A 121,896-nucleotide genomic window follows, 5' to 3' on the forward strand; every position below is an offset into this window, starting at 1 on the left:
TAAATGTCCTTGTACTTATAAAATGTACTTTTTAAACATGTTTAAATGCTAAAACCTTGACATACCTGGGATTTTGGTAACCACTCAAATAACCCAGAGCAAGAAGCCCTCCAATACAATTTAAAACAATTGTAATGTGTTCAAGACTGCGTGTGTACAACACAAATGGGCATATGGAATAGACGAAGAATGAATTCTGAATAACATTACATTCTATAAGAAGGTATTGCTGTATAAAAACTAAGGCCATAAATCCTATTTCTGAAAGCAAAGTGCATTTTATCATTTGGATAACATTTACATGTTTAAACTTTAAAGTAGAAACAATACACTGTTTTGGTGGGGGCAATCTTTTGATTAAATTGGTATTGTATTACCTCTTTGTCCCCTCTATTGAAAGACGTTGCTGTTGATTAATGGTCAGTTTATGACTTGCAGTCAGTGCAGGCTGGGGATTGGGAGGGATGCTATAAAGGAGCTATTGTCAGGCACACAGAGGCGCCTCTCATCTCAAACACCTGACACTCTTGTCACCTGAACCACGTCCCTCTCTCCCACACAATGCGGAGTCGCTGGAATCCCAGGAGATGCCGAGGGGTCATGTGATTGTGATGCACTGACACTAAGTCCGAGCTCTCAGTCTGTGAGAGGAACTCTGCTGCCTTATTCACCTTCCACACTCAATCCGAGCTCTTTAAATTCCAGGAGCTTTTAAAATCCATTCTGTACCGAGGACACGAATGTGAGCCTCGCTATATTATACTGTGAGCCTCAAGCCTGCCCTATTGGGACCATGGTTTCTACAAAGAGGTGAACAATTTCAAAAAGCAGACGTCAGATAACTGAAGGTTTCCAGTCCTATTAACTACAAAGGGCCCATGCTGTCTTATTATCAGAGAGTAGTGAAGTACAGTACCTACTGAAAGATAATACAACTTTAAAACTTGAGTAATAATAATAATTATTGCAAGGCTAAGGGTTGGATATGTCAACAGAGGCCCAGTTCCCAATGGACCCCAGCCTCCCTTTTGTGGGTTTTGTATGAAATGGCACCCCCTGTGTTGTCTTGTATGATAATGGCACCCCCTGTGTTGTCTTGCAGTTCAGAGGACAGTGTCGCTGTTTTCCCTCAATGATCCTTCCCTGGGATGTGAAGTGAGGTCATCGCTCAGCCCGGTGCACACTCTCGCAGCCCCTGAGAGGCTGGCCACTCCCAGGATCACACCTCCCATCAGGTACTGTGGCAGCACTGACAAACAACACTACAACAAGCATTTACATTGCTATAGCGCCTTTCATCACAAGGATCCCACAGCGCTTCACATACGAACACACGCACATGCACACGCGCACACACACACACACACACACACACACACACACACAATATTAACAATTAAACCATTACATTCAAAGCAGCCTAATACAGAATTTAATGAAGCAGAAATTAAGAGATAAAAAATGTGGTTTTCAATGTAAAATTTGAAAAACAAAGATAAAAAGCTGGTTTGTAGAAAAATGTCAATAGTATTAAAAAGAAGAAAAAAAAAAAAAGGTCTTCATCCAACATTATACATGATCAAGATGAGAAAAGCACTCCCTGTTTATCTGGCTTGCACGTCACACACCTGTGAAGCACTGAACACAGTGACTTAGTGGCTGGCCCATATACAGTATAGAACATGGCAGTTGACTTGGCCTAGCTGTGCATTAACCAAATGATCAGAGCTTAAAAGAACGGACAACAAATCTTATTTTAAGTTGGAAAAATTGGTTAAAATAACTGGAAGCGATGATCATTTAGACTAGGATTATTAATGTGGGGTTGTCTTTGTACCCCAATATTGCATTGTTTTGTTGTTGCACTGATCAGATGTTTTGTATGAGGTTCCAACACCAGCTGGTATCCAGGAAAAAGAGTTAATGAATCAACTTAAAATACTACTTTAGTGTTAACTCTGTCAACGCCTTTTAATATGTTAAAGACTTCAATCAAGTCCCTTGTAATTAGTCTGTTCGCTGGACTGTCTCCAGTGCCACAATGTCCTTTTGGTGCTGTGGAAACCAGAATGAAAGTATTTCAGGAGTGGTGGAGCGAGTGTGTTATACAGCCTCATTATAACCTTGTTTGATTTACACTCTAGATTGTATAAGATAGCATTCTGTTTGACCTCCTCACACTGTCTGGTTGCTGACAGCGATGATGAATCGATTGCTCTTTTTTATTCAACTCATCTTGAAAGTGATTGAAACCGCTGGGCTGTATTTTGATGTTGGATACCAGTTAATAATGACTGAGAGATGTAAAGCCATGTAATATGTATGATACACCATGGAATTGGCAGCCCTCGGGGGCAGAGAGTACAGTACGTGTTAATGGTCTGTAGCTCAGACATGTTTTTAACAAGCTCTCTGTTTGTTTAACTGTTCCCTGGAGTCTCGGGTCCTGTCCTTGCCTGAAGCGGAGTTGCCATTAGCTCCCCTCAAGGTGCGATGGTTTTCATCTCCTGTCCGCCTCCTGTGTGTCTAGCTTTACTCGCACGCGTTCCAGTAAATAACCCCTATCAATCTTCACCTCAGGCTCTGTCAATACCAAACAACCACACTGCAGCAAGCTTCGTTCATAGTGGTGACCAGAAATACTGCATCGCCTTACATTGTCCAACCATTCCCAACTGTCAAACTATGGTTGTTATTACGAAGATGAACTGAATAAACACTGGGGAGGCAAGCATTTCGATACAGTAGAATGCATTTACCTTCTGACTAAGGCTGCATATCTTTAAACCTGGAAAAAAACATACAACCCTAAACATTTGAGTGTTTTCCAAAACGTTAAACAGAATATCTTTTTATTAGTTAACCTTCAGCGTTGCTAGTGTCACATTGTACAGTAGTGAGAGGAATCACTGGGTATAATCAGTGTCACGCTGCTGTTTTGTTTTGTTATTATTATTATTATTATTATTATTTATTTCTTAGCAAACGCCCTTATCCAGGAGACTTACAGTCGTAAACAAAAATACATTTCAAGAATCACAGTACAAGTATTAATACAATTAAGAGCAAGATAAAATACAATGACTTCGGTTCTAGTAAGTACAAATATAATACAAAATACGATTCAATAATGGAGCAGATAAGTGTCAGTGATAGTTACATCAGGATATAATTAAATACAAAATACTACAGATTAAATAACACTTGTGACAGATTACAGCACTCTGTAAAGTACAGGATTAAATGCAGTAAAATAGGGAGCAGATAAGAGCAAGTAAAGCGCATTTAAGAAAGAGTGATAAAGTGTCCAGAGGGAAAAGAGGAGTTCTACAGGTGCTGTCTGAAGAGGTGAGTCTTGAGGAGGCGCCGAAAGGTGGTCAGGGACTGGGCAGTCCTGACATCTGTAGGAAGGTCATTCCACCACTGCGGGGCGAGGGTGGAGAAGGAGCGGGCTCTGGAGGCAGGGGAGCGTAGAGGAGGTTCGGACAGTTCTATTTACAAACACGCAAAACAGCAAGTTAATGGGTTTGGTTTCATGGGCTCGGTCACCCTTAAGGGAATAAGTAATGGGAGCAAAACATTATTTGCTAAATGCCCAGTTTAAAGTTTACCACAGTCATTTTGCAGTTCTCCTATGCTTTTCCTGTGTATTACTATGCATTTACCATTGTTTAGTATAGTATGCCATACTTATTAATATGCTTTACCATACATCTCTGGGCTTTAACAAATGCTTTGCCATGCTTTCTCTATGCTTTATTACACTCTGATTTTACTGTGGGAAGCTTTTATAAACCATATACTGTTAAAACTACCTTTGGGGAACAAAGTGAACTAAGTCTGGTTCCGATGGCTGTACAAAACAAATCATTAACAGACACCAGAAAATGTATGTTAAATTGATCGTTTCATGTTTAGATATTGGAGCTGTAAAAATGTCGGACACAATGTAACAAAGATTCCACACTGCTCAGTTAAACGTGACGCGTGGAACAGTTGGTCAGTCTTTGTAAAAAGTAACATCTTCTATACCAGCTGGGTCCTTTCCAGACAGACACTGCACCTTTCAAACAAGGGTAGATGAGTATGTAGCTCAGTCTGTGAGCAGATGGATCTGGGTGTCAGTGACAGTGATGTGCAGGAATCGGTAAAGGTAGCCTGTGGCTGATATCAGTCCAGTGATGGTGTACTGTAGTCAGCCAGGAGAGCTAGCAGCTGTGTGTTTTAATGCATATGCTCTGTGTCCTGTGAAAGAATTTGCATAACACTTGTTTGTGTCTTTTGATATGCACGCAATGGCAGTGCCATTTCTAAACACACTTTGGGTTATGGGTTGTATCCATGAAAGGTTGGCTGGGCGCTCATGTATCCAGTCCCAGTTAAATCTACTAGGGCAATAGTAACATCCTGGAGTCTACTAGCCAGGTACCTGCAAATAGCATATGTTATGCAGGGATGGAAATAAGACTCCCATTGAATAGCAGTTTGATCCTTTCCAGGTTTTACTATGTGTTTTAACAAGACACACCTGAGCTTGTTACCTGTACACTGTGGTGTAGTAAAAGCTGGAATGGGTGAAACTGCTCTGCAACAGTTGTGAAGCTTCACAGGGTTGATGTGGAGACTCAACCGGACTATACAAGGGATATGACAGGAAACTCCACTCTGTGATAAAGATGAGTTCTCTCCATGGCTAGTAATTGTACCTTTCTGTTTTCTTCAGCGAGGAGATTCCAGGCGACCTGAAGGGGCGGCTGTATCAGTTAGAGGTCATGCTGAAACAGCTCCATAGCGACCTGGAGAAGGTAAGGGACTGTAACTATTGGGTTAAAATACTGCTGTACTCAATAAACAATTCCAGGTCCATTGCTGTGTTCCAATTAACGCATCATCTACAGTTATTATTATTATTATTATTTATTTCTTAGCAGACGCCCTTATCCAGGGCGACTTACAATTGTTACAAGATATCACATTATACATTATTTCACATTATACAAATATCACATTATACATTATTTCACATTATACAGATATCACATTATTTTTTACATACAATTACCCATTTATACAGTTGGATTTTTACTGGAGCAATCTAGGTAAAGTACCTTGCTCAAGGGTACAACAGCAGTGTCCCCCACTGGGGATTGAACCCTCCGGTCAAGAGTCCAGAGCCCTAACCACTACTCCACACTGCTGCCCCAACAAACACAAAAAGCCAAAAGATAAGAAATGTTCTGAATAAGAGGAAATCATTCAGCTCATTAATGCTTCTCCGGTTCTTAGTAGCTGATTTATCCAGCAAGTATCATGTCTTAAATCCCTATGATTCAGCAGCAGCAGCAGCAACAGCATGGCCAGGTCACCCTTCTACACCCTCACCACTCTCTGTGTGAAGAAGTGCCTCCTCCCCTCTGTCCTACATGTATCTCCACTTCATTTCCAACTGTGTCCTCCGGTCCTGGTTTCTGTGCTGCAATTAAAGTACTGGCTTGGGTTAACTTTATGAACCCCTATTTTACTGGAGCTATTCGCGATCTAGTGCACAGGGTGGTCCAGACATACTGTGCTCTACACTTATTTTATGAAACAGCTGTTCAAACTGGTTCCTGTCTATAGTCTATCAGTCATATTTCTTCTTTGTTCAAGGCTAAATAGATTCAGTTCATTCAACCAAATGTGAATGGACAGCCCAGAACAAAGTAGAGTTGTGTGTCCCAGTCCAGACAGGGTGCCTACGAAAGCTGTTGGTATCCAGCATGACTCCCCTCTTTATTGTGAGAGGAAATATGGCTGAGGCTTTTCTTTTACATTAGATACAATCTCTGTTTGTGTTTGTACTTCAGGAGAAGCAAGACAAGGTCATCCTGTTGACAGAAGTGTCGAACTTGAGAGAGAACAACCAGCGTCTTCAGAAGGAATCTGTGTCGGCCAACGAGCAGCTGAAAAAGTTCAGCCACATCTACACCAGCTCCATGGAGAGGAAGTAGTAGCAGCTGCGCGAGCCGGTCCTCTTTACTTCCTGTTTGAAGCCAGTCCGGTTTACTGCTACTGTGGGGCACATGTCTTAATGCAGTGTCAAAGCACTTAATGACCTGACAAACAATAAATAATAAAAGAGAAACGAAAGCGGTTTAACATTTGAACTTCAGAATTTAAACCACTTAATATCTGTGCAGCTCGACATATTTATTAGCAGGAGAGAATAACAGAGGATTTATTTTGTGGTTCAGTTCTCTCACCAAACCACCAGGATGTTTGTCTGCAGGTACCAAATCATTGCTCGGAAAATCAGGAAAGCGATTGAGCTGCTTCAGGAACGGGCATCAGAATTTGAAGGGAGTGCATATCTCCTCAAAAACTTCTCTGATTTCATCTGGAAATCGACAGCTTTCATCAGTCTTCAAAATGACATCATCCGGCTTTTTGTGTTTTTAACAAACAGCGTTTCGAAAGACCGGTTTGACTATTGAGGTAAACGGGTTTGCAATGTCAGGCTCTAGACTGAGTTGTGTCCTGACATCAAACAATTTGCATCTGGGATTTGAAAAAGCAAGGAAGTAGGAAAAAAAAACACCAATAAGGAATTCTGGAGGCCTGAGTTCATGAGCCAGCCACACAGGTGTGCTTGGAGCAGGTACTTTTATTGTTATGGTCAGTCTTAAGTCTGTGAAACAGACGTTTTCTTTTTTTAAACTTTAAATTTGCTTCCAAATGAAGCGTTGAGTGTTTTTGTTGTTGGTTTTTTGGTGTTGTTTTTGTGCATCTTTTCTAAATAGTCCGATATCATAACTGCTTCACTGTATGTTTGCATATTTAATTTCAGTTTTGTGTTTTTAATGGTACTGTAGTGTAAACCTCACAGGGTATTGCTCTAACACATTGCATACACACATTGCACACAGATCAGAGCCGGGTAGCCTCTAGATGCCACGGTTGTGCTGCAAGCCTGATTCTGACCCGTTCATGTACCAGCTTCTGCTGTGAGAGGGAATAGCAGGACATAGGAATGCACTGTACTCGTAGCCAGCATCCTTACAAAACACTACAACTTCAATAAGCTATGGCAACCGAATGAGGCTGATTTGCTGAAACAAAACCACACTGTGACTCACTGTGATCATGACTTTTTCAGGGTACGTTTTGAAGTTGCTGATCTTGTTTGCTTGCTCATTATAATGGCATCCAAAATATTTTGAGTTACAGCAACTGCTTTTGAAATCCATCACACCCTGTAATGGAAAAAGAGAAATAAAAAAACTGTATATTCCAGCGTTATAAGGGTCTGCCTGTAAGGGTCACACAGTCTCGAGGGAGGATCCACTGACTGCTGTACCATTTTAAAGCAAAAAAACAGCTACATACCCAAGTGGAGTGCACTAGGAGACATTATATATCTATCTATCTATATATATCTATATATATATATATATATATATCTATATATATATATATATCTATATATATCTATATATATATATATATATATCTATATATATCTATATATATATATATATATATATATATATATATATATATATATATATATATATATATATGTATATATATATATATATATATATATATGTATATATATATATGTATTATAGTTTATATATTGTGCTACGGTCTAGACCTGGGATAGAGTATAATAGGGTAGTTTGAATAATAATAATAATAATAATAATAATAATAATAATAATAATAATACAAATACTAAAGCATTATATTTGAGATACTTTAAAAATGACTTTGTAATAGTTTCAAAACTGCACTAAAATATGTTTATTGCAGAAAGCCAGTTTTTGTATGTTTGATATCAAAATCGTCATGTAATGACTTTGTTAGTTCTAATAACTGACCCCTTTTCCCTTCTCTACTATAGGCAGGGATGAGGCTTGAGCGTTTGTGTACAGTAATAATGAGTTCAGTTCTAATGTGCTTTTAAAACAAAACCAACAAACAGTGAAATCTGCACTTTCTCGTGCATGGTTTAAAATCTTATCAAGAGGCTTAATCCAGAGATCGAGAATGGCTCAGGAAGATACGGAATCAATAAGTATATGTTTAATTGTAAATGTTCTTTAGAAAACACTATATTTGTATAAAACAGTTCATTGTTTGTAATCCTTTTTTATGTGAATTTCTGAAGAAAATTTTTTGGAGAATATGAAAAAAGAATGCCAGTCAAAATTGACACCACAAACCGTGCTCGTGTTCGACTTAAAAGAGATGTAAAAAAAAAAAAAAATCAATAATAAACACGTGCAGAATTGGGAGGCAATCGTCTGAAATGAAATGCAGTATAGTGAATAACAAGCACCTGCACAAACAAGAGTAAACAAACCAAACAGAAAAGATATATCTGAAATGCTTTTTTTTTTTTTTTTTTTTTTAATCTGCTAAATCCAGTTTGGAGTAGACAGACTAATCAGATAGTTTGTTCATAAAGAAGTCAAGCAGGATTCTGAACATCACAGATCCTTACTATCTCACAGTGGATGACCTCTAAAAGCAAGACCTGAAACTCGATTTAAATGCCAACATCAATTTCAAGTTACATAAACGATCAAGTCCAAAATATATCCTTAAAACACATGAAAACAACTGAACAGAAACTGTTTGAGGTTTTGATTTTATACCGACTTTAAAAATGGACTTTCTGGGATTTGAAAAAAAAAAAAAAAAAAACATTGAATAGAAATGACGGTAACAGTCAAAACATTTAGAAACGATTTACTGAAAACAAAATCTCATCCTCAGTCTTAACCATATATCTTGCATACAGTCAGTAAGTTGTTGCGAATGCTTGTTAAAACCCTGGTTAGATATATTTTTATATATTTTTACATGTAAAACACAGGGTGTACTGCCGATGTTGTTAGAAATATGTACAGTAGTCATTACACGGTGGACAAACCTTGATAAACCAGCAGGCCTTTACTGTACCCAGTGCATCACATCTCTGATTGGGACAGGCATGTGAGAGGAGTGGACGTTCCCCTCATGTAGTAAGACGATGTGTGTCGCTCGTGTACCTTGTGGCCACTCTTACAGCTGTTATCATGATTGTGGTACTTTGCCATTCAGTTAATAGTGTAGCCAATTATTTGAGCTTTTGTTTGAAATCTTTCAATTAAAACCAGTCGCACACCAGCTGAACTCCTTGTGGCTTCCACCCTGTTCCCATTAACATTGCCTTCTCAGCATCCTGTGTTAGTCTAATTGGCCTGTTTGTTGAGTCCTGTGTAAAACACAAACAGGAGTAAATACGCTGTCAATGTTTTTTTAATGAACGAGATAAGGCCGTTTGGCCCATCTGGTTTTGTAAAGGCAGGTTCTTAAAGGGGTCCCATGATTTAGTATGCTAAGGTTCCAAATAACAGCAGATATGAATACTTTCGCACCCCTCTTCATAAAACTTTAAGGATCATTTAAAATGATAATAAACTTCATACCCGCTCAGAAACAATTGAAAAGGGTTTCATGAACAGCAAACTTTAATCAATAAAAACAGGCTTTAAAACAAATCAGTCCTTCACAAAACATTCCTTAAAACCTTCCTCTTTTTCCAGAGGGAGCGTTTCATTGGCTGTGGTACTCCTCCGGGTGAGGGAGGGGAATTGTCTGGGCCTGTTACTCCTCACTGCGCCTCAGTGCGGTCCAGCTCGGGGCTCTTGAGTCGTATACGGGCCATTGACATCCAAAATACAGCTCTTACGATTTATAGGTCTCCCGATGAAGGCTGGGAATGTGTTTTATTTTATTTTTTTATCTACCGTTCTCACCAGCATTTTTAGTTTTAGTAAACTTAAGCCTGTTTCCGTTTACAACCTGAAATGTTTATACGTTATTCAGTTTGAGATTTTCAGACTCTTTAGGAGCACGATTGTAATTGGCATGGCTCTGTTAGCTAAAAACGTTTGGACAGCTTTAAATTGTGCCTGTATCGAAATCTGCTGCTTTTTAGGCAATCTGAAAAGACCTTTGTATCTTCCAAACTGCTTTTTATTTTATTAGAAAAAAAAGACTACAATGATAAGAGAGCATTACAAAGTGTGTGTGTGTGTGTGTGTGTGTGTATATAATGAATGATTGAAATCGTGAGCTGTGAAATGTGTAAGGCTTTCTTCTACAGTGTAATATACAGGTAGATCTGGGTATCTGTAGGACGATACAGGATCCTGAGAAGATCCTGGGACTGGGTTTATTTTTTCTCCAAAGAATGTGATCCTTCTGTTTTTGTCAACAGCGTTTTATTGTTGCTATTATTATTATTATTATTATTATTATTTATACTGTATTTTAGGACATAAAAATATTGTAACAGTAACGGAAAAAAAACTGGAATTTTAAAGAGAATGAGAAATCATTTTTCTAGGAAGCCTATATAGATCTCAGAAGAACACTTAAACGTCTATACTGTATGTGTTTGTATATAAATCTGTGACTATTTTGGCGTAAGCTGCACCGTTATTGTCTTAATATTTTTTTCTTCTTATTGTTTTTTATTAATGTTATTTGAACCCAGACTTCCCACTAGCCTGGGCTCGATTCACAAAGCTGAAGCTCATTCAATGTTTAAAAAATGTTTTTTTTCAGACTGTTTTTATGAGTAAAATAGTTGGATGTTAATGAAACCATCAGGAGTCCAGAACGGTTTCAGGAATATCAAACCTGATTGTATTCATAAAAACAGAATTTGAATCACTCATGACTTAAAGCTATGTAAATAGAAACCATTGTTTCCAAAAACGATGGCTGGATAGTTTGGTTCTAGTAGAAGTTGCCATCCCCCTTTTTTTAAAAATCGTGTTTATTTGGACCTTCTCTTCATGTAAATATTTTACCATTGTTGTCTTATTAAACATTTAAAGACCTCCTGCTGCAACTGCAAAGCTTTTCGCTTCTGCTCACAAAAATGTGATGATCTAGTGTCATAGTTTAGAGAGCAGCACTCGGTTAATCAATAACTGAATTCTGTTTAAAAAAAAAAAAAAAAACGGAAACTGCAATCGCAGTACCCAGGAACAAGTAGCGACAATGTTATACAGATAAATATTTATAAGAGTGACAGTGTCAGTGTAGCCAGCCTTTAACACAAACACACACGAGCATGTTCTTAAAGAACATTGGCTCTGTATGTACAGCCTTTAATCGTTTTCTCTTCTGTATCTGTGGTTACCTGCATACCATACTGCATGTCAGTGTTTTGTGCACTAAAGGTGTAGGCTTTTAAAAAGCAATCATTCAGCCATGTGTCCCAACAGTGTGCAGCAGATCAGCCCTCTCCTGTATGGCTCACAGATACCAGAGTCCTGTTTCCTTTGCTAGACCAGAGTCATGCCAGCTGTGCAGGAGACTGGTACTGAACTGCATTCCAACATTGAGGCAATCTCTGCTGTAGTACCTGTGAGGAATAACAAGTTTATCACAGGTTTTATATAGGCAGCAGTTTCTGAGTTTTTGATATTGCACTACTTACATATTCATCATGTATGATTTTAATAAACTATTCAAGTTACTTTCTTAGATGTCTTGAATACAACAGCACATAGAAACTTTAAAAACGAATTCCATTGGCTTTACAATGTTGCAATAAATCTAACGTTAAACACTATCCATAAACGTACAGTACCTAACAGACTCATGCACAACACAATTATGATGCATTGCTTACTGCTGGCTATATCCGTTCATGATGACATACCTGGTGTCAGTATCGCTGAAGCAGTTCCACCATATTCAGGTGAATGTTTTGTTGACAATATTTGGAATTACTGGAAACTCTGAGGTGATGCAATAGCCGATCGCCACCAATGAATATTTACACATTTGATATATTTGAGAGAGATGATGTATATATTTTGTAGCAAGTCTATGCAAATCTGTAACATTTTGCTACAGAGCTCCTTAGTAAAAGAGCCCCTGCTGTATAATGTTGGGTAAGCAGATCCAGAAATATGGATATTAGAAGGTTAGACTACACCCTGATCTGTTATAAAGCAGGTTTTATTTGTAGTAATTTAGATGCATTGATTACACAAGTAATTAGGGGTGTGCTGATACTCCTAATTGCCTTTAAGAACTATTAATGAGCAGGTAATAAATAAATCTATTCATTGATGTGTTGATTTAAAAAAAAAAAAAAAAAAAGATTGTCCTTCTCTCACCTTTACAACTGGGTACCAATCAATGGCAATTCATTTCCACATTGAGTGTTTTAAAAGTGTGTTAAACAAATCTTACATCTTCACCATGCAAAGTGTGGTTTAAAAGGAAGCAATTCAACTCAAGCTGATGCTGACAAATGTGTAATATTACAGTTTTTTATTTATTCGAAAATGGTAACTTTTACAAAGGGGGCGTGTCATCCTCTTGAAGTTTATTTGTTGTTATTTTAAACCATTGTCCTTGTTGTATAAAGTATTTGTTTTTTATGCATTCTTTGTAGCACAATATATTTAAGTGTACATGTTTCCTTTTATGTAGATGATAACTTTGCTTTGACATAATTGTGTGTTTAAAATATTGGGGACATATTCTGTTTATTAAGTAGTGTACATTAAATAGTGTAAATGATCATGTTTTCATCCTTATTTTATAAAAACAAATTCATACAGGTGAGATCTATGTTAATTTTGTGGTTGTTTTGATTCTATCTGTTTGCTGATAAACTTTTTCACATCTTTAGTTGTATGGGCATGTACAAGAAGGAGGACAATAAAATAAATGTTTCCTACAAACGTGCTTGTCTTGTTTGAAATGGTTTTTAATGCACTGTATTCAGCTGTGCATTGTAACACTGCTCCCCCTTTTCCAGGCTGTAGTTGGGAGCCATAATTAAGAGACTGCTGCAGTATTTTATTCAGCCTTATACAAGAATATAAGTACTACTGGAATGGCATCGTGGCTAATGGGAGTCATGACTGTACCGCATTATAGCCGGTTCTGTATTATAAAGGGTCACATATTAACAAGAGATCATTGCAGAAGGATTTGACAAGCCCTGCCATAACACTGTCAGTAGGGCCCCCATGTGCAGCCAGGACGACACGCATTCAAAATCAGGGCTGTTAGGTCTTTAAAGTTTGGCTTGCAGTAAGTGTTGGATTTGTCAGAAAATGGAATTGCTTAAAACACCAGCCCTATGCCAGGTACGCTGCAGAGCACCTCAGTGGATGTATGAACCTCATGGCACAGGACATTCTGCTGTGTGGAGAAACTCCAGTCCGGGCTTGTAGAGTCTGCACAGATTATTTGTGTTGCATGATGGCACCACCATGCCGTGCAGTCAGGCTCTGGGGTGCTGTGCCCACATTGCCCTCTTCATGTGGTATTTGGGAGATCAAGGCACCTTCCCCTGCTGACAGATTTCCCTCGCCATCGGGGCAGGATGAGTAAAGTGATGAAGGGCAAGATTGCTCGCAGTCTCCTCAGGAACAACTGACTGATCGCTTGACTGCTCTCCAGGGTTCCTTTACAAACCAGGGCTTATCTTGTCTGTGCATCCCCTCCCGGTTAGAGTGCACTGAGACTAGGAGAGGTGACCCTATCCACCTCCTCATCTCCTCCTGGTTAGAGTGCACTGAGACTAGGAGAGGTGACCCTATCCACCTCCTCATCTCCTCCTGGTTAGAGTGCACTGAGACTAGGAGAGGTGACCCTATCCACCTCCTCATCTCCTCCTGGTTAGAGTGCACTGAGACTAGGAGAGGTGACCCTATCCACCTCCTCATCTCCTCCTGGTTAGAGTGCACTGAGACTAGGAGAGGTGACCCTATCCACCTCCTCATCTCCTCCTGGTTAGAGTGCACTGAGACTAGGAGAGGTGACCCTATCCACCTCCTCATCTCCTCCTGGTTAGAGTGCACTGAGACTAGGAGAGGTGACCCTATCCACCTCCTCATCCCCTCTGGCAGAGGTTGCCCATGTGCTGGCTTCAGCACGCTGGACCAGTCAGTGTGCCTCTATTGGAGGCCTTCCACAGAGCAGTTAATACGTTCAGGATGAGCAACACACAGGTCTGCAGTGACCCATTTATGGACACCAGTGTTTGCTGTAGAGTATCCGAATGAGAAGCAGAGTTTACCCAGGATTCATGAGCCACTGGCTCTTGATTTTCAATGGTGTCTTGTGTTGATTATGTCTATTGAGCCAATTACCCATTCCTGGGCTCCAGACATCGTTAGAGAAATCAGTATACTCAATCGATGGGATCTCCAGACATCTTTAGATGAATCAGTTTACTCAATCGATGGGATCTCCAGACATCTTTAGATGAATCAGTTTACTCAATCGATGGGATCTCCAGACATCTTTAGATGAATCAGTTTACTCAATCGATGGGATCTCCAGACATCTTTAGATGAATCAGTTTACTCGATCGATGATCTCTGCGTGAATTCTCTTTCTTGCTGGTTCTGTAACATTAGCAGTGTGTTGTTCTTGTTACAAAATGAGGTGCAGACAGCCTGGTGGGGAATGTGCTGTGAGTATGTTCTCATGTCCAGCATGCATTTATCAGAGAGTAACTCAAACTAAACTCCTGTGTATAGATCGCAAACCTTCTTGACTGTCTGGTTAGTTTGACATTGAATTAGTTACTTCTGATTTAAACAACCAGGATAGAACCTTACACAGAACATACCCAAGGTTTTAAACTCTTGCAAGCATTAGCAATGGTATCATTGGTCTCCCCTTTCTTATGATGGTGGTTCCTTCCTTGTATTTTTCATACGCTGCAGGTGAAACAGGTGCTGCTACTTCTTGGACTGATCGCTCCCATGTCGTTCACATGTTCTAGCTGCCAACAGACCGTGTGACCTACAGCAAAGGGACCAGAATCTGGTGCAAATTTGGCACTATAGCGCTAGATTCTAGTGCCAGGGAAGGTTGTGTGTCATGTAGGAAGTTTAACTGCAGATTCTGGATGAAAAACACTCGTTGAAGAGCAGGGCTTGATTAGGATGGGTTTGATCATTTAGCATCATTAGGCTCTCTGGTGCTAAACTTTCAAAACAGTTTAGCACCCATTTTCAAAGCGATTTGCACCCCTGAGCACGCTGCAGTTTATCCATAGGGCTGCATTTCAATTCTCAGGAATTAAGATGAAATGAAGAACCAATGAGGGTCAGACAATTGAAATTGCATTATTGTTGTGTCCAGCATTTTGTTTTAGGAATACTATGTGTAAGTACTAAATATTGTGTACATACAACTCGTGGATACTGCAGTATATTATTTCAACTGCCTTTAATAGTTTTGTGATTCAAATAGCAAGTTGATAGCGGTGCAAAAAGGCAGTGTTCTGTTTACCAGCGCTCTCTTGCAAAAGTTTAAAAAAAGAATGGGGTGAATTTAAATTATTGTCTTAATTTACTAGTTTAGATTTTTTATTTGCATGTTATTACATTTACGACAAACAAGGAAATTTCAATGCTGCTCTGGTTCCTAGTATCTAGTGGATCTCAAGTCAAGTCAGCTTTAAAGGATCCCAATATATCAAAATGACTTGGTAACCTATTCCATCCCCTCACCACTCATGGTGTGAAGAAGTGTCTCCTTCTCTGTCCTGTATAAAAAGGAAGCAAAATCCTTTGTTTGTTAGAGGGTTGTGATTTTTGTATTGTTTTGCAACAGGGTAGTGAAGGCTAATGCCCAATCTACAAGGGTGTTGTTCTTTTGTTTATATCATTTGTTTTGGCCCTTCTGCCTGTTTTGGTTGTTCCTGTTTATTTTTGTTTTTATAAACATGCACATAGGCACTTAAACTGCAGCTTTCTCTCTCTGTGTCTAATTCCTGACGGTAGCCAGCCTGGTTGTGACACTACCCTGTCACAAGGACGTTTGTTCTTCCTTTTCCCCCCAAAAAATATATCTCAGTAATGGTTACTGCCAAGAGATAGGTTTAACATTCAATGTGGCAAACATTGTTACTAACTATAGCTTGTAAATATACATTACTTGCTGTTCATATTCATTTGAATTCAGTCCATTCCTTTTTGGTATAGTTTAGTTTCTGGTTTTCGGTATTTTACCCAGACTCTTCTTTAAAAATTCAGTTGATCCCTGTTAAGCCAATCACTGAGAAACCCCTAAATCAGTGTCGCTGGGATTCATCTATGTGTGTGGTTTCCAAATTGGCCACTAGATGGGGTAGTTCACTGTATTTACTCACTTTTGTGCTGAGATGAAGCAGTGTATTCTCTGGGATGACTGTGGTTTTGTCTAGTATGGATAATAAGTTCTGCTATAAATAATGTACACATACAGCCCTATTGTAAAGTAATGAGTTTCAGTGGGCAGACTATAATGAGATTTCAGTTTGACCATGGACAGGTGATGCAGCTCTCTTTTCAATCTAAATCACCACATTTCCACTGCAACCCTATGAAAACTGCATTTGTCATTTATATTTTATATTAAGCTTCCTTGTGCAGCTGTGTGCAGTCAGTGGAAATCATTGCAGGGAGTAAATCTGTGCACGTGTAATAATAGCTTTGAAGACACTGTGATATATAAATGCTAGCTTCCAATAAGAACATTTTTGAATGAGAGACGGCCATTCAGCGCATCTAAGATCGTCCGGTTCCTAGCAGCTGATTGATATTAGAAATTTGTCAAGTCGGGTCTTAAAGGATCCCAGTGATTCAGCATCAACAACATGACTAGGTAACCCATTCCATCCCCTCACCACTCTCTATGTGAAGAAGAGTCTCCTCCTCCCTATGCTTAGCTTGTCTCCACTTAGTGTCCAGCTGTTTCCTCTGTGCCGCTTCACAAGTCTCTTCTTCAGATGGAAGTGGACATTTTAAGAAACAGGTGTGGGTTTTAATTGACAACACCTGTTTCTTTAAACTTCCACGTAGACCCGAAAAAGAGACTTTTGAGGTCTTTAAAACTAGCATTAGTGTATCACAGTTAATTTTAATAAAAAATATAAACTCTTCAAATGTATTATCACAATTACATTGATTAACATGGCAATAAAATCTATCTAAATATCTATCTATCTATACAGTATAGATAGATAGATAGATAGATAATGAGTCTAAAACTAATGGTAGAACATCTGATAAAATAATTGATAAATGTCTGATTTTCATGCTTTTTAATCACCTGTGTTTAACTGGAGTTGTACCTGTGTGACTTTCTGTGACCTGTTCATCTTCCGGTTTCACTGACCTTATTAGCACTAATCTTGCACTACCCTACCAAATGTAACATTAAGTAGTCCACTATCTAAGGGCTGATTAGAATATGTGTGTTTTCAATGTGTTTTTATTATTATAATTTATATTATTATAATTATTATTGTTTTGAGGAAAGCTCATTTTGATTAAATCAAGTGGTGTGTTTAAAAAAAAACAAAAAAAAAAAAAACCCTTTTTGGCTGTTTAAGGTTTTTTCGTGTTTTAGAATTTGAACAAATTGTTCAATCTTAGAGCATGTCCTTGTTTTGTGAATAGAATCTCTATTACGCTATCCACACTACCTAAATAATGTGCAATTATCATGTTGCAATGGATGCCCATCTAGTGGCTGATGAGTTAATAACACTGACATCAGCATAAGACCCGTACCTCCCTCTCCACTGCACAGCTGCTCTTGAGTTGAATGGTAAGAATTTGTCTTGTAATGGACATGTACAGCCTCATCTCCTTATTAACTAAATCTTAACAACGGGGCTTAAACTGTTACGCGCCCTGAAATACTGCAATGTCTTCTGCACCCCAGACATGTGGAGAGTTTCAGCAGTACTGCTCTGACTGCTCTCTCTGAGTTTCAGCAGTATTGCTCTGACTGCCCTCTCTGAGTTTCAGCAGTATTGCTCTGACTGCCCTCTCTGAGTTTCAGCAGTATTGCTCTGACTGCCCTCTCTGAGTTTCAGCAGTATTGCTCTGACTGCCCTCTCTGAGTTTCAGCAGTATTGCTCTGACTGCTCTCTCTGAGTTTCAGCAGTATTGCTCTGACTGCCCTCTCTGAGTTTCAGCAGTATTGCTCTGACTGCTCTCTTTGAGTTTCAGCAGTATTGCTCTGACTGCTCTCTTTGAGTTTCAGCAGTATTGCTCTGACTGCCCTCTCTGAGTTTCAGCAGTATTGCTCTGACTGCTCTCTCTGAGTTTCAGCAGTATTGCTCTGACTGCTCTCTCTGAGTTTCAGCAGTACTGCTCTGACTGCTCTCTTTGAGTTTCAGCAGTATTCCTCTGACTGCTCTCTTTGTGTTTCAGCAGTATTGCTCTGACGGCCCTCTCTGAGTTTCAGCAGTATTGCTCTGACTGCCCTCTGAGTTTCAGCAGTATTGCTCTGACTGCCCTCTGAGTTTCAGCAGTATTGCTCTGACTGCTCTCTTTGAGTTTCAGCAGTATTGCTCTGACTGCCCTCTCTGAGTTTCAGCAGTATTGCTCTGACTGCCCTCTCTGAGTTTCAGCAGTATTGCTCTGACTGCTCTCTCTGAGTTTCAGCAGTATTGCTCTGACTGCTCTCTCTGAGTTTCAGCAGTATTGCTCTGACTGCCCTCTCTGAGTTTCAGCAGTATTGCTCTGACTGCCCTCTCTGAGTTTCAGCAGTATTGCTCTGACTGCCCTCTCTGAGTTTCAGCAGTATTGCTCTGACTGCCCTCTCTGAGTTTCAGCAGTATTGCTCTGACTGCCCTCTCTGAGTTTCAGCAGTATTGCTCTGACTGCTCTCTCTGAGTTTCAGCAGTATTGCTCTGACTGCTCTCTCTGAGTTTCAGCAGTATTGCTCTGACTGCTCTCTTTGAGTTTCAGCAGTACTGCTCTGACTGCTCTCTTTGTGTTTCAGCAGTATTGCTCTGACTGCTCTCTCTGAGTTTCAGCAGTATTGCTCTGACTGCTCTCTCTGAGTTTCAGCAGTATTGCTCTGACTGCTCTCTCTGAGTTTCAGCAGTACTGCTCTGACTGCCCTCTCTGAGTTTCAGCAGTACTGCTCTGACTGCTCTCTTTGTGTTTCAGCAGTATTGCTCTGACTGCCCTCTCTGAGTTTCAGCAGTATTGCTCTGACTGCTCTCTCTGAGTTTCAGCAGTATTGCTCTGACTGCCCTCTCTGAGTTTCAGCAGTACTGCTCTGACTGCCCTCTCTGAGTTTCAGCAGTATTGCTCTGACTGCTCTCTCTGAGTTTCAGCAGTATTGCTCTGACTGCTCTCTCTGAGTTTCAGCAGTATTGCTCTGACTGCTCTCTTTGAGTTTCAGCAGTACTGCTCTGACTGCTCTCTTTGTGTTTCAGCAGTATTGCTCTGACTGCTCTCTCTGAGTTTCAGCAGTATTGCTCTGACTGCTCTCTCTGAGTTTCAGCAGTATTGCTCTGACTGCTCTCTCTGAGTTTCAGCAGTATTGCTCTGACTGCCCTCTCTGAGTTTCAGCAGTACTGCTCTGACTGCTCTCTTTGTGTTTCAGCAGTATTGCTCTGACTGCCCTCTCTGAGTTTCAGCAGTATTGCTCTGACTGCTCTCTCTGAGTTTCAGCAGTATTGCTCTGACTGCCCTCTCTGAGTTTCAGCAGTACTGCTCTGACTGCCCTCTCTGAGTTTCAGCAGTATTGCTCTGACTGCTCTCTTTGTGTTTCAGCAGTATTGCTCTGACTGCCCTCTCTGAGTTTCAGCAGTACTGCTCTGACTGCTCTCTCTGAGTTTCAGCAGTATTCCTCTGACTGCTCTCTTTGAGTTTCAGCAGTATTGCTCTGACTGCTCTCTTTGTGTTTCAGCAGTATTGCTCTGACTGCCCTCTCTGAGTTTCAGCAGTACTGCTCTGACTGCTCTCTCTGAGTTTCAGCAGTATTGCTCTGACTGCTCTCTTTGAGTTTCAGCAGTATTCCTCTGACTGCTCTCTTTGAGTTTCAGCAGTATTGCTCTGACTGCTCTCTTTGAGTTTCAGCAGTATTGCTCTGACTGCCCTCTCTGAGTTTCAGCAGTATTGCTCTGACTGCTCTCTCTGAGTTTCAGCAGTATTGCTCTGACTGCTCTCTTTGTGTTTCAGCAGTATTGCTCTGACTGCCCTCTCTGAGTTTCAGCAGTACTGCTCTGACTGCTCTCTCTGAGTTTCAGCAGTATTGCTCTGACTGCTCTCTTTGAGTTTCAGCAGTATTCCTCTGACTGCTCTCTTTGAGTTTCAGCAGTATTGCTCTGACTGCTCTCTTTGAGTTTCAGCAGTATTGCTCTGACTGCCCTCTCTGAGTTTCAGCAGTATTGCTCTGACTGCCCTCTCTGAGTTTCAGCAGTATTGCTCTGACTGCCCTCTCTGAGTTTCAGCAGTACTGCTCTGACTGCTCTCTTTGAGTTTCAGCAGTATTGCTCTGACTGCCCTCTCTGAGTTTCAGCAGTATTGCTTTGACTGCTCTCTTTGTGAAGGGCTGATATCTGAGCTCTTAGTTCACAGCCCTTCCGTTGTTTGAGTGGTTGTTTAGACACTCAATTGTTCAATTGTAATCTGCAGGAAGAGGGTTGTAATCCCAATTGATTTCCATCACACATCTGATACAAAGGAAACTATACATCACTCAGTGGAGCTCAAGTATAGTTTGCAAGCACACCACTTGATTTTGCAATTTCAGACTTAAATTGAATTCCTAGTCAATACCTTAGTGTGGAATGAGAACAATGCAACAATCAGGATTGCTGTTTGGAACATACAGTCAGAAATGTCTGATTTCTTCACAGTCTAGGCTAGTTAAAGGACTATTGGTAATGAGAATAGCGTATTAGTAACAACACAAAAGTTATTTTAATCTCAAAAATTCTGCGGCATTTTGAATCAGCTCCTGTGAGTTCAGAGATTGAATATTAGTATTGCTTTCTCTCTAGATTCCTCTGTGTCGCATGGATTAAGCACACTGGACTAATAAAATGGTACAGCTGGTGTATTTGTAATGAGGAAACATTGTAAAGCATGCATAATAAGATGTGCTTGAGTTCTTTTTATTTCCATTATCATATTGTATATTACGTTTCTCTTGCAGTACAGATTGCATTAGTTATTCATGCTCTTGTTCACGCAGGCTGAGAGATGAAACGTCTTTGAAGGATCTGGGTGTGACAAAGAAGTGGTGTCAGTTTTTTTGGCCCACGGCTGGTTTGAAAAATTCTATTTCTGAATTATTTTTTCATGTCAATTAATATTTGATAGGGATTGGCACGAAAATATTTTACTGCAAAATACCTTTTTTAAAAAATTTTAAATAGAATTTTCAGAGACTGTTTTTTAAAATACTTTTTCAAAATGGAAAACTATTTTGTAAATATATATATTTTTTATATATATAGGACTTTTACATCTAAATAAAAATAGGACATGCATGCTCAAGGGATTGTGGGATGATACAATCGTTTCTGTTTATTAGATCACCTTTATGTATACCTTGTGTTCTGCTGTACCTGGTTAATGTGGAACGTGGTGTTAAAATTATTTAGCATAAGTTACTGAGAGGATCTGATTCTCGTTGTATCTATGGAGGTGTCTATCTGTCTGTCTGTTAAGTTCATACAGTTTTTCAATCGTAAAATTCTAGGTGATGCAAAACTTTTGGCTGTAGTGTAGTGCGAGGTATGATGTTTTAAAAAAAAATACATGTGTTGCTAGACGTGTGCTTCATCCAAAACTGCACATTAGAGACATTAAGCAAAAGTGTAAGGTAGGCAGGATTAATGGAGTCAGCTACAATCAGTTTAATGTGGTTATATGGGAAAAACAAGTGGAGATTTCCAAATGTCCTCCATGGATAACCCGGGGTGGCTCTATGTGTAGAGATGTCTGTTGAAACAGGGGGTCCGCCTCCCCTACTGTGTACTGTATGCCTTTCCCTGAAGTCCTTGAGAAGAACCAGGCTCTCCTGCTGAGCAGCCACTGAATTGTAGGTATTTATTCTGGAATTACATGTTGAGCTTCAGTGGGATTTTGTCTACAAGCAAGTATCAGAATGAAATGTTTTGACAAAAAGACTTTCTTAATGTTGTCTTGGAATATACAAAGCGGTCAATTTTAGCATTTGTAATCTTGAATCCTCTTCGCAGCTCCACCCTGCTCATTGATCCCAAAGCTGTGGCTCACGCCTGCATTAGCACCCGGACGTTTGCAGTAGATTCATCTTGGCACCGTGCCCGTACATCTTGACATTAAAGACTCTGACAAGCAGTTCAACGCTCTTTGCACTGGCTCCTTTAAACATGTCCAGTTTTTTCTGCACCTTTCTTTGTAATAACAGTCCAGCGATCTTCCCAGTCTGTGTGTGTTTCTTTCACCTCTGCCCCGCTGGCCAGTAACTTTTCTTCATCAATTCTCAGATATCTGTGTCTGCTGTTCTGGGTATACTATACTAATGTTGGGAGATGTATTCTAGCTAAAGACAGAAAATAGAACGAGGTACTTATTTTTCATCACATCCTTGAAACTTTTTTTTTTTTTTTTTTAGAGTTTGAGCTCAGGAAGGTTCACAGCAGTAATTTCTCCATTAAAGACCATGACATTACCATTAGTTCCCACGAGGGACTTTTCCGTCATCAATGTGAGAGGTGTGATTATTAGGCTGCTTTCTACCCCTGTGTGAGCTTCTCAGCTGACAGTTCATTGTGATGTGCTGGTTGAGCTCATTGCTGCTGCTAATGAGATGCAATGAGTCAATGTTTTTTTTTTTTTTTCATTACAGAGACTCTCACACAGGTTTTGAAAGTGGGATTAGTCATTTAACTTTATTCTCACACTGATGATGCAAAAGGCCTATGGCAAACTAACTAGAATCCTCTTCAGTAGAGGACATGTTGCAATGAACCATGCTCAAACTTTAAACAAAACAAGAATTGGAAACAAAATATCATTAATATGTAGTGAAAGAATGGTTTCATTTTATACAGCCTATTTAATCTACCTTTAACCACCCCTCTGCATGGACTTTGTGAATTCTTCTCTGAAGTATTTTCGTCTCGCACTCTTCTCTTGTTGTTGGATTCAGTGCCTGACTGTCTGTGTATGTCCTGTATATATACAGTACCTCTCTGGTATTCAGATACTACACATACAGTATAATTCAGCTGGGAATACCATGCTAACAATGTTAACAGCAGGGCTGCTTCGGAAATAATTGCATGGGCTCACGTGAGCTCTTGTCTTTTGAAAGAGCTCACCATTTTTGCACTTACTGTTTTTTTAGGGGGAATCGATTAAATCCAATCATTTTGCATTTCAAACTTGCCCATTTTCCATTTCAATCAATAAAGGTTCTGATTAGGATGAAATCTAATAAAGTCTGATTTTGACCTCCCACAAATTGATTTTTTAAATTAAAGAGTTAAACCCGATTTCACCCAGAAATGTGTTGAATGAATTGAGTTATGAAGATGCTTCCATTAATGTTGTGTAGTTATTTCACACGTAAAGGACTTTCTCGTTACCAATGGTAAAGATTTATTTTATAAACTTTCTGTATTTAATAGAAGTATATTAAAATGGGAAGCAGATGCAGTTTTAGTTATTAGGAGTATTATAAAAAAAAAAAACCTAAGTAAACAATTGTAAATTCAGCTACATTTTGTAACCCAAAAACAAGCCTGACACAAGCGAACACATATGTGCAGACATACATTCATGTATACATTGAAACCCTAGGGTTTGTTTTCCCTTTTTCTCATTTCTACACAGCTTGTTAAAATAATAATGTCTATGTGGTAAGTTGCCCTGTGGATTGGATGAGTTTTAAGGCAGGGTTCTGCTTGTCTGTTATGATTTTGTTACTTTAACAATCTAAATACGATACATTTCCATTTTGCAAACCAGTCACTGCACCAAAAAGCCCTTACTGATTCTATGCATGTTGTTATAATAAAACAGTATGCTGTGTTTTTTGTTAACATTGTAATGTCTCTCAGTGCTGATGTTAAATCTGTATGTGTGGCTAGTTTCACAGTTTCATCGTTTTGGCAATACAAAAATATCTAATGAATATTTGATATGAAAACCCCTCTTCTAGTTGGCAGAGTGGCACACGTACAGCAATAAGAGTTCTTATTGCGCTGTGCTGGTGCCACTAGGAGGGCTCAGCTGAGTGTGGATCGTCCCTGCAGGAGGGGTTGGGGTGGCTAATGAAGGGAGACACAAAGCCATGTCACCAGATTGGAAATTAGATGGGGCAGACAGGAGGATATCTATCTGGAATGAAGCCGGGGTAATAGTGTGTCTGTGGAGCCCCAGCCCTCGTTAATCTCTATCTGAGACTGGCTCACACTATTTCACATTTCCTTTTCTTATAGGGGTGGGGGGTGCATAATGCAATGCCCATGTCTTATAGATTTCTAAAAGATGTTTAGAATTTTTTTTGTATTCATTTATACATATTTAAACCGGCAGCAGTGTGGAGTAGTGGTTAGGGCTCTGGACTCTTGACCGGAGGGTCGTGGGTTCAATCCCAGGTGGGGGACACTGCTGTTGTACCCTTGAGCAAGGTACTTTACCTAGATTGCACCAGTAAAAAACCCAACTGTATAAATGGGTCATTGCATGTAAAAATAATGTGTAAAAAATAATGTAATTGTATGTAAAAATAATGTAATATCTTGTAATAATTGTAAGTCACTCTGGATAAGAAGGGCGTCTGCTAAGAAATAAATAATAAATTGAAACTTCATTTCTGTCTTCATGGTCTGGTCTTCTTAGAATGAATAGCTCTATTTATCATGCATTTCAAGACAGTGGTGTAGCCAACGCAGGTTTCTGTAGAAGGATGGGCTTCAATGATACATTTTGTGAAGTTTTTTAGATAACTTTCATATCTTCCACTTCGATGATTGAATTATATTGCGCTTCAAGCCCCAAAAATATATAAGAAGAAATAACTCTTTTATTTTTCATCTTTCCATTCCGGAATACTTTGTCACAAAACTCCAAATCTTCTTCTGTTCTTGTGTTCTCTGGTTTCCTGATCTGTTGTCGGTCAACAGTTATTATTTCTGGCGCTTCACACAGATTAACAAACTTGTTGTCACGGCAACCCTTTCCTGCCGAGAGTGCTGCTTCTCTGTGATTGGCTCTGTCTGGGAGATGCTTTAATGTACTCATCTGGTTTGCTTAGATTTCTCTGCCTTTTTCCTCTGATTTCCCTGCTTTGGGGATGAAGGGCTGTCTCGGGTCACAGTAATGAAAACTGCAGATGATTGCAGAGAGTGGTGGAGGCCTGGCGCGCAGACTAGCATTAGTTGAATTTTTAGGGGGCTGGTTGAGGCCTGTATTCATTTGATTGTTGATATTGAAATATATGGAGTGAGACAACTCTTTAAGAGAAATGGAGAAGCAGGCCAGATATTGAGAGTCACCAGTCAAGCAAGAGAGGCAGGTTATGAGTCATTAACCATTCCAAACCATTCCCAAGCTCTAAATTATCCTCTGTGTTTCTAATTACCACCCACGTGTTGGAAGGGGGCTTATTGAGAATTAAGCATGTCTTGAGTACATTTTCTCTGCTAGCTGCCCTAATTGGTGAGTAAATGTATGTTTTTGAGGCGCTTAACAAATTGGCCATTTGAGAAGGGAAGTTGAATTGTGTGTATAAAGGCAAAGTTGGTGCTCAATCATATGCTGCCTGCAGTGTAGACTCTGCTTTGCCATGAATTAAAGTTCATTCAGTCTGGATCATGTACAAGTATTTGTTATTATTAGTAAGTATTCATTTAGGAATGTTAATATTGAAATTGTTTTTGAATATTCAGGTTTCTGTGGTAAAATAATGCAATGTATTTTGATTGTGCCATTACAGAGATTTAACATGAAACCTGCATGCCGTTATTTTTTATTGTTCAGATTTGGACTGCAAAATCACACGGATGAAAGCACCAGAGAGCGATGCCATTTTTACATGTTTGATTTGTTTGATTATCCCCTCCTGTTTTTAAAAATACACTGCATGCCTGTGAAATACAGTATTGTGACCAGTGACTTTGTAATGCAGTACTTCTTTAACTAGACTAATCACAGCAGGGCTTAAAGGACGGAGCTACGAGGACAGGCTGAACGAACTGAATCTGGTTAGCCTGGAACAAAGAAGAATCAGGAGGACACGACTGAAGTCTTTAAAATCTTAAAAGGAGTTGACATAGTTAACCTGAACCAATACTGTAGGCGCAGTACAGAAACCAGGACCAGAGGACACAGCTGGAAATGAAGTGGAGATTGACTTGGACAGAGTAGGGAAGGAAACACTTCTTCACACAGAGAGTGGTGAGGGGATGCAATGGGTTAATTAAGGCGGGATTTCGTGAGGCGAACAGACTCGGACACGTTTGGCTTGTTCGATGTGGAACAGGAACTGGTTTTAGTCTTTTCGTGAAATTAGTTTGTTCTATTTGTTCTGTTCTAGCATCGGGGCTGACAGCGAACATTAAGAATATTATTATGGGTCAAATATATATAAACAAATCTCGCTATACAGTACAGACCATCGTAAATCGATTCTACATTTATTGTAGTTTGCCAGTATTGCAAGTACAGTTGTCATTTGTCTAATAGAATACAGAGATACCAGCGTTACAGCTGTGGCCAAAAGTTTTGCATCACCCTAAAGAATGAACTAATTGAATAATGTTACATTAACATATTGAATTACATACCACTTTGTAGCTTTCCATATATTTAACCAAAAAAAAAGGAAAAATTAAAAAATGTGACATGAAATACTACTGTACTTCAGCGGGCGTCCGCCGATCCGAGCCAGCTTCCTCTTCTACACCCAGGAACTCGAGAGCGGATGTCAGCGAGATACCAGCCTTTGGAGGACAAAGGCCAGCCCTGCAGGTGTCCGCTCTGAGCTCACTAGACGCCTGGCTGGTAGGGTCTGCTACGATGAGGGGAAACAGTCCCTGCTGGTTTTGCCTCCCTAACCCGCAGGAGCTCCCTTCAAAATCCCCAGCGAAGACTGGTGACCCCCCCTGCAGTATGACTCCCTCTGCACACCATACAGCCATGCCTTTACCAGGTAAACCATTAGGGGATCCCCTCGGGTTAAATATTTAAAATGATTCTCAATGATTATTAGTACCATTCTATTGGAATTCCTATCGATGTGTGGTGACATACAGTAGGTCTCCCTAAGTGTCACATTTCTACACACACACAAAAGTATCTACAAGGTGTTGTCAGTTTATTACGAAGTTGGGTCCTTTGGTGAAAATCAACCTGCATATATTCCTAGGCACTGTTTTAGAAATACTGAAAGAAATGACTCAAATTATTTTTAATGCCTTCAACAATGGGAGAGACAGGCAGGCAAAAAGTGGTTGTTCTTCTTCTTGTCGATGAGGTGAAACTCGACAGACCTGCTTGTAATAATTCTGAGCGGGGTTCTGATATTGAGTTATCAGGAAGGCAGGCAATGCAAGAAATTGAAAACTATATTTCACCTAGTGTAGCACCAGATGCTTTAGAATGGAAATACACAACAGCATACTGTAGGGTTCTTTGAAGCTGCATATTTGAGGCCTATACACTTAATGGAAGTGGACCGAATGTGACATTTATGAAAATCATTTCTAAGCTACAACCACCAAGTTCATCAAACCAGGGCCAACACCAGGCTATATGAATGGGAGTGCTGTAGAATGAGCTCAGAGTCCCAGCTAACTGAAATAACACAACTGCACTGAACTGTTTCAGAAGAAAATGCCCCTCTTTAGACCACAACACAGAAAGCAGAAAACATAAGTGTGTTATCCAACATCCGAGCTACCACAGGCTGAGAAGGACTTCTGTAATCATCTTGAGAGAAACCCTGAAATAAAAACATCCACTTCTCAGCACGCAGCCAGGGAGTCGTGATGGTTCAAGTGCATGGAAACAGGGTGCTTATATCACTACTGGGTTGCCATGGAGACTCCGGTCTCCAAGGGGAGGTGTACCATAATGGGCTTATTGAGTTCGCTTTCCCCTGCATCATCCTGTATTTCATTATTATAAAGGTGTGCTGTTATGAAAGTAGTGCTCATTAACTTTCAAGGATAGCGAGCAACCAGCAGGGAGGAAATGTAATGTCAAGTACAGTGCTGCTCCTTAAGAATTGATACATTGTAGTTCTAGCGCATTGATCCATCAGCTGGCTTTATAATGTGTCACTAGGTAGTAAATGAATGAATTAAAGTCAGCAATAACAATACATGATTTTGCCAACTGCAAAAGTTTAGTAGTTAAGCATAGTAGTTAAGTTTATTAGCAGTTTAGTAGTTAAGTTCAATCCTGGCACCCACTGAGTACTGGCTCCCTCAAGACTGCCCGAGTAACGCCAGCGCTCAAAAAATCCACCCTTAACCCGGCTGTCTTATCTAGCTTCTGTCCCATATCCAATCTTCCTTTTCTCTCCAAAACTCTTGAAAGGGCTATAGCCAGCCAGCTGATGAAACATCTCACAGACAACAATCTGCTTGAATCTATGCAGTCTGGCTTCATCACAGTACAGAAACTGCTCTGCTCCGGATTGTAAATGATCTTCTGCTTAATGCTGATGCTGCTGCTCCCTCTGTCCTTGTCCTCCTTGACCTAACAACTGCTTTTGATACCACAGATCATAGCATTCTTCTTGACTGCCTTGAGAAGTATGCTGGGATCTCTGGAACCTGTCTCTCCTGGCTGTCCTCTTACCTATCTGGACACATGCCGTCTGTTTTCTATGATGGGAGCAGTGCTGACGCAAACCCGGTCACTTGCGGTGTCCCTCAAGGGTCTGTTCTTGGGCCTCTTGTCTTTAACATCTACATGCTTCCCTTGGGTCACCTCATCCGCCAACAGAGCCTCATGTTTCACTCCTATGCAGATGACACCCAGCTCTACCTACTCTTTCTTGAGCTCAACACTAACAAATCTGAACTTCTTCTAGTAGGATCGAAAACTCAACTCAGCGACCCCTGTGGCCGATAGGGCGCCTGTGGTTCTGCAGTGGAGCCGCCAGATCTGTGTTGTCCTCCGGCACTATAGGTCTGGTGGCATTGCTGTGGGTCTGCAGTGCGAAAAATGACGGCTTGGCAGGAGCACGTTTCGGAGGACGCGTGTTCCAGCCTCCATTTCCTGAGTTGGCAGGGGGTTTGCGAGCGGTGAGCCGAGGATACAGATAATAATTGGGAATGCTAAATTGGGGTGAAAACCGGGGTAAAGAATTAGCGACGACTAAATTTAAATTTTTTTTTTTAAAAATAAAGAATCTCAATATTACTGCCTTGAACCTCGGAAACTGTCTGCTGCTGCCTTCCCCCACTGTACAAAGCCTTGGTGTACTTCTGAATAGTAACCTCTCCTTTGATGCCCAAATCTCTTCCGAAACATCTCAAAGGTCAGTCCCTACCTTTCCTTCCCAGATGCAGAGATACTCTGTCATGCATTCATCTTCTCTTAACTCGACTACTACAACTCTCTCTATGGTGGTCTTCCGTCATGTGCCATAAACAGATTGCAGCTGGTTCAAAATGTCGCTGCTTGGATCCTTACCAGATGTAAAAACCATGATCACATTACCCCCCACATTCTCCTGCTTGCCTACAAGGCCCTTCATCACACAGGTCCAGAGTATCTCTCCAACCTGCTGACCCGCTATGTCCCTGCCCGCAAACTGAGGTCCTCTGACTCTGGCTTGCTTGTTGTACCCAAGCAAAAGTGCACCACACTCAGACAGCGCTCTTTCAGCTTTGTGGCCCAGACGCTCTGGGACTCTCTCCCAGCTTTAGTGGGTGCAGCTCCCACAGTCGCTCGTTTCAAATCAACTCTCAGGACCAGCTTGTTCTCTCTTGCTTTCAGTGCTCTTCAAGCCTGATATCTGTTATTAGCTGTTGTCTAAATTGCGATTTCAGGTTTTTCACTCCATCTTATTTGTATGATTCTGTATGACACACGCATCCATTATGTATTTGCATTGTTTTTTACTGTTTATTTAATGTACTATGCCCTGTATTTCACTGTATTTAATGTATTATGCATTGTTCCTCACTAACTTGTAAAGCTCTCTGTGATGGTGGTCCACTTTGAAATGCGCTATATAAAATAAATATTGGGCCAGCAGTATGGAGTAGTGGTTAGGGCTCTGGACTCTTGACCGGAGGGTCGTGGGTTCAATCCTCAGTAGGGGACACTGCTGCTGTACCCCTGAGCAAGGTACTTTACCTAGATTGCTCCAGTAAAAACTCAACTGTATAAATGGGTAATTGTATGTAAAAATAATGTGATATCTTGTAACAATTGTAAGTCGCCCTGGATAAGGGCGTCTGCTAAGAAATAAATAATAATAATAAGAAGAATAATAATTGATTGATTGATTGATTGATTGATTGATGAATGCTGTGTTATAATACAAAACAGAAGAAAGAGCTTTATAATCATGAAGCAGTTCAGACACACAAGAAGAAAACAACACGCAGAATAAGGGAGCAACTTTTATTTCTCTGAAATGAACACAAAGAATCATTAAACCTAACCTTAAAAGTTGAATGTTTTTACATATTATAATTATGCTTATCATTTTTTTTTCTTCGTTATTTAAAAGCATTCCATTAAGGACAAATTAAAGAGATTTGATCTCTTAAACAGATTCACTTTCCAACACACGATTACAAAAAGAAACAAACAAACAAACAAAAAAAAACATACACATTGCAAGCAAGAAGACAGCACGCTAATATACAAGAGGAACCTCGTTTACAATAACAAGGCGTCCTCCGATCGGACCGCACCGACCGGGAGACCACAGAGGAAAGAACGGAATTGATTAAATACGAAAGCGTATGTTACAGGCATCGCGTTTCAACACAAAGGTCTAAATAGAAAAGCAAGACCTCAAGGCAGTCCAGATCAGCTGAGGAGCGTGAAATGCTGCGGGACTTTGTGAACTCTGGGGTGTTTGGGAATACAGTGCAACCTCAATATTAAGGGCAGTCCAGGGACCAACCAACTGTGGCCTTAATAGGGGGTGGCATTACTACTGAAGTTAAACAGCAAGAATTTTACTATGAAGATATTTATTTTAGTTTTCTTCTATGCAAATAGTGTAATTTACTGTTTTAGTGTCCAGTAGTTCTGTATCTGTGGGTAACAGGTTTGATTTAGTTAGTACAAAACACAATTCACAGTAGTCATTCGGAACCGCAATGAGTTGGTACAGTATGTGCCAGCAGTCAATCACCAGCATAGAAAAAGGCATGCTATTTCTATCCATGATTTCTCGATCCGGCGAAATGGACTGCCTCTTATACTAATCCTCCAATCAGCAGACACACACTCAGAGTTTGAATATTACCGCTACCGTGGGCTCCAATAATACCAGGACATCAGCAACACTTCATGAGGATTTTCCTGCCGTAAGCCAGGAATCACCCCAAAATGCACACACAATAAATGTGGGGATGATTTTTATTATTCACTAAACTGTATCTCTCCGAAAACAGATATTGGAAACTTGTTATATCATAAATCGATGCATTGTTATATCATAAATCAATGCATTAACACTAGAAGAACAGCACTCCAACAGACTTTCGGAATGCTATTTCAGAAAGACATCCCCTTGAAAATGTGTTAAACAGAATCCCAAGGCCATGCCAGGCTGCTAAGGGGTGGATCCTTCAAAGAATCCACTGTGTTCAACTTGACCATTTCTGGTCAGATAGTAGTGCTGATTTGTTTTGCTAATAACAGTCAATAAGGGTTCATACTAACCGTGGACTCGATTCCATTGCAATGTCTTTCTATATCGCTCTAGACTTTACATAAACCACCACACATGATGTTTGAATATTTTTAGGTCCCACAGTATAAAGTTATTTTTTTTGTACACACAATTTTTACAGCACCTTTTAATACCAAGTACTCTCTGTGTAAAGTCTTAAAAAAAAGACTGAGAAAAGGGAGAGAGATTGGGGAAGCACCAGCTTTCAAATTAGAATAATAGAATAACACACAGTAAGCCAGCATGCACAGATCCACGTGCTTCAGACACACACACCATGAGAACTAACCATCTTCCTTGTGCTGCGTCAAGAGAGACATGGGGAACGAGAAGGTGCCCTAAGACCTCTTTACAAAGCTCAACTGTTTAGCGTTTCAAATGGAAATAGCTTTTTTTACATTCCCCTTACTCTGTCATGCTGTTTGTAATAATTCTGGGTGGTTGCTCACCTTTAAAATGTTTCCCACAGTAAACGCATACTGAAGTTTAATAAAGCTAAGTGAAAGCATTGTAAAGCACAGAGAGGTATGGTGCAGCATATTAAAGATCAGGAAACTATGGTAAATGTAGAGTATAATCACAGGAAAAGCATGGGAACTGCAGAAATACTGTGCACATTTACTGCGGTGAACTTTTATAAGGGAGGACCCAGTTGACAAGAAGATGAGAGGTATGTGTGGTGCAAAACATGACAGCTTAAATGTAAGTTTCCCTAACACCTATTACATTACAGTATATTGCATCACATTGTAGTGCAATTCATAATGTTTTGATGCATTTACAGTTGGGGGGGGGGGGGGGGCTTTTATGGAAAATTAAGGATCATAATTATATCAGTATCACCTCAGGATCTGAATCCAGTTTTGATAGATACATATTTATTATGATCAATAACAATGCTGAGATTTAAAAAAAAAACAAAAAAACAACTGCGTTGGCAAGTTTTTAGCAACTAGCTCCCTACAATACTGTTGGTAAAAACCTTTGTGTGATTAAATATGCAGCTTTTCAGCTCATGAGAATAAATAACAGTATGCCTAGACTGGGTATTATTTTAGCAATACCAATAAAAAAAATGCCTAATATACTATTTACATTTGTTTTTTTTTCATGAATGGCAATTCGTACAGGTGTGTTAGGACATTTCATATAGAAAAACAGTGATGGGAAAACACTTTGTCTGGCCACTTTGGTATGAAATAAGAAAGCTCAGGATGGTAAAGGGGTTTTGCTAACGAGTAAGGACTGTAGCTATCATACAGAACTATTAAACATTCAAGCGCTCAATTCAAAAAGACTAAAAGAAAGTTTTCCACGACAAACATTTAGACTAGAAGTCTTTTTCAATGTCTTGAAAAGTTAGTGCTTGTAAAGGGGCAGCAGCTAACCCTTCGTAGTATCTGCTGGTAGCATACGCAGATATTTAATACTGTTACCTTCTCATGATGTTTGCTACCATTCAGAGTATTTCTATTTCTCCAATATTGAATAGAGATCAACGTTCAGCTGAATTCTGTTAGGTGTCTTTGGTCTTTGATGGCCTCATCCAGAAAGCAGCCACACAACTCTGGAATGATGATATCAAACACCATGGATATTTTGGATTTTACAGCAACACCAGACTGCAGTTTAAACAGATATAAGGAAATATGAATAGAACTAAGCATTGGAGAAACAAGAAAAACAAACCAAATGATTGCAGAGATCCTCAAAGGTCAGACGGTAAGGTAATACAATCACATTAATATGGCATTTGACCCCTTTAAAAGTAAAGGCTATCAAATATACCTCATTAGACCTGTGAATGTTATAATACCCACATGTGAAAATCAGTGCAAACGGGTTAATTGTCACATATAGTTTATATATATCATGTAGGTACCATACAGATAACCACATACAGTCCTTTTAATGTCACTGCAAATAGACTGAGGAAAAATTCTGACAATACACAGTTTATCAGGAGTTCACCAATAACCTAGAAAACGCCATTAACCCTAACCCTATCCATAATAAGCAAATCCTAACCCTAATGCACACAACCCTAACCCTAACCCTATCCATAATAAGCAAATCCTAACCCTAATGTACACAACCCTAACCCTAACCCTAACCCTATCCATAATAAGCAAATCCTAACCCTAATGCACACAACCCTAACCCTAACCCCTAACCCTAATGCACAGAACTCTAACTCTAACCTTAATGCACACTCCCTAATCCAGCACAAAACCCTAACTCCAACCCTAACATGCAAACACTAACCCTATCCCTAACCCTAACCCTAACTCTATCCCTAACACTAACATGTAAACCCTAACCCTAACCCTAACTCCAACCCTAACATGCAAACACTAACCCTATCCCTAACCCTAACCCTAACTCTATCCCTAACACTAACATGCAAACCCTAACCCTAACTCCAACCCTAACATGCAAACACTAACCCTATCCCTAACCCTAACCCTAACCCTAACATGCAAACACTAACCCTAACTCTATCTCTAACCCTAACCCTACCCCTCAGCCTATCTATAACCCAAATGAATAGAATCCTATTGTTCAAACCCTAACTCTAACAAATACAACAAATATTCCTCTTTTGCTGTGAAATGCAAAATATAGTAGTAGGTGCTGATTCGTATTTTTTATTCTATATGCAATGCAGTCTACACTAAACGTGCAACACGTTTTAATATAAAAACAAATGAAAGCTGTAAACACACATATTGCGTTGTTCAGTACGCTATTCTACTTTATATTTGTAACAGTTCAATTTTGAACAGCAACTTCATAAGCTTTCTAATAGTATGCTTTCATTAAGTAACATTAAGTGGCCTGGAAATTCGCTGTATGGTAACTAAATATGATTGATAAACCAAGTGTCAAGCTACACCCCTCTCCCTTTCCAGCTTTTAGAATTGGCTTTAACCAAAACAAAATAGAAGATCAAACTCTAACATGAACACTTTGAATATTAATAAACCCTAGATAATTAAGAGACCACGTCTTACAAACTGCCGTCCCTCTAACGAGCCCTGGCATCTCTCCTATAGCTGCCTCCTTTAAGTGCCTGATCAAAAAACATTCAGACCAAGATATTCTGGCATGTAATGAAAACAGCAACTTCCAAATGTTGTTTTTAATTGGGGAAAACCAAAACTGTCCAGCCTTGTTAACTGAAAGAGCCATTCAAAGCAAACAAATCCAAAATGTTTAACTTGACTGCACACCGCTTCAGTATTTTTCTGTTCATTAAAACTACTGAATGTCCAGCCTTCATTTTTACATCAAGAGAGCTGCATTGTGGAGGTCAGTGAGCCAGCAAGAGCCAGCCACTGCCCTCCTTTGGATAAACCATTGTGAATAGGGGTGTTTTTATACCTCAGGGACCAGTTGGAATGCCAGAATACCTTGGTCCACCCTACTTTCTGAGAACGTGTAAAGGGACCATATGTCTCAGAGATCTGAAACACAAGGATGGTGTGGTTCTGGCCAGCACTCAATGCACGCTTCCCTTCATTCCTCAGAACAGCACGCGAAGCACACACGAAAATAATCTCTTATAGGCTTGCAAGCTAACTGCAAGCTAGCTTAAACCTTGACCTGTACAAAACAAATATTCTTCACCAGCTTGCAGCGAGCATACTGTACTGGCAGGCCATGTAAACTTTCTCTTTTTTTTTCTCAAGATCATTTTATAATTTACATTTTATAATAAAAAATAAAAAAGGTACAAAAATCTTGGGTGTGTTATAAATAAATTATTGCAAATTAAGTGTGCTTTTCTTCTTTAGTAACAACATGCAAAGCAACATACAGAAATGAACTCTGTTTTTAAAACAGAGCGTAATTAAGTTCAGACATACATTTACAGCACATCAATTTCAACCCCACTTCTCAGCACTGCAATATTGACTATATAATGCTGTACTAGAGTACATAGACAGATAATACTGATTATAATACTAGCTATGACAGCCAGGAATGTGCACAAATCCGAACACTGCTCCTTAAGGTGTTACTGGTTACCTTGGAAATTCAGTTCTAAATTAATCATCTTCCTGAAAGCTCTGTATTAAACACAGGCACTGAATTTCAAGGAGGATAATATAATGGTTCTCTGTGTGCAATGCAACAATAACAAGCTGTGCGGGAAGTACTGTAGGGGGGCGACTTATACACTGGTGCGATTTATACACAATTTTTTACGGTAATAAACTCAGGACTTTATTAATAACATGTGTCAATCTTTCCCCATTTGTTATTTATACACATCACCTATGCATTATTTGTAGAGATTTTTTAAAATAGATCTAAATTAATAATAACAACAAGTATTTTACAAAATTCTCTTTAAAAAAAATCCAGCTGTGATTTTAACTGACTGGTTTGTGGTTGATCAAATAATAGAGACTCCCTAGAGACTACTAAAGATAAGATCTGAGAATATTTCTGATGCGCATGTTATTATCATCTGTGAAATTCAGCTCATCTAGAATTGAAAAGCTTAAAGTAGCTTCAATTGTCAGCTTAACGGCATGTGTACATTTCTATTTGATGGCGTTTGCAATCATTGTGAGCAGTTCTGTGTTCTGTTGCTTCAAATGTTATGACCATTTTTCTCTATAAACGTTTACTCTGGCTTGTCTGGAGAATCCTAAGTGCCAGGACTGAACAGCCATTCTCATTCCATTCAAATGACAGTGTGACTTTTCAACTTGAAAATAAGTAAAGGCAGATTTAGGGAAACAAATATATAATACTCAATAAGAGCAACAGAACCCAGAACCGCTCAGAATAATAAAAAATAAAATAGTACTGGAAACGTAAAGGAGAAAATAACAATGCCACTTGAAGCTAGTTACTCAGGGGTGTTTTTCCAGTAATGTTTGATCTTTCAGTTTTTTAAACGTAACCCTTTCTGACATACATGTCCAGCACCACTAAAATGTCATCAATTTGCAAAACTTCCTGCATCTAACATCACTTGGTTTGTGCAAGAGTGTATGAGTTTGAAGGGGCAGTATGTGCGGGAAACAGGGTGAGGGGACTATTCAAAGATAGGAGATTATTGGGATTCCCATAGATTCCCATCAGAATCAAAGATAACCAGTTACCACTTTAAAGGGTGTGACTGCACATCCATAATGATTGGTGTAGGGTTTTTTTTCTTCTCAGCAAATATACAGTCTGTTTAATAGTAGACGTAAAAAATGAAGAAGAGGAATTTGTACACATGTGTTTTAGGGACAGAAAGACAAAAAGCCTAGTGGTTATATCTGAGGATTACAAAAAAAAGTCTGGGATGCCAGCTTTCAACTTTTTACAAAGACTGGTTTCACAGACCCTGATTAGCTCTAATCTTGGACTGACTAATGTTAAATTGGATAAGACAGGCCAGGCTAACGGCTAAACAGAGCCTGTGAAAGCAGTGAAAGACACAACAGGATTCTCTGGGTATGGCTACGAGAAACCAATGCCAAGACAACTGAACTTATATCTACAAATTGTTCCAATGCTGAGAAATGTTTTATTTTTTTAAATGGAAAAAACACTCTGGAAGTGTACAGAGCTGTATTCACAAAGCAGTAGTGCATGGATAATAAGTACGTTGCATTAACCTAAAATGTTCCATGCATTTACCAGCCTATTCATGCTTTTTGAATACGGCCCTCACTAGACCAGATTTCCGTTACTCCAGTGAAAGTTTGCACAAAGTTCAGTGTTTCATCTCTAGCACGCTTGGAATAACACTTCTGTGACTCGTTTGTGTTTATTAAAAGGCCTGCAAACTTTCCTCTGGAACATCAGTAAATCTGTACCTCTGTCTTGCAATTCTGGAATGTGAATAACCTTTTAGAATGTTTGTTTGTTTAAAAAGACCCAGCAAAACCAGCAGGAGAGGCGTGTCTGGTGCCAGTGATGCGGTGTGGGCGGGGCTTAAGTCAGGGTGATGTAAGCCGATGCCTTCTCCTTCAGTTGCCGCAGACAGAGGTGGCAACTCCAGCTCCCTACAAGCAGGCAAAAGATACAAGTGAGTAAGTATGTCATTAACATCCACCCCCCGCTCGCCATGGCTGTGAATCCAAGACCATGACATATAGCAACAGTGTGTACAGAATAATATAGAATAAGAAAAGCCAATGAATAATACATCTTGGGTAAGTGGTAAGACCTAGATGTCATTAGGTAAGTGAATGAGATGTTAGTATCATGGTATAATAAAATGACTGCTTTAGTATGAAGAATAACTTGTGCTCTGAAGATGCACGTAAAAATCTGACAGCCAGACGGACGGACTTACAGAGAGACACCACCAGAATAATCTGATACTCCCCAAAACAAGGCTTCAGATAAATGTAAGCCTGACTTACAGATGGACAATGTACAGACAGACAGATACCAGAAAGAGTCCAATACTGTTCAACCACATCACCAAAGGGGCATTGTGGCCCTGGAGACAGTAAAGAAGAGCAACCAGACTAATCCCAGGATAAAAGGACTGAGCTACGAAGATGAGATGAAAGAAATGAATCTCTTAGCCTGGAACAAAGAAGAATCAGGAGGGACATGATTGAAGTCTTTAACATCTCTTCAAAGAAGTTGATATAGTTAACCCAAACTAATAATTTAAGTGCAATACAGAAACCAGGACAAGAGGAGACCATTGGAAATTAAGTGGCGATAGACTCAGGAGAGAGGGAAGAAGACACTTCTTCACACAGAGAGTGGTAAGGGGATGGAATGGGCTGCCTAGTTATGTAGTTGAGGCAGAATCACTTGGATCCTTTAAGACCGGGCTTGACAAAGTTCTGAGATCAATCAGCTACTAGGAACTGGATGAGCTTAGATGGGCAGAATGGCTTCCTTTTGTTAGTAAATCTTGGTAAGTTCTTATGTACTCATTAATGTTTATACCGTCGTCACAAATCGGTAAGTGTAAAGTCTGGTATAAGTCTCCACTATATCTTTGTCAATAATAAAAGCCTTTATTTAATTTGATTGTACAATGAAGCCTCCTCTAATTCCCTATTCTGGTCTGGTGGGCCAGTCCCACTTGAGGATGAATGCACTGGGGGTCCAGAGGTCAAAGCTTATTCCAATTCAGTTTAATTGACTATTTTTAAATCAAAATCATTTGTAAAAATCTTCTTTTTAAGATTCCATTTTAATATCAGGTATTTAAATCTGGTCTTGTTTGTTCACCCTCCAAAGAATTTGATGGTCGTATAAGGTTATAGGGATGAGAATGACATTTTCAGTTGCCTATGCACTTAAAAATGATAAACGATTATCTTAAATCATGTTTTAATTTCCTTGGATTGCAACATAGGTCATTGCAGTCCAGCTGGTGGTGTGTTTCATAGTTGGTATGAATACTCTTACTATTATATTTAGGGGTAGTTTTTTAATAAGAGTCCCACATTGAAGGATCTTTTGATCTTCTCATACAAGCCCCTCATGACCATCACATGTATGATGATACATCTCGCGCTGTGGCTGAGGTATGTATCGTTTTATGACGTCAGTGTATTAGTGTACCTCTTGCTCCGTTCCTAACTGCTTCTTCTTTTTCTCACTTTGATGTTTTGTATCAATGCCCTTCTATTTGTCTCGGTGAAGATGACAAACTCTCCCGAAGCACTCACCTTCCGGGGGCTCAGCCATGGGGGGGCTTAGGCAGTACATGTGGTATCCTCGGTCACAGTCATCACAGAACAGCAGCTGATCCTGCACACAATGACAAGGCTCAGCTCATACCCCTCCTTCACACTGTGTAATACCAGCACAAGCAGAAACACACATATGTGATACATACCGCTATGGACAAAAGCTTTGCATCGCCCTGTAGAAGCAACTCATTTTGCTTCATAAAGTCTAACGAAACCTGCTGAACAATGTTACGTTATCATATTGAATTACATACTGCTTTGTATTTTTGCATATACTAAACGAAAAACTGTCGTCAATATTTTTAAAGCATTTACTCCAGCCTGTGACTAGCTCCTATTATTTTACAAAACTGCTATAGAGCCAAACAGCTAAGTGATACAATGCACGTTCTCTACATCGCTTTTGTTTCTCACTTTGTAACATGACAGTAAGATGATTTTTTTTCTCCTTAATTAATTAAAGAACGGAGGAAGCACTTTGAAAATATGGCCCCAGTGTCTTCTAACAATGGCAAATCATTCCATGTCCAACATCTAGGTGAGGGCAGCTGACCTGTTCAAAGAAATCTGAAAAAAACCAAACATGGGTGTCTGTGACAGAGAGCGAATGATTCCTAGTCAACAATCTCCCTCCCAACCTGTAAGGGCGCTGTATAACAGGAACAGTGTGCCTCGTACTGGACAGTTCATTCCAGGGTCAGTCGGAAGCCAGCCATCCATGAAGGGGGCGGAGTCACAATGCCCAAAGTCATTGCCCTAATGCGTTACGCGAAGTTTTAGTCATGGATTGGAGGAGATGTGATTGAACTAGCTATCGCATGGGGGTGTGACTGAAGGTATAATAAGGGATGTGACGCTGCAATCTGTTCCTGTGTGGGGGGGGGGGGGGTTTGTGAATGGTAGTGTGGTGTGTGTTACTCATGTCGTTCTCGGAGGAGGTGGAGCGTGGGTTTGTGAATGGTAGTGTGGTGTGTGTTACTCATGTCGTTCTCGGAGGAGGTGGAGCGTGGGTTTGTGAATGGTAGTGTGGTGTGCGCTGTGTTACTCACGTCGTTCTCGGAGGAGGTGGAGCGTGGGTTTGTGAATGGTAGTGTGGTGTGTGTTACTCACGTCGTTCTCGGAGGAGGTGGAGCGTGGGTTTGTGAATGGTAGTGTGGTGTGTGTTACTCACGTCGTTCTCGGAGGAGGTGGAGCGTGGGTTTGTGAATGGTAGTGTGGTGTGTGTTACTCACGTCGTTCTCGGAGGAGGTGGAGCGTGGGTTTGTGAATGGTAGTGTGGTGTGTGTTACTCACGTCGTTCTCGGAGGAGGTGGAGCGTGGGTTTGTGAATGGTAGTGTGGTGTGTGTTACTCACGTCGTTCTCGGAGGAGGTGGAGCGTGGGTTTGTGAATGGTAATGTGGTGTGTGTTACTCACGTCGTTCTCGGAGGAGGTGGAGCGTGGGTTTGTGAATGGTAGTGTGGTGTGCGCTGTGTTACTCACGTCGTTCTCGGAGGAGGTGGAGCGTGGGTTTGTGAATGGTAGTGTGGTGTGTGTTACTCACGTCGTTCTCGGAGGAGGTGGAGCGTGGGTTTGTGAATGGTAGTGTGGTGTGTGTTACTCATGTCGTTCTCGGAGGAGATGGAGCGTGGGTTTGTGAATGGTAGTGTGGTGTGTGTTACTCACGTCGTTCTCGGAGGAGGTGGAGCGTGGGTTTGTGAATGGTAGTGTGGTGTGTGCTGTGTTACTCATAGTGATCTCGGAGGAGGTGGAGTGTGGGTTTGTGAATGGTAGTGTGGTGTGTGTTACTCACGTCGGTCTCGGAGGAGGTGGAGCGTGGGTTTCTGAATGGTAGTGTGGTGTGTGTTACTCACGTCGTTCTCGGAGGAGGTGGAGTGTGGGTTTGTGAATGGTAGTGTGGTGTGTGTTACTCATAGTGATCTCGGAGGAGGTGGAGCGTGGGTTTGTGAATGGTAGTGTGGTGTGCGCTGTGTTACTCACGTCGTTCTCGGAGGAGGTGGAGCGTGGGTTTGTGAATGGTAGTGTGGTGTGTGCTGTGTTACTCACGTCGTTCTCGGAGGAGGTGGAGCGTGGGTTTGTGAATGGTAGTGTGGTGTGTGTTACTCATGTCGTTCTCGGAGGAGGTGGAGCGTGGGTTTGTGAATGGTAGTGTGGTGTGTGCTGTGTTACTCATGTCGTTCTCGGAGGAGGTGGAGCGTGGGTTTGTGAATGGTAGTGTGGTGTGTGTTACTCACGTCGTTCTCGGAGGAGGTGGAGCGTGGGTTTGTGAATGGTAGTGTGGTGTGTGTTACTCATGTCGTTCTCGGAGGAGGTGGAGCGTGGGTTTGTGAATGGTAGTGTGGTGTGTGCTGTGTTACACACGTTGTTCTCGGAGGAGGTGGAGCGTGGGTTTGTGAATGGTAGTGTGGTGTGTGTTACTCACGTCGTTCTCGGAGGAGGTGGAGCGTGGGTTTGTGAATGGTAGTGTGGTGTGTGTTACTCACGTCGTTCTCGGAGGAGGTGGAGCGTGGGTTTGTGAATGGTAGTGTGGTGTGTGTTACTCACGTTGTTCTCGGAGGAGGTGGAGCGTGGGTTTGTGAATGGTAGTGTGGTGTGTGCTGTGTTACTCATAGTGATCTCGGAGGAGGTGGAGCGTGGGTTTGTGAATGGTAGTGTGGTGTGTGTTACTCACGTCGTTCTCGGAGGAGGTGGAGCGTGGGTTTGTGAATGGTAGTGTGCTGTGTTACTCACGTCGTTCTTGGAGGAGGTGGAGCGTGGGTTTGTGAATGGTAGTGTGGTGTGTGCTGTGTTACTCACGTCGTTCTCGGAGGAGGTGGAGCGTGGGTTTGTGAATGGTAGTGTGGTGTGTGTTACTCACGTCGTTCTCGGAGGAGGTGGAGCGTGGGTTTGTGAATGGTAGTGTGGTGTGTGTTACTCACGTCGTTCTCGGAGGAGGTGGAGCGTGGGTTTGTGAATGGTAGTGTGGTGTGTGCTGTGTTACTCATAGTGATCTCGGAGGAGGTGGAGCGTGGGTTTGTGAATGGTAGTGTGGTGTGTGTTACTCATAGTGATCTCGGAGGAGGTGGAGCGTGGGTTTGTGAATGGTAGTGTGGTGTGTGTTACTCATGTCGTTCTTGGAGGAGGTGGAGCGTGGGTTTGTGAATGGTAGTGTGGTGTGCGCTGTGTTACTCATGTCGTTCTTGGAGGAGGTGGAGCGTGGGTTTGTGAATGGTAGTGTGGTGTGCGCTGTGTTACTCACGTCGTTCTCGGAGGAGGTGGAGCGTGGGTTTGTGAATGGTAGTGTGGTGTGTGCTGTGTTACTCATGTCGTTCTCGGAGGAGGTGGAGCGTGGGTTTGTGAATGGTAGTGTGGTGTGTGTTACTCACGTCGTTCTCAGAGGAGGTGGAGCGTGGGTTTGTGAATGGTAGTGTGGTGTGTGTTACTCACGTCGTTCTCGGAGGAGGTGGAGCGTGGGTTTGTGAATGGTAGTGTGGTGTGTGCTGTGTTACTCATAGTGATCTCGGAGGAGGTGGAGCGTGGGTTTGTGAATGGTAGTGTGGTGTGCGCTGTGTTACTCACGTCGTTCTCGGAGGAGGTGGAGCGTGGGTTTGTGAATGGTAGTGTGGTGTGTGTTACTCACGTCGTTCTCGGAGGAGGTGGAGCGTGGGTTTGTGAATGGTAGTGTGGTGTGTGTTACTCACGTCGTTCTCGGAGGAGGTGGAGCGTGGGTTTGTGAATGGTAGTGTGGTGTGTGCTGTGTTACACACGTTGTTCTCGGAGGAGGTGGAGCGTGGGTTTGTGAATGGTAGTGTGGTGTGTGTTACTCACGTCGTTCTCGGAGGAGGTGGAGCGTGGGTTTGTGAATGGTAGTGTGGTGTGTGTTACTCACGTCGTTCTCGGAGGAGGTGGAGCGTGGGTTTGTGAATGGTAGTGTGGTGTGTGTTACTCACGTCGTTCTCGGAGGTGCCGCACAGGCTGCAGGACTTGCACTCGATGCACTGCCAGCGGTACGTCCGCACAGCCGCCGTCATGTTCACTGTGAACTGCAGGCACGAGGGGTGACCTGCAGGGGGCACAATAAACACACACAGTTACTTGTTTTGCCGATTGCCTTTCTTCTAAGATACTTCTTTTACATCAGGAATGTGTTCTGAATATATTTCATCAGTCTGATCTGATCGAGAAGATGAAAAAGATGGTAATTTATCAGCAAATTTAGAAAACTATTACAGCTTCAGATGTCACTTTACAGTATTTCTGATGTTTGCAGTTATTGGCTGTGAATAGGCTGAGATTCCCATTAATTACACCCGAACCACTCAAAATAGTTGCAAACCATAAAAAGGGAAGAGACAGATGAAACGTAAATAAATAAAAGCTACCTAGCCTTTAAAGTAACTATAGCTAACAAAACAGTTCCATACATTTTCTCTTCCAAATGTGCAGTTTTGAACGAAACACTTGTTTTAAGTATGTTAATTTAAAGAATATGATATCTGCTATTACACTGGGTTAAAGAAATCGCCGTTTGCAAGGCATGCTTTTAGACTGTCTTGCACTTCCTGGGTCATGTCACCTGGAGGGGAGGGGCACTGGCTTCTTTCCTCTCAATAGCCAATCAGCCGCTTAGCCTGTTGCTTTCAGCCAGTAACATGCTTTGACCCAGAAGATACTTCTGGGGTGTAATGAACAAGGAAGTAAAACAGACTTCCTGGAAGACAAGATAAGCAAACTGAGAACTTAGTGTAGTACCAGATGTTTAAAATGTAAAGGCATGTTTGCTATAGCATGTGTTTCTTTCAAAACTGCACATTTGAGACCTATGTAGCTAATGGAAGTGCAAAACGGGTACGATTAATGGAAGTATTTTGTAAGCTACAATTACTTTCAATTCCATATTTTAGAATTAAAATAATCTGGGATACATGTAAGCGCATTCTCAAGTCCATGTTCTTAAAGTAAAGCAGATTTTATGCTATTAACCTCATGGAATCGCCAGTCAAGCGCATTCATTATTAATCTGGTTGACTAAGCTTAGACTCTTCAAACACACAAGTGTAATGTTGGCTTAGATTCAAGCACCCCAATGTAATCAAGTATATATATATATATATATATATATATATATATATATATATATATATATATATATATATATATATATATATATATATATATATAAATGACCAATTAAAACATATTTATAAGCAATTGTGTCTGGAAGAAACTCCATCTAGCCCTAACTGTATAACTGCAAGATCATTTACATGGTGGCATTTATATTGTTTTTTTGTTTGTTTGTTTTTAGTTTTGTGTTATACAATAAAAGCTGGCACTGTGTGTTAAAACGCTGTTACCCTCATGTCAGCAGGTGTGCATAGCTGCTACGTACAAAGAAACAGAAATCCAGTTTCTCACACAAACCTATCCCAGCGCTCTCTCGAAGGACCAGTTAGCAAGAAAGAAAAATTAAAAAACGCCAACCACCCCCAACTCACTAACAGCATTACACCAGCAGTCAGCGGTTTGCAATATCTCCTAAACCACTAACACATATTATTACTATCCATGCTATGATACAGTCAAGGTAGAAGGTTGCCTTTATTAATGGCATTGTATTTGATTCAAGACATTTGGTTCAACAATTCAATTAAAAAATCCGAGCTCTCAGTGTGATGAACAAGTTGACGACCGTGATGTATATCAACACTATGTACAGAATAGTATAGAATAAGAAATTGCAATGAATTTTTTGATGACAATATGGATAAGTGGTATTCAGGACCTAGATGTCATTGGGTATTGAAATGGGCTTTTAGTATCAGGGTAATGTATATTAAAATGACTTATTTTTTTGAGTGCAATAACTTCTTGTGTTCTCAAGATACGTGTAAAAAGGTAATTGTGACACATAGACACAGACCTCCATATATATCCACAGAATAGAATACTCTCAGTAACTTATTTCTATTGATAACCAGGTTTCATCACAAATGGATAAGCGGTTTTCCAGATATATGGAAAAATAGGTAACACTTTATTTTAAGGAGCTGCTTATTAATATTTTAAAAATATATAATATATGCTTAATAACTATGTTATGAGTGTTAATAAAGCATTATAGATGGTTTATAATCATGCAATAGCAAATATTACCAATTTCTAGCCACATATTCTACTTTGGGGTGTTTAAACGTAATTTCGTCTATGGCTATTGCATGGTTATAAACTATAATGCTTTATTAACACTCTATAACATAGTTATTAAGTATCTATTATATATTTATAAAACATTAATAAGCAGCACCTTAATATAAAGTGTTACCAAAAAATGTACAGAGAGACACATGAACATTTTAAAGTTCCCTTAAAGAATTTTTGATCATACTAATTGATAGTAATGAATTCAAATTAGCAGACAAATTTGACCATATTTTCCGAGGCTGTTTTATTTTTTAACTGGGTATATCGTTTGGTAGTTTGACATTCACTTTGCGACTTGATTGAAATGAAAACACTGTCCATGTACTGTATACAGTAGACCTGTCACAGAAGCAGTGCCAGAACAAAATAAGAAATAAGAAATTAGTACAAAAAAAACATGGAAAACTAAAAAAAAATATTTAGTCAAATCCACAGCTGTTGTTGCTAGGTAATGTAATTAGCACAGCACAAAATAGTTTTTAAAATGTCAAGGTTTGCGAGGGGTCCATTGTTTGCAGGTGGCTCTAGTACCTGATGTAATCACCATGTGTTTATACTCGTGCTGGTTGTGAAGCTTTCAGAAACACACCAGCGGTGGAGAAATTTACACACAGCAAGATACAAGATCAGTATAAAGACCACTTCACAATTAAGAGCAGTATAAAGACCAGCTCACAATTAAAATCAGATCAGTATAAAGACAAATAAATAAATTTGCTGATGCCAACAAATATGTGTGGGAAAAAATGCTTAGATTTATGCACTTTTATTGAGAAATTAACTAAAACATAAAACAGCAATGAAAATATTTAACATGTCTACTTTCTTTTCTTTTTTCCTTGTTGAAAAGGGTTTTATCCTGACCTATGACAGGTTTGCATCACAAAGGATGACATACAGCTGGATGAGAGCACAGTGGAAGCAGTCTGGTTAGGTGATTTTCTGGATAAATTACCCACATCTTGTAATTAACGCTATAAGATTGAACCCACTGTAAGCACTGTAACTGCCAGTTAAGATTTTTTGTAGCTTCTAAATTACTGTCTGACTCGTTATATGGACCTGGTGATGAATCAGTTTCTACTCAATAATCAACTCTGTTCTTTCATTTAAAACTGTTATATAACTACTGCTGCTCGTAGTTTCCATAAAATGTTAAATATTTATTTTCCAAGAACTATTAAAGAAAGCTGCCTGTCAGGTTAAGAGTCTCATTTACCCAAGAGCTTTGTGCTCACTAAGTGAGCTGTCTCTCTCATGGAACTCTCTTTAGACGTCCACACGCTGTCATTTTGGGTCAGCGTTTTGAGCACTTGTCTCAAGGCTGCACAGCCTGCTTCACAAACTGTTCCTACAGCTTACAGGAGTGATAAAACCTTCTCTCACAAACCATAAACAAAACTAAATATTTACATTAACAATGGGACTGCGGAGACCCTGTGCTGGTAAAGGTAGCCGTTAGTAACTTCAGAATATCTTTTAAATAAATAAGACTGAGAGACCACCCATATCCTACTGGGGGTGCTTATATAACAGCTTGGGACGCAAGTGTTGCAGCACCTAGAATGTGAGGATAATACAAAAAAATATATGAAATCCAAACCAAACTACACCCTACCTGATGCAGTTACACTGATCAATGTGTTAAATATTCCTTCAGTAACTAGGTCCTTGCTTACTCCATATAAATATACTTTAATTGTCATTTGCATGGTTTAGTCCCTTATAAAAGTTTACCACAGTAACCTTGCAATGTATTTTTGCAGGTGCCTATGCTTTCCCATGGTTATACTTTGCATATTCCATAGCTTACAACTGTTTGCCATGTTTTTAAATATGCTTTACCATACCTCTCTGTGCTCTACCATGCTTTCACTATGCTTACACTTGGCTGTGCTTTTACTATGGGAAATGTGTCCATTGTGTGCGGAGGTTCTGGCAGGGAACACACTTTAAACTTAGATCAGATCATGTAAAGATCAAGCATATTTTAGGCGTCTCCAATACCAAACTACATCATCAATCGAATAGCTAGTCTCGTATTTGTCCCTCGATAAACAATATGTCCAATGATTGGCAAGGAAAGGATTGATCCTATCCTGCCTCCATTGCCCATGGCTTCCCTACAGTCTACAGCCTCTCCAGGGTACCTAGAAAGTGATCAACTCGTCCGATTCCCTTCCCTTTCCAAACAGCAATAACGGATCTGGAACCTTCAGCCAGAGCCAAGCAAGTGGTGAAGTCTGTCCTAGCGGGACTAATACAGGTTTGCAACAGGGAGAAGCTGCTGTAGTGCAGAATAAATAGTATAAGCCATGGGATGTGATAGACTGCCAATTTACACCACAGCATGTGCTACAAGTCCAACCTATGTTTAACGTTGAAGAACAAAATAGATTTTTTTTTTTTGTAATATCACCTTTTACGTGCATTCAATTAGAAAATAGGGTTAATATCACATTTAGAATTTAATGTTGTATTATTATTATTATTATTATTATTATTAACATTTTATATTATTATTACTATCCTGCATTTGTCAGATTTCAGCAAATTATCTTACATGAAATATATATCCCACTTTTTCAGCCCAATTTCATGTTAAACCCAGAACAATAGCGGGACTAGAAATAGGATTTATTATACCAGTTACAGAATTCATTTAGAATGAAAAGATATACAATATTTATCAGAATTTTGAAAGTATATTTGTGCCAATGTGAAAGAATATTCACACCACTATATATTTATTTATTTATCTATTTATTTATTTAATTTTTTTGGAGTGCCCTATGAGCTATTGATCCCATTTTCCTCCTCAGTTTGAAATGTCAGATTTCAATGTACCAGCCCTGAATGACTGAAGATCAACTGGCATCCTCCATAGAAGCTGTACAGTCAATCAAACCATTTCACCCTCCTAAACTAAAGAGCGGAGGATACCAGCTATCCAAAATATCACACATAAAATATACATCCAACTGCTGTTGCCTATTGTCACTGTTACAACCAAGAAGAATACAATAACACACGTCTGAAATTATTAGAGAAATCATTTGTGAACCTGTGAAATTCATTTTCATGAACAATTTCATATAAAAAAAGGAGCTGGGGCTGATTGGGGGTCTTTGTGTGGGAAAGTGGCATGCTTTCATTTTATTCTTCTCTGAAAATTTCCTGCTCTGTGAGCTTTTTAATCACAGCACTTCTGCAGCTACTGCTGTCTGACAAAATGTCAAAATGCAATTCCACCACAGCTTATTAAAAAAAAAAAAAAAAAAAAAAAAAAACTATTGTGCTGAGACTGCTTTGTTTGACTGCTTGGGGGCTGGGGCTGTGTGTGCGTGTGTGTGTGTGTGTGGGGGGGGGGGGGTATCTTCTACAGAGACAGAGGAGTCTATTGAGAAAACAGATGTCAGATCATTTTTTAGACCAATAAAATATGTGTCTTCCATTGTAAAAAAGTTCCCCATAGTAAAAGACTAGGAAAGTGTAATAAAGCATTGTGAAGGCATAGGTAAGCATTGTAAAGCCCAGAGCTATAGGAAGCCCTATTTAAGACCATGGCCAGCCATGTTACACTGTGGTACGTGCAGATAACTATGTTACAAGCATGAGAGCTGAACAGTTTCCATGCACATTTATCATGGCGTAGCTAAGCCGTTTAAAGCACATATATGGTATAACAAATTTAAAAACTTGACAAACCATGTTGAAGTATGGTCAATGCATAGTATAAATCACTGGAAAATCTACATTCTACAAACATAATGTGTGGTCCAGTGGTTAAAGAAAAGGACTTGTAACCAGGAGGTCCCCGGTTCAAATCCCACCTCAGCCACTGACTCATTGTGTGACCCTGAGCAAGTCACTTAACCTCCTTGTCTTTCGGGTGAGATGTAATTGTAAGTGACTCTGCAGCTGATGCATAGTTCACACACCCTAGTCTCTGTAAGTCACCTTGGATAAAGGTGTCTGCTAAATAAACTAATAATAAACTAATAAACATAATGCCAAACAGTCTGAAATCCTTAAAACCTGCATGAGGCCTCACGACCACAACATGGAAGTAAAAGCAATACGCAGACACAAGGAGAACAAATAAAATTAAACAACGTACACAGGGGCAAACATGCTTGAGTCATAGAAAACACCAACGCTCACCCCTAAGGTAAGCCTGCCTGTATTAACTGATTCTTGTTAATCATGTTACTGTTACAAAATGAAAAGTAAAAAGGAAAAGGTAATAGAACTTGAGATATGTAACTTAGTTGCTTGGTTCAAGCTCTGTAAAATTAACAGACGTTTTACCTCTTTAAAACAACAGGAGTTAGTTAAAGACTGGAGGAAACACTTTGAGAATATAATAATAACACAAATTGTCTTTATTTTTAATATGTCCCATTGTGCAGAAGAACGCTGTGTTATTATTATTAGTTTATTTAGCAGACGCCTTTATCCAAGGCGACTTACAGAGACTCGTGTGTGTGAACTATGCATCAGCTGCAGAGTTACTTACAACTACGTCTCACCCGAAAGACGGAGCACAAGGAGGTTAAGTGACTTGCTCAGGGTCACACAATGAGTCAGTGGTTGAGGTGGGATTTGAACCGTGGACCTCCTGGTTACAAGCCCTTTTCTTTAACCACTGGATTATTTCCAGCACAGTGTATGTTGGTCAATGCATATCTCCCTGTGGGCAAAGGACAGAAACTTATGGTGGCTGGGATTGGAACCGGCAAGCTGCAGATTGCATGAGTCAGTCTGCACCCCAGGGGGCTCTAAGAATCCTATGGTGGGCTTATCAAGCATTAACCCTGTCAGGCCTGGTGGGACCCGCCACCTTGCCTTACCTTAGCACCGTATGTTAACATAAGGGTTCTGTATTGTAGTGATAAAAGGCATCAAAGAACAATATCAAAGATTCCTCAACTGTAATCACACAAGTAGTTATTTTTCAGTATGTGGGGTTTAGAGTTCTTAAAGTATTGACGTCTCATTTACAAAAATGTAATTCTAAAGCATATCAATAAAGGAGTTCCTTTTTGGATGATATAACAGCTCGACAAAAATAATTCAGGAATGAAAGTGTTAAAATAAAGAATGAACCCACACCCAAACCCCAACATGTGAAAATAAATGAACTGAACCATTAGATGAGAAGATGATGCTTGACCAAAACCGAAGATGCTTGAACAAAAGTTATTGTATTGCTTGCTCTTATTGTATTACTTGTATTGTAACACTTGAAATGTATTTGCTTACGATTGTAAGTCGCCCTGGATAAGGGCGTCTGCTAAGAAATAAATAATAATAATAATAATAATAATAATAATAATAATAATAATAATAATAATAATAATAATAATAATAATAATAATAATAATAATAGTCAAAAAGTATTTGTCTTCCACTGTAGGGGCTGCACAATATATTTATTTTGCTATTCTTCTATTTTTGGTACTGTAAACTTAATTATTACTGACTTTATCAAACTTTATCAAAATCCCCCCCCCCTATCAAATTATGCAAAATGAAACAAAAATATCACATTTGGAAAATGGAAAATGTGAAATGTTTGCAAGTAAGCAATTTTCACATTGAACATTTCCATATTGAATCCATATACAGTACAGTACTCAGTGTATACTTCATATACACAAACATACCGGGGCATCTGCAGGTTCAAGTTTGCACAAACATTCCTGTGTTACAGTTTACTGTGTATCAGATCTTGGGTATCACTCATTTATTAAACTGTTCAGTTAATTGAGGAGGCTGTGTAATTGCAACTAATATGCTTACAGCTCAACGTACTATATGCTTACAGCTCAGCGTACTATATGCTTACAGCTCAACGTACTATATGCTTACAGCTCAACGTACTATATGCTTACAGCTCAACGTACTATATGCTTACAGCTCAACGTACTTTATGCTTACAGCTCAGCGTACTATATGCTTACAGCTCAACGTACTATATGCTTACAGCTCAACGTACTTTATGCTTACAGCTCAACGTACTATATGCTTACAGCTCAGCGTACTATATGCTTACAGCTCAACGTACTATATGCTTACAGCTCAACGTACTATATGCTTACAGCTCAGCGTACTTTATGCTTACAGCTCAGCGTACTATATGCTTACAGCTCAACGTACTATATGCTTACAGCTCAACGTACTTTATGCTTACAGCTCAGCGTACTATATGCTTACAGCTCAACGTACTATATGCTTACAGCTCAACGTACTATATGCTTACAGCTCAACATACTTTATGCTTACAGCTCAACGTACTTTATGCTTACAGCTCAACGTACTATATGCTTACAGCTCAACATACTTTATGCTTACAGCTCAACGTACTATATGCTTACAGCTCAGCGTACTATATGCTTACAGCTCAACGTACTATATGCTTACAGCTCAACGTACTATATGCTTACAGCTCAACATACTTTATGCTTACAGCTCAACGTACTTTATGCTTACAGCTCAACGTACTATATGCTTACAGCTCAACGTACTATATGCTTACAGCTCAGCGTACTATATGCTTACAGCTCAACATACTTTATGCTTACAGCTCAACGTACTATATGCTTACAGCTCAACGTACTATATGCTTACAGCTCAACGTACTTTATGCTTACAGCTCAACGTACTTTATGCTTACAGCTCAACGTACTTTATGCTTACAGCTCAACGTACTTTATGCTTACAGCTCAACGTACTTTATGCTTACAGCTCAACGTACTTTATGCTTACAGCTCAACGTACTATATGCTTACAGCTCAGCGTACTATATGCTTACAGCTCAGCGTACTTTATGCTTACAGCTCAACGTACTTTATGCTTACAGCTCAACGTACTATATGCTTACAGCTCAGCGTACTATATGCTTACAGCTCAGCGTACTTTATGCTTACAGCTCAACGTACTTTATGCTTACAGCTCAACGTACTTTATGCTTACAGCTCAACGTACTATATGCTTACAGCTCAACGTACTGTCGTTTCAAAGTGGAAAAGGAAAAACAAATGTACTTTTTGATTACAGAAACAAATGCCTTTCAAGTGCAATGCTACCAAAAAGACCAGAATCGAAATTATTATTTTCCATAAAGAATTGACATTGTCAACGATTGTCAACAATTGACATACATATTTCATTATTTAAGGCAGCCAGGGACCAACAAATGCCTCATTGTCTCTTACCATTGCACAGTATTTCTGCAGTTTAAGACTATTGATTTACTGTGTTCTACAATGGTTTACCGTGCTTTACCATGCCTCTGTTCATTGGTGCATTTCAGTATCAGGATCTGGGAGTGGGTTCTGCTCCTTGCCTCCTTGTTCTTCATAAGAACATAAAACTGAGAGCTGGCCATTCATGCTTCATGCTCTACCAGTTCTTAGTGTCTGATTTATCACATGTGACAAGGGGTTCAGCATCAGGACCATGGCCAGACATCACCCTTCTGCAACAGTACTGGTGCTCTCCTTGAAATGAGCACTGTCGGGTGGGAGAAGAAAACCAGCATTGTTGCAGTAGGGAGTGTGATCTGGACACACTGCGATCCTTAGAAGACATTTTATTTTCTCGCAAATGCTCCCTATAAATGTCGTGAAATGTATTGCCCAGTTGGTTTAATCCGTGATGTGTGATTCAAATTTTCAAAAGAGTATTGGAAAATAATTCAGTACCATCAGCCAATATGTTTAAAAATATAACAAGCAACATGGGACCCAACAAAGGTGACGTAATGTATTTCTTGTAAACTTTGCAGGGTGTTTTTTATTATTACCTTTATACTGTTCTAAGCTTTGTTTTTGCCTTGGTCACAGTTAGAGCAAAGTGCTGGTTGAATGAAAACATAAGTAAATGTACGAAGGAGAGGAACCCATTCAGCCAATCTAAGCTCTAGTAGTTGATTGATCTCAAAACTTTGTTCTGTTGGGTCTTAAAGGATCCAAGTGATTCTGCCTCATCAACATTACTAGCTAACCAAGAATCTTCACGTCAATTCACAGGCATTATTTTTTATCCTGTCACAACAAGAGGTGTGGACCAGTGGAAAATGTATCACAAGCAATGCAAAGTAATCCAGTAAATGTAATAAAGTTGGCTGGGCTCCGAGGAGGTGCGCCCTTACCTGAGCGCCCGCAGTCTGCACAGGAGATCAGGTCTTCAGGGCAGCCTGTCTTCTTGGAGCCGCCCAAACAGAAATCACAATACCCGTTCGGAATGACCGATCCATCAGGGGCTTTCTTGGCTGAAAACAGAATTGGGCACCGTTGAGAAGCGGACTCCATAGAAGAGCTGCACTCTCACTATAGACAGAGAGAACTGCAGTTTGATCAAAGCCAATTTCAACCAAATCACAGTCAAGAAAATCCCTGTTGGATGGCATTACCCAGTCTGTAACCAAACCAACCCAAAATATCCCTCCTTGAGGCGCAAACGTGCTCCCCCACTGAGACTTCTTCTGCATGCAGATGAACACCAGGACTGAAGGAGATATAATAATTCAAATATTTATTATAATTCATGCCAAAAAACACCAGCATGTTGGTTACAAAACATCTCGCCAACACAGACACCATAAAATAAGAATTCAATAACTCTCTAAGCTCCCCACTTTGATGTCCTTTGAATGACCCAACACAGCCTGCTCTGTTTTATCGCTGGACATAATTAAAGTATAGCAGAAAGTAGAGGAAAGTACCTGTCCTGACTGTCAAAACAGCAGTCAATTCAAAATGACCCTCATGAAAAAGATTACAGCAACCTGCTTTGCATCCAACAGAATAACATCACATCATGTAAGAAATGTCTGGAAAACCAGCCATGGCCTTCTATGAGTACTATGTGTAACAGATATCTGTGTTGACTTTCATAAGACTCAAGTGTGCAAAGGCATGCTCATACCTACAACTGGATGAACAGTTTTCAAGATACGCTGGTACAAATGTGTGACATGTACACATAGGTATAGTATATATTGGGCAGCAGTGTGGAGTAGTGGTTAGGGCTCTGGACTCTTGACCGGAGGGTTGTGGGTTCAATCCCCAGTGGGGGACACTGCTGTTGTACCCTTGAGCAAGGTACTTTACCTAGATTGCTCCAGTAAAAACCCAACTGTATAAATGGGTAATTGTATGTAAAAATAATGTGATATCTGTATAATGTGAAATAATGTATAATGTGATATCTTGTAACAATTGTAAGTCGCCCTGGATAAGGGCGTCTGCTAAGAAATAAATAATAATAATAATAATAAAATAGATACTATTGATATAGATATAGTACCTGTGTCTTTTTGGAGGATAGTTCCTGTTTACTTCTGTTGTAGTGAACAAATTAAGCTGACAAATAGTTTTTGATTCAAAAACACTTTATGTACAAGAAAGGTATACCTCCAATACAGTCATATAAGCATGAGATTCAAACTGACTTTGGACAAGGCCTCGATCACTACATCTCAGTGCATGATATGTTTGTATCAGAAAGCACAGATATCCATGGAGTCAATTCGAAAGAGATTAAAAGACTGACAAAACTTTACAAAGTTTGGTATTTATACCTTTGTAAACAATTGTTAACTCCCCTTCCCCTTTCTGTCCAATAATTGAGGTAGTCTCTCTCTCATCACACACAGCGAGCCTATCACATACTTCCTCTGTGGGAAAGGGGGCTGTACTCTCTGACCTTATGGTCTGCCACGTGCTACATTGAGCAGGGCACATTCATTTTGTCTTTTAATGTACCTTCCCCTCATCTGTGCCTTTGAGTCGTGTTCGGCTATGCAAAACTGCTGGTTTTGCCGATGGGAAATGAAAAGAACTCGAAACAGAAACTTAATATAACAGCATATTAAAGCAACTGAATTAGTAAGCACATTAAAACGACTCTAAACAACACATTCACACACAATTTAAACATAATGATTAAAAACAACTTAACTATAAAAGACACACACACATACACATAATGCAAAACTTAGAATTAATAACATAATTAATACCTCATGCAGATAGCCATTACTACATTGTTTGTTGCCTCACCACAGGAATGCACTTGTTGAAAATAAACAAGAGACAATCCAGCCAATTAAATGCTGCCGAGCTGCAGCACACTGACAGCTGATCTGACTCCTGTCCATTTCTCTATCCGAGCCAGAGGAGGGCAAGGGCCAATCCAGTGTACCCCGCGGGGAACTGAGCGCCTCAGAACTCCAACGAGCAAGCTCCTGACCACCTGACTCACTCTGCATATACCTGGTAGATACTGAGTGAGACTTTAGGGGTCTACAGTATATCTGTACATTCTGATACTCCCAACAACGTGTTTCATCAGGACTGGATAGTGCTTCTGTAATTGTGATGTGCTACGTACACATGGGCGTCTCCACTATAACGTGTTTCATCACGACTGGATAGTGCTTCTGTAATTGTGATGTGCTACGTACACATGGGCGTCTCCACTATATCCTGTTGCCAGCAGGGGGCAGTCAGAAATACACGCCTGCATTTTCCTCCTCCCCTTATTAAGCTGTGTTATAAATGCCCTGCATTTAAGTTAAATATCCCAGTCTAAAGGAGATTCAATATTAAAATAAAATTCATTTAACAGCAAAACACAAATATGAAACCGCTGTACTTGCAGAAAGCGTGGCCCCACAGACTAATTTGAACTCATCAGTTATTTAGAGTGGGTTTCTTGGACGAAAGTTAATTTTTTTAAATCAACTGCCAGACTTTCCTCCCTAGTCTGTAGTTCTCCCTCCCACACACTGTTTCTGTTTATATCTGTCTGCATTTCGTTGATGGCTTTTATTATTATTATTATTATTTATTTCTTAGCAGACGCCCTTATCCAGGGCGACTTACAATTGTTACAAGATATCACATTATACATTATTTCACATTATACAGATATCACATTATTTTACATACAATTACCCATTTATACAGTTGGGTTTTTACTGGAGCAATCTAGGTAAAGTACCTTGCTCAAGGGTACAACAGCAGTGTCCCCTACTGGGGATTGAACCCACAACCCTCCGGTCAAGAGTCCAGAGCCCTAACCACTACTCCACACTGCTGCCTGATTTGTATCAGGCAGCAGTATGACTTTTTAAATAAAAAGTCATACTGCTGTTCTCTCACGCAGAACTGCTACAGTGGGGAGCTGGTCCCTATTATCTTTAGATGGCTGTCAGAAAAAAGGATTAGCACAGATAAGACAGTCGTCAATATTATGTTTTCAGTACAATAAATAATAAGAACATAAGAACATAAGAAAGTTTACAAACGAGAGGAGGCCATTCAGCCCATCCTGCTCGTTTGGTTGTTAGTAGCTTATTGATCCCAGAATCTCATCAAGCAGCTTCTTGAAGGATCCCAGGGTGTCAGCTTCAACAACATTACTGGGGAGTTGGTTCCAGACCCTCACAATTCTCTGTGTAAAAAAGTGCCTTCTATTTTCTGTTCTGAATGCCCCTTTATCTAAACTTCATTTATTTTTCCAGGTCGAAAAAGTCCCTTTGGTTGACATTGTCGATGCTTTTTAGAATTTTGAAAGCTTGAATCAGATCGCCACATATTCTTCTTTATTGAAGACTGAACAGATTAAATTATTTTAGCCTGTCTGCATACGGCATGCCTTTTAAACCCGGGATAATTCTGGTCGCTCTTCTTTGCTCTCTTTCTAGAGCAGCAATATCCTTTTTGTAACGAGGTGACCAGAACTGAACACAATATTCTAGATGAGGTCTTACTAATGCATTGTAAAGTTTTAACATTACTTCCCTTGATTTAAATTCAACACTTTTCACAATATATCTGAGCATCTTGTTGGCCTTTTTTATAGCTTCCCCACATTGTCTAGACGAAGACATTTCTGAGTCAACATAAACTCCTAGATCTTTTTCATAAATTCCTTCTTCAATTTCAGTATCTCCCATATGATATTTATAATGCAAATTTTTGTATGCCTGCGTGCAGTACCTTACACTTTTATTATTATTTATTACTTTTCTCTATTAAATGTCATTTGCCATGTGTCTGCCCAGTTCTGAATGCTGTCTAGATCATTTTGAATGACCTTTGCTGCTGCAACAGTGTTTGCCACTCCTCCTATTTTTGTGTCATCTGCAAATTTAACAAGTTTGCTTACAATACCAGAATCTAAGTCACCAATGTAGATTAAGAATAGCAGAGGACCTAATACTGATCCCTGTGGTACGCCACTGGTTACCTCGCTCCATTTCTCCTCTAATCAGTACTTTCTGTTTTCTAGATGTTAACCACTCCCTAATCCATGTGCATGCATTTCCTTGAATCCCTCCTGCGTTCAGTTTGAGAATTAATCTTTTATGTGGGACTTTGTCAAAAGCTTTCTGGAAATCTAAATAAACCATGTTGTATGCTTTGCAATTATCCATTGTCGATGTTGCATCCTCAAAAAAATTAAGCAGGTTAGTTAGACACAATCTCCCTTTCCTAAAACCATGCTGAATGTCTCCCAGGATATTGTTACCATATAGGTAATTTTCCATTTTGGATCTTATTATAGTTTCCATACGTTTACATATAATAGAAGTCAGGCTTATTGGTCTGTAGTTATCTGGTTCGGTTTTGTCTCCCTTTTTGTGGATCGGTATTACGTTTGCAATTCTCCAGTCTGTCGGCACAACCCGTGTCAAGAGACTGTTGCATGATCTTGGTTAGCGGTTTGTAATTAACTTCTTTCATTTCTTTGAGTACTATTGGGAGTACACACTTTTTTTTATATAAAATATTTTATTGTTTTTTTTTTCTTCATTATATTATGCAAAAACCATTACTATAATATATTAGTTTGTATTTGAGAGTAAATAACATAGCTGCCGTCTTGTAAGGCCATAGCTCACTGATTAAATCCACTCCCTTATTCCTGTTTATATAGGTAAAACAATATGCAATATGTGGGGTTTGAAATATATTTTTTGTATGGCTAAATCATTAAACTAGTGTCTGATCCCTGGTGTTTATACACTGCATTGCCTTTGACCAACATTATCTAAAAAGTTTAGATTTGCTACCATATCCTATTTTTTCTAATTGCATTACTTCTACCAGGAAACCTTTCTATACTGTTTTTAAAGAAACCACTAGTCATGGGAGGTTTCATGAATATCAAACAGACATTAAAAATGTGGGCCTGCATTTAACAAGAATAAAAGGAAAACTGAGATGGCACAGCGTGCAATATTGGACACAGTCTACTGTGGAGGTTTCTGTCTTCCTGTCGGTGTGTGACTACAGCATTCTGAGCCTGTCCAGTGCCCAGGGGCTGTGGAGGTTTCTCTGTCTTGACAGAGCTTCATCAGGTTACTTCACTGCTCAACGCAGACTGCACCAAGCCACTTGGGAAATTGCTTTTCCCCAGGAGCTTGTTGATAATCCCTCCTAGAACCCTGCCCCTTGACTCATTAATCCCACAGCCTGCCGTGTAGAAGCAACAGAGTGAAATTCCCCAGTCCCGGCCTCTGCTTTACTATCAGGCAGGGGTAGAGATTAGTTGTGGTCCAGCTCCAGGTGAACCTTGTTTGGGTATACTTTTACATTTACTACAGTTGGTACCAGCAATTAAAGCATTCCGACTTCTGCTAAATGCACTGTGAACTGGTTCCTCAGCTGCATTGACAATTAAAATAAATTGCTTATTTCACAGCACTTCATGGTCTAAAAATAGACAATTCACAATTAAACATAATATTTATTTATACAGGAAATTAACTCATTGAGGCTGAGGTCTTATTTACAAGGGGGTCCTGTCATACACAGACACAATAATAATACAGCAGGTTTTATTTTTTTATTTTTGTTCAATGTGGACTAAAAGAAAAGCAATGGCAAGGGGTTTTAAACAAATCCCTATACAATCTTTATAACCAAAACATGCAAGGCTATCAAATTCCATTCTTAAACCATGTGAAAAAGTGTTCCAGGTTTTTGAGAGTAGATAAGATAAAGCCAATTCTCCAAATCGTGTCCGTATCCTTGGGACTACCAAACTACCAGAATCATGAGATTGCAAACTATAGCCGTGTGGAGTAGTGGTTAGGGCTCTGGACTCTTGACCGGAGGGTCGTGGGTTCAATCCCAGGTGGGGGACACTGCTGCTATACCCTTGAGCAAGGTACTTTACCTAGATTGCTCCAGTAAGAACCCAACTGTATAAATGGGTAATTGTACGTAAAAATAATGTGATATCTTGTAACAATTGTAAGTCGCCCTGGATAAGGGTGTCTGCTAAGAAATAAATAATAATAATATAGCCAGTATTGACCTTTTTGACCAAAGTACTTAAGATACTTGGGAACCATATCTTTAATAACTTTAAAATCGAAGCAATACCAGTGATAAAGCCTTCGATTTGTCAATGAGAACCATCCTAGTTTTTTTATACATCTGGCATGATGTGTCAAAAAAGGGCATTCTAAAACAAAACGGCAGCATGAATTATATATTACATCCAAGACTGCTTAAACGAAACCAGCTGCCAGGTTCCTAACTGACAGGTGGCGTGTCTGTAAAGCAAATGTTTGCTGTGTTTATTTTTAATTGCTAAAATATGTATATTTACACTATTCTTTTAGAAATTGGACTTTTCACAGGAAAGTACTATACATTTTACATGGCAACGGGTACTTTTCAGGGGCAGCAGTGTGGAGTAGTGGTTAGGGCTCTGGACTCTTAACCGGAGGGTCGTGGGTTCAATCCCAGGTAGGGGACACTGCTGCTGTACCCTTGAGCAAGGTACTTTACCTAGATTGCTCCAGTAAAAACCCAACTGTATAAATGGGTAATTGTATGTAAAAAATAATGTGATATCTTGTAACCATTGTAAGTCGCCCTGGATAAGGTCGTCTGCTAAGAAATAAATAATAATAATAATAATAATAAAATCCTGAAATCCGCGAAAACCGTAAAACAATATAGCCTTACAAATTCATGACCTAAATTTTGCAAAACAATCTTTGTAAATACAGCCTTTGGTATGACCTTGGATTGGACCCATTGCCCTTTCAATTCTACACCCAACTTTGAACTATACAGTGCTCCCTCGTTATTTCACTATCTGACTCACACATCAAGAAATCATATTGAAAACAGTGAGTTAGTGATTGGACCTAATACAGGATAGTACAGAAAATTGACTGTCGACATGGCCTAGCCGTGAATGAACCGAATTTGTGAATTACCGGGAAATTATGACAATACAATAATGACACATGGGTCTGATTTATCAAAACGTGTCATTCTTGGATCTGCTTCAGCTAAACACTTTGGTAATCTGTTATAAACAATCAATAATGCATCTATACATAATAATAACAGGCTACAGCAACAGTGCTTATGGAACATGTAACTAAGGCGTTTATAAAGCAGCTCAGGAATCAGTCTGTATTCCAGTGAGTGATTTATGAAGGTCGCCAGAGCCCTGTGATGGAAGCACAGTTATATGAGCAGTCTTGGTGTATTTCTTTTTGTTGCAATGCATGGTGATGTAATTACTAAGCGACAAGTAGACCAGACCAATAGGAGAAGAATTTAATGAGATGTTTTTAAAACAGCAAGAAAATGAAAATGCAAGGACAAAAACCTTGCTGATATAAAACTTACAAAGTCGTATTTGTGTTCAGAGGGAGAAACCAAATAAAATAACACCACGCAAAATATCCACTTTACATACCTATCTGAGAGTTTTAATATAATCCCTCTTTTGTTTTACCAACACTAATATCCTGTATGATCATTTTATTGAGTGTAGGATTTGTCAGCAACATTGTACCTAGTCATATATTCTGAGCCATACATTATTCTATTTATCTTGTACAGAATGTCTGTGAAATTTCAGTATTCATGGATACAATGTGATTATTTGTCCTGTAGATAACTATATATATATACATATATATATATATATAGATAGATAGATAGATAGATAGATAGATAGATAGATAGATAGATAGATAGATAGATAGATAGATAGATAGATAGGCATGTGTATCAATCTGTTTCCAGATCCTTTCATATTCATTAAAAACTTGCTTTGAATTGACAATGAGATGTTGAACTGCAGTCCCATCTGCTTAGCGTGCCTTCCCAAATGATGACTGCCAACCAGCCTGCTTTATACATGGAGCATGACGAAACATCTGCCATATACAGGGATTGGACAACTAATTAGAGATACCTGTCAGAACACTGTCAGTAGGGTGTTGGGACTCCATGGGCTGCCATGGTGTTTGCAATTGTTTAAAAAGTATATCATGTAATGAGGTGACATGACAAGCTTCAGGTCCTGTCAACACATTGGCAAAAGCACTTGTCCAACAAAGAGCAGCCAGACTAATCCCAGGGCTTAAAGGAATGAGCTGTGAAGACTGAAGATTGAACTGAATCTATTTAGCCTAGAATAAAGGAAAATTAGGGGAGACTTGATTGAAGTCTTCACATTGTACAATACTTTAAACTCAATACAGGAGACACACTGAGAGTGGTGAGGGGATGGAATGGGTTACCCGGCCATGTTGCTGATGCTGAATCACTGGGATCATTTAAGACTTGACAAAGTTTTGAGATCAGTCAGCCACTAGGAACTGGACAAGCATGGATGGTCTAATGGCCTCCTCTCGTTCATAAATATTCTTGTGTTCTTATGACAAACTTCTGATTCCTTTTGTAATTTGTGCAGTATCTAAGACCGGACCAAATGCATGTTAAGAGTTAACAGATGAATACTATAAAAGTAGTATAGAAATTTGAGTAGTTTAATGTCAGATAATTTAGTTTGAACATACTGTAATGGTATAAGTACTGTGATGTTTAAGTGCAGTTTCTAACGCATTGGATTTAGACTGTTGAAATATCCAGTGAAGGTTAGTAGTAGCAAGACAAGACAACAACATTACATTTATATAGCGCTTTCAAAGTTTCAAGACAAATCTTCCCAAAGTGCTTAACATCAGGTCCAATCACGTTCCCTCACCGCAGTAAATCCACAATAACTCAGGAGAACTGAAGGTCAGTGGGCTTCCTCTGATCCCACGACCAAGCCAATTGCCTCTTTACACCCAGGAACTCGAGTGCAGTTGTCAGTGAGCTACCGGCCCCTAGAGGACAAAGACCATTACTGCAGGTGTCCCCTTGAGATCACTAGGCGCCAGGCCAGTAGTATACAGTAGCGTGATGAGGAGAAAGAGCCCCAGCCGGTTGTGCCTCCTTAACCTGCAGGAGCGCCAAAGCCAGTGCAGAGTTCCCTCTGGAATCCCCATTGAAGAGAGGCGACTTTGCACAGGCAGGACGTGAACCTGCGCTCCCCTGACTGGATGACTCACCCTGCATACAACACGGCCGTGCCTTTACCAGGGGAGACCCTCTGGTACTCCTGCGCTCCCCTGACTGCATGACTCATATTGCACACCAGGGGGCCGTGCCTTTACCAGGGGAGACCATCGGGGACCCCTTATCAACAGTTTGACTCAACTAACTTGACTCTGTTATCCAAAAAAAGCTTGTTCAAACAAGCATGTCTTCAGACAGACTTGGCATCCCTAATATCAAGTGGAAGGCCATTCCATCATCTCGGAGCACAGCAGCTAACAGCTCTTTTGTCATTTGTACACAAATTGACTCTTGGAGGTGTCAACCCTGTGTCATGAGAAAGTAAGGTACAGGCAGTGACAATGGCTCAGACAGATAGGCAGCATCAAGACCATGTACAGCCTTAAAAGCTAAGAGCAATATTTTTATATCTGGTGCAAAGAAAAGACTATTGGAGAGGAGTGTTCATTCTTAGTTTTTGTGAGCTGCATTTTCCATCTGCAGTGGAGACAATGCCTTATTAAAGAAACCAGCAAACAGGGCGTTGCAACAGTAAACCCTACATGACATAAATGCATGGACCAGCATCATGCAAATAGATACAAGGCGTAATAGTCTGAATTATTATCAAAACAATAGAAATATCCCAAACTCCTTCCCTCATGAAAATCACACACCAAACCTTTGAATTTAACTCATAAAGAACAAATGGCAAGTAATTGTGCTCTGAGGCAAACACGTCATAGACACAGCATGGTGTAGGTTGCTTTTGTCTTCAGCCTTCTAGAAAATGTTGTTAGGTTTAAGTGGCTATACTCATTTAGTTATTATCAGTGTGAATTTTCCATTAGATTGTGTAAATTGCACTTGGATGTAAGGATCTTTTAAAGCTGCTCTCTAACTATTTAAGGCCCTGGAAAATATATATATATATATATATATATATATATATATATAGAGAGAGAGAGAGAGAGAGAGAGAGAGAGAGAGAGAGAGAGAGATATGGCTGCAGTCAACTGGTGGTATCAGATTACTGGTGGCATAAAACTAACAGGACATACGATTCCAGTTTCCACACAGTAATGCATTTCTAGCACGATTGTAATTCAGCTTTCTCATGCACCCACTGTGCTATACAGAGGATGCACTGTGAATGTTCATGGTGTACGGTAGCTATTCCACTCAGGAGTTCCTTCTATACGGAAAGTATAGTTTTAACAGCTGAATTCAGAGAATTGCTTCCCTTAGATCAAGTGGTCGTTCTCTGCTAGATAATAGACTGCTTGGACAGTTATGGCAACAGTTAATGGAAGATAAAGTGCTATTATATCAAATCCATAAATTCGATATGGCAATATAGTCTTTTGAAAATTGCTGGGTCCCACAATCGTTTTCAGTTTTACAGTAAATGTGATTCTTGGGTTATGATTTAGTATATTCAAACACAGTTTACCATTCTGCGCACTCAGACCTTATTGATTTACCATGTTCTTAACTGCTAAGGAAGTCTGAGCTGCAGGCACACAAATAGGGTTACCATATGACTCCATATTCACTGGGACATTTCAGGCTTTTTAACTAACACCCCAATCCATGCTGGTAAGCATAGTCCTGCTATGAAAGGTACCTGACAGGTAACACTTACCAGAAAGCATTGTGATGGGACTTGAAAAGCTTGTCCCATTGAACATGGAGTCATATGGTAACCCTACACATCAACCTCCTTGAAGCCTTCTTTGTGAGACACCAGGGCCACTCTGAACCACAGGAAACAGCTCCTGCTTCTACCTGCTGATATTTTCGACATCCTTAAAAATGTTAAAACATTTTTTAAAACCATCTGGCGCACTAAACCATGAGAACATAAGAAAATTCGGCCTATCAGTGCTCGTCTGGTTCCTTGCAGCTGATTGATCTCAGAACGAGTCTGGTCTAAAAAAGATCCCAGTGATTCTGCCTCAACAACATGGCTAGGTAGCCCATTCCATCCCCTCACCACTCTCTGTGGGAAGAAGTGTCTTCTTCAACAACATGACTAGGCAGCCCATTCTATCCCCTCACCACTCTGTGTGAAGAAGTGTCTCCTTCAACAACATGACCAGCCCCTTCCATCCCCTCACCACTCTCTGTGTGAAGAAATGTCTCCTTCAACAACATGACTAGGTAACCCATTCCATCCCCTCACCACTCTCTGTGTGAAGAAGAGTCTCCTTCAACAACATGACTAGGCAGCCCATTCCATCCCCTCACCACTCTCTGTGTGAAGAAGTGTCTCCTTCCCTCTGTCCTAAGTCTATCTCTACTTCATTTGCACACTGTGTCCCCTGGTCCTGGTTTCTGTGCTGAGCTTAAAGTATTGGTTTGGGTTAACTATGTCAACTCCTTTTAAGATTTAAAAAACGTCAGTAATGTCCTTCTAATTCTTCTTTAATCTAGGCTAAACAGATTGAGTTCTTTCACCCTATCTTCATACAGTAGCTACAATTAAGTTGTGGACAAATTAGTATGTTTATTCCTAATATATTTATTCCAGATATACAGTATATATCAAGCCCACATACTGTTCAACCCTTACAAAAACGTGCTGTATTCTGAACCTATTAAGCAGCACAAAATTCCTATATTGTGATGACTGAATTGTGTTTTAAAACTGGGGTCTCTGGACTCCATGAGCTTTTAATAACATTGCTATTTCTAGTACAATTGCACAGAAGAATGCTGCTATTGTGTGTGAGCATACAGCTTTTTAATTCTGCATGGTTGAACTAAATTGATATACATGTGTAAGTCTAACAGATCTTTTCTGTTACTGGTAACTCTCTGTACATTTTGTTGTTCACAGTTTTATAGCATTTGTAACAGTGAAGACGAGGTACTATGTCATGAAACAAGGAGTTCAGACTCTCAGTTTTTAATTTAGGACTTTATCACAAGCAGGCAGAGGGAATATGGCAGGGCGCTGACATTTACAACAGACATATTTAGACTATAAATAAGATTTGTCACATGACAACAGAAAAGAAAAACATTATCTGGCCACATTTTATTAAATAAAAAATTCTGATTTTTTTTAATTATTAAATTCGGGAGACTAATATTCTATAATATGCATTTGTATTAGACTAATACACAGTCTAATGAGTCTAGTTTTCAGTAGATTTGTTATTATTATTATTATTATTATTATTATTATTATTATTATTATTATTATTATTGTTGTTGTTGTTGTTGTTGTTGTTGTTGTTCATTTTGGTTTGTGGAGCGTGGTCCTGCTTTGTCATCTTGCTTTCATGTCAATCTTCCTGTCTGTCTCTCTGTCTCACTGGCAGCATTTCCTGTATGAGGTTACAGATAAATTCTAATTTAAATGGCATTTAATTCTTTAATACTACAGGCTTTGTGATTTTTTTCAAAACACAATTTCTCTGACCTGAAGAACACCTGCAAAATCTGTGAAAAGTTCCAAGAGTAAATGGATATAAAATCCAGTTATGACTTCAATCCCCGGGACCTGAGAGGATCACTCACGTCACAGTACAGTGTCAGTAGCACGAGGATGATTTAAATCAAGACAGTAAAAAAGAGTTTCAATTTCTATTCCATGGATTTCATGAGGTAGAATGTATATTAACATTACAAACCAGATGAATGCATGTATGCATTATACACTAAAGGGCTTGCTAATGGGTGACTCTTGAGCCATGTATAACATTCAGCTCCACAATAAGGCTCTGTTGAAGTATCTAATTCAATGGTTTTAATGTTTTTATAAAGACTGCAAGGACATAGTCTAAGGTAGAAAGCATTTTTAATGCACAGAAAACTAACTGCAGTAGAGCCTAAGTGTGTTAAGGCTGAAAGAAGTGGATCTATTTAGTCTGGGACAGAGAAGAATCAGGTGGGGCATGACGGAAGTCTTTAAAATCTTAAAAGGAGTTGATAAAGTTAACCCTAAACAATACTTTAGGTACAGTACAGGATCAGAGGAACACAGTTGGAAATTAAATGGAGATATATTTAGGACAGAGGGGAGGAGACAATTCTTCACACAGTGTGGTGAGGGGATGGAATGGGCTGCCTAGTCATGTTGTTGAAGGAGACACTTCTTGACACAGAGAGTGGTGAGGGGATGGAAGGGGCTGCCTAGTCATGTTATTGAAGGAGACTCTTCTTCACACAGTGTGGTGAGGGGATGGAATGGGTTGCCTAGTCATGTTGTTGAAGGAGACACTTCTTCACACAGAGAGTGGTGAGGGGATGGAAGGGGCTGCCTAGTCATGCTGTTGAAGGAGATTCTTCTTCACACAGTGTGGTGAGGGGATGGAATGGGTTGCCTAGTCATGTTGTTGAAGGAGACGCTTCTTCACACAGAGAGTGGTGAGGGGATGGAAGGGGCTGCTTAGTCATGTTGTTGAAGGAGACACTTCTTCACACAGAGAGTGGTGAGGGGATGGAATGGGCTGCCTAGTCATGTTGTTGAAGGAGACACTTCTTCACACAGAGAGTGGTGAGGGGATGGAAGGGGCTGCCTAGTCATGTTGTTGAGGCAGAATCACTTGGATCCTTCAAGACCCAACTTCACAAAGTTCTGAGATCAATCAGAATGGCCTCCTCTCATTCTTCTCATTATTTCTTTTTTACATTTCTTATGTTCTGATGTTCTGAAGTAGTAAGATGTAAAACACTGGGAACATTTAAAAAAGACTAGATTATGTGCTTTTAAATTAGTTCCCCCAGTATGGGGTGAGCCTTGATGTTCTTATGTTATTTGTCAACTTTCAGTAAAATATATATTTTTTCTACAACTGTATAAGAACTTCTTGGTAGTCGCTATGGCAATTTAAGGCAAAAAGATTGGACAACTCTGGTATAGTGTCTGGAATAGTGGCTGGGATAGTGGCTGGGATAGTGTCTAGGATAGTCTGGGATAGTGTGTGCTATAAGAACTGAAGAACATAAGAACATAAGAAAGTTTACAAACGAGAGGAGGCCATTCGGACCATCTTGCTAGTTTGATTGTTAGTAGCTTATTGATCCCAGAATCTCATCAAGCAGCTTCTTGAAGGATCCCAGGGGGTCAGCTTCAACAACATTACTGGGGAGTTGGTTCCAGACCCTCACAGTTCTCTGTGTAAAAAAGTGCCTCCTATTTTCTGTTCTGAATGTCCCTTTATCTAATCTCCATTTGTGACCCCTGGTCCTTGTTTCTTTTTTCAGGTCGAAACAGTCCCCTGAGTCGACATTGTCAATACCTTTTAGAATTTTGAAAGCTTGAATCAGATCACCGCATAGTCTTCTTTACTCAAGACTAAATAGATTCAATTTTTTAGCCTGTCTGCATACGACATGCCTTTTAAACCCGGGATAATTCTGGTCGCTCTTCTTTGCACTCTTTAGAGCAGCAATATCCTTTTTGTAACTATTGAATCTGGGATAGTGTGTGGTGTAGTGTACGCTATAGAGTCTGGGATAGTGTGTGGTATAGTGTCTGGGATAATGTCTGGTTTTTCCCAAAAACCTGAACATGATTTAACAAACAAACAAATAAATAAATAAATAAATAAATAAACAAACAGTACAAGATGAGAAAATTGTGCTGCTCTGACTATAATTCCACTGGGCCCTGTGCAGTGTATTCCGCAAGGTCGACAGAAATAAATACTGCATCTCCAGCAACCCTTAAAGAAATATAAAAACAACCCATGTATTTCTGGCAGTGCGTCAGTGCAGCAAAATGTGAAAATATCGACTGTGCAGTTCTGTCACCTTGCAGTCTAATGAGGAGAGAAGGAGGTGAGAACAGAAGAGATTTATTGCTGGGAAGGCGCTGCATTATAACTTTGCAGGCTGACTCCCCAACATGACAAATGAAATGAATTACAGCACACCAATCTGTCTGAATGCTTTGGCTCTGGCTGTGAATATTACAGTATCCATCCACGCCAGCTCCCTGCTACCCACTTCATTCTGAATGCAGTATCGATAACTGCAGCCATGCACACTGATGCTTTAGTGGGAAGGGGGAGACCGTCAGAAACTGTATATAAATAACTTCAAATTGTATCAAACTACGGGGCTTACTTTGAAAGTGACGGAAGATACGTTTTGGAACATAAAAATAAATTTAAATTTTGGGCGAATTTACTTAAAGGAGCAAAACGCAGCATAAAAGTCAGCTGATCTTCAAATGCAAAGAGAGTTTACATTTTTGAAATTGAGCACTCAAAATCCACACGTTTGGAAGTAAAAGTTGGTTGCTATTTTTATTTTTTTCAAGAACATTTTGGAGTGAATTAATGAAACAAAGATCATATTAATTAAGATGTTTACTATATAATTTGCTACATTTTGTGAAAGAAAAACAGTTAATTTTGCAAAGCTGTTATCTCGGAAGGGGAATTTAAGGATAAAATGATAGATGCTTCTAATTTGACCAGGTTCGAATGTCACGGAAAGCGTCTTTAATAAATTCACTTTACTCACCTTACACAGCTATTCAAGACTCTTCACACATTTTGAACCTGTCAGTTCGCATGTTGTGCATTTCTGGGGTTCTGTTTTACTGTTCCATTTCAGTAAACTCTTAATTTCTAATTTGCACTCATTTCATCTTTTTTTTTGTCAAACATCAGGGTGTCACATTGTTTGATGTGTGGTTCAGATAATGAGTGGGCTGCGGCTGCCAGAACAGAGGACTCCCTAATAGGAAAAATATATAATATTGCCTGTGAGGTCTAACTTATGGGATACCCTGTATGTTAAAAAACAACAGGTATGGGGCTCCCGAGTGTCACATCCTATCGCTTGGAGAGCGCTGGTTCGAATCCAAGCCATGCCACTGCCGACCGTGGACGGGAGTTCCCAGGGGGTGCTGTCCGGGTGGGGTCGGGGTTAGATCGGGTTGGCGAGTCCTTGGCTCACCGCACACCAGTGACCCTTGTGGCTGGCCGGGTGCCTGCAGGCCGGCCTGTATGCAATTCAGAACTGCGTGGTCCTGCAACGCTGTTCTGAATTGGCTTGCAGAGCGAAAAAAACAGTTTACGGCACTCGTTTCAGAGGACGCGAGTGCTCGTCTTCATCTCTCCTGAGTCAGTTTGGGGGTTGCAGTGGTGAATAATAATTGGATATTCCAAAACTGGGAGAAAAATTGGAAAATGAATACAAATAATTGTTAAAAAAAAATAAAATAAAAATAGTAAAAATCAGCTATACCTCTTTAATATATGGAAGGGTTTTGTTCCTGTGGATGGGCAGAGAATCATATGGAAGCTGAACCACTGCTAGATAGATAAATAGATAGACAGACAGACAGACAGACAGACAGACAGACAGACAGATAGATAGACAGATAGATAGATAGATAGATAGATAGATAGATAGATAGATAGATAGATAGATAGATAGATAGATAGGCAGAAAGGGCAGCAGTGTGGAGTAGTGGTTAGGGCTCTGGACTCTTGACCGGAGGGTTGTGGGTTCAATCCCCAGTGGGGGACACTGCTGTTGTACCCTTGAGCAAGGTACTTTGCCTAGATTGCTCCAGTAAAAACCCAACTGTATAAATGGGTAATTGTATGTAAAAATGATGTGATATCTGTATAATGTGAAATAATGTATAATGTGATATGTTGTAACAATTGTAAGTCGCCCTGGATAAGGGCGTCTGCTAAGAAATAAATAATAATAATAATAATAATAATAATAGATAGATAGATAGATAGATAGTTGTGGTATGCCAATCACTACAATGGTAACAACATGATCAAAATGCAGGTAAAGATGAAATGCAATCTAAGGTATCTGTTGTGCTCCTGCCAGCCCTGCCCGTGCCAGCACAGCAGCCCTGCTGGCAAGAGTGAAAGAGATTCCTTTCGCCTAGACATGGCTAAGCACGGATTATCCCTTTTAATCCACAGCTGGTGCTTGAGACTTCATTACTTTCACCGTACTGCATGGCACGGAGCAGGGGGTCAAAGATAACAAAAAATATATGATATGTGTGAACAGACATACGTATGTGCATCTCCACCACATTCCTGTGAGGGATTATACCTTAAAGAATGTCCTTACCAAGTTTCATCACTGTTTAATAAGCAGTTCTCTAAATGTAACAGAAAGTAGGGGGTAGTAGGTAAAGTACTAAAGGAAGCCAAGCTGCTGAAATAGTCAGGTTAGTGAAGGAAAGGCTCAGAACTGCAGATCTGCTGTTAAATCCACTGACAATGTAACCTACATTTACCAAATCTTTTATAATCTTTAACCCCTTGAAAGGGACTAAAGACGAGAATTCTCCAAATGTTACAGTCCTCAAATTAATGCAAATTCAAAGTTAAACCCAACCTTAACTGAACAGTGCAATTCACTCAGTCATTGTGTGGCTAGATTTGAATAATGTAGAAATACTACATTTCAATGACAAAGGTTTTGACTAGCAGCTGAAATGTTGAATGATCTCCTAATTGAATGAATTCAAGAAAGATTTCTAAATTAGATCTGGTTATTGAATATGAGACATCTTTCTACACCTATATAATAATGGTTATAAAATCAATTGCAAATAAATTATCTGATTGCCTCTGCAAAAATCCCATGTGTATGTTTATAAAAAAAAACAAAAAAACACCATAGTCGCTAAGGTATTATAGCGGATTACAGAAGATCTGTTGTGTCAAATGTGTACTTTTTGGGATGTTTTAAAAAAATGTTTTTTTCAAAATTTGCACACACCTGAGCCAGCATCATAAAGGATCTGCTTTTTAAACCTCAGCACAGCTCAGCCTCCAGAGACTGAGTGAAACTGACATAGGCCTGTGTTTTCAATAGGCCTGCTCATCATTTCCTGGAATCCGACATAGACCTGCACTGTCGTACCTGATCCGAACACTGTACTGGTGCTTTCATTTCACATTCACATCTATGCTTGTTCACTTTATGGCTATATTGCGCTGTCTGTTTATTTCACTTTACCACCCCTAAATGTATCACTAAAGTGGCCGAGAAATTGTCCAGCGCCACTTCAACCCTTTCCCTGCTCTTCTCTGTCAACAAGCTACACCAATGAAATGCAATCTACAGTACAGTGCAAAGCCCTGCATCCAAATAGGCTTGTGTGCAGTGCCCCAGATAAACTTTACGCATTGAAAAAATATGAATTACGCATGATATGTGTAAAGAATACGCATAGCAATTTTGCTGCACAGCTTGAGTTTGCAAGTTATCAAGCTTCTTGTACTTTGCTGGTTCCTGGCGTCTCAATTGAGAATATACTGCCCGCGGTAGCTAGAGAATGGATCAACCAACTGTAGCCTGTCTGGGAATTGGCAGAAACATGTGATCAATAAGTCTGGGTTTAAAAAAAAAATATATATATATATATATATATATATATATATATATATTTAAAAATAAAAAAACTATGTTTGAGTCCACTCACTTGCAATGCGTGTTTGTGACTGGTGAATAAGAGAGGTAGGATTTATCTGTGCTGTTTTAATCCATCTCAACCAAATCTACCAATTTACCTATCTTTAAATCTATATAATAAATACAATATATTCTGTGTGTGGAGAGAGTTGGGATGCTTTATGTTGCCATAGCGAGACGACCAATGAGGAATACAATATTATCATTTCTTTATTTGCATTTGTGCAGTATAGGAGGCTGTGTGGTCCAGTGGTTAAAGAAAAGGGCTTGTAACCAGAAGGTCCCCGGTTCAAATCCCACCTCAGCCACTGACTCATTGTATGACCCTGAGCAAATCACTTAACCTCCTTGTGCTCCGTCTTTCGGGTGAGACGTAGTTGTAAGTGACTCTGCAGCTGATGCATAGTTCACACAACCTAGTCTCTGTAAGTCACCTTGGATAAAGGCGTCTGCTAAATAAACTAATAATATTGGTGCAGTTTTTTAAAATTTTAGAAATATGCTATGTGCATGCAGGCCTTCTGCAGCGTTGTAATATATATATATATATATATATAGATTAATGTTTTTTTTTTTTTTGCTTCACAGCAATATTGTTTGTGGTCAATAAAGCAAATAAGAGTAAGTATTGCTTTTTGTACAGTAGACACAAACCAGTGTATTAAAGTTAAGGCCACATATGCATGTAAACTACAGAACAGCTTGTTTGCATGCGACTCATGTTATTATAATGGGATTTTTACTGGATTCTACTGAAATGGTCTCTTATTTTGAAAGAGAATTCCGATACAGAAGAGCTGTCCTGAATGCTGTGCTTTATGATGAGATTGGAAGACACAGCATATCAGACCGATTTCAAATTCCTTTTACAATGAAACATGTGAATAATACATTACAATTATTAGCGCTCCCTACATTCTGAACACAGGCCTGCCATACAGTAATACGGTGTTGAGCGTCTTTATGTAGCTCATGCTTGCCGCTTTTATTTATTTATTTATTTATTTTTAATTCCAAAGGCAGAGAAAAATCAAATGGCACAGACAGGGTGTCATTAATCTGCCTCACACGCTTTCCCTCTCGCTCAGTAATTGAAATGGTAAATCAAACAGAGAAATATTAAACCTGAAACTGCTCTTTCTGTCTGTGTGTCATCCCCACCACACACACACACACACACACACACACACACACACACACAGGCGCAACATATTCACATATTTCTTAGGATCAAGATGGCTTGTTGCCATGACAACATTGTTGCTATGCAACACTGATTTCTCTTCCTGCTTTGTTATGAAGCAGCACTGTAATAGAATCTCGTGCAGGGTTTCCTCTTGTTTGACTGAGGGCCCTTGCAGTACTGTACTGTACTGTATTGTTTTACTGTGGGTGTACTGGATGCATGTACACAGCTGAACAAAGACAACCTGATTCTAGTTACAAAAGAGATCGTCCTTTCAAGCAGAATTAAACTGCCCCTCACCCCAGTATAATAATAATAATAATAATAATAATAATAATAATAATAATAATAATAATAATAATAATAATAATAATAATAATGCAAGAGATTATATGGCCTTTATCATATGGTCAGCTTTTATAAGGGTACACATACGTGGTTCTGGGGGTACACATGTGTTAGTTATATAAATACTGCAGTCTGGCTATGGGGGTGCAATGGAAATTGCTTAGAACCTATTGCCAATGCTTCGTCTTCAGTCCACATTATTAAGTCAGTCTTTGATCTCATATTAAGCTGCTGTTGTAAGTCTGAACCGCGCACGTCTGAATGTGTTGTTTGTGATTGCTCTGTCTTCATTGTTTTTGAGAACCCCTTGTGATCGAGGCCTCGATCTCAAGAAATCTCTTGGTTAAATCAATCAAAGAAAATTGTACCACACAGGATGTGGGGGTGTGACAGGATTGTGTCAGGTTAGCTTGTTTGCCGCTGGGTGTAGGATTCAGACACAGGGGCCTGTGACTCTTACTGTTCCATTCTCCTCTGCAATGTTTTAATCCACACAGAGTATCCTGACCACACCATGCCATGCATTTTAATGTGCTGTTCATTTCAGCTCTGACTCTAACATGGAAACAATAAAACAGCAGCCATCTGCAGCCTCATCGACTGGCAGAATATTCTGTGCCATTTACCAAATAAATTGAAAAAAAAAAAATAGGCGCATTACAATTCTGTCAGCCTGCGCAACAATTCTATATGTGAGATGAAAGTAATTGTAACCTAGTTTCAGAGGAAACCCGGCTAGACAGAAAGAGAGGCAGGGAGCAGAAGCGAGCGTACTTTATATTCAGCTGTCACTCATAAAGGTTTTTTGATTAATAATTGATGAATTATTTATAGGTGTTGTTATTTGCTGGTATGGCCTTTTTTCATTTCTATATTCACTTCTAGCATAAAGAGAGGCTCATACATATTGTATATATGCCTGGGGGAAGTACACACAGAAGTAATTAGGTTTTCACACATATTTTGCACATTTTTGTGTTGCTGATTTGAGCTCACTTTTTCATTCCATTGACATAAATCTGATCACATGTATATATATATGGGTAAGAATATATTATCACAAAATAAATGTCCAAAATCAAAAACAGGAGACATTATTACTGCACATTATTGTCATGATAATATTTTTGACCTATATAATATGTAATTTTATATATTTCATGTTTCTTAAAAAACATTTTCTGTTTTTACCAATATCTTGGTTCTTTCACTGAAAGTAAATGCAACTCTGTGAGGGTTCTGTCAATCAGTCACAATAATAATAATAATAATAATAATAATAATAATAATAATAATAATAATAATAATAATAATAATAATAATAATAATAATAATAATAATAAACCTATGTTATGGGGCAGCAGTGTGGAGTAGTGGTTAGGGCTCTGGACTCTTGACCGGAGGGTTGTGGGTTCAATCCCAGGTGGGGGACACTGCTGTTGTACCCTTGAGCAAGGTACTTTACCTAGATTGCTCCAGTAAAAACCCAACTGTATAAATGGGTAATTGTATGTAAAAATAATGTGATATCTTGTAACAATTGTAAGTCGCCCTGGATAAGGGCGTCTGCTAAGAAATACATAATAATAATAATAATTATAAGAATATGGAATCCTGGATCATACAAATAAAGTTATTTGCATATTACATCACATATCCCTAACCCTGGATGCATCCTGACTTCGAGAGATCCTTTCCCTTTTTATCGGTGCTTATTTAAACAGCAGACTGCAGCACCCTTTGAGATTCCCACACTGCAGCCAGACATGTATCATCACACAAGAACACAAAAGCAGACCAAAGAAAAAGTTTCCTGTGAAGACATCCCAGAAGCACGAGCTGGCAAGAGAGTCTGGAGACACTGATAGCGATTCGCTTTTTATTGTGTTTTTAAAGATAGAAAACTATTCGCGTTAACAAAAGTCGTTCTATATATTATTACAAAAAAAAAAAAGAAGAATACATTTGGCTGCTGTGATAATTCTAGGTTAAAATCAGCCCCTCAGGGTTCTGGCGATTTATACATAAATCATAAATATATAATGTCATCAGAAATATGATGCAAAAAGCTGCAACGTTCTATAATTATCCTGAAGATAGCACTGTATCAGAAAGTATCATATTACTAGCCTGCAGCTGCTGAAGCATGACCTGGCTTGCAATCTTTATTTTCTTCTGTTTAGCTTTTGTTTTATATTGAAGCAGTTCTTTCTAAATTAACATTATAATAAAGTTAAAGGGACCTCAATAGATGGTGAAACCACCTGAACAGAATCAGCTAAATATGTTTAAAAATATATACAGCAGCTTTTGAGAGCAGTCTCTTCTCCGGGGGAGAAGTCGAAATTGAAGACAAAGAAAATCCTCCCATTTTTGTGGTCTTGAAAGCTAGTGTATATTCTTAGACATATTTCAGCTGTGTTGCGTGTGCCTCTTGTTGTAAATTCATCATTATTGGAAGTAAATAGCTATGTAAAACAAGCAATGTTATACAGGTACATCACAAAGGTTTGTGGTCAATAAGGGTTATGGTGTGTCTCTCTGTGCAGTAAGGGCTGTGTCTCTGTGTGTGTCTCTGTGTGCAGTAAGGGCTGTGTCTCTGTGTGCAGTAAGGGCTGTGTCTCTGTGTGCAGTAAGGGCTGTGTCTCTGTGTGCAGTAAGGGCTGTGTCTCTGTGTGCAGTAAGGACTGTGTCTCTGTGTGTGTCTCTGTGTGCAGTAAGGGCTGTGTCTCTGTGTGCAGTAAGGGCTGTGTCCCTGTGTGCAGTAAGGGCTGTGTCTCTGTGTGCAGTAAGGGCTGTGTCTCTGTGTGCAGTAAGGGCTGTGTCTCTGTGTGCAGTAAGGGCTGTGTCTCTGTGTGCAGTAAGGGCTGTGTCTCTGTGTGCAGTAAGGGCTGTGTCTCTGTGTGCAGTAAGGGCTGTGTCTCTGTGTGCAGTAAGGGCTGTGTCTCTGTGTGCAGTAAGGGCTGTGTCTCTGTGTGTGTCTCTGTGTGCAGTAAAGGCTGTGTCTCTGTGTGCAGTAAGGGCTGTGTCTCTGTGTGTGTCTCTGTGTGCAGTAAGGGCTGTGTCTCTGTGTGTAGTAAGGGCTGTGTCTCTGTGTGTGTCTCCGTGTGCAGTAAGGGCTGCGTCTCTGTGTGTGTCTCTGTGTGCAGTAAGGGCTGTGTCTCTGTGTGTGTCTCTGTGTGCAGTAAGGGCTGTGTCTCTGTGTGCAGTAAGGGCTATGTCTCTGTTTGCAGTAAGGGCTGTGTCTCTGTGTGTGTCTCTGTGTGCAGTACGGGCTGTGTCTCTGTGTGTGTCTCTGTGTGCAGTAAGGGCTGTGTCTCTGTGTGCAGTAAGGGCTGTGTCTCTGTGTGCAGTAAGGGCTGTGTCTCTGTGTGTGTCTCTGTGTGCAGTAAGGGCTGTGTCTCTGTGTGCAGTAAGGGCTGTGTCTCTGTGTGTGTCTCTGTGTGCAGTAAGGGCTGTGTCTCTGTGTGCAGTAAGGGCTGCGTCTCTGTGTGTGTCCCTGTGTGCAGTAAGGGCTGTGTCTCTGTGTGCAGTAAGGGCTGTGTCTTTGTGTGTGTCTCTGTGTGCAGTAAGGGCTGTGTCTCTGTGTGCAGTAAGGGCTGTGTCTCTGTGTGTGTCTCTGTGTGCAGTAAGGGCTGTGTCTCTGTGTGCAGTAAGGGCTGTGTCTCTGTGTGCAGTAAGGGCTGTGTCTCTGTGTGTGTCTCTGTGTGCAGTAAGGGCTGTGTCTCTATGTGCAGTAAGGGCTGTGTCTCTGTGTGCAGTAAGGGCTGTGTCTCTGTGTGCAGTAAGGGCTGTGTCTCTGTGTGTGTCTCTGTGTGCAGTAAGGGCTGTGTCTCTATGTGCAGTAAGGGCTGTGTCTCTGTGTGCAGTAAGGGCTGTGTCTCTGTGTGCAGTAAGGACTGTGTCTCTGTGTGCAGTAAGGGCTGTGTCTCTGTGTGCAGTAAGGGCTGTGTCTCTGTGTGCAGTAAGGGCTGTGTCTCTGTGTGCAGTAAGGGCTGTGTCTCTGTGTGCAGTAAGGGCTGTGTCCCTGTGTGCAGTAAGGGCTGTGTCTCTGTGTGCAGTAAGGGCTGTGTCTCTGTGTGTGTCTCTGTGTGCAGTAAGGGCTGTGTCTCTATGTGCAGTAAGGGCTGTGTCTCTGTGTGCAGTAAGGGCTGTGTCTCTGTGTGCAGTAAGGGCTGTGTCTCTGTGTGTGTCTCTGTGTGCAGTAAGGGCTGTGTCTCTATGTGCAGTAAGGGCTGTGTCTCTGTGTGCAGTAAGGGCTGTGTCTCTGTGTGCAGTAAGGACTGTGTCTCTGTGTGCAGTAAGGGCTGTGTCTCTGTGTGCAGTAAGGGCTGTGTCTCTGTGTGCAGTAAGGGCTGTGTCCCTGTGTGCAGTAAGGGCTGTGTCCCTGTGTGCAGTAAGGGCTGTGTCTCTGTGTGCAGTAAGGGCTGTGTCTCTGTGTGCAGTAAGGGCTGTGTCTCTGTGTGCAGTAAGGGCTGTGTCTCTGTGTGTGTCTCTGTGTGCAGTAAGGGCTGTGTCTCTGTGTGCAGTAAGGGCTGTGTCTCTGTGTGTGTCTCTGTGTGCAGTAAGGGCTGTGTCTCTGTGTGCAGTAAGGGCTGCGTCTCTGTGTGTGTCCCTGTGTGCAGTAAGGGCTGTGTCTCTGTGTGCAGTAAGGGCTGTGTCTCTGTGTGTGTCTCTGTGTGCAGTAAGGGCTGTGTCTCTGTGTGCAGTAAGGGCTGTGTCTCTGTGTGTGTCTCTGTGTGCAGTAAGGGCTGTGTCTCTGTGTGCAGTAAGGGCTGTGTCTCTGTGTGCAGTAAGGGCTGTGTCTCTGTGTGTGTCTCTGTGTGCAGTAAGGGCTGTGTCTCTATGTGCAGTAAGGGCTGTGTCTCTGTGTGCAGTAAGGGCTGTGTCTCTGTGTGCAGTAAGGGCTGTGTCTCTGTGTGTGTCTCTGTGTGCAGTAAGGGCTGTGTCTCTATGTGCAGTAAGGGCTGTGTCTCTGTGTGCAGTAAGGGCTGTGTCTCTGTGTGCAGTAAGGACTGTGTCTCTGTGTGCAGTAAGGGCTGTGTCTCTGTGTGCAGTAAGGGCTGTGTCTCTGTGTGCAGTAAGGGCTGTGTCTCTGTGTGCAGTAAGGGCTGTGTCCCTGTGTGCAGTAAGGGCTGTGTCCCTGTGTGCAGTAAGGGCTGTGTCTCTGTGTGCAGTAAGGGCTGTGTCTCTGTGTGCAGTAAGGGCTGTGTCTCTGTGTGTGTCTCTGTGTGCAGTAAGGGTTGTGTCTCTGTGTGTGTCTCTGTGTGCAGTAAGGGGTGTGTCTCTGTGTGCAGTAAGGGCTGTGTCTCTGTGTGCAGTAAGGGCTGTGTCTCTGTGTGCAGTAAGGGCTGTGTCTCTGTGTGTGTCCCTGTGTGCAGTAAGGGCTGTGTCTCTGTGTGCAGTAAGGGCTGCGTCTCTGTGTGTGTCTCTGTGTGCAGTAAGGGCTGTGTCTCTGTGTGCAGTAAGGGCTGTGGCGTGCCTTTGTGTGCTGTTGTTACTCACGCTTGTGGTTGTTCTTCCGGTGGAAGGGCAGCGTGTGCCGCTCCGAGTCCTCCTCTCCCTCCTCGTCTGCCAGGTGGGTGTGGGTGTAGTGGTAGCTCAGCCCCGGGCGGTTCTTATAGCGCTTCCCACAGACTGCACAACAACACAACAGGACACAAAGGGTTAAAACCAGCACAGCCACAGACCCCACTCTGGGCACCTGTGGGCCTTTCCTAGTGAAGAACTTAATAGCAATTTGAAATGACCTGTTTGACATCCAGTGGAATAATACTTTTCATAATGTTTAATACGAGGTCTATCAAGCAAGAAGCATTTTTTTTATTATTATTATTGGATATACAAAAAAGACAGCAGACATTAAATACAATTTTACTATAATGTGTGCATCTTCCAACTAGGATGTGATGGCAACACATATAAGGTTAGATTTACTAGAATTATTTTGTTACTTTAAGGGATAAATCAAGAGTCATGGGCAGCTAGGGGGCATGATTGAGTGTGATAAACTATAACAGGCACATTGAATAAGTACTGTACACAGATTTAACCACTATGGACACTGAATGGAGGTGCATTCGAGAAGCATCAGGATCCTTCATGAACACACCCCAGCGTCGTGTCCGCTGCTTCTTCCACAAACTGGTACCTATATCATTGCTTCACTTCTGTTAGTAACTAGTGGTCTCATTACTGTGTCTAACGATAATGACTAAGCTGTAAAAGTGTGTCTTTTTGTGATTATTGGAATCAATAAAGGAAACTTGGTAAATTCTGCTTAAATCCTTGTTGTGTGCGCTGCTTCACATAAATAATTGAGTTTCCTTACAATGTCATTAATATAAAAATATAATAAGGTCATTTTGAAAGGGACTCATATTCTCTGTATTTTCCTACTATGTATTTTCTTACTTGTTTAATATCCTGTTACTATACTGACAGTGTGTTCATGAGAATGGTTCACAGTCAACTCGTCCCAAACTAGCTCAGCCTTAGCACTGTTGGATGCAAGTGAAATCACAGGCAAATCCTCTCAGATTACAGAGAAATTGCAGGCAAATCTTGTAGGATTACAGTGAAATCACAGGCAAATCCTCGGATTACAGTTAAATCACAGGCATATCCTCGGATTACAGTGAAATCACAGGAAAATCCTCGGATTAGAGAGAAATCACAGGCAAATCCTCTCAGATTACAGTGAAATCACAGGCAAATCTGGTCACACTGATGAATAATAATCAGAATCATAACTTCACTAACCTTTACAAATGCAGCAAGCAAATTAAAAGGGAAACAACTGTATATGTGTTGAGTTGCACCTCAAAATGGCTGATATTATTATTATTATTATTATTATTATTATTATTATTATTATTATTATTATTATAATAATAATAATAATAATAATAATAATAATAATAATAATAATAATAATAATAATAATAATAATAATAATAACAGTACAATCTGTCCTCTGAATTATCTCATTTTCAGTATGCTTGAATAGTAGTTTAAATATAGCAGCTGCATCCATCCCGTTTCAGATGGTTGTATAACAGGTGAATTGTAGGCTATTGCACACAACTACTATGGCTAATATTAACAATAACAGAAATAATAATATGTTGTGTGTGTATAAAATAAAGCCATAGGCGTTTAAATTTAAATTTAAATTAAAAAAAAAAAAACATACCTGGATTGACGTGTGCTTTATTTGCAATCTTGGATTGTAATTTCATTCATAGTGTTGCCACAGAGGAATGGTAAAAGGCTATGCAAGAAATCACTTGAACCAATTCAATTGGATATGACAGATTCTGTTGTATTATTACATGTCATTACTGTACAGCACTCGGTACTGTAAGGTGTGATAGCAAAACTGCCAAGAACGATAAAATACCATTTCCAAGCCTTGTAGGTGGATTTTCGCTTTCTCCTCTCCACTGCTCTACTGAAACACATATCTGAGGTACAGACCCCCCCCCCCCCCCACCCCACACGCACCCCTGCCTGCGGTCCAGCCCCAACAGGTAGAGGGGTACTCACTGTCACAGACGTAGGGCTTGTCTCTGTCCTCCAGGGAGGCTGGCTCCTGCCTCTTCCTCATGCCGCCAATCCCACAGGCCTGCATGCAACAACGAGAGGTCAGCACTGAGGGAGCATTCAGAGTCTTTTCCAAGAGGGAACAGGAAACCATTGTGAAAGGCTGAATTGATTTATTTTACATGATACCAATATGTTAATTGTAGTTAGCAAAATAATTTCATAAAATGTTGTCCGCCATGCAATTCCATTCACATCTGGGTGTAAAATGTGCAGTTTTGAAAAAAGCACCTGCTATAGCAAACATGTACTTCCAATGTCTAGAACTCAGAAGGCTCTAACTGCACATTGGAGATCTACACAGTGAAAGGATCTGCTATTACTGTGTTAGCCGCAATCACTGTGATGTTACTGTGTTAAATAAAGCCCTGCATGTGAAGTCTAGCTGGTCTCGTCACAGTCCTTACCCGGCCTTTGGTCTTGTTTTTGCGCTTGGGGACGTCATCCTCGAGCTCCTCCATTTCCAGCTCATGAGGGAAGTCGCCCACCAGCAGCTTCTGTAAGGAGACAGCAGGGTTCCTGTAACATGTGATGCTGCAGAGCGTCATTGGGGTACCCCAGGAACATTCATGCAGATGAGTCTGAGTAACATGTATGACCCCAGAGGTCGAGTTCATTATATACAGCCATCCTCAAGAGTTAAAGAAACAGGGAACTCCATGACCTTCTGTGGAGTGTTCCTTTACCATGTTTGCGTTCTGTATTTAGTTACAGATACATTTCGTATTTGGGACATATTTGATGCTCAGAGGAGGAGGAGTAATAACAGGCGTGACAGTGAGGCACCCCACTGAATTCCTGTGCTGTGTTTCCAGTTGACTGCAGTGCTGATAAAGGTAACTGTGCCTCAGTGGTCCCGCAGATGGTCAATGGTTTATACAGCTGGTACCAGTTCACTTTCCTATTCATCCCAGTCAAAATCTAAATGTACCAGTGTTGCCGTTTCTCGGGGGTTTCATGTTTTAGTTAGACGGTTATGACTTGTGTGGGATGTTTTATGGTTTGAAAGGTACTTGCAGGTAAAGTGAAAGTGCAGGTTGCCTGAGCAATTTGAAACAATTCTCTTGCACAAGGAAAGTGCAGCTGCTAGTGGTGCTTATAAGCAACTCTTCTCACCACCTGAACAACTTGCTACAGGGTTTTCATATTAAAGGTACAGAGCTGCAATCAGAAACCAATTACCTGCGAATTTCCAATGGGAAATAACCAACACTGTAATACCCATTGAGGAAACTAGTACTATTATTACAAGCGGAGTGAGGCTTCAGAAAAGGTGCCATCGATCAATGACTGTTTACCGAGGCTCACAAAATACAAATTCAATTGTTGATTCTTACTAAAGGGAAACGTCCTGACCCTGTAATGCCCTGTAATGTGGATTAGCAAACTGAATTAAACAGTCTGGAGCTTGTATTTCACAATTCAATATTTGGCCCTGTGTGCTTGCCCTCCATGTCTCCTTTCCAGCTTACTAGCTGGGCAGCGTTTACTATTACATTATACTTCAGTTGGAGGGCTGAGCTTGTTTGGAGAAGCATGGATCCTGCAATAGGGTTTGATTGCGCTGACACAGAGACAACAGCGCCTTGTACTGACTGCTTTATCAGCCCAAAAAGGTAGAAAGGCTTAACACTAGAACAACCAAGACGGTCATTTTGACCGTTTTTGGAATTTAAATTTAAATTGTGGTGTGTGTGTGTTTAAGATACGGAGCTGTGCTTTCCTGACTTTTCCTAAATATATGTACTAATTACCCTGACAAAGAAAGAATAGTGTAGCAGCAAAAATTAGCGAGATAAAACACTGTCATACCTATAACGACCAGGCGCGGTCAAATTGACCGATACATATAAAACATTATAACAATTAAATGTTGCGGTATTATTTGTGTTTATCAGTCGGAACTTGCAGACATGTATTGAAGTTTGATTATATCAGTCTGCATTCCTCAAGTGAGTGGTCTGTTGACATTTCTATTGTTTCAATGAGCCTCCTGATAGCCCATCAATCAGCCTTGACAGCTCACAGCACCAGGCTGTCTGTCTGCAGTCTGGTTACTATACAAGTTACTCGTTTTTCTAAGAAATTAATTGATACTTCAATACACATTGAAAATGGATCGCGGAAGACGCAGGACAGCAAACCAGTGTTTGGAATTACTGCAAATTTTACTAAACAACGATTCTGATGCAGCAGAGATGGACAATGGCGATTCTGGCTCTGAAGCAGACTGGGTTTGCGAAGATGAATCTTCCAGCAGCAGTGACATCAAGATGATCCCTGGTCAATGCCCTTGGAGGAATTAGAAGCTTTAATTGCACTGGTATATGCCCGTGGAGCATTTGGTGCCAGAAGCCTGGGTTACTGTTGATAGCTGTGCCAAATGCCCAAAGACAGTCTGCAGTAAGTGCACTGCATATTTTGAAAAGCACAGGATCTGTGTGATTTATGCCAGCACTTAGACTTTGTAAACAATTGTAAATGAAGCCCATTCTGTTCAAATGTTTTTTTATTCATGTAATTTCGATTATAGTATGTCTGTATATAAACGCATAGCTTCGGTTGCGTGTATGCGCTTTGTTATGTAGGCAATATAAACCCATTTATTTTGGTATTTTTTATATTTATCTATGTTTTGTATGTATGATGTACCTGTATATACATATTTATTTTCAAATATTTGTTTATTTCATTTTTTTTTTTTTTTGGAGGATTCTTGAAATGTATTTGTTTACGACTGTAAGTTGCCCTGGATAAGGGCGTCTGCTAAGGAATAAATAATAATAATAATAATAATAATAATAATAATAATAATAATAATAATAATAATAATAATAATAATAATAATAATAATGCACGTTATGTAATATGTCTGTATATAAACACATTTCTGTTCAAATGTCTGTTTATTTACAATGTTTCGGTTGTGTAGATGTTTTATATGACATTCCTGAATAAAACTACGATTTATATTCAATTGTTTGTCCTTTCATTATAATATTTATGTTGTTTTTAATACGCCGGTCAAATTGACTGCTCATGGTTGTTCTAGGTATGTCTATAAACACGGTTGTTCTAGTGTTAAAAAGCCTGACTTTCCATTCAGTTTCAGTCAAGCACAGGGCTCATTATAAAGCAGTGTTTTCACACTTCACAACCACTTCCCCCTATTGTAAAAATGCAATGTACTTAGAAACGAATATGCCTTTTAAATGGAGCAGCAGCCAAACTACTTAACTTACTGTCCTGTAGGGCAATCACTGCATCATTAACATGGCTGGTTATTGTTTCTCAGATGGGGATATAATCTAACGAATGAGTGGGATGATAACATTCGTCCACTTATCAGAAGTAAGACTGGCCAGGATGTGACTAAGATGCATCCAGACTGACTCAACATGTGCAGAAGCCAGTAGGCCTCTCTCATTCATACAGGTTGGTCTTGTCGCAGGTTGGCTCCATTTCCAAAATTTATGAAACTTTTTCTCATCGATTAATCCTACTCCATTGGCCGTGCTTTTGAGTTTGGTGCCGAATGAACAGCAGAGCTTTAGCAACTTTGTTTGGAGGCGTCCCCAACATCATACCTGGGTTTGGGATCTTGTGAAATCAGTTTTCTTAAATCTGACAAATAAATAAAACTCTGTTGTGTGGATCCACTGAAAAATGTTCTGCAGCCTGAAATCCCTCCCCTCCCTTCTCTATTTTGAAAAAGCCCCTTCATGATTTACATTTTTTTTTTTTGCACTAACAATCCTAAAAGTTGTCACACTTTATAATTATGGCATTTCATACTGTTCATATGAATCTGTGAAGAGTGCATCACAGGTGAACATTACTGAGCAGTACTGACCAGGTCTGCTCTGTTCAGCTTCACATATCAGAACCCAGGCCTAGTTCTGCAGCAGCCATCCTCCCAGCTCTAATCGCTGTAGCTAGTCCTATCTCTAACACTATCTGCAGTAGCCAGCCCCATCTCTAACACTGTCTGCAGTAGCCAGCCCCATCTCTAACACTATCTGCAGTAGCCAGCCCCATCTCTAACACTATCTGCAGTAGCCAGCCCCATCTCTAACACTATCTGCAGTAGCCAGCCCCATCTCTAACACTATCTGCAGTAGCCAGCCCCATCTCTAACACTATCTGCAGTAGCCAGCCCCATCTCTAACACTATCTGCAGTAGCCAGCCCCATCTCTAACACTATCTGCAGTAGCCAGCCCCATCTCTAACACTATCTGCAGTAGCCAGCCCCATCTCTAACACTATCTGCAGTAGCCAGCCCCATCTCTAACACTATCTGCAGTAGCCAGCCCCATCTCTAACACTATCTGCAGTAGCCAGCCCCATCTCTAACACTATCTGCAGTAGCCAGCCCCATCTCTAACACTATCTGCATCTTTGCTACTGTTTTTCTCCTGAGAGTTTGTTTGCAATAGCAAGGCTCATTATTGTCTGCTCCAGGGTATAAAAACAAAGAAACAAATAGAGACGTTGGCCTCAATCACATTACAAACACACTGTGTGAGTTTTTGCCTCCTAGACTTGTCTGGGAAAGGTTTGAAGATGCAACTTCACAATGCTGACTTAACAAATGTCTTTTTCATCAGATCACATGATTCATACTGGAAGCACAGATGGATGGAAAACTCAGATATACAGCTACGGCCAAATATTTAGCATTACCTACAATTTTAGGATTCAGACATAATAATAAAAAACATAAATGAACATCATTTAGATCTTTTATTTACATTTTGTAATCAAAGAAACTACAAAATTATATTGCAAAAGTCTACCGGAAGCCGTAATAGTAGTACAGTAGTTCATGTTAGATTTCAAAATATCAAATTTTTTCATTTTTTGTCAGTTTTTTTGTCAGGTTTCATTCGACTTTATGAAGGAAAAGCAGTTCATTCTATAGGGTGATGCAAAATCTTTGGTCACAGCTGTCGGCAGCAAAAGAGGTTTGCACAAAAACATAGGTGGTAAAATAGTTTATTTATTTCATGACATTTAGTGTGAATTAGCCATGATTGACCTTGGCGGAGAGAATCGCAGAATACAGCTGTGTACCGAATGAAACCAACATTTTGAAAGATTTTCATCATTAAAAAGTCACATGATCCAATATAGCACCCATCTTAGGTCACACAGTTAGCTGTGCCATCAGATTTTGCCTGAATCCATAACACTGCAAAAAATAGTTAAAGCATTTCTTAGCAGTTGTATTATCGGCAGAGCATTTGCAAACTCCCCTCAAATTCAAAAATAAACCCATAAATAGGTTTCATTCTGAATTATTATATATCATAATTATTATTAAAACTACTATTAATCATAACATTTAAAAAAAAGTAACATATGAAAAAATGTCTGTTCCACATTGAAACAGCCTTTTCATCTGACAAAGTAACCTTTTCAAAATGTGCATTTTAATTAAGGCAATGTAGTTGAAAATGCATTATAAATCATGAAGCCATTCTTAATGTAGCCGTGTGCACCACCTGACAAACATGCTAAAGACACGGGTAACACCACAGCATTAACGGTATGTTGTGATCTTTCTTTCATTCACAATCGGTGAATATGTACAGATGACCCTGCCTCTTAGTAAGAGTGCCAGTATAATCTCCTCAAGAGACCGAGTCAACTGTACAACTCCCCAGTAATGTTGTTGAAGCTGACACCCTGGGATCCTTCAAGAAGCTGCTTGATGAGATTCTGGGATCAATAAGCTACTAACAACCAAACGAGCAAGATGGGCTGAATGGGGCCTCCTCTCGTTTGTAAACTTTCTTATGTTCTTATGTTCTTACTTACTACCTTACACTACTCCACACAGGGCAGCAGTGTGGAGTAGTGGTTAGGGCTCTGGACTCTTGACCGGAGGGTCGTGGGTTCAATCCCAGGAGGGGGACGCTGCTGCTGTACGCTTGAGCAAGGTACTTTACCTAGATTGCTCCAGTAAAAACCCAACTGTCTAAATGGGTAATTGTATGTAAAATTAATGTGTAAAAAATAATGTAATTGTATGTAAAAATAATGTGATATCTTGTAACAATTGTAAATCGCCCTGGATAAGGACGTCTGCTAAAAAATGAATAATAATTACAGTAACCCATATTCAAAGCAGTGGGGATAAAACAGGATTAAACTAAGTGTTCCTCAACTGCCTGCAGTGTTTACAAGCAACACATTAGTTCACCTTTGCTGTATCCCGTGTCATCCCATATTTTTTTCAACATATTCCCGATTGTTTTTATTCACATATCATAGGTAGATAATTTTACTCAAAAACGTTCGTCAAGGAGAACAATGTTTTCTTCTTCACAAGACACATCGCAGTGTATCCAGTTCACAATCCCTCCTGTAACAATGCTGGGGTTCGGATATAAATGATTGGTGTATTGCCGGGGGAAGGGCGGTCTGGATACACTGCGATCCTTAGAAGACTTTTATTTTCTCCTGGCGAACGCTCCCTAGTAAATGTTGAGAAATGTATTGCCCAGTTGATTTATGACCAATACATTTCAAAAGAGTCGTCAATATGTCTAAAAATAAAATGCTGCGATACGGACACAAGGGACACAGCCAACGTAATGTGTTGTAAACTCTGCAGGGTGTTCTGTAACACTGCAGTGTGTTTATAAAATTGCATTTTTAAATGTTATTTACCTAAATTACTTTTACTAATCTGCTTTGGCAAATTAAGAACGCATTTTGATCTGCCTGTGAAAATCAAGGAGGATCGTTTCAGAAAAAAGCAAAATATTTTTATTGGATCTGTCAGTGAAAAAAAAACAAAACAGTGCCATTTGTCATTTCTATCCAAAGTTTTCAAAATTAGGCCCATTATTTTTAAAAAGGCCTAAAAACTGTAATGTGTCTACCTCACAAAACAAATAATTTTTAACATGGTCTCACTGTTGTCTTTTTTTGTGATAATCGCCATTATCAGGATAATGGGGCAATTGGGCAAAATCAATAGGCAGATAATATGCTGGGGCTCATTATCAAATAGGGAATTACTAGATTATAGTCAGCAGCGTGGAGTAGTGGTTAGGGCTCTGGACTCTTGACCGGAGGGTCATGGGTTCAATCCCAGGTGGGGGACACTGCTGTTGTACCCTTGAGCAAGGAACTTTACCTAGATTGCTCCAGTAAAAACCCAGCTGTATAAATGGGTAATTGTATGTAAAAATAATATGATATCTTGTAACAATTGTAAGTCGCCCTGGATAAGGGCGTCTGCTAAGAAATAAATAATAATAATTATATGTTGCCATGGAAACAGAACGCTCTATTGAAAAAAATATATCCTTGTAATCCTAATGTACATACGTAGGTATGTGCAAAAAAATATATATACAGTATATATATTTGTTATTTATTTCATTTAAAATAAACCAATAAGTCATTATCACTCACGCTACAACAAGCATAGCACAACACAGAAGACAGAATACATTCAAAATAAAGACACAGACATTCAAAGAAACATTCACGAGAAATCAGAAACCATGAGGTTCAAACCAGTAACGGAAGGATTTAAGGAGACGTTTTTAAAAGAACAAGAAAATAAAAATACAAGGAAAAAAACCCTGCTGATCAGTGGGAGAAACAAGAGAACTTGGTAAAGCTTTAAAAAATCAGCCCCTATTATGTTCACTTAAAGCAAGTTTCCTCCCCATTAACCCTGCTTCTCCCTGTGTGTGTTTCTGCAACAACAGCAGGAGGTACCAAATAGCATAAGCAGGGATATTATTTCTCAGGGAGGTAAACAGAAAGGGGGGGGTGCCTTTTTTCTAAAGAAAATGTTTAAATCATTTTGAAGATCAGTGTGGGATTTAGTATTACATCTACACCAATATACATCTCTACAAATGTTCAAGCTAATGTTGGAACAATTGCTTTTTTTCATCTTGATTATGTATTGAAAAATGACTATTGATATTATCTGCAATTTTCGTGTGAGGCTAAAAAAGGATCAACGCTTCTGTTACAGAGATGTTTTGTCCCTCTCTCTTCCTGGAGACAATTGATTTGCCCATAAAGAGATGCCGGGCGCTGTTATGTACCATGCAATTAAACTGTGCTTCAGGTAAATTACTTTAATTGTGGGAGAGAACAGTGGTATGGCGTCATTAAAGAGGCCAACAAATGAAAAGCAGAACGAGAAAAAATGAAAAAGACGAGAGAGAGAGAGAGAGCGAGAGAGAGAGAGAGAGAGAGAGAGAGAGAGAGAGAGAGAGAGAGAGAGAGAGAGAGAGAACCACTAATCGGGGAGGCCTCAATCTAAACATGATTTAAGGTTCTTGTCATTATTGTAATCATTTTTTGCCGATAACCTATAAGTGATAATTTCATTAAAACATAAGAGCATTTATGAACAAGCAGAGTCCATGCGTCCTTCTATGCTTGTCTGGTTCCTGGTAACTGATTGATCTTAAAATTTTGACAAGTTGGGTCTTAAAGGATCCCAGTGATTCAGCATCAACATGACTAGGTAACCCATTCCATCCCCTCACGACTCTCTATGTGAAGAAGTGTCTCCTACCCTTAAATCTGTCTTAAATCTGTCCCCACTTCCCAACTGTGCCCTCTGGTTTCTGTGCTGCACTTAGAGTATTGTCAAGGGTTTATATGGACTCACACCAGAAAATTATTTATTTTGGCAGTGTCATGGACATGATTGGTGGCGACGTCAGCCCAGGCAGGAGACACACACACGGTACTACAGGGTATGAAGCACTGTTGCACCGATTTCATAAGAAATAAACAGTTTGTACCCAACACAACAAAACACTTCTGAAAAGCAAAACGGCACAGTGGCCAAAACAGACAGACAAAACAGACAAACGAGTATCATGCTGGTTTAAAGCCAGCACAGGTAGCAATTTTTTATTTTTACAAATCTTACTGTCTCTCTCACGTTGTCCAATCTGAACACTCAACCACCTGATGAGCGGCTGATCTGCTCTTTTACACAGCTGTGCCTGGGCTCGATTGCTTGTTAATAATTCAGATCGAGCCTAGGCACATTCTGCACGTGACTTGGCAGGAATACAAAACAAATACAAAACAAACAAAATACGCCACAGGCAGTTTACTATTTGAATATATTTCCGTGTATGCTTGTATATTTGCATGTGAGCCAGACCATCGTATACAGGAGTGTGACACCTGTTGAGACGCTTCGGGATGCTGTGTGTCTGTTTTGGAGTTCAGAGAGAAGTTTGTAATACTTATAGTCCTGGTAATGGCTGTTTTTTGTAAGACTTTCCATACAAAAGGAACATCAGCTGTGAGGGAAAACTTTTATTTTCAGACTTCAGGAGAGCCTTGTTGCCTAACCACATTCACACATCACAGAATGCTGTACCAACAGAAGAACATTTATGAACAAGAGGAGGCCATTCAGCCCATCAGTGCTCGCCCGGTTCCTAGTAGCCGATTGATCTCAAACCTTGTCAAGTCAGTTCTTAAAGGATCCCAGTGATTCAGCACCTACAACATGACCATATCCTCTCCACTCTCTGTGTGAAGAAGTGTATCTGTCTCAAGCTAGTCTCCTGGTTTCTGTGTTAACTTCAAAGTATTGGTTCAGGTAAATTCTGTCAACTCTTTTTAAGATATAAAGGACTTCAGTTATGTCCCCCCCTTATTCTTCTCAGTGTAGGCTAAATACATTCAGTTACTCTCAATCCTCAGAGCTCATTCCATTGATAGTCTGATTGCTCTTCACTGGACTCTCTCTAAAGCCACAGTGTCCTTTTGGTAATGCAGTGACCAGAATCGAGCCCAGTATTCTAACTGCAGCCTCACTAGTGTGTTATATAGCCTCACCCTAGCCTCTGTGGGAGGCTTAGTAAAGGTGTCTCAGTGTTTGCGATGTCCTCACCTGGCACTCGCTCATGCTCTCCTCCTCCTTGGTCTCCACCTTCTTGTCCAGGGTCTCGGCACTGAGCAGGGACTCCAGCACAGGCCCCTCGGGCAGACTGCTCTCCTTCTTCAGAACTGCGTCACAGTCTGCAAGCACAGGGCAGGAACACAGCTCAAAACACACAGCAATAACACAGCTCAAACACACAGCACAGCAACACACAGTAATAACACAGCTCAAACACACAGCACAGCAATAACACAGCTCCATACACACAGCAATAACACAGCTCAAACACACAGTACAGTAACACACAGCAATAACAGCTCCATACACAGCAATAACACAGCTCCATACACACAGCAATAACACAGCTCAAACACACAGCAATAACACAACTCAAACACACAGCACAGCAATAACACAGCTCCATACACACAGCAATAACACAGCTCAAACACACAGCACAGCAACACACAGTAATAACACAGCTCAAACACACAGCACAGCAATAACACAGCTCCATACACACAGCAATAACACAGCTCCATACACACAGCAATAACACAGCTCCATACACAGCAATAACACAGCTCCATACACACAGCAATAACACAGCTCAAACACACAGTACAGTAACACACAGCAATAACAGCTCCATACACAGCAATAACACAGCTCCATACACACAGCAATAACACAGCTCAAACACACAGCAATAACACAGCTCAAACACACAGCACAGCAATAACACAGCTCCATACACACAGCAATAACACAGCTCCATACACACAGCAATAACACAGCTCCATACACACAGCAATAACACAGCTCCATACACACAGCACAGCAATAACACAGCTCCATACACACAGCAATAACACAGCTCAAACACACAGCACAGCAATAACACAGCTCCATACACACAGCAATAACACAGCTCCATACACACAGCAATAACACAGCTCCATACACACAGCAATAACACAGCTCCATACACACAGCAATAACACAGCTCAAACACACAGCACAGCAACACACAGTAATAACACAGCTCAAACACACAGCAATAACACAACTCAAACACACAGCACAGCAATAACACAGCTCCATACACAGCAATAACACAGCTCAAACACACAGCACAGCAATAACACAGCTCCATACACACAGCAATAACACAACTCAAACACACAGTACAGTAACTTTGTGCTTGAATGGACGTGGCTTTTTCATGTTCCAATATTATTTCAAAAATTCAACGAAAAATAAATGGTAACCACCTATTTAAAACACATTTTCTCAAATCAACAGTGTTGAAAGTATCCTTGCTGTTTACTAAAGATTTTTAGTTTTATTTTGAACGGACCACACTATACTGCATTCTCAATGTTCTGGCTCCCTGTGTTACAAAAGGATTTGACTCCCAGTACACAAAGGGCAATCAATAAGAGACAGCATTAATACAGCTGAATATCACATCAAATTAAACTAGTGCTGGAACAAACACACGTTTATCAACTTTTAATATTCTTTCAGAATTCAAACAAATCTTATTTTACTTTGAATTACCTGGTAAACAAATGCAGAATTCCTTTTGCAGTAAAATTACCTGGTAACCCCATCACATATAAGAATGTAACACTCTTCCGTACAGAAGATGTTTCAGACGTCACTTATGCATTGGTTGGCTTCGCATGTTATCTTTTTGATACAGTCATTTATCAATCCTGCTTTATGAATGAATAAGCACTACATATAACACACAGAACAACACACCGAGCCCTCCAGCCTTCCATCATTCGAGTCTCGTCACTGCAAGCGCAGGTCAATATACAGACCGCTGAGAATAGAAACAGGGTCAAAGTAACAGACTACAAACACAGGTGGGGTGTTATCGAACAAGAGAAAAGTTGCCAGGAGCAACAGCTTGGAAGGAATCGAAAATATTTACGTAAAAATGTCTGAAATCAAGTCTCGAGGTAACCCAATTCTTCTTTGTTCCTGGCTAAATAGATTCCGTTCTTTCTGCCTGTCTTCGTAGCTCAGTCTCTCTAGGGCCACCATCTCCTTTTTGTATTATTGATACTTTTGATATTACTACAGGAAAATGCATTTGCACTGTATTGTACTTTTTTTTTATTAGAATATCAACAGTCTCAAAAGTGCCATTGTATTTTAATGGATACAAATAAAAGCAAATTACATAATGTTTATGGCATTATCAAAAGCTTGAATACGAACAAAATTACAGTTAAGTGAGTGAACTTTACAATTGCTACTGGAAAATGCTGTTGTACTTCAAAATACTTGTACAGGACCACTGCGATGCTGCATTAAAAGGTCATCGATACTTGTACTGCTATCTATGAAAATACTAGAATATTTGTTTTATTAATGTGGTGTCTGAGACTGAGTGCGGGAGCTCAAAAAACACAGAAAACTGTTTTTTCTGTATTTTATTAGGACCTGTCTACCAGGTGTAGGGTTATGTTCTCCTGGCATACCCTGGTGTGGGACGTGTTCTCCTGGTATACCCTGGTGTGGGGCATGTTCTCCTGGTATACCCTGGTGTGGGGCATGTTCTCCTGGTATACCCTGGTGTGGGCATGTTCTCCTGGTATACCCTGGTGTGGGACGTGTTCTCCTGGTATACCCTGGTGTGGGCATGTTCTCCTGGTATACCCTGGTGTGGGACGTGTTCTCCTGGCATACCCTGGTGTGGGCATGTTCTCCTGGTATACCCTGGTGTGGGCATGTTCTCCTGGTATACCCTGGTGTGGGGCGTGTTCTCCTGGTATACCCTGGTGTGGGACGTGTTCTCCTGGTATACCCTGGTGTGGGACGTGTTCTCCTGGTATACCCTGGTGTGGGCATGTTCTCCTGGTATACCCTGGTGTGGGACGTGTTCTTCTGGCATACCCTGGTGTGGGCATGTTCTCCTGGTATATCCTGGTGTGGGCATGTTCTCCTGGTATACCCTGGTGTGGGCGTGTTCTCCTGGTATACCCTGGTGTGGGCATGTTCTCCTGGTATACCCTGGTGTGGGACGTGTTCTCCTGGCATACCCTGGTGTGGGCATGTTCTCCTGGTATACCCTGGTGTGGGCATGTTCTCCTGGTATACCCTGGTGTGGGGCGTGTTCTCATGGTATACCCTGGTGTGGGTGTGTTCTCCTGGTATACCCACCACAATCTCCAGATCTCAATCCAACTGAGCATGTTTCAACAACGCATTCGTCATCACACTTCTCTGTCTATCTCTCTGTAACAATTGCATGCAGTCATAATGACTGAATGGATAATCTTCCCTCAAGACACCTTCCAGCACCTAGTGGAGTCTGCCACAAGGATGTGATCAGGGCAAACCGTGGCATAACGTGATGGTAGGTCCTAATAAAGTGGCCAGGCAGTGTATATGCTATGATTCTCTAAGCACTCCTGTGTGTCTAGTTGTGTGTCAACACACTCACTCTCTGTTTAGGGGCTGATGCCCTTTAAGTGAAACAATCCAATACTAATCATTTTTTCCAGACAATATGTTAAGTCTACAGTAATTGTAAAGCTGTAATTAAATGCCTTTGAAACCTGACTCACATCTCTGCAACCATTGGCTGAAAACAAACCACAGCTTCTCTGAATAGATAATTAACCCAGTTTCAGAGGGACACAGAGGTTTATTGAATGCAATAAACAGAAAAGTGCAACCATTTTAGGGACCTACCTGCATGTAAAGCTTTTCATGGGTATCACTCCCATAGATTCAATCAAATAATAAAGCAGTGATTTCAATTTCCTGCTAGTCAAGTTAAGGCAGTGAGAGTTTTTGAATTGTGCTTAGACTAGGATATTTACTTTCTGACTTTTCAGATTTCTGTTTAATATTTGTGTACTTAGTAAAATACTACTGTTGATTAAACACTCCTTGTGTTTGCACGTGAATGTGTGTTCATAGTAAATCCTCGATCTTTGTAACACGTCTATTAAATATTGTTAGTAAGAGAACTAATCAACCCAGATAAACATTAAATGACCAATTATTGAATTGTTCCTACAAGTGGATACAAAAGTAGTTGTCTATAAAGTTCCGTTCTATGGGAGGTTTGGAGAGGATTTTTAAGTTTCTTTCAGTATATATCGAAAAAGAGGATTATAGCTGCCTAATTTCTTTGATTTGGTTCTTTGACATGCTGACCCACCCCCAATAAAACATGTGTTAGAAAGGGCTGAGATTCAGAGATAAATATGCAAAATATCATCTGCACAACTGCAGTGCAAAGAATTCAGATTCAATCCACTCCCTGTTCTTTCTATGCCCATGATACCATCTTACAAAACAGGTGGCTATTTTTTTTAAACAGACATATTTTAAGAATGGCCGTCCAGCAGAAGGCTGTTCTGTATTTGTAACATATTGTGTATGGTGGTAATTCTCCTGCTCTGTGCCTGCCTGTGCACTGATGAAATCTCAGCCCAGCTCCGTGTCATGTCTCCAGGGAGGGAGACTGTATTACTGATAGGGCTCTGACCACAAGCAACACAAATACATCTAGCACTTCTGACTGCCATACCTGCTCATTAAGAGACAGGGAAAATGAACAGCACAGGGCTTGAAATGATCTCTGAACCCTCACAGTACATTTGGCTAAATAGATGCCTAATTCTGACAGTGATCCTAATAGTAGCTTAGATCTTGTCCCACCAGTATCAGACGGCAGATTCAAAACCCGACCAAATTACAGACAATAAGGCGTTAGGCAACTGTCTGCTACTGAGGGCTGCATTCTCAATGGACTTTACTCCAATTGCTATGAGTGCAATTTTACAGAAAGGAAAAGTGCATAAAAATAAAGTAATAATAAAAAAAGACCATTATTAAGGGGCTTAAAGCAGGATGAAGTTGTTTTTATTCATTTTATAACTGGAATTGGTGTTTTTTCCTTTCTGTAAAAAAAAGCCTCCCTAGAGCTGAGCCAATGATAACCCACTCCCCAGCCCTGCCCTGTATCACCTCCCTGGAGCTGCCAGTGATAACCCACTCCTCAGCCCTGCCCTGTATCACCTCCCTGGAGCTGCCAGTGATAACCCACTCCTCAGCCCTGCCCTGTATCACCTCCCTGGAGCTGCCAGTGATAACTCACTCCCCAGCCCTGCCCTGTATCACCTCCCTGGAGCTGCCAGTGATAACCCACTCCCCGGCCCTGCCCTGTATCGCCTCCCTGGAACTGAACCAGTGATAACCCACTCCCCAGCCCTGCCCTGTATCACCTCCCTGGAGCTAAGCCAGTGATAACCCACTCCCCAGCCCTGCCCTGTATCGCCTCCCTGGAACTGAACCAGTGATAACCCACTCCCCAGCCCTGCCCTGTATCACCTCCCTGGAGCTAAGACAGTGATAACCCACTCCCCAGCCCTGCCCTGTATCACCTCCCTGGGGATGTCAGTGATAACCCACTCCTCGGCCCTGCCCTGTATCACCTCCCTGGGGCTGTCAGTGATAACCCACTCCCCAGCCCTGCCCTGTATCACCTCGCTGGGGCTGCCAGTGATAACCCACTCCCCAGCCCTGCCCTGTATCACCTCCCTGGAGCTAAGCCAGTGATAACCCACTCCCCAGCCCTGCCCTGTATCACCTCCCTGGAGCTAAGCCAGTGATAACCCACTCCCCAGCCCTGCCCTGTATCACCTCCCTGGAGCTGCCAGTGATAACTCACTCCCCAGCCCTGCCCTGTATCACCTCCCTGGAGCTAAGCCAGTGATAACCCACTCCCCAGCCCTGCCCTGTATCACCTCCCTGGAGCTGCCAGTGATAACCCACTCCCCAGCCCTGCCCTGTATCACTCCTATCGGATCGGATTACCCCTCCCTCCCCACATCAGTATGTAAAAGGCATAACCTTTTACAGTAGGGTATAAACAAACAAATAGGTGGTACAAATTAAATATATAATTTAAAAGGTATTCCAAACACTGCAAAGCACATGATGCACACTGTGATTAATAATCTGTTCATATAGTTCACTGTACCTCCCGGTATCAGAAAGGATACAAAAGATACTTTCACATAAATGAGAAATGCATTTCTAGATGATGTGACAATATAACTTCCAGACATCCCGAGAATGGCACTGCGTAAAGAAACCTGCCAGAAATGTCATTCTCAAGTGCTAACCCTTCCAGTCAGTCAGCACAAGCCCCAAGCCTGCTGTGGAGGTTCAGTCTCCAGTAGGTCAGCTTCATGCTCACTAACACTGGCCTCTCTTTTCGAGACTGCCTACCTGCAATGATGTCTAACTGTGCCAAAGCTGGGACCCACAAACTGGTCACCTAAAACCCAAGTCTACCGAGGTAAAAGGCTAGAACATTAACTCACTGTGGCACCGAACCTGTCTTGGCCTGTTTACACTGACCTATTTAGTGAGCAAGGAATGACAAATGAACTCTGTGAAGACATGGAGAAAGACTTCTAGTCATTGAATGTATTTATCTTGCAGTATTTCTAAATTTAGCACAATTGAGTGCTTGATAGTTATGGATGAGCAATGAACTTAACATAACTCTTGAGCCGCAGTAAAGTCTGTGTGGACGTGCTCAGTTTTACTTTGATTTACTATTATTTAATGTTATCTAATAAAATAATTGATACTGTAATTCAAGAAATCCTCTGGACAGTTTTAGAGACATTCTCTTACTCAACAGTTCCCCTGTAACGAGTAAACACTCCATAGTTCTAAATTTAGAAATACTAAAATAAAAACTTTTCTGAAAGACATTGAAAATGACTTCTAGTCGATGTGTTTGTCATTCAACTTCCTAGGTTTCTAGAACTTTTCAATAGTTCCCCAAATGAAAGTGAATTTGTGTGTGTTATGACACACTGGTGTTATGACTCTGGGCTCTGCAGGTGAGATTAAGAAGCTGTATGTTTGGGGAGTGCATGGTCCCCGGTTCTGTCCCAGCCTCCTCGTGGTGCTGGTGCTGTGGCTCGGATTGCCACAGCGAGGCCAGTCCTCTGTACCACTGCCTCCCCAGACACACTGCTCCGGGCTCTTACCTATTTTAAACTCACAAGGTCTCAGCCGGGGGTCCTCCAGGATGTTGAGCCGTCTCTTCTTGCGCCAGCAGCGGGCAGGGTAGGTGTAGATCTGTCCTGGGGCTAACCCTATGAAAAACAAGAGGGCAGGGTTTTGAAAACAAAGACTTAAACCATCACCCAATGTATTAGCACACACCATTTCTTCTGTAGTTTTGATTTATTGGGCATATGAAATCAAACCACTGTAACTGAAAATCAAAATAGGCAAATTAGTCATTGTCTAATTTAATTCATTACTTTAATAGGCCACACGAGTAATTCATTTAAAATAGTAAGAGAAAAAGAACATGCAGCTACAAATGGTCAAATGCAGGAGACTGTCTAAGATGCCTTCTTAAAGCAGAACGTGGTCTACATTTTCACACGAGTCCCTATTATTGCTTTGTGAAAAAATAAAAAAAATTAAAAATAAAAAAAGTGCCCACATAACTCCCATGCTGGCTTCTCTACACTGGCTTCCAGTATGATTTAGAGTTGATTATAAGATCCTGCTTTTGACTTACAGAACGCTTCATGGCCTGGCACCTGATTATCTAAAGAGCTTTTGTCCCTGTATGTACCGACATAAGGTCGGCTGATTCTGGTCTTCTGTCCCCCCCAAAGATTAAGACAAAAAAGAAAGGAGAGAGCTTTCAGTTACAATGCTCCCAGATTGTGGAGCAAACTACCATCTGACATTAGAGATGCAGAGTCACTTCATATTTTTAAATCAAGATTAAAAACTTTTTCAGACAAGCATTTTATAAAAAAAAAATGTAAATGTGTTTCGTCTTCTCTTTTTATTTCTCTACTAACATTTATGTTATTTATTGTTGTTTTGATTTATTTTACTAGAAATTTTTCAAGTTCATTTTTTTAATTGTTTAATGCTATTGTAATTTTTGTTTTAATTGACTTGTAAAGTGCTTTGACATACTGCAGTATGAAAGACGCTATATAAATAAATAAACATACTTACTTTTAGCACTGATTACTGACTGAAATTGAAATTCTCACACCCAGAGTTAAAGGACAGAATCCTTATACATTTGCACACTACTGTATTGGACTATTTTTCTCTCAAGTATTTGAGTAGTCTTTCTGCCCTGGCACTATGAACCTAGGCATAGAGACTGAACTACTCCCACAGACCCTAAGAGAGCTTTTACAAGTAGACCAAGAGTGCTGGAATAGTTCGTAAGCATGGTAAATAATGGGCTAAGCAAAAACAACAACAGAGAACAGGACAGCTCTTAAATATCTATTTAAGTGTCTCTAATTGTGTAATGGTGAATTGTGGGTATTACTCCACTGTGTGCCTCCTGTAACTTCTTAATCACAGTTTCATGAAACACTGCTCTCTATGAAACAAGGCTTCATTAGCCCGACTAATCAAAGCCAGGTTTGAATGCTAGCAGCCCAGCTTGCACTGAGTGTGTGTGCAGCAGCTGCAGTGGTACCTGGTCCCCGGTGGCTCTTCTCCATCCAGATGTAGCAGTTGTTCTGAGCCACGCCGGTCTGCGAGTCCAGGAAGGGCAGTCTCATGCTGCGCTCGGCACACAGGCGGGCGTTGTAGCTGCGGCAGTGCTCGATGGCCTCACGGTAAAACTCCTCCCCCAGGCTGGAACACAAACACCGGGGTAAACACAACCACTAACCCTCACACACACACACCGAGGTAAACACAACCACTAACCCTCACACACACACACCGGGGTAAACACAACTAATAACCCTCACACACACACACCGGGGTAAACACAACCACTAACCCTCACACACACACACACCGGGGTAAACACAACCACTAACCCTCACACACACACACACCGGGGTAAACACAACCACTAACCCTCACACACACCAGGGTAAACACAACCACTAACCCTCACACACACCGGGGTAAACACAACCACTAACCCTCACACACACACACCGGGGTAAACTCAACCACTAACCCTCACACACACACACACCGGGGTAAACACAACCACTAACCCTCACACACACCAGGGTAAACACAACCACTAACCCTCACACACACACCGGGGTAAACACAACCACTAACCCTCACACACACACACCGGGGTAAACACAACCACTAACCCTCACACACACACACCGAGGTAAACACAACCACTAACCCTCACACACACACACCGGGGTAAACACAACCACTAACCCTCACACACACACACCAGGGTAAACACAACCACTAACCCTCACACACACACACCGGGGTAAACACAACCACTAACCCTCACACACACACAACGGGGTAAACACAACCACTAACCCTCACACACACACACCAGGGTAAACACAACCACTAACCCTCACACACACACACCTGGGTAAACACAACCACTAACCCTCACACACACACACCAGGGTAAACACAACCACTAACCCTCACACACACACACCGGGGTAAACACAACCACTAACCCTCACACACACACACCGGGGTAAACACAACCACTAACCCTCACACACACACACCAGGGTAAACACAACCACTAACCCTCACACACACACACCGGGGTAAACACAACCACTAACCCTCACACACACACACACACCGGGGTAAACACAACCACTAACCCTCACACACACACCGGGGTAAACACAACCACTAACCCTCACACACACACACCAGGGTAAACACAACCACTAACCCTCACACACACACACGGGGGTAAACACAACCACTAACCCTCACACACACACACCTGGGTAAACACAACCACTAACCCTCACACACACACACGGGGGTAAACACAACCACTAACCCTCACACACACACACCTGGGTAAACACAACCACTAACCCTCACACACACACACCGGGGTAAACACAACCACTAACCCTCACACACACACACGGGGGTAAACACAACCACTAACCCTCACACACACACACCTGGGTAAACACAACCACTAACCCTCACACACACACACCGGGGTAAACACAACCACTAACCCTCACACACACACACCGGGGTAAACACAACCACTAACCCTCACACACACACACCAGGGTAAACACAACCACTAACCCTCACACACACCGGGGTAAACACAACCACTAACCCTCACACACACCGGGGTAAACACAACCACTAACCCTCACACACACCAGGGTAAACACAACCACTAACCCTCACACACACACCGGGGTAAACACAACCACTAACCCTCACACACACACACCGAGGTAAACACAACCACTAACCCTCACACACACCGGGGTAAACACAACCACTAACCCTCACACACACACACCGAGGTAAACACAACCACTAACCCTCACACACACACACCGGGGTAAACACAACCACTAACCCTCACACACACCAGGGTAAACACAACCACTAACCCTCACACACACACCGGGGTAAACACAACCACTAACCCTCACACACACACCGGGGTAAACACAACCACTAACCCTCACACACACACACCGGGGTAAACACAACCACTAACCCTCACACACACACACCGGGGTAAACACAACCACTAACCCTCACACACACACACCAGGGTAAACACAACCACTAACCCTCACACACACACACCAGGGTAAACACAACCACTAACCCTCACACACACCGGGGTAAACACAACCACTAACCCTCACACACACCAGGGTAAACACAACCACTAACCCTCACACACACCGGGGTAAACACAACCACTAACCCTCACACACACCGGGGTAAACACAACCACTAACCCTCACACACAGCAGGGTAAACACAACCACTAACCCTCACACACACCGGGGTAAACACAACCACTAACCCTCACACACACCGAGGTAAACACAACCACTAACCCTCACACACACACACCGGGGTAAACACAACCACTAACCCTCACACACACCGGGGTAAACACAACCACTAACCCTCACACACACACACCGGGGTAAACACAACCACTAACCCTCACACACACACAACGGGGTAAACACAACCACTAACCCTCACACACACACACACACCGGGGTAAACACAACCACTAACCCTCACACACACCAGGGTAAACACAACCACTAACCCTCACACACACCGAGGTAAACACAACCAATAACCCTCACACACACACACTGAGGTAAACACAACCACTAACCCTCACACACACACACCAGGGTAAACACAACCACTAACCCTCACACACACACACCGGGGTAAACACAACCACTAACCCTCACACACACACACACCTGGGTAAACACAACCACTAACCCTCACACACACACACCGGGGTAAACACAACCACTAACCCTCACACACACACACCAGGGTAAACACAACCACTAACCCTCACACACACCAGGGTAAACACAACCACTAACCCTCACACACACCGGGGTAAACACAACCACTAACCCTCACACACACACACTGGGGTAAACACAACCACTAACCCTCACACACACACACCGGGGTAAACACAACCACTAACCCTCACACACACACACCGGGGTAAACACAACCACTAACCCTCACACACACCAGGGTAAACACAACCACTAACCCTCACACACACCGGGGTAAACACAACCACTAACCCTCACACACACACACACCGGGGTAAACACAACCACTAACCCTCACACACACACACCGGGGTAAACACAACCACTAACCCTCACACACACACACCAGGGTAAACACAACCACTAACCCTCACACACACCAGGGTAAACACAACCACTAACCCTCACACACACCGGGGTAAACACAACCACTAACCCTCACACACACACACTGGGGTAAACACAACCACTAACCCTCACACACACACACCGAGGTAAACACAACCACTAACCCTCACACACACACACCGGGGTAAACACAACCACTAACCCTCACACACACCAGGGTAAACACAACCACTAACCCTCACACACACCGGGGTAAACACAACCACTAACCCTCACACACACCGGGGTAAACACAACCACTAACCCTCACACACACCAGGGTAAACACAACCACTAACCCTCACACACACCGGGGTAAACACAACCACTAACCCTCACACACACCGAGGTAAACACAACCACTAACCCTCACACACACACACCGGGGTAAACACAACCACTAACCCTCACACACACCGGGGTAAACACAACCACTAACCCTCACACACACACACCGGGGTAAACACAACCACTAACCCTCACACACACACAACGGGGTAAACACAACCACTAACCCTCACACACACACACACCGGGGTAAACACAACCACTAACCCTCACACACACCGGGGTAAACACAACCACTAACCCTCACACACACCGGGGTAAACACAACCACTAACCCTCACACACACACACTGGGGTAAACACAACCACTAACCCTCACACACACACACCGGGGTAAACACAACCACTAACCCTCACACACACACACCGGGGTAAACACAACCACTAACCCTCACACACACCAGGGTAAACACAACCACTAACCCTCACACACACCGGGGTAAACACAACCACTAACCCTCACACACACACACACCGGGGTAAACACAACCACTAACCCTCACACACACACACCGGGGTAAACACAACCACTAACCCTCACACACACACACCAGGGTAAACACAACCACTAACCCTCACACACACCGGGGTAAACACAACCACTAACCCTCACACACACACACCGGGGTAAACACCACCACTAACCCTCACACACACCGGGGTAAACACAACCACTAACCCTCACACACACACACCGAGGTAAACACAACCACTAGCCCTCACACACACACACCGGGGTAAACACAACCACTAACCCTCACACACACCGAGGTAAACACAACCAATAACCCTCACACACACACACCGAGGTAAACACAACCACTAACCCTCACACACACACACCAGGGTAAACACAACCACTAACCCTCACACACACACACCAGGGTAAACACAACCACTAACCCTCACACACACCGGGGTAAACACAACCACTAACCCTCACACACACACACCGGGGTAAACACAACCACTAACCCTCACACACACACAACGGGGTAAACACAACCACTAACCCTCACACACACACACACCGGGGTAAACACAACCACTAACCCTCACACACACCAGGGTAAACACAACCACTAACCCTCACACACACACACACCGGGGTAAACACAACCACTAACCCTCACACACACCGGGGTAAACACAACCACTAACCCTCACACACACCGGGGTAAACACAATCACTAACCCTCACACACACACACTGGGGTAAACACAACCACTAACCCTCACACACACCGGGGTAAACACAACCACTAACCCTCACACACACACACCGGGGTAAACACAACCACTAACCCTCACACACACACACCAGGGTAAACACAACCACTAACCCTCACACACACACACCGGGGTAAACACAACCACTAACCCTCACACACACCGAGGTAAACACAACCACTAACCCTCACACACACACACCGGGGTAAACACAACCACTAACCCTCACACACACACACCGGGGTAAACACAACCACTAACCCTCACACACACACAACGGGGTAAACACAACCACTAACCCTCACACACACACACACCGGGGTAAACACAACCACTAACCCTCACACACACCAGGGTAAACACAACCACTAACCCTCACACACACACACACCGGGGTAAACACAACCACTAACCCTCACACACACCGGGGTAAACACAACCACTAACCCTCACACACACCGGGGTAAACACAATCACTAACCCTCACACACACACACTGGGGTAAACACAACCACTAACCCTCACACACACCGGGGTAAACACAACCACTAACCCTCACACACACACACCGGGGTAAACACAACCACTAACCCTCACACACACACACCAGGGTAAACACAACCACTAACCCTCACACACACACACCGGGGTAAACACAACCACTAACCCTCACACACACCGAGGTAAACACAACCACTAACCCTCACACACACACACCGGGGTAAACACAACCACTAACCCTCACACACACCAGGGTAAACACAACCACTAACCCTCACACACACACACACCTGGGTAAACACAACCACTAACCCTCACACACACCGAGGTAAACACAACCACTAACCCTCACACACACACACCGGGGTAAACACAACCACTAACCCTCACACACACACACCTAGGCTAGATTTACAAAGCTATTTACTCCAAATTGTGATTAGCACTTTTTTTTTTAATGAAAGGAAATAAAACCAATTACAGTTCTAAAATGTTTGCTGATTCGGTAATTATTCTGGATGTGGTTTTCATTTCTAGCCCAGCGCGTCATATTGCAAATAACATTTGTAATGTCAATACTGGTTAGAATGACTGGGACAAGTTAGGTGAAGAAATATTCCTAGCTGCTTCAGTTAAATTTACAACTTCCAGTTGTACATTCCATAACTTTAGAAAAGTACAATTCAATGACACAAGTATTTTTCAATGTCTTCATGCTGTGAAAACTGTTCATGCATTTTAAGTCTGTCTTTAGAGTTTTCATATACAACAGATTTGTAATAAACAAAACTATACATTATTCAATCTTTGCATTGCAGGCAAATGTTATTAGAAATAGATACAAATGTAATTTGTTTAGACTTAATGTTCAAAGTGTATTGCTACTGAGTACAGCAGTATTTCTGTCTGCCACTTCTGTGTCAGTCTGTCAGTTAAACAGCTGCACGTATTGCTGTGGTCATGGAAGTAATTGATTCAGAGGTTTCAATAGCCAATGCTATGTCATGACCTACAACCCTTAATGTCTGGAAGGGCCTAGGTGAAAGTTGTGAGCACCTTCCTGGATGACAGAAGATCACACATTGTCTCTCACACACGAGTCTTCTTGGGATTTTGTTTTTTGAATTTGGAAAGAGATTTAAATGAACACAGAATTGGTCTCTGACAGGGGGTTGAAACGCTTGGAAAACATGTAAACTCAACACTGTTAACATCCCTGCTCAGTCATTGGTAAGGCTGTATCACCAATTTCACGACTTCTGTGAAATGTACCCATTGCCTTGCAACACGTAGTTCCTCATGAAAATTGACATTTCTGAAAGAATAGTGTAAATGTACATATTTTGTATCACTTAAAAAGATAAATACAGCTAATGTGTACCTTATTGACACCCTACCTGTTACACTGCTTTTCTGAGACTTGGAGAGGTACATGATTGAACACACGCTGCATACAGCTGCACAATTGTTGAATAATGTCTTCAACAAAAAAGACACCAGCTGCATCAAAGATGTGACATATTTCTGCTAAAGATCGCTCTCTCCAGAACAAGGGGACATTTCATGTGTCTGGAGATGTTTTTACATGGATTTAAGTTTTTATTTTGTTTGATAATTCACTGATGGTGAAAACAGAATGTCTTTAAAAGGTTAACTTAAAAAACAAAATATTCTATTATTTAGCATTGACTGTTTTTCAGGTAAGCATTTCAATATTGAAGAACATTTGTTGTATAATAGCTCTAGAGAAACTGATAAATCTGGAATGTAACAACACCATTTCTTTCCTGCTGTAATAAATATTATATTTAATTGTGAAATACCTTGAACTACCTATTTTTTATTATTATTTATTTCTTAGCTGACGCCCTTATCCAGGGCGACTTACAACTGTAACAAGATATCACATTATTTTTACATACAATTACCCATTTATACAGTTGGGTTTTTACTGGAGCAATCTAGGTAAAGTACCTTGCTCAAGGGTACAGCAGCAGTGTCCCACCGGGATATGAACCCACGACCCTCCGGTCAAGAGTCCAGAGCCCTAACCTCTACTCCACACTGCTGGAACTGTAAAATGCAGTGAAATAAACATTTTTTTACAGTGAAAAAAATACAGCCCAAGTCTGTTGAAATAATTGAAACAATGCATTTTGTGTACAAAGGTTCTAGACAGTATATTTCTGACTAAAGGAGGTCCTGTTTTAATGATTTAAATGACAGTGGTATTTAGATCCACAGCCAATGAGATCAAATCATGTTATTATTAATCCAGTTAATTATTGCTCCCTGCAAGTTTTCCCTACAGCTAAAAAGAGATTTCAATTTCACACAGTAAGCTGACACCAGGAAAATGACTTACCTGTTTTTCATCACCGTTCCACTGGATTGTCTGTAAGGAAACAGACAAAAATATACTGTGTAAGAAGTTTATATTGCTCTTCAACAAACCCAGCTCCTCCAACAGCTTCACAGTCCCGACTAAGGTACAGTAAGGAAGTCCAAGATTAGTGCTAATCAGGACCTCTGAAACTACCTGAAAGTCCAGTGGAAAAGAAAATGCAGGTTAAAAGCAACACCAATAGTTTTATAGTAGGTTGGTTTCTTTGCAAGGCTTTGCAGTGTCAGGGAGTATTAAACTGGTATGGAGTACAGTATGAGAGGGCTGTAAGCAAGTGCAGCTTGAGAGAAGAGGAGTGTATCCCAGAAACAGAGAGTATGGATGGGCACTGAGGGGTGGGCTGAGTGAGCGAGATAATGCAAAGCCTTATAGAGCAGCACAAAGGGTTTGTAGTCAATGGGATGCAGCGATTGGGTTAATAACGCACTAAATGTGTTATGCAAAAACACATGGAGCAAACATCTACACAAACTTACCCTAGGCGAAATCACTCTCTAGCCCAGAAAACGCATCAAACTCTCTCTCCTGTCATTGTGTGGTGCTGGATCAGAAAGTCTAAACGCAGAGCCCTTTGTTCTCTACAGAAGACCAGTTAGATCTGCTGCGTTCTCCATCGTGACTGGTGAGTTACTCAGCAATGAGATGTGCTGCGTTCTCCATCTTGACTGGTGAGTTACTCAGCTATGAGAGCGACAGCCTTTCATATAAATGTGAGTTCTCCTGTACATTTAAGATGTTTCTATTTTGTATTCATGGTGTCCAGACCATTTCCTCTCTTTTGTTCCCCCATTTGAATGTTACCCCACCATTGTAACCCAGGTACCAGCCGCAGGAGAAGTAAAGATCAATTGATGTCCTCTGTTGCCTTTATCTACTCATTGCCTCTTTCACCAGGCGACCCCACCCTGGAGGTCAGAGTTCAGACTGGCTAGACTATTTGGTTGCTCTGGAGCATGAGGTGACCCAAACCCAGATCATTTCTCAAGATATACATTCAATAAACCAGCAGCACAGCCAATCATTCAGAATTATGGCCAGTCATTCTACATTCCTAAAAATGGATACGATTTTGGAATACCACTGCACTTGTGAGATGGCTTGATTTTACAGAGGAGACCATTACTTTTCATAGTAAGATATTTAGTAAGTCAGAGGCCTGGGTGGGAGATATGGGAAATAAATGTTCCACCCGATTCTGTTCCAAGGCTGGTGGCATCATACGATTGTAAGCCAGTGTGTGTCATTGCAAAGTTTTCTTCAATTCAGACACAGCAAAAGTCTAAACATATACTGAACTTCTTAGATTTCTTTTAGTATTAACTATGTTTTTTCAATAGTTCCCCAACCAAAGGACTAAAAGCTGATACATTCTTAGTAAATTTGTGTGATATAAGAACATAAGAAAGTTTACAAACATCTGACAAATATCTGACATAGTTCTGCAAAAGATCGCTCTGTCCAGGACAAGAAGGGGACATTTCACGTGTCTGTTGTTACTTTGACAATTATTTATGTTTTTATTTTGTTTTATAATTCACTGATGGTGAAAATAAAATGTCTTTAAAAGAAGGACATAAAAAAGGAAATATTCTACAATTTAGCATGTACTGTTTTTCAGGCAGGCACTTAAATATTTAGGAATGTTTGTTGTATGATAGCCCTAGGGGAAAGGATAAATTTTGAATGTCTTTTTTCTATTTTAATAAATATTATGTTTAATCATGCAATATCTTGAAATACCTATTGTTTGACTGTACAATGCAGTGAAATACGCCATTCTTTAACATGAAAAAAAATACAGCTCATGATTTATATTCTGATAACCTCAAGAACAGATGCGCTGGAATATCAATACCAGAGCCGTGTCGATCATTGATCATCGAGATATAAATCCAACGCCCCCCGGGACTTGCAGTCAGCGAATAAAAAAAAAAATAAATCAATCAAAATCTTTGTTAATGTCCAATGGAATGCACCAATAGAAACGAACCCTAGAGCCTACAGATGTACAGTTCTTGCCTTCAGTGATGCAAAGTCATTGATGCCATGGTCATAGTTCAGAGAGTTGGCCAATGCAAATTCAATATAATGGCTGGACTGGACCAGCATTCAATTCCAGCTTTCTGAAACTATGTTGGATTGTTAGTGAACTTGCAAATAAATGACCTACCTGCTTGAAAAAATCATACTGTTAGTTGGATGGGAAAATATTCATTTGCATGTAAAGAATTATATTAAGTGAAGATTGGAACTAAGTTTTACTACCAATAATCAGTATAATAATTACAATTAATAGCAGAAGATGCTGAACTGGAAAATGCTGCCAATCCCTTTGTTGGGTTGATTTCCCAGCCCAGAATAAAGAAAATGACTCTCACTATCTAAACTAGGAGGGCTATTATTATTATTATTATTTATTTCTTAGCAGACACCCTTATCCAGGGCGATTGTTACAAGATATCACATTATTTTTACAGACAATTACATTATTTTCTACACAGGTCGGCTGCTGACTTGAGGGGGGCACCAATTGGCTAATGAATAATAAGCGCTGTCATTTCTTTCGTCATGTTATTTTTTGTTTTGAATCGTTATTGCACAAATTTGTTTTATTTATTATTTGTCAGCCAATCGGCGCCCCCTTCAGGTCAGCACCCTGTGCGGCTGCACTGCTCGAACCCCCCTTGGTACGGCCCTGATCTATACCAAGTCATTTCATTTGAATGAGTGCAGTTGAATAAAGCCAGTATGAAACGTACCCGGACAGATGCCTCTATACCTTGCTTGCTGGAGTGATGCACTCTGTATATAATATATATATATATATATATAATTTGCAGGTAGTTGTGGCACATTTATCTTCCCAGCTTGAAGGTATTAAGCGCATGATGTATTAATATGCTTTGTTTAAAAGCTCCAGCAGCCCAAGGTTTTAGCCTTTGTGCCATGGAAAGCACTAGAAATGCAAAGCAGTCTGCTCATCATACACCATCATGAGGAGCCAGGCTGAGATGAAGCTATAGGAATACGTCTGGCTCTCAGACACTTAATAATAAGCTGACAGCTGTAGAAAATGGAGGCTTTCACTTGGCTTGCTGCTGTTTCTCTCTTTGCAATCTCATATCGGTACCGCTGCCTGTCCTTAAAAAACAACCCAGACATTTCTTTGTGTAAAAAAGGAGAGGTTGTGAAATGCGAAAGGCGGTTGAACAAATCAGGTGCAATTACTGCAGGACCAGCTGCAGAAAATATCCTGCACTCCTGGACAAAAGAGTATATTATTATCCCTTATATTGTATGTACTCTAACACCTTGGCTAAAGGAAACCTCTGTATTAAAAGACCACCTCACAATTCAGGCTACTACATTACAGTCTCAAATGTTTAGCCCCCTTCAGTGTTCAGGCCACCCCTGTATTCATTGTTAAGGCTAGGGTTGTCCCTGTTTTTGCTGGATGGGTTGTTTTTGAGGAAAGGGTCCGGGGATTTCAATATGCCTTCCCTAAAAGATTCCAGTTTGTAATCTTATGCTTCCACATCCATGTAGATTCCTACAGGAACCCCACAATGCCAGGACGGCAAGCTGAGCACAAGCTAGATCAGGGATGTCCAATCACGGTCCTGGAGGGACAGTCCACTGCAGGTCTAACAGGGTCTGGAATGGATGCAGATTTCATTGCTTCAATTAAACAATTTAGAATTTAGATTTGGAACAAAGACTGGCTTCTTGGGATCTGCGTTAAGAACCAACTTTGGCCACCACTGAATTAGATAAATCAGGATACAACATTACTGCAATAGACACACAATATTAATTGGTTGTCAATACTATAGTAGTAATATTATCAATGTTACCTATTGGGTGAATAAAGGATTTCTAAAGAGAGTTTAAACTTATACTTGTCCCATTTGTGTACCTGAGAATTGCCAAATCTAATTAAGGCCAGCATCTCCAGTCCTATAATTATTTGAAATGATCTCTCTATGAACCCCAACATGCTGTAAATGCAATCCATGTCTGCAACACAGTGTAGCTTTTGATTTAGAATTTTTTGCCTAACTCTTTAGATCAGTTTACCTAAAATGCAATTTAAATAAATAACATCTAACCATTAAATTAAACTTTAAGAGCCGTTTTATATAATGAAAATCCTAACATATTCATTTGGTGCAAGAAATTCTCCTTTGTCACTTCCCCCTATTCAGGCCACAGTTTGTCGGTCCCTTGGCTGGTCTTAATAGTGAGTCTGTGTTGAATTTGCAGTACAATGCGTTAAATTAGCTATGGCTTTTACAAAGCTTACAATATTTGTATGTGTCTCACAATACCATGAATACCATAAATACTTTCAATACACCTATACTATGCTTTAACCATAACAATCTCATAAATTATTCCAATCTAGCTTTGCCTTGAATGCAGTGCTATTCACTTGGAACTGAAAAAAAAAACTATTTTCACAACAGGAAATTCTGTAAAAACATTTTCGACTTGATAAGGGGGACTCTTTTCACATTGTCCTGTGGTTGTTTGTATGATTTCCTGCAGAAACACTTACATGTGAATTATACGAGATCGTCAACTAGTCAAGGCTGCAGGGAGACAAAGCCTTCACTCCCAACAAGCCATTTCTATGCATCGCGTCTTCCAGGCTGTGTTAGAACTTACAAATATCAGAGTATCCTCTAAATGCCTCGTTTGTATATTCTGTTTCTTATCCCCTTTGTGAAGGGAATGTAGGCAGTCGAACGTATGCATGTATAATAAATAACTCTAGAGAAAATTATCAATTCTGAATGTGAAAAATCAATTTGTTATTTTTTTTTGTCTGTGTTTAATCATGAAATATGTGTGTTTAATCGTTAAAAATACCTATTTCTTATCTTGAAAAAAAAAAACAGCCCTAGATATAAAAAATAATGCGAAAAAATAATAAATACAAAATGATAATGTAAAGATGAAATAAAGTCAGTGAAAATCCAACCCAATACTTTAAGCGAAGGACAGTAAACCAGGACCAGAGGACACCGTTGGTAATTAACTGGAGATTTAGGACAGAGGGAAGGAGACACTTCTTCACATAGAGACTGGTGTGAGGGTATGGAATGGTCTAACTAGTCATGTTGTTGAGGCAGAATCACTGGGATCCTTTAAGACCCGACTTGACAAAGTTCTGAGATCAATCAGCTGCTAGGAACCGGGTGAGCTTAAAAGGGGCAAATGGCTTTCTCTCTGTCAGAAATGTTCTTATCTTGTAAAATGTGATTTTGTTAAACTGTAAACAACTATTTACATTGATGGTTGAAACGTTTAATCTGTTAAATGCAGAAAAGACACAGCTGCAATAAACATGCCACAGACAGCAGGTTCCACAGAACTACTGTGGGTGGATTGAATGACAATGGAAAGTCAGTGCAAAGTACAAACAAACAGGGGTTCCAAATTCATGGCAAATGAAGCACAGCCACCATTCCAGACAGGCAAGGGCCCACATGTTAAAGGCTTTGACCAGCTGATGGGAGCCCAATGACAAATCTACACAAACTGCAGGCATAACTCCTATAAGCTATCAATACACAGAAACCAATATTTGACAGGAGGGAGAAAAGATTTTGTAACAAATGCCAGACTGATATCAAATATCTAAGTCATAACATAAAAAAGAATGAAAAAACATTACGAATCAGAGGCCATTCAGCCGATCCATGCTCGTTCCTAGTACAGTAGCTGATTGATCTCAAAACTTTGTCAAATTGGGTCTTAAAGGATCCCAGTGATTCTGCCTCAACAACATGGCTAGGTAGCCCCTTCCATCCCCCCACCACTCTGTGTGAAGAAGTGTCTCCTTCAACAACATGACTAGGCAGCCCCTTCCATCCCCTCACCACTCTCTGTGAAGAAGTGTCTCCTCCAACATAACTGGGCAGCCAATTCCATCCCCTCACCACTCTGTGAAGAAGTGTCTCCTTCAACAACATGACTAGGCAGCCCCTTCCATCCCCTCACCACTCTCTGTGTGAAGAGGTGTCTCCTTCAACAACATGACTAGGCAGCCCATTCCATCCCCTCAGCACTCTTTGTAAAGAACTGTCTCCTATGTCTGTCTCTACTTCATTTCCATCAGTGCTAAGTGGATGCAGACTGATAGTAGGAAACATTTCTTTATTGTGCACTCAGCTGCGTTCTCATTGAAACATCTCCAGCCAGCATTAAAGTGTGAAAGTTTTTCACTGCTGTTCTGATAACACTGGTCGATCGAAACTTGTTATCTGAAAAGAGTCCACAACAGCATTGCAATGTATTGAAATGAGTAGCTGCCACTTCAGAACAGATGCTTCCACACACAGTGACTCAGCCACCCAGAGTGGAAAACGCAGTGATCTCCCAGGCACAGAGCTGCTGCTGAACCAGCAGTCACTAAGTATTGAGACAACACCTCACAAACTCACAGCCACTATAATGCACACGGCAAAGGGTGGAACCACAGATTATTCATGGCCTCATATTGTCTCACTTTTGTGTTCATGATATCTAAGATGCTATGTCACATGCAGTGTCTTTTATGAGGGTTGTACTGTGCAAGAAGCGATTCTACCACGAGGGCTGTGTTCAAAGGGGTGAAGGTTTCAGGAAATCAAATATAGTTTGTATCCATTATTGTAGAAATACAGAGAATTGCTGGACACAGTTTCTGGTCTGGTGTGATCATGAGTACAAACGTAGTTGAAGCAGACAGCAAACAAGGCAACAAGCATGTAAATGGAGCACATTAACTCTGTTATAATGAGACTAGCATGCTGCACGTTTAATTAGGCGAGCAGGGTAAAGTGCTATAGGATGGGCTTCTTGAACGACTTTTACATCATCATGTTGTCAAACTTCCATTCGATTTAGACAGAAGGATATTAATAAATCCTTACAGAATTCGATCAGGAATGTACCTGAACAGGATCTCAAACCAGATCGCATGTGAGTGGCTTTGACCTAATTTTCACTGTGTTAAGGCATTCTTGTTAGCAGGATGTCTCTTGCAAGCCAGACCTTTGGCAGCTTCCCTCCCTATTTTTATAATTTTTTAATGTTCAAATCCAGCCGACCAGTTACCCTTTTTTTAAAATTGTTCTGCTAAGTGTTTAAAATTAGAAAAAAATGATCAGTTCATTTTGTCGTTGTGTACCGAGGGTAGATGTAAAAGATTTTCTCTTGAAATGTAATCTCAGCCCAACCCCCATGCTTACAGAAAAGACTGATGAAACCACAGATCTTTCCTTCCACCCTCTACCTGCCCCCACTCCTCCCCTCTCTCTGTCTACAGAACTGGGCACCATCATGGCAATTTAAATGCAACGGTAATAAAAGTAGTGTTGAATGCTAGAATACAAACACTGAACTGGAAGCAGACCTGTTAATAAAAGGCCATGGCGTTGTAGCAGACGCAGCGCTGTCAGCAATGAGGCAGTGTAGGAGACAATTAGAAAGGAAAATGGAATGCTTGATTGTAGCAAAAAGTGTAGAATACAAATCAAACAAAGGTCAAGATGATGTAGAATAGTGCATTCCATTTTTCCCTGGAACAAAGTAGGATTAAGGGAGACTTCAAGCTTTTAAAATCCTGAAAGGAATAGACAGACATAATGCTACCCACTATTTCAAGTGCAGGACCAAAAGACAGTTGGAAATGAGAAGGACTAAGGACAGGGTACTGTAGGAAACACTGTGTATAGTCATGTTGTTGCTGCTGAGTCACTGAGATCCTTCACGGCGACATCAAGTTCTGCCATCAGCTACCAGGAGTCGGACGAGCATTGTTGGGCTGAATGGCCTCCTCTCATTCGTAACAGTTTTTCAGTTATTTTGCTTGCTTCCCTCCCTCCCTGCCTTCCTCTCTCTCTCTCTCCCTGCCTCCCTGCCTGCACTCCTTCCTTTCTCACTCAATTCCTGCCTGCATCTTTCCCTCGCTGCTTACTTCCCTACATCACTTGGGGTATCCCTCCTGCTTCTCACCTCTGTATCTTTCTGTCTGTCTATGTCTGCCTGCCTGTCTGCCTGCCTGTCTGTCTGTCTGTTTATCTCTTGCCTGAGCTGATCCAAGTTTTGTAAAAATAAATAAGGGCAGAATTTGATTGACAGGTAATTGAGTATTGCTTGTGCATCAGACAGCTGAGATGTGAGGTTTTACATCGTATTTACACAGGTGACATACATACAGATTTCTTTGAATGCAAACAGCATGTCATGTTGTTGGTACAGCACATTGAGGCACTGTATATATTATTTGTATTACGGTCAAATCTTTCTCTGTCAGTTTCGACTCCCCTTTACTTCCTGTGGTAGCTGACGTTCCCCAGTTCATCCAAGTGTTTATTACTAATAAAATCCATATAATACCAAAAGTGCATATTAATGTTTGTGTTTATAACAAATATTCCTTCTTTTTTTTTAAAGTAATGTATAAGATGACTCTAGTACTGTATAATGTATTGTACTGCATAATCTGTGTGGAATTGTGGAATTAATTTATTTCAAATCAGTGGAGCAGGGCAGAGAGAGAGAGAGAGAGAGAGAGAGAGAGAGAGAGAGAGAGAGAGAGAGAGAGAGAGAGAGAGAGAGAGAGAGACAGAGAGAGAGAGAGAGAGAGCGAGAGAGAGAGAGAGAGAGAGAGAGAGAGAGAGAGAGAGAGACAGAGAGAGAGAGAGAGACTCCTGTCGGAAAGGTTAAGGATAGCTCCGTGTGGACAGTGCTGGCTCAGACCTCACTGCCCCGCTGACGGGAGCTTGGCCCGTGCTCTGAAGTAAGTGACAAGCGAGCCGGGTCTTTAGTTTCCCTCCTTGCCTAGCGAGGTTCCACTGTGAACGGAAACAGAAGCACTATCCAGACCTTGGAGTCCTGGGGATACTGTTTAACAAGCCGCTCTCTCTCTCCCAGAAACGGTTTTTTTCAGGCCCAGGTTTTGTTTATTGAACAAGTCCAAATAAGCACGTTTTCAGGCGTTTTTCTATATTAAGAAGCATTTGTTATATGTAGCAACAATAAAATACAGAAGTAACCCCACAACAGACTGAACAAAAAAGCCATGCATGAATAAAAAACAGCTTGTTTAAATTTAGCAATGCAGTGGCACAATACCTAATTAATCGTATCCTTGCACACATTTTATGTGCGCGGATATAGCACTGTTTTTTATTAACGAGACTATTCTTACGTTTTCCATTTGGATTATCTAGACAGCATTTTACGTTCTTTGTGAGTTCTAGACTAGAGTTTAGGACCCCTCGCGGAGGGCAGGTATGTACAGCCATGAATCACTGTTTTTATTTATTTATTTATTTATGTTCCCAAAATACACATTTTTGATAGAATCCACAGAAACAGCCGGATATTCACTTCAAAAGTCTTCAATGCATTATGTCCGCATATCTGAAGACAGTAAGTACAGTAACACACGTACATTAACGCCTGCAGGGAGAGCAGTTCAGTCTTTCGTCCCCATCATGTACCATGGTTCCCAAATCAAACTACACGCTGTTAATTTTGGATGTATGCCCTTATTATTCTGACACGATTTAACAATACTGTCTGTTTAATTTGAAGTTTGAAACCATAAAGATTGTTTTGGATAACGGTACTCGGTTGCATTCGCTAGTGATATGTAACATGTTGCCTCTGCATATGTGCAACATCTAAAACATGTACAGTATAATGCAGGATGATGTGCAGCACCCCAAACATCTAGTCTGAAATGCACTCCTATTTTTAGAAAGGTCATTTGCAGGTAAATAATAAGTAAGCTTCGCAACCACCTATGCTATTTCCAGTGCTGTACTGTACACCGAAGCTGCTCTATAAAAAGGTTTTCACAAAGAGAAGCGACACAATGCGATGCAATGCAATTAAATACATATTTTGCATTTTGCAACAACGGGAGACAGTCGACCTGAGCTAGACCAACACGGAGGACCATAAACACAAACTTCTTACACCGTCCACAGTAAAAAAAAAAAAAAAACAAAAAAAAACCTTATGATATTTCTTATGGAATGCATGTTCATAATATGACCCGTTACAATGATGCCACCCAAATATATAGCGTTAACAAGCGATCATAATGCAGACACATCTGCACAACAATGCTATACGGTCCCGCCACCTACACCCGATGAATGCTGCACAGGTAACTCAAATACATTGTTAACATGCAAAACCGTTTAATCAAATAGAGTAAAAAATAAATAAAATGTGAAAATACGTGCACACACACACACACACACACACACACACACACACACACACACACACACACATTCCAGTATAATAATGTGCATTCCACCATTGTCATAATTTGTGCACACATGCATTAAAATAAAAGCATAATTCTAGCTACAATGCAACACAGTACCCAGTAAAAGCCGGCTCGTGTGAAGAATTACATTGTCACTTTCCTTACAATTTTACAGCTTTTATTAATGAACTACATCTATGTTATTTGTACTTTTGCAAAGCATTACAATGCCAGGTATTTGTAAAACCTTCTAAAAATTCGGGCAATTGCAACCGTAGAAAATGTATTTACTTACGATTTCAGAGGGTTTTGAATGACTGTGGCCATTTTGATATAGTATAATACAATGTAACACTGCAGATCGCGGTATAGTACATGTAATATACCAGCAATTTTCAATTTCATTCATTCTCTGGGGCTGCGGCTAGATAAATCGGCCAATCAGAAGCCGAGTGAGCTGACCTGCTCCCTGATGCATCATGGGGATTGAAGTTTTTCATTAAAATCTTGTCCTTTGTAAGAACATAACAATGAACTAGAACTCCCAGCGCGCATCGCGTTTAACAGTAGAAGGCTCCCGCCTGTGGCTTTTACCGATTTGCCCCAAAATCTACTGTAATGTACTGGATGGCCGTAGGTGTTGTCAATCATGGGAGAGACCTCTTTAAAACCGTTCTGAACCTCGGGTGACGAGTTTATCAGGATAAGCTTTGTTTATGTGTCAGATTGTGATCGGATCGGGGCATCGTTTTAGACTCGATTTTACTTCCCTGTTAATGTTCTGTTTAGTATTTGCATTATAGATTTTTAAGGAAGTCCGTTGCCCTTGAAAGACTGACATACCTGCTAAAGCAGGCCGCCGGGTCAGTGATGGTCATGATTGGGCCAGGTGGATTTCACTTTCTAAAGAGTTTTAGAGTTTTATTGAGAGTAACGGTCAGTGCAAACCAATACTGTATCAAAATCCAGCAATACTGGGACCTTAATTCACAAAGCTACTCATGAGTTATTTACAGAATGTTTTTTAAAAATTTTATTAATAAAACAAAGTAATCGTGAAATATCATGAACCTTCTCTAACAAAGAAAGCCATGTGTTGAAATGAAATCCGACCGCTCCCCTTCAGCTCGGAACATGCTCCTTTTTTCCGAATGGATTTGTTTTAGTTACAGTCGTTTGAAATGACCATTGCTGGTCTGTTTGCACTTGTTTGTACATTTCCAGAAAGAGTTAAAGCCAGTGTATATTATACAGAACAGGTAAAGGAAAGTTGGCTGATGTGTTTATTTTGGCAGCTGTCCCTTTTGAGCAAAACGATGAATGTCCGCTTCTCTATTTGTGAACGCGCTGTTTCATAACGCTTTGTACTTTTGAAACTATATGATTTAAAACTATTTATTAATGTTCTAAAATGTCATTTACTTGTTAATGGATCTGAACCGCGATTGCACTTCTGTCTGTCTGAAACCGCAGCCACAATCACTTCACAATCACGTGACGTGTGGTCAGTCGACTGCCGAATGTTCAAAGTATAACATACCTAAATTGATTACAAATTTTACAAAGTTTGTATCTGTATCATATAATCATAATGTGTTGGGGTAGTTGCTTTTAAAGAGTAATCTGTTACAGTTACACGCTACCTGAACACAATTGTAACTGGTTGATGGATATTGCGGCAGTGGCGTAGTGGTTAGGGCTCTGGACTCTTGACCGGAGGGTCGTGGGTTCAATCGCTGGTGAGGGACACTGCTGCTGTACCCTTGAGCAAGGTACTTTACCTCGATTGCTCCAGTAAAAACCCAACTCTATAAATGGGTAATTGTACGTAAAAATAATGTAATTGTATGTAAAAATAATGTGATATCTTGTAACAATTGTAAGGGCGTCTGCTAAGAAATAAATAATAATAATAATAATATTGAGTGAGTGCCACTGATCTCAGGTCGGGTGTTCATGTAGGTACAGGTAGTAGTACGTCGTGGTGTATTGCATGGATGTGTGGCTTTTAAAAGTTTCCCAGAAGGACAAATTTCACCGTGGACGACAGATTCTCTTCGATTCTTGTCTCTTCTGTATGATATCAGTGGGGAGTCTTGCTGTAGACGGGTCTTGCTGTATAATGTTAAAGTTTCTTTGCACGATGTTCTGTATTTCTCTTTAAGTGAGGACTCCTGTCACATGTATGTTGTTTACTATATATATATATATATATATATATATATATATATATATATATATATATATATGAGCGTCCGCAGGGGAGGGCAAGGGGGGACTCTGGTCGCTCGTCTTTGCACTCTTTCTAGAGCAGCAATATCCTTTTTTTAACGAGGTGACCAGAACTGAACACAGTATTCTAGATGAGGTCTTACTAATGCGGTTGTCAGAGCTCAACAGCAATGGCCAATGACAGCATTGGCCGGTCATTTACACCATATAGTCATAAATATCTAAATAACAATATTGATTGGGCAATGACGACAGTAGTTAATGTTGAAACAATCGTAAATACAACTACTAAAACATACTGGAGGTAAAACATTTAAAAAAAAAAGCAACCCATGGCCCTGTATAATTTAGAATACTTCATTGCTTTATTCAACAACATGTATTCTATATTTAAGAGAATCAACTATACAGATTTAAATTAACAATTCAGACGCCATTTTAGAAACTAGCGACATCAATTTATAACAAACAGCTCTATAAATCAAACACATTCTCAATTATTATTTCTAAATAAGAGAAGACCAAGAACAGAGAGATACAATATACACCTCACTGAAAATAGAAGAACTGCAAATATCAAACTCAAAATACACAATATTTGCAAATGCTCTGAATGAAATAAAGAGAAAAATAACAAAAACATGTACTTGCTTTCAAACACAAAACCAGCAAGACAGTACTAACAAACAGGTTACTAGCAGATTTAAAAAAAAGCTCAGAAAATCTAAATGCTGTATACAGTCTTTGTTTAAACATCCCGAAATATCCAGTCCCCCCCCCAAAATATTTTTAATCCCAAAAATAACTGGGGGAAAAAAAACAATTCAAAAAGAAAAAAAAAACAGCGTGGTCTCAGGTAATCCAAATCGAGAAGGAGGGTTCTTCACCACCTGGAAGTTGGTTACTTATTCCCAGTTCCTTATTCGCGGTATAGTTGACAAAGCAGCGCGTCCTTTTTCTGTGTGTTTTAGCTCACTTACACATCTTGCTCAATTAATATAGTGTGACTATTTAAAAAATAATCGCTCCTCCTTTAAAAAAAAAAAAAAGAAAATATTAATTACTAATCTGTATCCGCAGCATAGCGGTACTCTATATTACCTGCTTGTTTTGCCCCATTTACCCCATTAGACACTATGCTTACTAAATATCGAGGTATCCCTAGATCGGTTATCGTCTCCTCTTTGCAAAAACACTTAAGATTTTAGTGATCAAACCGGTGCCTCGTGCTACGCAGCTCGACGCCTCGGTGCTTCGGCCCCGTCAACACCCCAGAGCTAAACAACCTGACTGCAATGTTGACTTTCCACCCATGCATGTCCTGCAGGAGGAAATTGCCTCCGCAGGACACACACCCCCTCTGTGCGAGGTGCCTGGGCATCGAGCACTCCTCTGCTGCCTTGGCAGACAGGTCGTCCTGCTCTTTTTGTGCTGGGTCCAAGGAGAGCACCCTGCAAAAAAGAATGGCGCTTTTCTCAAACGAGAACCCTGCAGCCAGCCTAGGAAAGCCATCGTCGGTCTCAGAATCCCAGGCCTCCTCTCCCCACCCTCCGAGTCCTACACAGAGTATTTCTTGTTCCACAGCGCCCCCGCAATCGATCTAGATCTCCCTCGAGGGGCAGGAAGAGATCTAGAAATGCGGACCGGGCGAGGGATATCGCCGAGTTAAAGGGCCAAATGGCCCAAATACTCGAGCACTTGAGCAGGCAGCAGGTCCCCCCTGCGCCTGCCCCAGCTCC

General features: G+C 40.7%; 2 protein-coding genes across 5 annotated transcripts in view; one reads left to right on the forward strand and one right to left on the reverse strand.

Annotated features, from left to right (window-relative positions):
- The window catches only part of LOC117396849 (signal-induced proliferation-associated 1-like protein 3), a 125,311-nt gene extending 118,131 nt beyond the window's left edge, over window positions 1-7,180 (forward strand). For both annotated transcript variants that reach the window (XM_059004509.1, XM_059004510.1), the window contains 3 exons: window positions 1,103-1,235; window positions 4,724-4,805; window positions 5,847-7,180. In XM_059004509.1, coding sequence (XP_058860492.1) covers window positions 1,103-1,235; window positions 4,724-4,805; window positions 5,847-5,990 — 359 coding nt within the window. In that variant the 3' untranslated portion in view covers window positions 5,991-7,180. The remainder of the gene's footprint in view (window positions 1-1,102; window positions 1,236-4,723; window positions 4,806-5,846) is intronic.
- Window positions 7,181-30,390: 23,210 nt separating this feature from the next.
- On the reverse strand, window positions 30,391-118,330 carry LOC117395420 (zinc finger protein neuro-d4-like). 3 transcript variants are annotated; one of them, XM_059004906.1, is made up of 12 exons: window positions 118,221-118,330; window positions 107,608-107,637; window positions 99,911-100,071; window positions 98,430-98,537; window positions 91,396-91,523; window positions 81,901-81,990; window positions 81,437-81,515; window positions 79,394-79,525; window positions 53,709-53,828; window positions 43,297-43,409; window positions 39,345-39,426; window positions 30,391-37,706 (listed from the first exon to the last, which is right to left on the reverse strand). In XM_059004906.1, exons 1-12 carry the CDS (start codon window positions 118,328-118,330, stop codon window positions 37,636-37,638), a joined length of 1,224 nt encoding a protein of 407 aa, XP_058860889.1. In that variant the 3' UTR covers window positions 30,391-37,635. The 3 variants fall into 3 exon arrangements, with proteins under 3 accessions (XP_058860889.1, XP_058860890.1, XP_058860891.1); XM_059004907.1 differs by having other exon boundaries at window positions 98,445-98,537; window positions 118,221-118,328; XM_059004908.1 differs by lacking the exon at window positions 53,709-53,828 and having other exon boundaries at window positions 118,221-118,328.
- Window positions 118,331-121,896: the final 3,566 nt, after the last annotated feature.

Source organism: Acipenser ruthenus, chromosome 30 (assembly GCF_902713425.1).
Source record: "Acipenser ruthenus chromosome 30, fAciRut3.2 maternal haplotype, whole genome shotgun sequence".
In the NCBI taxonomy this organism is placed as follows: domain Eukaryota; kingdom Metazoa; phylum Chordata; class Actinopteri; order Acipenseriformes; family Acipenseridae; genus Acipenser; species Acipenser ruthenus.

Coding starts and splice junctions, on each gene's coding strand:
- LOC117395420 (XM_059004906.1), bottom strand. CDS start 118,330: ATGAAATTGAAAATTGCTGGTATATTACATGTACTATACCGCGATCTG. Junction 79,526..81,436: donor CAAGCCCTACGTCTGTGACA/GTGAGTACCCCT, acceptor GTTGTTGTGCAG/TCTGTGGGAAGCGCTATAAG. Junction 53,829..79,393: donor CCGGAAGAACAACCACAAGC/GTGAGTAACAAC, acceptor TTCTGTTTTCAG/CCAAGAAAGCCCCTGATGGA.